Genomic DNA, 144,179 nt, shown 5'->3' on the forward strand with positions numbered 1-144,179 from the left:
TGGGACAGGAAAAGACAGGGCACATCTGGGAACTGAATGTGAATCTGATGAATATTTGGTACAACATTTGGCATTTCAGTTGAACACAATGCAATTTTGCATTCTAAGGAATGTGTACTTGTTTTGTCTCATTAAGATGATAAGCTCCGAAGACCTGTATTTCACCATATTCAGGACATAGTCTGTTTGCTCTCCCAAAGCCATTTTACCCCCTGCCCTGGCTCCAGCTCCAGGAGGCGAACCTGGCTGTATTACATGAATGGGTTCCCCAGCTCTCTGGCTGCCACACTGGTTTGACCAGTGGTGCCCTGGCAGGAGATGGAGGCAAGGATGAAAGTGAGGAACAGACAAGAAAAGAACAGGACAGTGGAGGGCCATAGCGTTATTTCTTAGATTCGTTTGCCTTCTGGGGAAAGTGGAAGTAAAAAAGGTCCAGTAAAGCACCCTACATTCTTTGAACAGAACCATTTATGAGGCCACACACATCAATTATGCTCATTAATACAGGTGCCCAAAGAATGCTCTCCAGGTTCTCCATACTTCTAGAAAGTCTTAAGTCTTTTTTAAAAATATCTATCTCTATATCTATTTATCTCTCTATAGATGGATATATATATATAATTTCATATATATAACTTTATATATAAATTATAGATATTATAATAAATGCATATATAAATTACCCAACAGCCGACATCATACTCAATGAGGAGAAGCTGAACACCATCCTCGAGAACAGGAACAAGACAAGGATGCCCACTCTCACCACTCTTATTCAATATGGTACTGGAGGTTTTGGCCAGAGCAATTATGCAAGAGAAAGGAATAAAAGGAATCCAAACAGGGAGTAAAGAAGTGAAACTCTCACTGTTTGCAGATAACATGATCTTATATATAGAAAACCCTAAAGAATCCATTGGAAAACTATTAGAAATAATCAACAATGAAGGTAAAGTTGCAGGGTTAAAAACTAAACTTACAAAAATCAGTTGCATTTCTATACTCTAATAACAAACTTATAGAAGGAAACTCAAGAATATAATTCCATTAACAACAGTGACAAAAAGAATAAAGTACCTAGGAATAAATTTAACCAAGGAGGTGAAGGACTTATACAATGAAAACTATAAGACATTGTCGAAAGAAATAGATGATGACAAAAAGAAATGGAAAGAGATTCCATGCATATGGATTAGAAGAATAAACATAGTTAAAATGTCCATACTACCCAAAACAATCTACAGATTCCATGCAATCCCAACCAGAATCCCAATGACATTCTTCACAGAAATAGAACAAAGAATCCTAAAATTCATATGGGGCAACCAAGGATCCCGAATTGCTAAAACAATCCTGAGAAAAAAGAACAAAGCTGGAGGCATCACAATCCTTGACTTCAAAATGTACTACAAAACCATAGTAATCAAAACAGCGTGGTACTGGTACATAGACAGGAACACAGATCAACGGACCAGAACTGAAAGCCCAGAAATAAAACCGCACGTCTATGGACAGCTAATCTTCGACAAAGGTGCCAAGAACACATAATGGAGAAAAGATAGCGTCGTCAATAAATGGTGTTGGGAAATCTGGACAACTACTTGCGAAAGAATGAAAGTAGACCATTATTTCATGCCATACACAAAAATTAGCTTAAAATGGATCAAAGACTTGAAGATAAGTCTTCAAACCATAAAACTACCTGTTAAAATGGCTATGATCACTAAGACTAAAAATAATAAATGTTGGAGAGGGTGTGGAGAAAAGGGAACTCTCATACACTGCTGGTGGGAGTGCAAACTGGTTCAGGCACATGGAAAACAGTATGGAGATTCCTCAAAAAACTAAAAATAGAAATAGCATATGACCCAGCTCTCCCACTACTGAGTATCTACCCAAACAACTTGAAATCAACAATCCAAAGTAACATATGCACCCCTATGTTCATTGCAGCACTGTTCACAACAGCCAAGACATGGAAACAATACAAGTGCCCATCAATCGATGATTGGATAAAGAAGATGTGATATATATATATATACACACACACAATGGAATACTACTCAGCCATAAAAAAGACAAAATCATCCCATTTGCAACAACATGGATGGACCTTGAGGGTATTATGTTAAGTGAAATAAGCCAGACTGAGAAAGACAAGCACCACATGATTCTACTCATATGTGGAAGATAAACAAACACATAGACAAAGAGAACATGTCAGTGGTTACCAGAGGAAGGGGGACAGGGGGTGGGCACAGGGGATGAAGGGGAGCCCTTATGTGATGACGGACAAGAAATAATGTACAACTGAAATCTCACATTGATGTAAACTATTATGAACTCAGTAAATAAACAAAAATTATATATAACTTTAATACATAAAAAATTATTTTATATATTATTAATGATATAGTATACATAAATTATAGTTTTATATAAATTATAAATTATATAAAATATATTTGATATTATATATTATAATGTATATTTATGATATTATATATTGTGATATATACTGTGTGTGTGAATATATATATATATAACTTTAAAGGAAACTAATCAGTATATTAATCATGATCATCTCTGGGCAATGAAATTTGACATTTTGAGTGTATTTGTGTTATTTTATTTTTTATACTTGGTTGTATGTCAAGTGTTTTAAATAAGCATGAGTTATTGATTCCAGGACAGGTAGGAGAGAGTCATTTTTTAAAATACTCCTTACTTTAAACTGTCAACCCTCTGTGGGTGGGGTCTGAGGGAAGATAAGCAGTCTTTTGTGCAGTAGCATGGATGGGTGTATAATATCAGGGGTGGGAAGGGCCTGCGGGCAGGAGCCCCGAGGACACGGGGTGAGGACAGTGGAGCAGGAGTGGGCACGCACTGAGGGGAGAGAAGGTCCTGAGAAGAAAGCTGGAGGTCTGTGAACATCCATCTCACCTGTTTCACCACTGAGGACGAGACCGCCTTCTATGAGAGCAAGAGCTTTCCCGGCAGAACCTTACCACTTTTAAGGGGTGGCTATATGCTTTAACACGGAATGACAAAGAGAGAGGAAGAAGCAAGAAGAAACTGCAACAAAGGCCATAGCACTTGTTAGTCATTTGGTAGCTATCTTTTCCCTTCAAAGCACCATAGTAATGATTAGCTATGACTGGTTTCGTCTAATAAATGCATCGGAATGGATGAAAGGAAGCACTTTCTAAAGGGCTGTGGAGTGCAACTGTAACTAATGTCATCATGAGACTTTAATCAGTCTTCTTGATTTTTTCCATGATTAGACACAACGCCATATACCCGTCCCCTATTGTTTTGTCAAGAATCTTTCCCGGAACCTTTCCCTGAGAGATCGCCTTGGGTGGCCTGTGTCCCACCAACAAAGCTCGCTGCTTCTCTCAAGATGACTTCTCTCAAGTCATCTCTGGATGACTTTTTCCTCCTAGGTTTTGAGAACCTCTCCTCTCCCTCATTCCTTTAGATTTAAAGGTGGCAACAGCCCAACACCACTAGCCCAGGATCATCGCACTATGCCTGAGCCTTTGGCTGTTCCACTCTTTTGTAAACAAGTCTTTTTTAAATAATCCCTCCAAGAATTATCCCAAATTGAATGTGCTGTTTCCGTTGGGACTCTGACAGACACACCCCTGTCACCAAAAGCAGCACCCCCCTCTATGCTGTCCAGTGTGGTAGCCACCAGCCACATGTGGGTACTGAGCATTTGAAACTCGTCCCAATACAGAAGTACCCGAAGTGTAAAATACACACTAGATTTCAAAGACCTGGTGTGAAAGGAAAGAGCATAAATGACCTCAATAATTTTTATATTGTCTATACATTAAAATCACATTTTTAGGCACATTAGATGTATTACTAAAACTGCTTCTTTTTACCTTTTTTAAGATGGCTACTGGAAATTTTAAGTGACCTATGAGGCTCATATTGTGGCTCTTATTTTATTTCTAATGATGAGAAAGGCCCTGGATATTGTGAGTGGTCCTGAGAACGAGGTCTCCTACACAGCGTGGATGTTAATACCCACAGAAAGGAAATCCCTATGCTCAGTGAAATTATCATGCACAATATTCTATTGTTTTGGAGCTAGAAGGAAACTTGGAGACTGCCATTTTCCAGATGAGGAAACCGAGGCGTGTTTGTAAGCATTTACGGGATTGCATATGCTGTCAGAATAACTTTAAAACGGTCTTTGTTTTTGTGTCTTCCTTCTGCAAATCAGACTGAAATACCTAGAGAAAAACTTTAAAAGATTTTAAAGTTCAAGTAAGTATTAAACCTCTACTGGTTTGTCGATATCCAATTTTAAAACACGAAGAGGCCTTACTTAGAGCTTGGCAGCACTTGCTGTTCATCCTTGTGAAAACCCATTGCTTTAGGGCATCGGCATCAGAATTCAATAAGCTCTTCGCTGCTTTGTAGACTAGGTTGAGATTGGTACTTTATAAACATAAAACCATGCCAGCACTGAGTATTTATCCAGCAGGGCATAAATACACCACTTCCGCCCAAGCACCGAGTTACGACCACCACTCGCTCCCCTTTGGAAGGTTAAGAAGGACTTCCCTGATTTCTTCCTCCGTGGTCAAATCGAGCGCACCCAGGAAGGCAGGCGAGAGGTAGGTCTGAAGTCCCAACACTGGGCAGCAGGAATTCCCAGTGAGTGTCCTGCATCCCGGGCGCCAGGCCTGCTGCGGGCCCTGGTCAGCATCCACGGTGGGCCCAGAAAGCTGCCTCCACAGCCGACAGGAGTTGGTGTGAGACGGCCAGGCTACCGCCCACATTGCGGGGCGTCCTGCCGAGACAAGGAAGCCAAGAAATAGGAACAAATCGGACTGGAATGAAAAACCACCTCCTGCAGGTTCCCCGGGCCACCTCCCTCCATTAAACAGCAAGGCGATATGGAGCCCTTCCTACCCGCTGTCTGAGGAGCGCATTTAGAGGATACAGGGTCAGGGGAGGCAGGAGAAAGAGGAAACCGCTGTTTATGAAAGGTTATTTAACTCCGTTCCCGGGACGAGTGCGCGCGCGCGCGCACACACACACACACACACACACACACACACACACAAACAACATTTAAGAAAAAAATTCCTTCTTCAAAAACTGGGCATGTGGATTTGGAGTCGAAGCTGATATATATTTTTTCATCTTAATTTCTCCCCTTGCTTTATTTATTGACTTATTTCCTAAGAGGCTGTTTCTTTCTAGGTCCTAGAGAACTCTCGATCATCTTAAGCTAATATAAAGGAAAACAATCAAAGGGGGGAAATACTGCTGGCGGGGAGAGAAGGCTTCGCTCGAGGGCCCGGCCTGGACAGTGGACTAGGTGGGAGTCAAAGCTGTTGCGGAGGAATTCCGTTCGCCCCCGACAGATGGGGGCGTGGCGCGCATCGCGCTGCTGGGAACTGCGGCCAACAAAACTTCCGAAGGTTCCAGGAGGTGGCCGGGGGCGGGGAAGGATGTAGCGAGGGAGGCGGGAGGGAAGCAGAGCGCAGGGGACTTGGAGGGGGCCAGGGCTGCGAAGAGCTGAGCGGAGGTGGAGAGGTTTGGGAGCCCCTGATCCAGTGAGCGGCTCGCTGGGTGGAAGTCAGGCCCCCGGGGATCCGGCCGGCCCTCGCTGTCAGTCAGGCGACCCGGGAGCCGCCGGAGCTCCCCGCTCGGCTCGAAGGGGGCGAGGCTGCCCGCGGGGCTGTGGGGCAGGAGAGGGCGGAGTGGGGAAGGGGCGTCGCCCCAGTCGCCCCCGCCCTCTCCGATGTCATTGGACTGCCGCTGCGGGGTCCGCGCCACCTTTTCTCCATCCCACCCCGCCTGCCCAGCTGCGCTTGTCCGGGGGCTGGTCCAGCCCGGGCCGTTGACGTCACCGCCAAGTTTGCAGCCCTCGGCGCCCCACGTGTGGCGGCGGCGGCGGCCAGGGAGGCGGCCGGGGAGCGCCTGCGAGCACAGTGGCCGCGGCCGCTGACAGGTCCCGCGCAGCCCGGCTCCGCCACGCCGCTCACAGGTGGGGCCCGAGAGCAGTTTGGAGCAGCCGGGCGCGCACGAAGAGGGGTGAACGGCTCGGCGCGGGCCTGCTGGCTCCCGCTCGGGCAGAGGGACTCCGGGGGACCTCATACCAGGGCCGGAGGGCGCGCCCCGGCGGGCAGGGGGGCCGAGGAAACAGAGAGGCACCGCCTCTCGCCGCTGTCTGGAGCGCACGGAGCTCAGCGGCCCCGGAGCTGCGCGTGCCTGCCCCGGGACCAGCGAGGGATGCACGATCGCTGAGCGGAGATCCGCGCCGAGAGGCCGCTGGGGCCGGGGCTGAGACGCTCGCCTTCGCCGCCGTCGCCAAGACTCCCATTCCGGCGACTCTCAGGGAACTGGGGCGCCGAGCACTGCCCCAAGACTCAGAACTTGGGCGACTCTTAAGACGATGGTTTCTTAAGCACGGCACCACGTCCCCCTTCCCACCCCCTCGACCGGAGGCAGGGATCCCGTGCGGGGCTCCCGGCGCTCCTCTTCCCTAGGAGCCCCGGCTGCCGCCTCCCCGGGCAGCTCGCACGCCGCAGGGACGCACGGGCGATGCGGCCTCCGTCCAGCGCGCAGGCCCTCCTGGAGGATGTCAGGGCACCTGGCAGGGTCCCGGCCTAGCATGGCCCCCGCGCTGCCCGACGTCGCCTCCGGCTAGGATGGCCCCTCCGGGCCCGGCCGGTGCCCACCCCACCTCGGCCGAGCCGCTGTCCCGCAGCATCTTCCGGAAGTTCTTGCTGATGCTCTGCTCCCTGCTCACGTCCCTTTACGTTTTCTACTGCCTGGCCGAGCGCTGCCAGACCCTGTCGGGCCCCGTCGTGGGGCTGTCGGGCGGCGGCGAGGAGGCGGGGACCCCGAGTCCCGGCGTCCTGGCCGGAGGCCCGAGGGAGCTGGCGGTGTGGCCCGCGGCGGCGCAAAGAAAGCGCCTCCTGCAGCTGCAGCAGTGGCGGAGTCGCCGGCCGCCCGCGCCGCGCGGCGACGGCGAGGAGGCTGCCTGGGAAGAGGAGACCCCCGGCCTGGCCGGGGCTCCTGGCGGCTCCGGGGCCGGGAGCAGCGTGGCCGAGGCCCCGCCGGGGACCCTGGCCCTGCTGCTGGACGAAGGCAGCAAGCACCTGCCGCAGGCCATCATCATCGGCGTGAAGAAGGGCGGCACGCGGGCGCTGCTGGAGTTCCTGCGCGTGCACCCCGACGTGCGCGCCGTGGGCGCCGAGCCCCACTTCTTCGACCGCAGCTACGACAAGGGCCTCGCCTGGTACCGGTGAGCTGGCGCGGGGCGCAGACGGAGGCAGCCAGAGCGGGCGGCCGTGGGCCAGCTCAGGTGGGAGGTGGGCTTGAGGGCGCCAGTGATGACCCCCAGTTCACCTCCCTTCGTTTCATGCGGAAGGCAAAAGGTCATCAGCAGTTGTCCTTAGGTTGAGGGGTCTCCTTCCCCACCGTGCCTTCTCTTTCCAGGGAGGTGGATGTTGAGGGAAGGAGTGGGCTGGAAATTTTGGCCTTAATTTTTTCTTTAGTCCGTGGCATTCCCTTTCCCCCGAATAGCCAATCTTGTCTTTTTTTTTCCTGCTCTGAGAAAGTATCCGTGTTGTTAGCTAAAGAAAAGTTCCTTCGAAGTTAGAAACCTGCTCATGAATTATTAGGTTTGTAACCTAGTCGGTCCCTCTCCCTAGGAAGCCTGTTTTCACGTCTTCTTTATCTTCTGGGCAATTCCCTGTGGTTAATGCAGTCTTTGCCAGCAGGTATTTATTTCCCTTGACCCTCTGCCAGATAATTGTCCTAGGTGGTAAGTAATATAGAGACTTAGTAAAAGTGTCAGGAACCAGAGCCTCAGTAGTTGGGAAATATACGTCTGAGCAAGTGCCAGCAGCCAGTCTCCGTGTTTGAAAGAAGGCTTCCTTGGCAATAACTTTTGTTTGGGGCGAGGAGTGAGTTTTCTAAAGTGCTTTGTGTATTTATTGGGAAGGGCACCTTTTGTCTCTGGACTGGCAGAAACTTCTAAAGACCTTCAAACAATTCTCTTTGCAAATGAGGTAGCCAACCTTTTTTTTTTTTTTAGGAAGAAAAAGGGAAGAAAATAGGGACATTGGTTACATTGTAGAAAACCCTCCTAATACTGTTTAGGAAACAAGTCTAATTTAGATCTTAATCTTGAATTTGCCAGTCTTCTCAAATTCAGACCACCTTTAATAATAGAATCAGCCAAAGTCTAATAAATCCTAGCATCACCTGGATTTTATTTCCTATATAGTCTTGGCCTCTTTTCTTTTCTGCGAGAACAAGGAAAAATGGTGTTGCCAGAATTTTCCATTTTATAAAGTTTTATCTTGTTCATTAAGTATGCATTCTCCTTGTTATTTTAACTGAAACAATATTACAAAAGTTACAACACCATTTAGATATATTTCAAAAGCCCGCTAAATTAACTATTCACCCCAGAAACAGAAATGGACATGATCTGACAAGTTTATTTACTCGAGGGGTCAAGCACACCCTCAGATTAATTTCAGGAGCCAAATTGACAGTAACTTAACTTGTGAGAAAACATTTGGTCCTAAAAGTCAAATTCCAAGCATTAAACTCTTTTCAAACAGTAACTTTCCGTTTGTTGGAAAGAAAAACAAACAACCTTCCCTTAATATAGAATATATATCATTTAAAATCATCAGCCACTTAAAAAATTCCCTTGTGTTTCTGTCGTTTATGTTGTATCCTCTGGGAAGTTCTTATAAAAATGACCTGTTGAATCTGGAAACAACAGGTCCTTCTTTTTAGCACAAAGGCAGCTCTGTTTTTTCCATCAAGGACACAAGAAAGAAGTGATTAAAGACCCCTAAAACTCTTATCTAGAGCAGTTTGCGTTGCATTCGGCCTGGTCCTGTGCTATAAGGGAACACGTTTCAAGCCGACTGCCTGAAACATCTGAGACAATGTTGGGCTCTGAGGTGCTGTAAAATATGGTGAAATATTTAGTACTAAAACCCTTTATTTTCATTTTGCCATTTAGATTTTATTTCCACAAAGTAGGATTGTTTCTTCTTATTCCAGAAATTGAGTATTTGAGGGCACAGTATATCTACAGACCTGGATCTTATTTTCCGTAGAGCATTCTGAGCTCGTGTAAGAGAAGGAAGGTTTCAAGGTAACTGGAAACACAGTATTAAAAAAAAAAGAAAGAAAAGAAAAAAGAGAGAGAATCATAAACATTTAGGCCACTCTCTCGTTTGGAAACTGGATGCATGCCGTGAAGTAAATCTCTCCCTGGATTGTTTACTCCAGCAGAGGAGTTCCATAAAGCAATTTATGGTGGTTACAAAAATCATTGCACGGTAGACTTCATGGTTTGGTGAATTTAATTTTCTAAGTGTCGGGGCAATGTCTTTGTTTTACCATTTGCAGTGGTTTTTTATTGGATGCATAAATTTAAGTTTAACTCAATTACATAGAAAACTCATTAAAAAAATCCAACTTATGGAGCCTGGATTATGCGATTATTTAATGAAATTTTGCCACAGTTGTCTTTCATCTTGGCTCTGAACTTGGAGTTTGATGTTTGTGAGAAAGACTGAAAACTTAACTATGAAAAAGAAATTCCCCACACAAAATGCCAGTTAACTATTCAGTGAATTTTAGCCGCTTGTATTTGGCCAATATTTTAGAGTAAGAGATTTGGTTAGACCTTCTTGAGTCAGCCCCAAATTTGTAATATAAAGTTTCTGCCACACTCTTATTGACCACACACACACAGACACACACACTCTCACACATATAGAGGAACAGAAAGAAAATCCCAGTATTTGCAGCTTCAAGTGAATCATGAAAGAGAAAAACCTGTATAATATTTTTAAGATGCTCACTCACATGGGAGAATCATAAATGTCTAGCCTTGTTTTGCCTGGTGAAATCGCTCGGTTTGCCATAATAGTTTGTTGTGACAGCGCCCCCTACTGTCCCGACAGAGGGAGAATTCTGTTGCTATTAGGAACTTTGAAGAAAATCCCTTGGAGAATGAGTTTGAGTTAGAAACTCCTGTTGCTAGGATGTGTCAGTAAATTTCTCTCGCTTGGGAAAAAAAATAATAAAGTACTTATAAACTGCATCCTAAGAATAGTGTAATCAACAGTGTCTGCATTCGAACAAATTTGTAGGAGTAAATGCAAAGAAAATGAACTTATTCAAAATCTCTATAAAGGAAATTATTCTGATTGATTTAAAGCTTCCTACTATTACTCTAAAATAGATAAAACAAAGGCAAATTTTGATATGCCAGGAAATTTGTTAGTGATAATTTAGGATGCTTCGGTGGAGTCTCCTGGGTATGGAACTACGCTCTGATGGAGTTTAAGAAACATTCCACACGACTGAATTTCACAGATGTGATATCAGTGCAACACGTGTCTGTGGCTTGCATGTCATAGACAAACAATCCTTTGCGATGAACAGTCTCCATTTCCATTGTGTGTTTGGTGAGTTCATAAAGGAAAGTGGGGAATTGTTTCATTAGCTTCAAAACTTTGAGATCTTTTCTGGAAGTCAAGGTCGAATGCCTCTACTGTAGTTCCAGAGCAGGTGAGCTTAGAATTTAATAAGAAGGCGCTCTCTCTGCCTGTGTAGATCTGTATCCACTAGAAAGTGTGGGGTTTTTCTCCTAAGACGAAAGATACCTATTTATGAAGTAAAGATATGTGTGCACTTAAGTATGTATTAAAAATGTGTGTGTACACACACGACACACGTTTATATGTTTGGTTATATAAATGTTATATAGCCGTTTGGTTTCTGTGATACTTTCATACTGTGTTTCGGGACAAGATAGTAAGTATTCATTATCCAGTCTCTTCTACTAGTGCATCCATTTCCTATGTTTTGATTCATTTTCTTAAGTAAGACTGGACAATTTCAGCAGAGATCAGTATCATTTAAATTATTTTACTCTATAGCATCCGGGAAGATCAAAGATGACTCAACTTGCAGTTTAGGAGTTAGTTCTCCCCTGGCTTCATCAGCATTTGGAATTTTCTGGCCTCTTATGACCATTGCCTGTTTCACGTCCACCAGGGAGGCAAACTGAACAGAGGAGCTTTCGGTTCCTCTCAGGAGACACCGGCATCTCGGAGCAGCTGGGAGCAGCTGCAGAGGACCTCCGTGGGCTGTTTCCCACCCTCCTGAGCCACAAGGCCCTTCTGCGTGAAGGGTTGGAAATGAAATTTGAGCCAAGGGAGCTGCAGAGTCTGGCCACCCGTGCAAGGTCATAAGGACTTGGGTCCAGAGAGGCTCCTCTGTGCTTCCAGCAGAGTTAAGGACTGGGAAGGGACAAGGGGTAGGAGGAGAGTGGGAAGAATTTGCTTTGGACTCAGAGTCTAGGGTGTAAGTCTACAGGGGGAGAGGGCATAATTTCTCTCCTAAATATACTTCACGGGAGCTCTCAGTGACTGGACGCTCTCCATCCACTGAGAGGTTGCAAGTAGCCCCTTCGGAAAGCCACGGTGCTGTCATTTTGTTCTCTGAATGTCTGGTCTCATCTCTGCATACTAGTGCTCCAGCCGTACAAGTGAGATAGTCTAGTCCCTGTGTGTGTATGTGCTCACCCGCGTGCACGTGCGTGTGAGAGCGGACACCCAGTAGGTGGGGAAAGTGATGGAATTTATAGCAGAAAAGTTGTTAAGTGGTTGGGGGAACTTCTGAGCGATATCAGACACCCAGGGTAGGGATCAGGCTTTAGGACTGTTGAGTCCAGGCATTAAAAACAACAACAACAAACCACGTATGGCATAGCCTGGAATTGGAATACCTTGTGTGAGTGAATATTCCTTTATAACGATGAGATTTATAACATGCTGATGTATTTTATGTGAAATGCATAGCCATCTATGAGTGAAAAATTTCCACAATATTGTAATCTCCTGCCTGCCCTGTAAAAAAGAAAACACTCTGGCCAAAATATTTGTCTTATATAAATAAGTCTGTTAATTGGCCAGGAAGAATATGTGCCAAATTTGTATTTTGGAGGGGTCATGGGAATGAAATAAGCCTGTGCAATTAATGACAGCAGGAGCTGACCTTACATAGACCAGATGCTCACATCAGGAGAAGTGTGTTGCAGAGCAAACAGACTGACTTGACATAAACAACGAAAGGCCTCGTATCTCTCAGGGACACATTTGGACGACTGCAGATTGCGATTAATGTCAGTCGGACTGCTGGGCCTGGTCGGGATCTTTATATACTCAGCACTTCTCTGTAGGGGGATGTCTTCCCTCACCAAGTAATAGTAACTTGGCTGATAAAGAGTGTCTTTTCTTAGTATGTTTCCCAATGATACTGGACTGCAAGCTTTTTGGAAATTTGTTTCTGCTTAAGTGGTCAGTTACAATTGTGAAAATGAGGTTTCTTGTTAAATATATGCCTTTAGTATGTTATCAGAGGAAATTGTACCTAAGTGATATTTTAGCTCCATAGTCTTTGCATTTATAGGAATGTGTTAAAAATGCTTGTCAGCATTTAAAACCTTTGCTAATTTGAAACAGTTTAAAAATCTCTGTGAGGGATATTGATATAGTTAATAAATAACCTTATGTGAAACCAGAACTTAGAAACGGACGAAATTCGGAGTTTGGTGCATTGTAGCATCTTCCCGGTTGCTTGCCTCCGGTGATGCAACTCTTGATTTTTTGCATTACTCATGTGGTCATGACTATCATGCCTCGAACATTTACATGTGTCCTATGGTCACTTGAGGAGTGTATTCCAGAAGTTCACAATTTGCCTGTTTCAGAAGCTGTCGAATTACAGTAAATGTAAAAAAGAAAAGAGGAAATGTTTATTAAGAATGAAGTTTAGTACTTGCCATTAGGCATGTGATATTCTTGCAAAGGTTAAAAAAAGTCCTGTGCCCGGGCGCTTGAGAGCAGCCCACTTTGAATGTGACGCATAGCGCCACCTAGTGGGAGGGAGAGTCAGCGGGGAACCCGAACAGCTTGAAAAGCTCATCATTATCAGAGTATATTTCCAGTGTCAATTTTAAAAAGGGAGGAAAAATCGTCTTAGGTAGCACTTACAGCAAGTATGATCTTCTCTGCGTGGCTGGGCTTCATTTTCCCTCTCTGCCTGAGCTCACTTCTTTTAGGCAGGGCGTCTGTTCTTTGGAGAGAAATAAAAGAGACTTGCCTTCACCATAAACCTGAGAAACAAGATATAAATGATTAGGAGATTTATATTAGAAATGCACATGACTGAAAGGAATGCCATATGCCCCAGATTAGTTTTGTTAGTGTGTTTTGCCTCTGTTTCTGAAAGCCAGCTTCAAATGAAAATACTTCCAGATGATTTTATTTCAACATCAGTAATGCAGCCTCTTTCCTTCCCTGTGTAGGACAGGCTCTGGAGGAGGGTCCCAGGATTCTTAACAGGCAGCACACAGAAGCCTGTTAACCCTTAACACGCCAGAGAGACACTACTGAACATCCTGCCCACGTGGGCCAGTGTCATAGGAAGGTGCTTCCGGAGAGACCTTGCTGGGACCGCGGTCCAGCACGGGGAGAGGGCAGGTTGGTGCAGTGGGATGGTGATCAGGTTAAAAGTAAGACAGGAGGAAAGGGAAAAATAGAACCATTACAGTGGAGGAACGTGGCCGACCCCACTGTATCCAGGTGGTAAGGTGGAGGTCGCATGCCCCTGGTGTAGTGAGTGCAAAGAGGAGGGCACCTCACCTCGGGGGTGTTCTTCCCCTAAATCCATACCCCAGGCTAATCATGAGAAGAGGTTAGACCAACCCACATGGAGGGGCAGCTACAAAATACCTGCCCACTATTCCTCGAAAATGTCAAGATCATGAAAAACAAAGTAAGACTGATGAACTGTCACAGATGGAAGTAAAGAGACTAGTCACTAATGATAAAGGCAGTGTGGTACTCCTGATTGGATCCTGGAACACAACAAGGGCGTTCGTGGAAAAGCTGGGGAGGTGAGAATGGTGTGAGTACTTTAGTTAATAGTATTATGCCAAGGTGAATTTCTTGGTTTGGATCATTGTACTAGGGTTGAGTAAGATGATAACCTTAGGGGAATCTGGGTGAAGGGGTATATGAGAATTCTCTGTACTTTTATTTTTTTTTACATTTTAATATCTAAAATTATTCTACAACAAAAGGAGGGGCCGGCCCAGTGGTGTAGCAGTTAATTTCGCACGTTCTGCTTCAGTGGCCTGGGGTTTGCTGGTTTGGATCCTGGATGCGGACCTACACACTGCTTGTCAAGCCATGCTGTGGCAGGCGTCCCACATATAAAGTAGAGGAAGATGGGCACAGATATTAGCTCAGGGCCAGTCTTCCTCAGCAAAAAGAGGAGGATTGGCAGCAGATGTTAGCTCAGGGCTAATCTTCCTCAAAAAATTAAATAAATAAAATAAAATTATTCTACAACAAAAGGGAAAGCAGCAACCTCAAGAGAGAAGGCAGGAGATGCCTTGCGGTATCAAGGGATGAGGGCTCAGACTGAAATACTCCACTGCACCAGCTCCCTTTTAGTCCATGTTTCTTCTTTCCTTTCCTTCCGAAGGCCCCCGGCCCAGGCCTGCCAGCTTCCCCTCCACTGCCAGCACCTGTTGCTTCCAGACATGCTGATCTTTCCCTCAGCTTATTTCATAATAAAATTGGCTCTTGGCTCCCCTCCTACTCTCTTGTCCCTGAAACAGGCACAGAGACAGTTTCATTTTTATTTCTTTCTCTTTTTCACGGCCGGCAAATGTAAAGTGAAGAAGGTAGAAAACATTGCTTGCCCTTAACCGAAACCTTCTTGTGCTGGAGAACAAAAGCTTTGATGTAAATGACAGGTTTTTGAAAACACCAAGAACTGAAATAGGGGTCAGAGGAAAATCAGACTTGGGCATCTGGCTTTTGTGCTACCAACATCGGATGAACAGTTGTCAGGGGTTGGGAAGCTGGCTCCTGGGTAAACAGATAGGGCCATGGCTGTGGACGCTTCGTATGGCTGAGATGACAACACAGTCCAGATTTTCTAGGCCAGCTTAAGTATTCTGTCTGCTTGCTTGCCCTGGGACTCTGACTTTTGGTTTAAACACTGTGGCTTATGAGACCAGCCGTGGGTGCAAAAAAGACCTGGAACAATCTCGGGGTTAAAGGATGAGGGAGGAAGAGAGAAAATCCATCTTCAGAGCAGTGGAGGACCAGGACCTGGCGTCCTGGTGGGTCTTCCTGCTGAGACTGTTAAGCCTGGGATGCCAGCGTTATCAGACTCAAAGTTCCTGTCCAGGTGGCATGCTGGCATTTTCTGCTTCTGTTTTTAAACACACAGTTTTGCATCTGAGATTCTGATTTAATAGAGTAATGAAAATCTGCCTCAAAACATTTCCTTTGATATTTTTAACGCCTGTAAAAATAGTTTTATCCGTATTACACTTTCACTTAAGCAAAACAAAACAACACAACACCGGCTACATCTTGAGACTCAAAGAAGTTAACAGCATTTCCTCCTAATTGTTGATTCGCTTATCTTTATTGGTTCTGTTTTATAAACCTGTTTCATGCCAAAGACAGGCTACTAATGCTTGTATAGATAAAATAATTTCTGTGATTTAATGCCATTCCTTATTTGTTGTTTGGCATTTTTCCATTTTAGTTGGAATATACTTTTCCCCATGTATTTTGAAACTTTTTTGAAATAGCAAAACCCTGAATGTACATTTGATGAAATCTATCATTTTAGTCTCTGTTTCGTTTATTTCTGCCACTAATCTTTGTTTCTTTCTACTAACTTTAGGCTTCTCTTGTTCTTTTTCTAGTTCCTTGAGATGTGAAGTTAGGTTGTTCATTTGAGGTCTTTCTTTTTTAATGTAGGCATTTGTCACTGTAAACTTCCCTCTTAGAACTGCTTTTCATGCATCTTATAAATTTTGGTATGCTGTGTTTCCGTTTTTGTTTTGTTTCAAGATATCTTTAAATTTCCCTTCTGATTTCCTTTTTGACCCGTTGGTTTGTGAATTTTCCAGTTTGTTCTTTTTTTCTGATTTCCAGTTTCATACCATAGTGTTTGGAAAAGATACTTGATATGATTTCAATTTTCTTAAATTTGTTAGTACTTGTTTTGTGGCTCAGCCTGTGATCTGTCCTGCAGAATGTTCTGTGTGCACTTGAGAAGAACGTGCGTTCTCCTGCTCTTGGATAGAATGTTCTGTGTATGTCTGTTAGGTCCCTCTGGTCTAAAGTATAGTTCACGTCCAGTGTTTCCTTATTCTGTTCTGTCTGGGTGATCTATCTATCATTTTAGACATAAGGTAATAAGAGTTACTTTCGGTGAGCCCTCACTATGTGCTGGATGATGCTGAATGATCTGCTGCATGTAGTCTAGATAATTTTATTAATGTGATTAATATTATTAGGTAGGTTCTATCACTTTGTGCCCTCTATAGATCTGGAAACAGAGACTCAGAAAGGTGAAGTAAGTCGTCCAAGGTCATATAACCAAGTAAATGATAGAACTGGTGCTGGACCCAGGTCCACGCAAGTCCAGCATGCCAACACTTCCCCACTAGGATATTCTGTCATGCTCTCACGTGGAATTGCCCAGGTGTGGTTCCTGCCTAAACACCAAGCCATCAGTGACTCAGAGATTGTGGGGATTGAGAGGCTGCCCCTGGTAACTGCACACGTTTGATTCTGCTCTTGGACCTTTAGTTAGAAAACTGGGCAATAAATCGACATATGGTTGAGAAAACGAATTTCTAAAAGTATTTAAATATCCTTGTGAGTCTGTGGGCCTATGTGAAATAAGTAAAGCCACTTCTGTTTTTTATCAGCTTGTCTTTTTTTTTTAGAAGTAATCTGATCACAGAATTCAACTTATAGAGCATATGTGAAACCCTGGGCCATTCAGTTGAATTTTCTCTCCAATCCATTAAGAAATAACAGTAACCATAAAGAACCCTCAACTTTTCGTGGTCCAAATGACCAAGGTTCCTCCTTCTAAGCTGCTGCATGGGAAAGCCAAAATATTGTCAGAAATGTTATGAGAAGGCTGCTTACTGCTCCTGGAGTTAGAGCAAGGTGAGTTGGCCCATTATTAGCACCAGGCTTCCCCTTGACTTCCTTTTGGCAAGGCCTCAACTGGGCTCTCCCCCTGAATATGGCTGAGTCACTGCCAACGTCCATGTTTCTCATTCTTTACTGTATCTGTACCTTTTGATTGACACTCCTTTTTTCATTCTCTAGATGTTTTAATACTCCCAGCAGGGCACAGCCCAGTTGTTACCCCCAAGCACTATCTTGTCTATTTTCATTATTATTATTAGTCGTAGTAGTAATTTTCATCTAATTTATTGCCAGCAGGTCGTTCTTAGTGCCAAGCTCTTTACTATAGTGGTCGTGTCATTGCCATATAAGACATGGCTATTGATTTGAATTTTCTTTGATTCCAGCCAGATAGAATCATAAACTGTAAAGGATGTTGGAGTTACAAGATATCTTAGAGATAAAGATTGTCTTTTACTTATGAAGAAATTGAGGTGCCTTGCCCAAGTTAAGCTAAAAGGCAAGAACTCAGGGCTCCTAATTCCCAGGGTGATTCTGGAGAATACAGTTAGGAAACAATTGCATGCTGCGAATTATATACATTTAGTTTTGGGAGGTTTGCAACAGTAACAAAAGTATTGCACAGAGTGGAACAAGATACAGCATTATTTTTTCTCCTCCTAGAATGGATGAGTGAAGGCCTTGAATTGAATTGAATCATTGGTCAATTCATCTTTAAATTTCTGATTTTCATGTCAGATGTTTTCCCCAATGTTTTGATGTGTCTAGATTTTGAAATCCAGCTGTCACGATTAGCTTCTGGACCCCTGTATGTAATTTGTGTGTTATGTTCATTGACTGCTTGTACAAGATTAGTTGGAGAAAGCCAAGTACAGACAGGAAAATGTTTGCCTTTTCTCTCTTGACTATTCAGAATAGGAAGTAATCAATCAAATTATAGGAATAAAATTCCTTTTCCCTTTTTCAGAGTTCTTACTTGGATTAGACTCTCCTTTCAATAGAAAATATCAAAGTTGCCAGGCTGCTTTTAATGACAAAGTCACAAACAATGTGTTTGTTATCGTCCTAAATCTTTGCAGATTCTCATTAAGTTCAGGTATTTACAAAGGGAACTGGATGAAGCTGTAACTGAAGTTACATCCCCAGAGCTAACCGCTCTCCTCATCCGCTTTCTCAGCTGAAGCCCTGTTCGCTCCAACGCGACGTTTTGAAAAGTCCTGGCAGTAGGAAGACACTGCAGTAATGAAGTGATTTCATTTCACAAAGCTTTTGAGTAAACAAAAACGGGCATCTTTTTTTTTTTTTTTAATTTCCTGGTGGACTCTAATTATTCTTGTAGTTTCTTTCATCAAATGTTGTGGGTGTTCTTTTTTTTTTAAGGAAATAAAGCCCACTTCTTTTTCTTTCTAATGAGGGCTGCCTCTTTCTTCTTAGTGTAGGAGGACTTGGGATTACAACAGTATCTGTTAAAAAGGCTTTTCCCAAAGCCAGAGGGTCTACCGGAATGCACTGCTAGGGTTTAATGATGGAAAGAAAACAAATTGGATCTGTTTTATGTTTATATGGGGAGGAGGTCATGGGGAGCTAATGCTCGTGATAAAAATTCTTGGGATTTTCAGGTGCGTTTGCCCTGTGGCCAAGGGTGGCACATTGGAAGCAAACGCTGGAGAAACTACTCCTCAGCTCCTGCTGATGGTCACCAAGTAAGACAGTGGACTCAGTCTTGCCAGGCCATCTGACTTTTCAAAAGAATCTTGGAATACTGCTTTTTTAAAACATGTTGAAAAATAATTCACATATTAAAAACCAAGACCAAAACTAAAACCAAACAAAATTCTGCATGGATGGAGCAAATCAATGTCACCTGAGAGTAAATGATTGCTCATTTATAATGTATGGCTGATGGTGAAGACCGGAGTTAGACAATGCAAAACTGGTGTACATCGAGGGTTTTTCAAACTGGATTACAGGACATTAATGTATAATAAAATCAATTATTTTTTTAAGTGGAAGGGAATAAGTTAAGATAGGAGAGTGAATCCAGTATAGTAAGCAAGACAAATATTATTGTGACAGACTTGATTCAGTTATTTACATATATAGAGAGACAGAAGTGTGAGCAGAAAGCGTTGGATATAAAATGTATTTGTTATAATGGATCTCAATAGAAAGAAGTTTGAAAAACACTGGCTAGGGCGAACAGAAGTGCTGTTTGAAAAGGCTAAAATGAATGTGCTTCAGGATCCCGCAGGAAGCTCAGTGTGAGCATTCTGTGCTAGAGATTCTAAAGCTCAGTCTTTGCAACCTTGTATCTCCAGGGCCTGCAACTGTATCTGTCACATAATAGATTTACTATTTGTTTAATAAAAGAAAAGAAAAAGTGACCCCTTAGACCAGAGGTCAGCAATTTTTTTCTGGAAAGGGCTAGATAGTAAATATTTCAGCCTTCATGGGCCATATGGTCTCCATCACAACTTTTCGACTCTGCTGTTATAGCAGGAAAGCAGCCTTAGACAATATGTAAATGAATGGGCATGGCTATGTTCCAATAAAACTTTATTTACCAAAACAGGTCTCTGGCCCGCTGGCCTTCGTTTGCAGACTTCTACGGTAGGCTAAAGGCTTCGGATGCTTCCCTTGCCTTCCCTTGCGTATCTTGTTACTCCCAGGAGAGTGTCCGCCATTAACATCCTGGGGAGGTGTTGTGAATGCATGGTGTAGGTGATTAACGCCCCCTCGAGATACGGCTCAGGAACTGGAGAGCTCTTGAGGCTGTATGAGAATGGAATAGCCCGTCCTGGAACTGCACGGCAGTCTCTGAAATATAGGGGGTTGTTAGAAGATGGCTTTTTGTGTAAAGGGGATTATATGCTCAACTACAAACATTCTGTTTTGGAAAAGGTGTCATAGAAACACAAATCAAAGCAGGCTTTGGTCATTTTTAAAAAAAGCTTAATAATCCATTTTGACATTTCTTTGACTTTGTGCTTGAGTGCATGTTTTATTTATAGGTCTTCCCCCACGTCTCCAGTTTTCCTTTTGTCTTTTGGATTCCTGGGCATCCTATGAAGCACTTGGGGGTAACAGCAGACGCAATGAGGTGATACTTCATCATCTGACCTCTGTTCTGAGAAGCAATCCTTCCTTGCATCTTTTTTTTTAAAATTTTTTATTGAAATAACATTGGTTTACAACGTTATATAAGTTTCAGGTGTCCATCATTACATTTCCACTTTTGTGTAGACTACATCGTATTCACCCCCCAAAGACCAGTTACCATCCATCACCATACACGTGTCCTGTTACCCCTTTGCCCTCTCTCCTGCCCCTTTCCCCTCCAGTAACCACCAGTCTGTTCTCTATATCTATGTATTTGTTTGTTTTTTGTCTTCCACATATGGATGAGATCATACGGTATTTGACTTTCTCCATCTGACTTACTTCACTTAGCATAATACTCTCAAGCTCCATCTATGTTGCCGCAAGTGGCAATGTTTCATTTTTTATGGCTGAGTAGTATTCCATTGTGTATATATACCACATCTTTTTTATCCATTCATCTATTGATGGGCACTTAGGTTGTTTCCAAGGCTTGGCTATTGTGAATAATGCTTTAGTGAACATGGGGGTGGACATATCTTTTTGAATTAGTATTTTCGTGTTCTTTAGTTAAATATCCAGAGGTGAGGTGCTGGCCGCCTGGCCGAGTGGTTTAGTTTGCATGCTCTGCTTTGGTGGCCCAGGGTTTTGCAGGTTCGAATCCTAGGCGTGGACATGGCACCGCTCATCAAAGCATGCTGAAGCAGTGTCCCACGTAGCACAGCCAGAGGCACTCACAGCTAGAATATACAACTATGTACTGGAGGACTTGGGGGAGAAGAAGAAAAAAAGAGAAAAAGGAAAAGAAAAAATAAAGAAGATTGGCAACAGATGTTAGCTCAGGTACTAATCTTTAAAAAAAAAAAAAACCAAAAACCCAGAAGTGGAATAGCTGGATCATACGGTAGTTCTATTCCTAACTTTTTGAAGAGTCTTCATACTGTTTTCCATGGTGGCTGCACCAGTTTGCATTCCCACCAGCAGTGTATGAGGGTTCCCTTTTCTCTACATCCTTCATGCAGTGTAATTCAACATTCTGTCTTTGTCTGTGGGGAGTGAGACATCAAGTTGAGATCAAAGCACGGGGAAAGATTTTTGAGGATTATTAAATGGTGTGTTTGGGGAGTTTGAACTTTATTCTGGATCAGCATTGTGCAACAGAAATGAAATAGGAACCACATAGGTCATTTTAAATTTTCTAGCAGCCACCTTAAAAAAGTAAAAATGAAGAGGTGAAATTTATTTTAATAATATTTTGCTTTAAGCCAATATGTCTGAAATGTTGTAATTTCAACGTGTAATCAAAAATAAAACATTATCAATGAGACATTTTACATTTTCATATGAATCTTCCAAGTCTAGTATGCATTTTATGCTTGCAGCACATCTCAATTCCGACTAGCCACCTTTCGAGTGTTCAATAGCCCCATGAGGCCAGTGTCTACCACGTTGGACAGGACAGCGCTAGAGGGGCAGGGGAGGAGGCATTGAAGGTTTTCAATAGAGGACTGACTCTGCACACCTCCTCTGGTTCCACTGTGGAAGCATAATCCTAGGCGGCATATGAAGGGTAGAGGGTTCTTACCGAGATGGCTGGCTGTTGAGGAATCTCAAGGACTGAGATGGAGACTTGACCAAGAGCAGCACAGTGGGCATGGAAAGTAGGGGAGGGATTCATTGGGTGTTTGGTGGTAGGAATTACAAAGCTTGATGTGGAATGTTAGCGATGAGCAAAGGGGAGAAATTGGAGAATATTTGAAGATTTCCAGCTCAGTTGTGTTTTTTTGTAACTGTGAATGTGCTGGGGAACACAGAAGGAAATAACAGGTATGAAGGAGAACAAACAGCTGTTTCAGACACATGAAGTGGAAAGTGCGTTGGGGTAAGCTGGAGCTCACAAACGAGGTCAGACTCGGGAGCCACCGTAAGGCATGGTTGTTGAGGTCGTGCCAGCCGCCACCACGGCCAAGACGTGAAAGTGTGTAGCAGAACACGAGGAGAGGGTGGAAAGAGAACAGGACCAGGACAACATGTTTATATTCTTGCCCCAAAGAGGGACAGTTTCTGTAGTTTGTGCCACGCATGCAGAAGTGTTTAGAGGGAACTGTACTGATGTCTATAATTTACTTTGAAACTCATTAAAAATGGTGAGATGAATTGATGGATGGATAGAGGGATGGACAGATATGTGATAATAAAAGTACAGAAAAGTATATATTTAGAATTTAGTTCATGGGTAAATGGTGTTTGCTGTCCAATTCTTGGCTGTGTTTAACATTTTCATAATAAAATGTTGGCGGTAGTGGGGAGGAGAGAGTTTCAAGGTCAGTGGTATCAAATGCTACAGAAAGGGTCATTACAGGTATAAGACGAAAGAATGTATGTCTCCTCAGTTAGGAAGTTGTTGCTGACCCTGAGACCAGGTGGGCTATCGTGTTGTGACAGAAGCCAGCTGGCAATATGTTGATGAGTAAATGAAAATGTGTCAGAAAGACAGAGAATGTGGTGAACTTCACCCGTGTGTCCACCTGATCTGTGCTGTCTCCCTCTGCCTTCCTGGACTTGAGTCGACCAATGGGGTCCTCATACTTGCTTTATGACCATTATGACTAGTCATCCATGTAAGTACAACTTCCCTATATGAAAGTAGGGTTTCAAATGTATCGAGTGTGTTGTCCTGCTTGCTGCATTTGTCTGTCCTGTTTTCTGCACTCATGTGGTCACGTCTACATGGTGACTTTATCAACAGTTTCCTTCTCAGAAAATTTGTAGCCAGATTTTTTTTTAACTGCAAATTGTGCTCTTTGGATGGATGCTTAAGATTTCCGGAATTAATTATTGAACAAAAGCAGCGTCTGATATGCCCATTTAATTTTCTCAAAAATTTTGGTAAAAGCGAAGTGGCCAAGCTATTTTTCAGGGCAGTGCTGCACCAGCCTATTCTAAAGTGCATTGCAAGTGTGGAAAGAAAAATAAACTTGCTTTAAGAATCTCCATCTTTTTGAACATTCACTTAAAATTTCCATGAGGTAATGAAGAAATTTAAATGCTCTGTGTTTTCTCTCACCAACATTCAAATTTTTCAAAAAAGTTTCAACCATCGGATATTCTTTCATCAGTGACGTATTCTTATTTCTCCTTTGCGAATGCCAAATATCATTCTTTGTTAATGCTCCTGATATTTTCCTTTCTCCTTTCTGGAAATTTTGGTGATGACGAGAAAGCATTAAAAAAAGAAAAGAAGAAAGAAAAGCCTGAGAAAAACCAACCAGTTTATTCCTGTACTGTCTGACTCACAAATTTATTGGTCGTGGCAAAAAAAAAAAAAAGTTTCTTACTTAGTGGATAGTGACTGTTTCTGTCCAATTTATAGAGGCTTATAGAGAAAGGAGTTGGAGGACATTTCAAGCCAAAGATTGCTTAAAATAAGGAGACTTGCTGTATCTGAAGTTGAGAAATTCTTCATGGCCTCTCTCTACATTTAGTATTAGTATATTGCAAATAATTCATCTATTTACATCAGTGTCCTTTCCACTACACTCAGAAATCTAAGGGTGGCCCTTTAGCAGTGTGGCGACAGATTAGGGGGGATTTATCTGGAGAGGATGAGGAAGGAAGAGGGGAGGGTATGGGGAGTCCAGAGAACTGAAGGATTAAAAAGCTAGTGGCTTAAGTGTAAACACACAACCGCATTAAATCTTCACTCATCTAATATCCTGATGAAAATGAAGCCAGCCACCATGTTGCCCTCTGCGTATGTGTGAAGAAACTTAAAAATTTCATTGCATGACCAGAAACTCTACATAATTGGGGCAGAGGAGAAAGTAGAAAACTTGAAGGGGAAAGAAAAGACTAGAAAGAGAAAGGAGCATGAACAAGTGCTTCAGAGGGCTACCAATAAAGGGGCAACGAGACCAATGTGAAGGGGAATGGGGTGTGAAAGCAATTTCAGATCTTGTTGGTGGTCAACCCTGACGTTTTGGGCAGATAAGTCTGAAGGCTCTTGTGAGTCCTGAAATTCTCAGATGTGGAAATGTTGGTAGTTGCTCATCCGCATCTGTCTCCCTTGTCACATGCTTCTCTATGGGTTTCCAGTAAATTTCCTCACACCCTAAATATGTTGCGTTTTCAGTTTCTACCATGATTTTGTTTCAAAAAGAATAATTTTCCCCCATTTCTGGAGACTGAATACTGTCTTCACAGCAATTCAAATCATCTGCCTCTACAAAATTAACAAATGACTGTTGTCATGAAGTGTGATGTCTACTTACACATTATCAAAGTGCATGGGGGGTTCTACGACAATGCTAGTTAAAAGAATAAGGCATTCGGCAAGACATGACAGTGTTTCAAATATGGTTTCTTGTAATAGATTATTGATTTCTCAGGGAGAAGAAGCATGAAAATCATTAATCAAAGACCTAATATATGAACAGTGCCATGTAAATGTAAAAGGTGATTATTCTGAAATGGTTAGAAATCCAGTGGACGTTAAATGTCTCGCTCCAGGTGCAACCTCCTAATTGTTTAGCAAACTATGTCAATGGGCACATTATATTTCGGCTGTATTCTTGCAAGCCTGTTTCCTGTTCACTTATAAAAAAGCAAAAAAATAATAGTTTATTTAAACTGCTTTATTAATATATTGGCTTAAACATATGACTTACATATACCTGTTATCGTAATATGCCAGCACAGTTTTAAAGATCTGAGTGAAATCATTGCCCTGCAAAACAGAAAGTTCTTAAAAATCAATAATTAGATATGTAAGCAATTTCAGTATATTGATTTGGACATCTGACTTATGTATGCGTATTATCAGAATTTTGTAGAATATGCTGGCAGTTTTGAAAGCTTAAGCAAAATCATTTTCCGTGAAAACAGGAAGTTCTTTTTCTTTCTCCCCAAGGCCTCTAAAAATCTGAACTATTGAACTCAGATTTGAGTAATGATGTACTATACTTTGCCAAATGACTCGTTTCCCCTTTTATAACATCCATCAGAAAAAAGGAAGTGTTCAGTTGGACAAACTATTTCCCAAGGAAAGCCTTTTTTTGTATTTGTTTGCTTAAGTCGAGGTAGTTTTAAAATAAGATGAAAACTTCATATTGTTCTCAGGTGACATTTAAGACATGAAAAGATTTGAGTCTGTGGGTTATGTTCTTTTGGCACAGAAATGCTGGGACAGTAGTTAAAGGAAACGATGTCTTCCATAATCGAAAGAAAGTAATGCAGACATTTAACAGCATGTGTTCATATAAAAATGACAGAAATAAGATGTATTTCTTAAACTTGCAGTTTTTTTAGACACAACCATGACAAAATATAAAATGTATTTTAAACATTTTTTTTTGAAAACTTGAAGTATTTAGGCTCAGAATGGTGTGACTGGGTTTACTTTTATTGTATTCAATTCTTGTTTGAAATTTATGGACTTGCTACAAAATCTCAACCCTCTGGGAACTGAGCTTGTTTATTCTTATCCAAAAATAAAGTACCTTATTTTTAAGAAAAAAGTATGCTATCGTAAGATCTCATTATTAGGATTGTAAATGACCTCTGGGTCGTCTAGTGCAATACTTATCTGATAGACCAAAGTTTATTAAAACAGCTCTATGGCTATTCTAGTCATCAAATAATGCTTTTGAGATACATCTCCAAAACTCTGATGTAACATAACTTATTTGAAGAGTAAAATATTTAGTCAGTCCATTGTTTCTTTTGCCTACTGGTTGCCAAGCAGATTCACATCTGTTTATTCTTTATTCATGTGGCTACTTGTTTTAAGACCATTTGGAGTGTGTAGACAACTTTAGAAGTATGGTTTTATTAGCTCATATTAAAGTTTATTTATTTATTAGTAAGATAATACAGTCAGTTCTGCTATAATGCTTGTTTTGAAAACATGAATTTGTTCCAGTGGAATTAATATATTAGGAAGCCATTTGAGTATAATGCCAATTTTGAGTTTGCTTATGTGCATTTTCATCCACAAGAAACACTAGGTGAATGCGCAAAACTTCACTAAGCTGAATTCAGCCACGCAAGAACACACACACACACACACACGCCTCGAATATCTACCAGCTACCTCAGTTTACACAAGTTGTGAGCCACACCCGTCCACGTCTGGTGTATGGCTTTAGGTCCCATTTTAGATAACCCTCCTTCTGCCACTTCACAATAGCTCACCAGCTGCAACCCTTCCAATGCCCACTTCCACAAGAAAACTTCCAGGCTTTTTCAAGGTCAAGTGTCATATTTATTGTAGTATTTATGAATTTCTTAACCATTGGTAAAACTGTGCTACCGTTGTTATTAGCTTCCTACCCTTTTTTTACTGTGCCACTGGTAAAGTGTTGGAGTGTTGTACCCTAACTCCTTTCTCCCCATAAGCCTTGTGGCTTTTATTGTGTAATTTTATGTAGTGCGATGATCTTAGGAATGCCTCTGTTGGAGTTACAGCACCAGTGACTATACATGCGCACCCATTACAGAAAACTGCAGCAAATGTGCTAAAGACTACGCTTGTAACCAATTAGATATAATTCCTCCCAGGCGTTTTACTGTGTATCACATATTTTTAAAAATTGTTAACCTACTTCGGCTCAGGGCGTAAATGATTTTGTCACTCAGGAGTACAGTATAAACATTTTCTGAGTATATTGTTGGGCCTTTTGTAAATATTGTAATGACTTCTAAATCCCCTTTTAAGAATATATCGTAATTTGCTTATCATTTAACCTTTCAGTACTTTTTAATTTGGAGCTATAATAAATAGTACTTTGATGGATATCTTTGTTTATAATGCTATTTGTTATATTGATATTGTATATCAATATAACTTGTATATTGTTATATATACAAGTTGCTTAGAATATAGTCTCAGAATCATAAGGTCAGAGGCTATGAACATTTGATACATATTACTAAATTGATTTCCAAAACAGTTGTATGAATTTCTACTACCAACAGTATTGTGCAGGTAGAACTGTGATAAAGTTTCTATGCTTCCATGATTCTCAAATAGAGAGAAAATTTCACTTGAATGCAGAAATTTGTTGAATTATACAAATGGTTTAATTTCTTTTAAAAAAAGACACACAGAACTAGGCATCTGGATTTTTAAAAATAGGTAGTTGTGTGGTATGGTCAAAGGATCCCCAGCTTAACTAATATTAAAGTTTTTCCAGATATTTAGACATCAGACAGCTACGTGTTGCTCATACATTTTGTATATTTAATGTAAATGGCAAATTTGAGAAGAATAATAGTAGAAAATCAATTTCTATTTTTAATAAATGAAATAATTTAAATTCAAGTAATTGCCATACTTGCAAATAATTATTCATACTGTAATTCCTCTTACCTGACTAAGACTTCGTTATTAAGGTGCTTCTGGCAACATACTAAGAATGCAGTTGTCATTCATTAAATATTAGCCAGTCCCTATCTCACGCTGAGCACTGTGGTGGGCACTGGATCTGCGTGGGAGGAGAGACCGTGGGGCCCAGGCTCCAGGCTGGATTGAATTAAGGCCTTGGGTGAGGAAGGCGTAGCTCTCCAAATATCACTGTGGAAGCCCCTGGCTTTTAAAAAGCTTTTAAAGTTGTTTTACTGATGGTGTGGCTTCTGTTGTCTGGCTGTGCCATCAGCCACCTAAGCACTCCTTACTGTTCAGTGTCTACTTGGTTCCAGCACTTCCCTATGACAAACAAAACTGTGGTGGACTCCTTATAATGAAATCTTGAATGCTCACCCATGATTATTTTCTTAGGATAATTTCCCAGAAGAAAAATGTTGGGTAAAATAGCTTATAGATTTCTTTTCAAGGTTTTTGATAGATATTGTAAAATTGCCCTTTGGAAAAGTTGCACCAAATATTCCCATTAGTGGTATGAGAGGGCACCTTTCATTGAGTTCTAGATTAACAGCCATTCTGAGAAGTCTTTCTCCATATCTATATAACAAAAGGTATTATCAACATTTCTTGTGATCCTTAAAATCTGACATAAAAGTTGAGTTAGGGCGTGCCTGAACTTGATGCAAATGGTGATCATATTGACTGTGGTAGAAAAGTGCTTTCTAGTTGAGAAGCCTGGGATCTAGTCCTGGCTTTGTCATTAATTAGTTAGTGAACTTATACCAGGGACTTGACTTCCCTGTGACTGAGTTTTTTCATCTGCAAAATGAGAATGTCAAATTAAGTGCTTTCTGTTCTTTGCCTCTGAGACTAAAATGGTACCGTTCATATATGCTATATGAACACAGACTAAGGAAAGCTTGTGGGCTTTACTATCATGACAAATGTTCTCAAGCTCTCTAGGACGGGATGGTTAGCTTTGCAGGTTCCCTCCGCAGCCAGACCTAAAGGCTCTTTGGGGTGGAAGGTGGTGGGGAAGGCAGGCCTTCTGCAGTGAGGCAGCTGGGAAGCAACCCCATGGACCCCTTGGAAACTGAGAGTCCATAATAGCTTAGTGGCAAGATCTCGTCCAGTGTAGGCCAGGCAGAATCAGGGTGAAGAAAACTTTAGTTTTATGAATTAATAGCATGCTAGTTAGGCAATCCTACCAAGCAAATGCCTGTTCCATCATTCAGTTCTAGACTTGAAAATTGTGATGAATTGCACTAGTCAGTTTACTGGCAAAAAGCCCACCAACATTTGCGTAGTTGCTTGATGTAGGAATAACTAATTCTTAGGATGTCTCTTGATCTCATATGCTGGGGAGATCTTAATTAAGATGAGATGCTTCAAATGCTAAATGCTGTGAAAAGTTTGTGGACACCGCCAACACTGCAGTGGTGGTTTGGAAGATAGGTCCGCAAATTCTCTGATACTCCTTCCTTCAAGAGGTGGAGCTTAATCGTCCTTATCTTGAGTGTGAACTGAGCCTGGTGACTCACTCACATCAAAGAGAACAGGGCAGAAATGATTGAACGCTACTTCCAGGGTTTGATTTTAAAAAGACTGTGCACCCAACTTGGGTGTGTTCTTTGTCTCAGATGATTTGACATAGGGAAGTTAGCTGCCATGCTTTGTGAGCAGCCCCATAGGGAGGCCCACGTGGTGAGAAACTGAAGTCTTCTGCCAACAGCCACATCAGTGTGTTTAAAATGGATCTGCCAGCCTAGAGAAGCCCCAGCTGACAACTCGATTGCAATCTCCAGAGGTACCCTGAGCCAGAAGCACCCAGATAGCTGCTCCAGGATTCCTGACCTTCAGAAACTGTGTGAGATAATCAGTGTCTGGCATTTTAAGTTACTAAGTTCTGGAGTCATTTGTTATGCGGCAGTTGCTAATACAGCCACTGGCATCGTTTGCTAAGGCAGTGCTTCTCACACCTAAGTGGGCATCAGAATCACCCAGAGAGCTCATTAAAACACAGATTCCTGAGCTCCAGCTCCTGAGCATCTGAATCAGTAGGTTTAATGTGGGGCTTGAGAATTTGCATTTCTCAGAAGTTCTCAAGTGATTCTGGTGCTCTGCCGGTTTGGGGACCATCATTTAGGTGTGAAAGACTTTGTCTGCTGCATGGAAAACCTTGCTGTCAACTCTGCTGCATCCACAGCAGAGTAGAGCTTTTCCATGGCGCTATCCTGGGAGATTTCTCTAGCCTTCCCAATACACCTGGAGCCTCTATTTTTATCCAGCAGTGAAGGGAATGAAGCTTAATTCTTACAATGAAGGCTCTTGAGGTTTCCAAACCTGCCAGTCTGTTGGTAGCCATCCCAGCAATTAGTCTGTTTTTCAGCTCATTCTTTCCCAATACAATTTCCTTCTCTTCTTAGCTTCTATTGGCAGACTCCTTGCTAACCCTTGGCATGGTCTTGTGCTGTCTTGGAATCTCTTAGACAAATGTAGAAGGAACTAAAATCTCTGAATAAGCTGTAAGCTGAAATGGTGGGAGTTGAAGGTTAAGAATGGTTTTCCCACTGGCATCTCTGACACAAGTCACCATATTTAGAAGAGAGAGAGCAAAAACTCCCCAATGGAGCTAGGAATCGACAGGATGCAGACTCATGTGACCACAGCCCCAGCTGACAGCTTGATTGCAATCTAAAATGGTACCCTGAGCCAGAACCACCCAGATAAGCTGTGGTTGCTGTGGCTGCTTCTTCAAAGCACACTCCTGCCTTTATCTGACCAATGCACTTTCATTTACAATGTCTTATGAAGTTGATAAATTATGAAATCAAATGGAGGCTGGGAATTTTATTCCTTTCTGACCTCAGGCATCCTTATCCAACATTTTTGAGCTTCTAAAACACTCTTCTTTTCCCTTAGTACAGGAGCTTGCAAATTGGTGGGGGCATCAGGAAAGAAATGCAGTATAAGGTAGCATTACTTGCCAGCTTTCAAATTCTCTGAAATCAGAGAATTTCAGAGCTGAGAGAGCAGGAGAGACCTTTGTGTATTGAGGCATTGGGGGAAAGTCTCCTGAAGGCGATGGGATCATAAAAAATGAATAGGAACTAGATAAACAGAGAAACATGGGAGGAAATTCTAGGTAGGGGCAACTGCAAAGTGGAAGAGAGATATATCTGGGCGCTGTTGTGGGGCGGTAGTAACAGGATTAATGTGGCTATGTGGGCATTTTGTCTATAAAGAGTATTGCAAGAGAAGATGAGAAAGAGAAATTAGAACCTCATTCTGGGGCATACTGAAAGGCAGTTTAAAAGTTTTGGAATTTTTTGTATGGAAATAGGGAAATTTTGTGAGCGGGCTAATGATATATACCCTTAAATGTTTTAGGAAGATTGATAGGGCAGCAGATATAGACTGAATTAATTAAGTAGATGTTGGGTGTGGGGTAGAGTATGCTGCAGTTGAAAACTCCACCAAGGGAACAACTTCTGTAGAGGTAATGAAGACGTGATCTGGATGAGATGAGAGTAAGAATCAGAGAATAAAAGGAGTTAAAAATGACTCTTCCCAAATTATCATCATGGTAGAATGGCAATGGGTGAAACTGAGTGAGTATGGATGAGGAGTTGTGGTTCTAGATACACAGAGAGGTCAGGGGGTGAGTTCCAGGTGGAACCTTGCATAAGGCAGAGGTATAACACTACACATGCAGACTTGGAGTAGTCTGCTTAGATGTGAGAGGAGAAACTGTGGATGGATTGAATTTTTAAGAGATGGAAATCAGGGAGCTTTGGAAGAAGCCTTAGTGGGGACATTGGGCTGTGGAAGGATATTTTAAAATGGGATCCGAGAGGTTGGGTGAGACACAGGGCCACCAGAATGCCACGGAGGCCAGGACAGTGGTCATCTTACACGTGGAGAGGAAGGATGCTAGGGAGAACCAAGAGCACTAAAGGTTGAATGGATTTGGCAGTGAGGAGGTCAGGGTTAGCAATTTCATGGGCATTCAATACTTTGACTGAAATCCAGATATAAGGGGAAAAACTTTAATGGAGTGGGTTGTACTGTTTCTCCAGGACCTCTTGAACTCCAGGGCTACACGTAAAAATCCCTTTCTGCCCCCTGGGATCAGGCTGTTAAATAAGCAGAGTCTTACGGTGGAAAAGGGGCATCCCTTTTCTGTAATTCAATATATAAACTTTTAACTTATTCTTTTCATGTCTCCCATATCCCTAACAGGATGGTTAGCTCTTGAGTCTGTGTTTTGCTCGATTTATTGTTTTCCTGTGGTTTCTGGCCCAGTGCCTCACACGTGGTAGAAACTCAGAAAATAGCTGTTGAATCCCCTATCTCCTTAATCTCGTAAAATAGGAGAATGGGTCTGAAGATCAGGCAGGTGATTAAAACACGGCCAGGACATCTCCCCCAGGAAGCCCAGCCTCTAAAAACAGAAGCCAGAAGTTCAGCAACAGCCACTTCAATCATGAGCCCTGTATCAACTGGGGGATCTAGTCCCTGGCACCTCCTGCCTCCCCTCTGCCAGCTCCTGGGTTGTGCTTAGCACCCCCGCTTCCTTTAAACCTCCGTTTAAAATTTCCAGATGAGTTGGTTCCCTGGTCCTCTAAGTGAAGTTCACAAGACAGAGGTGCAACTGTTCATCACCTGGAAGGAAAGTGTACGGGGACACAGTGTGACCCAGGAGACAGGAGACCTACGTTCTGCCATAGGGTGACTTGATTTGGGACAAGTCAGTTCCCCTTTTTAGGACTCAGTTTTGTTTTCTCAAAACTGCGTTTGACTCAATGCTTTCTGCACATATTTGGTCATCTTTAGAGAAAGGTTCTCAAGCGATTCATAGACGTAAAAAAGACGTGATAAGGGAGTGAGGTGAAGAGAGATGAAAAAAATCTCTCCAGAAGCATTTTATCACTTAGGAAAGCATTTTCCTATGAATTCTCCTTTTTTTTTTAACATCATTTACTATGAAAAATTTCTATATATGGCAAAGCTCTAAGAATTTTATCGTGAACACCCATCTGCTCACCACCTAGATTCTATTCTTAGCATTTTACTGGCCTTGTTTTATCACATATCTTTCCATCTATTTAGCCTCTATGCAGTGTGGATTCTCTTCTGTTTCCACGGTCCCTCAGGGTATTATGACTCTCCTCAGACACCACAGGCCTGTAGGAAAGTTAGGGAGAGTGACCAGTTAGCCACTGAGACAAATTGGAGTTGGCAAATTGGTAACCAGCGCCATCTTGGATGCCCTCTGAGGGAGATTTTCTCCCTGCAGTCTTCAGAGAATACAGCATTTGCTAAAATAATGTATCAACCGTGCAATATAAAACACAAAAATAAGGAGACTGAGTTAAAAAAAAAAACAACCTACAGAATTTGTAGATCCAAATGAGCAAAGTTCATCAACGCAGTCTCCAGCAAAGGCTATAAACCTATTCCAGTCTTGCTGCCACCCAAAGTTTTTTGGGGATTTTTTCTTTTGGAATTCCCCTCAGAACTATACAGCTCATAAGAAAACTGGCTTTATTGCTTCTGGGTAGGCTCACACTGATTAGACTCCTAATTGCTGCTTCTCAGAGCCACTCTCTGACCCCCCTTTCTCCCTTTCATTCCACCTGTGGCTTTCCTCTCACTACCCTGGAGCTTGTGTGGGCTGAAACAGCAATCGCGAGTTCCCTGGGTTTGCAAATGGCTAAGAAGAGACTTTGATAACAGTAAGCTTCTCCTGTCTCTCTCTCTGATGCTGAGCAACTCGCCACCAAATGCCTGCATCTTGGTGTCCTTCTCTAAAATATGGCCGAGAATTTTTTCCTTGCCCTAGTTACAGGGCTGTTGCGATGAAAAAAAACGAGACACTTAGAAACCTAAAACTCCTATAAATACATGAAAAATACATGGGGTATTATGATTTTAATTATATTGAACTATAAGTAGTAAGGCCAAAAATAAAAGACTGAAAGGAGATACATTAAAATGCTAGCGAGCTAGAATTATGGACGAGAGATTATTTCCTCTTCTTGTTTCCAAAATTGTTTATAAGGTGATATTACCTTTTTCATGACAAAGTGTATTAGGACTAAGCATCTGTTGTTCTTATATTTTAGGACAAAAAGCAAGAAAGGATTTTTGTAGTAGACAGTTGAAGAAGGAAACGAGCAGTCATTTGGGAGAGAAATTGAAATATTATAGAAATGAACCTTCTTTGCCTAATAGTAGCACTGGCTTCTGGTTTCTACCTTCCATAGCCTAAGAACATTCATTTACTTTGCATCCTTGGGTAACAGTGGAATCTCACAAATGTGTTGAGAATATTCAGATGTAGGCGATTTTATCCCTTTGGAGCTATGAGAAGACTTTGAGAGGTTAGGTTAGCTGTCAGTGGACCTGCTAACTCCTGTCTTCTGCGCTGTGCCACTTCCCAGGCTGGATTAGTGGGACTCCCGGAATAGACTTTCCAGGTCACAGCTTCTGTGAGCAGGAAGGTGGGAGGAGTGTGGAATGGCTAAAGACCTATTTTAGACTTTTAGAACAGAGAATGTGAAAACCAGGGAGTTACAAGGGGAGGTGTCTTTGACATTCTTTGGGTGTACGATTCAGAAGTTTTATTTTGCCTTTTTTTCCAAGTCCCTTCCCCAAGGGATTGAATTTACATCAGAATTTTACTTCCAGTCTGGTTTCCTGCATTAAAGTTTCAGAAGTTGATAGTTGTGAAAGATGAACATCTTAAAAATCATTGCTGGTGGTGCAGAGAGATAGAAATGGAAGGAGCTGGCGGGCACCGCCTGGGAACAGGAGGAATGAATCATCTGATCCCTTCTTGTCTCATCTCGGAACGTCAGGCTCTGTCTAGCTGACTGCATCCCGGAGCGGTCCCCATTGGAGGGCTCGTAGACTTGTGTGCGTCTGCTGTGTGCCACAGCCGTGCTCGTCGACGTCGGATGCTAGCCTCTCCGCTCAGGAGACGTGGTACCAATATAGCCTCATAGTTAAAACCTTGAATTATCTCACAAACACTTCCAGTGATGAGATGGACTGAGCTGAGGAAAATGTGATTTACTTCCCACCCCTCTCCACCAACAATAAACATGCAGGAATGTTGTATAAAATAGAACAACCACCGCAACAAAACAGTACACCCAGCCGGAGTTCAAAGAAAGGAAATTCTGCCAGAACAGTAGGTGGAGGCTAAGGCTGCACTGACCCACGGGGGATGAGCAGGAGAGAGGATCTGCCGGCCGAAGGCTGGGGCCCTGGGGTTTGGCCAGCATTTGCCAGGAGGGACACACTGTGCCCCCTGCACGAAGCCGAATGCCTGCACACACCCTGTGCTCCTTGACCTCATGGCTCACTTCCTAGGCCCAGAAAAGAGTGGTGAGGAAGCTTGTCCTCTGTGTGGGATTTTGGACAAAAGAAAAAAATCACCCGCAAGGAATTAAAACTGTAGCTGTCTGAGCTGTATGTCCGCATGTGGTCTGAGTTTATACTTTCTGGAAAATGTGAGAATTCCAAGCTGAGAAATCAACATAAGAACTGGTCTCAGGACCATTGAAACCCCGGTTAGCTGTGGCAGGAGAAAAACTGAAACTTCTTGGATGATTTTTCATCACTTCGTTCTCAGGAGGTTTCCCCAGAATGAACAACCACGATTGAGGATGAGAGCACCATTAGGCATTTCAGTCACCCGAGGGAAGAAATCAGCTGTGAGGAGGAGGCAGCCGGCCCACGCAAACCCCAGGACAGACCTCAAAAATATAATACTCTGAGAGATACTTACATGCTTGTTTCAAATTATTAAAGAAATACAAAAATCAGAATGAAAAAGTGTGACAGCATAAAAAAGATCTGAAAAAGAACCAGATGGAATGTGAAATGAAAAATAGTGCTGAAGTTAAAAACTCAAGGGATAGGATAAACTAGAGGTTAAAATAGCAGAAAAAGATGTGATAAAAGGTCAATCTAATAAATTTACCCAACAGCAGAGAAAAACAGCTGAAAAATGTTCATAACTAAAAAATTTGATGAAATTACCAAAGAGATAAAGAGTTAGGGACTAGAAAAGAGTGGTTCAGAGATGCAGAGAATAGACTAAGGAGGCCCAGGATCCGTTTAATTAGGCTTCCAGAGGGCAGAACATGGAGAACTTTCAGATAAACAAAGACAGAGTTAACTACACACAGATTTTCACTGAAACAAATACTGAATGAGATACTTTAGCAAGAAAGACTGAATCCAGAAGGAAAGTGTGATGTAAGAAAAGCAACATTGAACCAAGAAATGGGTAAATTTGCTAGTACATCTAAATGGGCAATGACTATAAAACTAATAAAAGTAGTAAATAGGTTGGATTACTAATCAGAATGAGGGAAAAGTGAAGTGGGTGGTAGTGTGAAAGCATTTTAAAGTCTTCATGTTGATGGCGAGAAGGATAGCAATGTTAACTTTAGATTTTCTTAAGTTCATCATCATGCAAAACATTAGACGTAACCACTGAAGGAATAAAATAACTTCAGACTGGAGAGGCCATAAAAGAAAATACAAATCAACTTGATCAATCCAGTAGAAGTTAAGAAAGGAACAGAGAAACAAATATAGTAAATAGGAAGCATCAAATAAGAGAAAACAAGTTCAAATTGATAAGTAATCAACATAAATGTAAATGGATTAAACTCAAACATTGAAAGATTCTCAGATTGGAGAATTTCCTCAGAAAAACAAGTCTCCTTTAGAAAGAATCTGGATCTTTGGAGAAAATCCCTACTGCCTTCAAACTTCACTTCTAATATCTTCTACACCAAGGGCTAAAAATACATGTTGCTGTGCACAGGCAGAGCAAAGGTCAGTGTTTAGAAAAAATATCGTTAACACATGTCCGGAGGTGCTGCTGATGGAAGAATTGCTTTTCTTGGATTAACATTAAAAACTTCTTAAACCAACCCTAAACTCTGGCTTCCTACAGAGCAATGGTAATGTAGCTTTTTGGTCAATGGGACGAGTCCAAATGTTTCGTTGTGTAATAGTAGACCGAGCCATTCATTCGATGATAATTCATTAAGAAAACCTATGTGCCTGGCACCAGTGCTAATCGTTACAATTTTGCGGCTTTTAGGTTGCCCTCTCACAGTTAATTAAAGACATTTTAAAAATTCGGAAACATATATTCAGGGAAGGAAGCAACTCCAGGTGTGCTCTATAGGGACAAATCTCCATAGCCGGAAAGGGAGACAACAGCGGCCTTCAGTCCAGCATCGGGGACCCACGTCCTGTGGGAAAGCTGTTTTCCTGTGCTCTGTTGGGCTGAAACCCTCTGGACTCCATCCACTCAGTGATTTCTAGAGGCAGAGATCGTCAGAGCTGGAAAAGACCTCCTGAATTTCCAACCCGTCAAGCTGCTATGGAGATGAAGAAAACTAAATGTCCTCCCACACTCTACCCGGATCAGCAAAATAGCTGGACATCTCTGACATTTTCTTTCTTTGCTTAGATTCCTACTCCTAGATTATCTACAAAAATCCTACTCCAGTTGCCCCGACTCCAGCTGACGTAAGGTCCTCGTGCGTGATGATCTGAGTGAAACATACCTTGGTACCCACCAACACACAGACCCTCCAAGTAACTGAAGGAGCAGAGGACTCACCACCCCCTTCTAATCTCTCCACTCACCTTGTACTCCAACTTTAGTTTCTTTCGAGACCACTGCCCCCCTAAAAAGAAGACCTGTGATTCTGACCTGACCCAGGGTTCCGAGGGCGTGTTGAAGAGCTTCATCACTTACTTTCCTCCTTTCCAAATGGGATGCGCACATCCCTGGAGGAAGTGGGGCCAGGAGGTTGGGTAAAATGGGCTCCCTTCCTGTTGCCTGCCATCTGCAGCATCTGGCGTAACAGGTTCACATTTTCCCCACTTTCAGTGCACCCCTGAGATCTCTTGGGTCTTGTTTAGGGACCCTTTAGCTCCAATTCAACTCTTTCAGCCCCCAACAAAGTGAGCAAACAACAGCTGGCCACCACAGCTTTTCAGGCTCTGTATCCACTTCTGATACACAATCCTCTTGTAAAAGAAGCCAAGGCCATCTAGGGAACTAAAGTTAGACAAAAATCATCTTTTTATGAACTCAAATACTGTCCTGTCATGGTAAATATAAGATGGTTTACGGTCGCAGGGCACGTTGACTGGCTTCATAAACCCTGACTCCTGGAGCTCAGCTGGGTGCCTTGATATTTGACTCTTTGGATGGAGTTTGGCCCAGTGGAAATGTTTGCCAGCGATTTCCATCATTGTAGAAAAACAGGACTTACAGCCCATAAATTCTCTGCTTGGCCAGGGTGGGGTGGGGGTAGGTATGATGGGGCCTGGGGGAAGGGCTGAAGACAGAGGGTGGAGGATGTTCAAGGACTTCCATCAGGATAATGTTTCTTCAGTTTTCGAATCTGTCTTTCACACTGGACATTTTTATAGGGCCATTCAATCCCAGGATGTAAGGGAGATCAGAGGGGGCGGGAGGGGGCTGCAATGTCGGGAATCGGATAGGGTTACTGTCCCTGGCCCGCTGTTTCTCCGTGTGTGCCCCGGCTGCCACGCTGGTGACAGGATGTGAAGCATTCACAGAGTGGCCTGGGGTGTCTGTCCATCCAAGGCAGACACGTTTGTCCCCCACCTCTGTCCCCTGGAGTGAGTACCCTGGACTGCTCCAGGCCACGCCTGTGTCTGACTCATCTCCTGGCATGTGGCAGGAGCCCAGCAAACTCTTACAGGCTGCAGGGCTCCCCTTGCCTAGAGACGGGGCCGAAGGTACTACTGGCCTATTCCAGAAAAAGGCAGGGTGGTAATGGTGATGGAGAGAAGGGAAAGAAGGGGCGGAGTCAAATCCGCCCTTTGTTCCCATTTTTAGGTTTTTTGAGACAGTGCCAACACTGGTCTTTGCCTGAGGATTCAACTGTCTGGAAGGGACATTGGCAGCATGCTTTGTCAGCTGTAGATTTCTCCTGGAGCAGAGCTCCCTGACCCAGTGAGAACCCCATCACTGCCTGGAACTTACGCGAGGAAGCTGCCTTTAGCACCACATAGACAAGCACTGCATCCTCATTTTGCTCCTCACCCCTGGGATCCAGACTTTTGCGCTGGCAAAATGCACAGCTCTGTCTTTTGGATGCTTCTGTGAGTGAAAGGGCTGCTGTTTGCTGCCGTGTCATCTCCTGCTCGAACTCCCCAGTGTCTCTGGCCTGGTGGGAGGTCTGTGGTCAATGCATTTGGGCATGGTTCTGGCCTGGCGGTATCTCAGGGTGAACGCTTGCAAGGAAATCAGCAGCAGGGAGAGAAAAATGCGGTCTAACCCTACCTCCTAAGAAAAGAGGCTTACCACTTGTTGGAGGTAGACAAAAATACACAGCTGCAGACATTGGTTGAGCTTCCATTCCTCCAGGGCATTGGTCCCAATGCTGGCTGCCCACTCGAATCACCTGGGGAGCTGTAAATACCGATGCTCTGCGATGTCCCCAGAGACTCCTGTTTAATTGGTCTGAGGTGGGCTCCAAGGAGTCTGTGCGTCGTTGAAAATGTCCCCAGATGATTCTAACGTGCACGAGGCGTGGGGCCCTCTGCTTAGATGTGTTATGAACAGAAATGAGGGAGATGAGAGCAGTTTGCTCTGGTCTCCCAGTGGCTTTTCTCCACCCACATCTCCCACAGACCCAGCCTTTTAAGGTTTTGTGCTTGGCTGGACAATATTGCTGGAAATGAAGGCTGAGTTTTACCTCAGCCTGTAAACTCGAGGAATGCCACTTTAATTTCCCAAGCTTTGGTGTCTTTATCTTTTAAAGGAAAAAAGCATTTAAAAAGATTTCCTGAAGTACTGAGTACTTTAGTTCAAAGTCAGTTCTTTATTAGGTACTTGGATTGTGGTTGTACTTTGAGTAAAATGGAATGATAATATTTAAATATTTAGGCATATTTATCCATGGCGTCGAGTAGTGGAGCTACATTATTTTGCCCTAAAGGAGGTCAGCTCAGTTTAGTGTGGACATAGTCAGCCAAGGTAGGTGGACTAATGGAAACCCTATATTCTAAACCAAAAATCCAGACGTGTTATGACCAAAAAAAAAAAAATTGTCTCCCTGTTAGATGTCCTGAGTGTGACAATTTTGTGATGATTACTTAGGAGGATGTTTTTGTTCTTAGGAGATGGACGCAGAAATATTGAGGGGTGAAATGTCACCATGCCTGCAACTAAGTCTATTATGGTTCAGCAAAGGAGTATACACCTTTGCACACACAGAGAGGCAAGGATGGCAAGAAACAAACAACACCCGGTGATTCCAGGTGAAGAGGTTAAGGGCAAGTCACTCATACTGTTGTTGTAACTCTCCTAGAACTTTGATATTTTCCAAAATAAAAATTTTTAGAGTCAAAGAATTGATAAAAAAAGTTGGTTACCCAACTGTAAACTAACTCCTTGAAAAATGAATGTTATTAATTCCACAATTGAAGCAAACAAATAAATAAAAATCAGTATTTGCCTATCGTTTATCAGTCTCCTCAGTTACTTTAAGGATGGTGCATGCTTACATTCTGTGCCCAAAATGCGACAAAGAAAGTGCTAGTTGCTGTCAGCTATTCACTGAAGCTATCTGTTAACAGCATGTTCATGTCTAGAATTTTATAAGGGGAAGGATACCGTAAAGATGATAAATTGCTTAAAACCTTTATATATATATAGAAATATATACCTATATATGTATTTTACTTTATTTTTTATTTTTATTTTATTTTTTTTAAAGATTGGCACCTGAGCTAACAACTGTTGCCAGTCTTCTTTTTTTTTTTTGCTTTTTCTCCCCAAATCCGCCAAGTACATAGTTGTATATTCTAGTTGTGATCCTTCTAGTTGTGCTATGTGGGACGCCGCCTCAACGTGGCCTGATGAGCGGTGCCATGTCGGTGCTCAGGATCCACAGCGGCGAAACCCTGGGCCACCGAAGCGGAGTTCGTGAACTTAACCACTCAGCCACGGGGCCGGCCCCCTATGTATATATGTATTTTTTTTTTTAAAGATTTTATTTTTTCCTTTTTCTCCCCAAAGCCCCCCGGTACATAGTTGTGTATTCTTCGTTGTGGGTTCCTCTAGTTGTGGCATGTGGGACGCTGCCTCAGCATGGTCTGACGAGCAGTGCCATGTCCGCGCCCAGGATTCGAACCGACGAAACACTGGGCCGCCTGCAGCGGAGCGCGCGAACTTAACCACTCGGCCACAGGGCCAGCCCCTGTATATATGTATTTTAATCTCACTTTTACTTGTAAGCGTAGTCTAGAACTGAAGAGTTTGGACATACAAATGTTTGAATTCCTAGATGTTTTGTGGAGGTACCATCCATTAATATGAACTGAGCTTCCCCAGCTCGCTGGGTGATGGTGCCCAGCCACGGGACCAGGACTGAAATAGTGATGCTCACTGCCACGCTGAGCATCCTGGCGCGGGGTGCAGTGCTCAAGGATGGGGTGCCTCTTCAAATGTGCATCCATGCACCACATGGGCAATGAAGAGGTTTCGACTCTTGCCATTATTCACTGCATTTGCCCTTAAACTGTGACTTATTTGGTGTTACTCTCCTACTTTAATTATTTATTTGTTAATTTTTGTTTGTTCAACTTCTTTGCCTTTAATCTTACTTTTTAAAACCTATTTGGTACCACTTTGTTTTAGATATATCTCTTCAGAGAAACATATTGCTGCATTTTTTAAAAAATACATTTACCAACTGATGGGTTCACCCTACTTTCCTTCGTTGACGTTGGCATAAGCAATATGTTTGGCCAAACGGTCATCACATTTCATGGGTTTTGTTGTTGTTGTTATTTATTTTTAACTCTTTTCCTTTTATTTTTCTACACAGACGATGATTTTTATTAACTCTCTAAAAATAATTTGGATGGTATTCATCATATTCTTAATTCTGCTAATTTTGTCTTTCATTTTTTTAAAAATTGAAAATGTATTTCTTTTATAATCAAGATACAGAGAAAATCCTAATTTACTCCCTCTCTGTAAAATGAACTAATATTCCTGCTTTTACTTCCTGCAAAACCTTCTCCACCGGGTCCCATTTTTTGTTGCAGTAATAACACTAATAGCTAATATTAATTGAGAATTCATATGTTCCAGGCTCTGGGATGAGAGATTTGTAGTAATTGTTTTACACGATTGCTACGATTACCTAGGAGGTAGGTGTCATGATCAACCCTTGCACAAGAGGGGAAACTGATTCAGAGAGGCATTGTAGTTTGCCTAAAGTCACTCAGCCATTAGGTGCATCAGTCAGACTCTGAACGCAGATCTGTATTATTCCTGAGCTGAGACCTTAAAGTACTAATATTATACCACTGGGCATTTTATTATTACTTTTTAATAACATTGTCGTTTTTTCAAGAGCTATTTTTGACATGGGTGTTTTGTAAACATTTGTATGACAATTTTTTAGACTTTTGTGTTTAGTTTATTTGATGATCAAGGCTTTTATTCTCTGATCTCTCTATTATTCCATTCTTTTTAAAAACATGTACAATATATCAAGCATCCAGATAATACAGATTAACCTCTCATGGCCCAGACTTGGCATTTTGCCATGTGTCCTTCAGATGTAGGTATAGATGGATATAGACATTTTCAAAAGAAAGAAACCACGGTAGTTCAGGTAAGTCTCTTTGTGCCCTTTTCAGATTCCACCCCTCCCTCCCTTCCTTGAGGTAACCACCATCCTGAATCTGGATTTTTTTTATCAGTCACTTCCATATTTTTTATTTTTCTTGCTTACATATACAATAAATGACTGCTATTGTTTTTTGTTTTAAAAACTTGTATATGTGAAAGTTATTTTGTTTTATTTATGTATTCATTGTAGTAATTTCAGTAATATTTTCAGCATTTAATTATGATTCTTGGCATGTCCCATTTTTTTTTAAATCTTCTGTTAATAAATGAAATCTTGGTGCAATATAGTTTTCCCTAGTCACAGATATTTTCCCTCAAAATTCTGCAGAATATGATTCCTCATCTATGGTATTGAATGCTGTGAACTAGATGCCTCAGACAGCCTGTCTTGCTTTGAGGTGACTTGTAGGATCCTGTGTTTATTCATAAAATTCAAAATATTTATCAGGATGCGTCACATGGTTGTCCCTCTTCAGTAATTTTGCCTTGTCGATGGCAAACCTTTTCTGTCCATGGATTCAACTTTCTGAGAGCGTTTTCCAGAACTTTCAGTCCCCTGCATGGTGAGGTTCTGTTCTCTGGTCTCCATATGTCTGCCCTTCTCCCTTCCTGTTCTCATCTCTCAATAGCTTTTCCCTGTAGCCTAAGAGGAGACTTCAAGTTTAGCCTCCACAATGGTAATTGACTTTTCTACTTCTGTATTTTTGGTTTCTTTTAATGATTGCGCCTCTCCCTTTTCATTTCTCTCTACCTCTCAAGGAGCTCCTTCTTAGCCTGTCTTTACTCCCGCTATTTCCCATCTCATCTCTGTCTTTATAAAGTTCATACTGAAGTTTTGCAAGTGCATTGGGCAGGCATCACTCAAAACTTAGTTTGGGTTTTGTTGTTTGTTAGATGTCTTTTTTCTCTCCAAAATGTACCTTTGTTGTCTCTTTCTATTTAGGGCTTTGTTCCTTTCCTTTAATTTTGTGGCTTCTCTTTCTAGAACTGATGTCGGTTGTTATCTGTTGACTCATACTTGAGTGTTCAAGGTTTTATTCAGGCCTTTAATTTGCTCAAAAAATAGGGTGCGTGATTCACTTCAGATGAACAGGAGGTCCAGTTAATGAAAAACCCAGTCTAATTAAGTGATTCAGCAACTGCAAGGAGGGGAAAAGAGGTCACATCTCAGAGCACCCACCGGGGAAACAATTCTGGGCAGTCCTCCACCTCTGCTCATTTTTGTGAATCTGCTGGGCTAGGTGACTGCTTTCTACATGGCCTTTTGTTTGTTGGGAATTGGTTGTTTTTGTTTGTTTTAGTTTGTTGGGCCAAGCCCTCGCTCTGGGTTCATTAAGTGACTGTGTCTGGTCTACTTCCTACGTTGCCATCTGCTCTTTCTGGGGAAATTTCTGCTGTCCTGAGGATTTTCCACCAGGTGCAAGCACCGTTGCTGTTGAGTTTCTGAGTGGTTCTCTGTTTATTCCGACTTCTGCCTGCTTTCAAACTCTCCCAGAATCTAGGGAGATTCAGAGTTCTTGGGGGTAGCCCAGACCTAGTGCTCATCACACCACACTACTGTTTTAGGAAAGGTGCTGGGTACCACGGCCCTAGGTGCCCGCCCTTCACTCGATTCCATCTGCGTGATATCTGCGGGGGTATCTCGAAGCTGAATGTGGACGTGACTGTTCACGATCTTTCATACTGAAGGAGAGTTTCTCACATTTTTATCTTCCTTTGGTCATTTTGCCTAAGATTGGATGAAATATGTGAGAGGGAGGGATTTTGATGAAGTCAGAAGTATCTTTTGCCTTCATGATTTGTTCTTTTGCTTAGAATACACTTCTCCAGGCAAGACTGCATGTTCAGCTCTGTTTCAGGTTCTTATGTGTCACATAGTCTATTCATTTGCACAGGTAACTCTTAACACAACTGGAGTTTACTTTCATGTGTTCCTCGAAGCGCAGATGGAACTTTATTTCTTATCTCAAATAATTAAATGATTGTTCTAGCACCTTCTGCTGAATATAAATATCTTTCTAATTTCCGTGACTATTTCATTAGAAAGTGCCACATTTATGTCATAGGGGAGCCATGCCTTGTTTGGATATTAGGTCTTGAACTCCACACGGAAGACAAGTTCTTACAGAGTCAGACATTTATTTGGGAATCTCTTTAATCAAGTCTGGAGCGCTGTGAGGAGGTGAGGTGCTTCCACTCTGAGGGGTTCCGAGGGACAGTCCCAGCCTCCGTTCCTTACTTTCTAGGGCGTTGCTCCAAGCTGAATGTCAGGTTGAATCCCCTACACTCTTTCAACTGTGTTCCCTCTGTTGCCAGCCTGAATCTGTGTAAGTGAAATGGGAGTTTAATGACGCCCTTTAAACAAGGGTGGGTTACGCTTCATCTGCCAGTTCTTGTTCCCAGCCTACAGGAACCCCGGGGCAGGTTTATGAGATTGAAGGATTGGGGAAGGCTTCGCAGAGAGGAACGGCAGGAAGGTGAGCTTCAGGAAGAGAGAGGGCTCAGCAAAGAGGCCTGCAGGTTCAGCCTGTGCTCAGGGAGCCAGGGGTGTTTTGGATCAGCAGAAATGTGGGTTGCAAGCTGGGGAGGAGTGAGTGATAACGCTGGAGAGGTAGGTACCTGGGACTCCACTAGGGATAGCTGTGAATTCCAGACTCAATTTTCCTTCATTATTTGCTAATCGCCCAGGTGCCACGGAATGGTTTTAAGTAACATTATCCTCACGGGGCTTAAGGAAGAGTAATTTGGCAGCACCTGAATGTGGATGGACTAGAATACGGGGAGATAACTTGTAAGGGTTTGCCATAGTTTGGTTTCGTGATAAGAAGGCAGAGTGCAGTTGGGGATGGATGGATGGGGGAAGGAGGTGGCATCTGTTACAATCTCAGGGATGGCATCTTATCCCACCGCGGCAGGGTTTGAAACTCTGGATGAACTTTTCCTCCTCCTCATTGAAAAACAAAACCTTTGCCTTGCCTCTCGTTTGAAGGAAGGCTGGGCATGCTTCTAACTGGTTGCCCTCGTACATGTAAGACTTGACTGTTCCTAAGTGACCAGTGCTCAGCGAGGAAGACAGTAACCAGGCTTCGCACTGACCGCTGAGCTTCCACTGGGCCACTGCCTCCTGGGGACATCGGCACCCGCAGGACCTCGTGCTCTCAGACGGCAGCTCTGCTAAGGACTGTGTCTGGGAAAGCTTCGTGAATTTGCCATTCCCCTTGTGAGCACCTTTATTTCTCATTTTTAGTTTTTAATAAGCTTGATACACTATGCATTGCTCATTGCTACTAACATTGGAACCAGTAGAGCTATAACCGGCAATGACGTCCTTGAGCGCCGAGGATTCCCTTCTACTTTTCTGCAATCAGGGCAAGGCTCATAGCTGCTCAAACCACTGGACTTGGGCCGCGGGCTTTGCAGCTGGGCCAGTAGAAGCTCTGAGCCTCAGTCCCACCGGAGCCCAGGCTAGCCACTCGATAGAAACTCTCAGAAACAAAAGAAAACAAAACCACCCAAGCGATAAACCCCAAAGAGTAAATCTAGGCTCTATCAAATACATAAGATGTCTTATTTATGAGGCAGGAAGCCCCCAACTGTGGTTAGTTCACCAAGAACATTCTTTTCCCTTTTGAATCTCTGAATATTCTTGGGGCCTCCAGCCTCCGTACTTGCGGGAGGTTGTATCCGTGACACTGTGTCCCTATGTTACTATCTAATTTTCCTTGCAAATTCCTGCCTAGAGTTTTGATAGGCAAATTATTAGACCATCCATTGCTCTAAAGTCTCTATCCGTAAGGGATAGCAAAGGGGTAAAATTCTTTCTTGACATCATGTTAAGGGAAGTTTGATAAAGATGTGGATACTTAGACCACGAGCCTGCTTACAGTTTTAAAAGAAAGTAACTGAAAGGGTAAGGGACGGGAGTTAGGGGTGAGGAACTTAAAAATATGTATTTTGAGAAATCAGTACTAGGTCATGTGCCTAGGAAAACTCTAGAGTGTTTAGAAAGGAGTATATTAGCTGGCCAGGAGCCCCTCTGAAGAAAAGTCTTTTAAGGCACAGATTGCTGTGGATGCGAACCTGATGGATGACGCATCGTCTCAGAGGTATTTAGGGAGGTTTGAACTGATGTTTAGAATTTTGGTACATGGACAGTTTCTTTAGAATGTAATCTGATCTGGACAAGTGTTGAGGACCCTGAAGGGACCACAGGTAGAGAAGATCTTAGTTTTTTCAACTGAGAGAAAGCATACCGTCACCTTCAAAGAAACCCATACTGGTGCTCTTATAAAACCGCCGGGGCAATGCTCCCTGTGATGGCGTCGACATTAGCGGGCATGGCAGTGGGGAGCCACTCCTCTCTGCAGGCAGCTTCTCCCACACAAGGCCTGTGAAGGTGCCTGCTTGGTCATCCCCGTGTGGACCTTTTGGGCAGCAGCATGTTTCCTGTCCTGTGAACTTACAGTACTCCCTACTCACTCGCCTCTCCTCCCCTCTGCGCTCTCAGGTCCAACAAGAAGCTGAAGGGAGGAACTGGCCCAGCTCCATAGTCAGCCTTGAAGGCACAGTGTCGTGGCGTATTAATTGGGCTCCGGAGTTTGTATGCACCTTTGCGCCACAGCGATTCTTGCTTAATGTGTAGACTCCGTCCCGTGAAGAACAAAAGGGAATTTAAGTTAACTTGGTCATGGAAAGATCAGGAAGGCTCAAACCCTGGGAACTAGAAGTTCAAAGGACACCAAAAGGCCACTTTTCTAGGCAATCAATTGCAGTTCTCCTCCCTGCTAAAATGGAAGCAGTATTAGTCAGTAACCAAAGAGAAAGAACTAGTTGACTGGGTTTACTCAAGGCTCAAGTTCTTGGCTTGCTGTGGAGAAGGTAAGGCGTGGGAAGCCCTTCGCCTGATCTTCCTTCTCAAGTACAGGGGCTGCCGCGGAGGCCGAGGGAGGAAGAGTTTTAGTGGTACCTTTGTTTTTCTTAATTTGCATGTGAAAAAGTGCCGCAGCTCGCCTGAAATGTTAACATCAAAGGCAGCACTCAGGGATCCTGAAGGGAGATTTGGGCGCTGTCCCTCCAGCCAGGAGGCAGAGTTCTGGAGAAAAACGCATTTCAGTACAGATGGGAACTCTTTTTTATAAATAAATTTACAAATGAGGTGACAGAGTCAGTCAGCCACCTAAGAAGAGGCAGAAGGAGCCCCTGTCCTCATGTCCCTCTCCCCATCCCCACATCGGACGTTGCCCTGGAGAGTGCTTTCATGGGGAAGCTGTGCTGATCAGTGCTGAAAGCGCCTTCGGCCCTGACACACCTGGCACTTAGATTATAAGTACCATGGTCAGCCGGGGGAAAATGAAAGTGCTCAAGAACCCAGCAATTGCCAGTCAGTCAGCCATAACCTCGGCTCTATCAAATCAATAAGTGCCCGTCAATTGGCGTCTCCGTGAGTGGGGATAAAAAGAGGATAGAGACTGGGGCTGGCCCCGTGGCCGAGTGGTTAAGTTCACGCGCTCCGCTGCAGGTGGCCCAGTGTTTCGTTGGTTCAAATCCTGGGCGCGGACATGGCACTGCTCATCAAGACAGAGGTCTCACTTTCACAAAGCAGACAGCTTAGTTGGAGGGAGTAGATTCAGACCCCAAATGTTAAGTAGTAATTCTTGAGTTAAATAATATATGGAAAACATAAAAGAGGAAAAGGAAACGCCACAAGGCAAGTAGATCATTATGATAGAGTTGCGTGAAGGAGATAGTTGGACCTCAACTGAGAAGGGTTTGGTAGAAGGAAGAAGATAAAGAAGTAAAATTTAAGAATGAGAAGCAGTTTAAGCACTGCGTAAGGATAAAAGCGAATAGAATTTATTGAAAAGAAAGTTTTAAAAAGTTATTGTTTTTTTCAAGGAACGAGACGCATTTAAGCAGGGAAAATAGTTTGGAGCCTGCGAGGGAAGGGCTCTGGCTGAGCAGTTTATAGTTCTCTCCTATCACTTTGAACAGGGTGGGGACAGCATCAAAATGCCACTCTAGGACAGTTCCTGTGTTGCTGTGTACGTGGGGGAAACCTCCACCACATAGGAAACGTGGCTGCTGGAGCACGTAAATGGTGATCCTGTCTCTATTTAAAGAGTTGCTAGTTTGTTCATGATGGATTTTTTTTTTACAGCAATTTTGATTTTTTTAAAATATTGCATTAAAACCTTATTTATCTTGATTACTGAGTTTTTTGGTGCCCCCTAAATTTTGCACCTGAGGAAAATATCTCACTTGTCTCCCCCTAGCCCTAGCCCTAAATAAATCCTCCCATTTAAGTGTCTACATAAACAAAAGTTTAATAAAAATTAAACTCAGGTGACCGACAATGCTGGTGTTTTTGGTCAGGTGAATCTGCTCCGAGTGGTGATTCAGGGACCCAGGTTTCTAACCCAACACATGCCTTGAAGCTGGCTCTGAGGCTCGTCTCCGTTCCAGCAGCCAGAAGTGGAAAAGAACATGGAGGATTGGGGAGGCTTGCAAATGATGCCTCATACTGCTCTCATGCTGTTGGCTGGAGCTCAGTCACATGCCTCACCATGGAGGGTGGTTGGCAAATAGGGTGTAGCTGTGTTCTCAGGAAGAAAAGGAAGTAAACTGGATGAACAGCTAGCAGACTCCTCCGTCACAAGTTTTGTAAAGAAAATATAACTGGAAAAAAAGAATATTAAATTTCAATCGTGAAAAAAAGAAAATTTAAATTAATGCTGTTCAAAGTTTGGTCCCTGTGCTCTAACGTTTTTTAAAAAATATACTACTACTAAAAATAAATAGATTCAGTTATCAAATAATCTTGTAAATGTTTCATGCTTTTGTACCCTTTGGCAGATTCGTAATACATGTTACCACTTTAAGGCTCTGAGAGTAAATGAAACAAGAGTATTTTAACTTAACCTTGCCTTCCATCTTCTTTTCATAGCATATCTATTGACATCCTATGGCATTTTGGGAAATGGTGTGTCTGGAGGAAAGGGATGTTTTGAGGTAATCAATAAGAAGTGAATGAAAGGTCCTTTGAGTACCATTCACCATTAACAGTTCAGTTAGATGAGTTGGCAAGAATTTACGGTAAACTATGATAAGCTAGTTAGGCGACTTTTCCCAATAACTTTCCTGGAGGCTAGAATGGAAAAAGCACCTGGCTAGGGAGTTCCAAGTGTGACAATTGGTAGAGCAATTGTTAAATCTGTGTGGTAGTTGAGGGGGTATGTGTAAGGTAGTGTTGAGTCAAACTATGGAGCCCAACAGAGTGAGGAGCAACTACTGCCAGAAGAAGACATTTGGTTCCTTGAAGAAGGATTTGGTCCTTTGGGAGGGATCAGCATAGGAGGAGTTTCCCTGAGGTCAGAGGATTGTCGACTAGTGGTGAGCAAGAGGAAAGCAGCAAGAGAAATTATCCATGTGAAAGGCAGGAAGTATTTGAGAGCTCAGACACTGAGTGGTGCTGTGAAGTAACTAAGTTTGTGCCTTTGTTGGTGGGCGATAGATGTGGAGTGGAGACTGTTGTGAAGTCCTGGAAGATGTTAAACCAAAGGTCAAGATTATAGATGGTTCATTAACCTGAATATTACCCAGGATGTTAAGAGACATGGTGGATATATGCTTGGGACTGGATGCCTGTACCCCCAAAATTCATATGCGATGATATTTGAAAGTGGGGCCTTTGTGAGGTGATTGGGTTTAGATGGGGTCATGAGGGTGGAGCCCTCATGGTGGGACTAGTGCCCTTATAAGAAGAGGAAGAGACCAGAGCCCTCTCTCCCTGTGCCATGTGAAGACCCGTAAGAAGGTGGACATCTGCAGACCAGGAAGAGAGCTCTCCCCAGACACTGTGTCTACCAGCACCTTGATTTTGGACCTCCTAGTCTCCAGAATTGTGAGAAAAAATGTTTGTTAATCTATAGTATTTTGTTAGAGCAGCCTGAACTGATTAAGACAATATGCAACCCAGCTACAGAGTCATTAAAGACAATGGAAATGGCTACTGAAAAGTGTTAGAGTGTGAAAGTGAGACTTGGACTTGTTAGTATAATTAAATACTGGGACTTTAAAAGGGAAGACACCGTGTTAGATGCTGAGGGGAGGGATCAAGCTGAAGACTCTTTTTCTTCCCCTGAGACGGATGGGAGTGGAGAGTGGGTCTCTATGTAAGAGACATGGTTATAGAATTTAATAGGTCATCGAATATCTAGTAGAATAGGAAATTTGGTGATCATTAAATCTAATGTGTGTCTGTGAGGAGTTCCTAGGCAACCTGCAAAACAGGAATTCCACAGTTCAATGTTTGCTATATGTTACATACCATATGGATCTTGGAGTTTCATATTGCTTATTAGCACATTAGAGGGTCTGAAAAGTCCTAGAGTAAAGATTAAAAGCACATTTATCTCGACTCTCCCCAAACTTATTTGTCTATGAAATCCATTTTTTCGTGGCACATATATTTTCATTCATTCAACCCATATTTATTGAACATCTACTACTTGGCACTGTGCTATGAAATGTTGGTGTTCCAGAGAATGCAGTTTGAGAAATGATGATCTTCTCCAATCTCTGCATTTTTCTGATGAGGAAATGAAGCCTATCAATAATCAGTAAAGGGAGGAGGTAAAGAGAGAGAGAATTTCCATAGGGAAGGCTGTGGGGAAAATGGACTGCAGGATAATGGAAAGTGAGAAGAGTGATATGGAGATAGTAGGAGTGAAGTTGGGGAGGCAGATACTTGTTTTTCCAGGGGTTGCGTATGAAGATAAAGGAATAAGACAAGATGGAAGTGCACACATCTTAGTGGTGAGGAGCGGGTCTACCTGGTAGACAGTCAGTTTTATGATATTAGAGTACAAGGGCTGGTGGAAATTAAGCAGAGACATACACATACGTAATCCCATACTGAAGCAACCTGTAAAACTGGCAAGAGGCCGGAGGCAAAGATTCATGTGATACTTTTTGAGGTATTGTGCTAGATGCTCTGGGTGGTGCAGACACGAGAAAGAACGTGTCCCTTCCATGGAAAAGAGGTCTCTTCCATGACCTCACAGTCGTAATGCAGCCTCAGATCCAGGACTAACAATCGTTCGTGTCCCGAGCACAGCTGGCTTATTTCAGAGATCACATGACCACAACCTCTAGGGCCTGGTGGAGTATGACAGAAAACATAAAACCTCTTCCATGCAGAGAGGTGCTTAGCTCCCATGTATAGATAGGGAGAAGGGAGAAAGGGTTTCTCAGACGGTGAAGGCAAATGAATGGAAGAGAAAAATCGAGAAATGAAAGCTCTGCCATGGTGATAAGCAAATGCTGGGATGAGTTATTCATGGAAGTGCTCCCTGTGGAGTGAGCAGAGCATTGATGTCTCCATTCATTGTGCACGTCCCTCTCACACGGCTTTCATTATTTGAACACTATCTGGTGTCATTAAGATATCAGTGTTATTTAGGTATATCTGCGTTGGCAGTTTAATTATGTCTGGGTAAGGCTCAGTATTTATTCATGGGTGATCTTGGGGAGTTGTCAGACTCCAGCCTGGAGATAAAGACTAGGTGCTGGAAGAATGCTAATGCTCCTCAGCTTGCACTTGACAAACACACGTGCCAGTTATTACCAAACTGATTATTTCTATCATTAACAACACATACATCAGCCTCCTTCACCCGAGACCGCCACACACATTCATCTTTTCATAAACAATTGTCAGACAAGGGCGCTGGGAATTGATGTTCTGAGGGAATTGCCCAACTTGGGTCAGCCACTAGATGCAGCAAGCTGAACACCCTGTTAGCGCCATTTCATTAATCAGATTAGGACAATAACCCATGGGGTGAGCCCTGTGTTCGTAAACAATAACCAATCAGGCTGCCTTTGTGTTGCCTGTGGTGGCGGCTGCATTTCTTTTTAGAGGATGCTGCTTTGCAGATCCGCTTGGAAAACCTGCATCTTTGCTCATCCTATCACTGCCCATTTATAATAATTACTCGTGTTCCAAGGAGCGGGGGTCGAGGAGAGACTCCGGGGTGGTGGAGGCACCATCTGCTCCGTATTGCTCACCTGAGTCAGAGCCTCCTGACATCACTTCTCCACAGCAACATGAGCCAAACTGAGCAAATTAAGAGGCTGGGGCTGTGCCAGACGTTGCAGGGCCTGAAAAGTGATGAATGAAAGCAATGGGAAACAGCAGACCTGCTCCCAAGCAGAGACCTTTCCTTCAAAGGGTGACTCACAGAAAAGGCAGTTTTGCCCTAGTTAGAAAGGTCGTCCCAGACCCTCATAACCAAGGAACTCACGCTTGTTTCTCCACATCCACAGCTTGTTCAGATCTCATCTCACCTATTTGGAAAAGAGCATCCTCTGCCCAATTTCACTTAGCTTTTTTTGTTCTCTTCTGATGTAATACAAAGTTTCAGAGTTTGGTTTTTCAATGAGTCTAAATGACTGCCTTTTCAGCAAACACACATTTATATTTTTAAGCAAGCCCCAAGCAAGAAATATATCTATTTGTCCTTGAAATGGTTTCATTTGGTGGCACATACAACATGGTGATGATGATGATGATTATGCTTTACCTTCGTATAATGCTTCACTAATAGTCTTTTTTGATGTTCACAAAAATTGGACTTGCTTTTAAATAAAAAAGATTTTGGAAACGAGGTTAAGAGACATTATGCAACTTGCCCAAGATCATGAGCTGGTTGGTAGTAACCCCTGATGATAGGGCTCCTTAATCCTCCTTGTACAACCATACGATCATCCTGGACTCATAGTAGTCCAACATTACATGTGATGCTTCAAACTCCTGACAAATGGTTGTTTGTGTGAGAGGATCTCACTCCCTTTTGGTACCTAGTTCATTCTTCTTTTGAGTGGCTTTAACAGTTAAAGATTCTTCTTTTGTTACAATTGAGCCAAACTCTTTATCTTTGTAATTTCCATCCGATTCTAGATTTTCTCCTAGGTGTACATAGAACAAATCCGATTCTCCATGTAAACATCCTCGGACATTTAAAGACAGCCATAATATCTCCTGGAACCTTCTCTTCTTTGGGCTAATTCCAAGTGTTGAGGCTATTGGTACTGTGTTCATCTTCTCGGGCTGCCGTAACAAAATACCACAGACCAGGTCGCTTAAACAACAGAAATTTGTTTTCTTACAGTTCTGGAGGCTGGAAATCCAAGATCAAGGTATCGGCAAGCTTGGTTTCTCCTCCCTCCTTAGCCTTCTCACTGTGTCCTCACACGGCCTTTCCTCTGTGCATGTGCATCCCCAGTATCTCTCTCTCTTCATATAAGGACACCAGTCCTATTAGATTATGGCCCACTCTCATGACCTCATTTAACCTTAATTACCTCCTTAAATGCCTTGTCTCCAGATACAGTCACATTGGGGGTTTAAGGCTTCAACACATGAATTTGGCGGGGTGGGGACACAATTCAGTCCATTACAGGCACAATTAAGTCAAGGCCTCCAGGTCTTCAGCATACTTTATTACATGTACAGGAAACAGAGAAAGTCAGCAGCTGGCACAGGTGGAAGAGGTATCTGGAGGTGTGTCAAGGACCTGACCTGCATCTCGTTTCTTCAGACAGCCATCAGAATTGGTGCCCACTGAATGAGTGCTACGCAAAGAGTCCACAGATGGCCATCTGGCCGTGATGCTCAAAGACTCAACCTAAATCAGCATTGAAAATGATCAACCCTGAGGCAGGGGGTATCGTTCCACTGAGGAAAGAGACTTCTCAAGGAGCATGAGTCTCTTGGAACTGGTTATTCTGCAGCACAGGATGTAAAATTGGAAGAATCACCCTCTCAAATCTCAAAGAAACTAGACTCAGGCCTTGTTTTCTTATAGTATGTTTGGGAAGGTGGAAAGGGTAATTATATAAACTGGCCCTTCCATTGCCAACACGTACACCAAGAGTGAGTGAGACAGTGATGAATTGCTCAGAGGTGGAAATAGGGTCTTTAATTTCTAACCTTTTGAGCTGTGGCTAAAATCCATTAGGAGAACATGGATTAAGAAGTCCAAAGTAAGATTACTCAGCATCACCCAGTGGTGAATCACTCTGGCACTTGGGTCAGAATTAACATCTGAGGATTTTTTAAAACTTCATGGCTGGGATTTTTTTTTTTTTTTTCCTCCTGGTTTGACTTCTTTTGTAGTCTTAGCCTCTTTAGCCAGGGAGATAGGAAATGTTTGGCATCCATTCAAAACTCATTCAGACCACAGGGTAGAGCTAGAAAGGAGGCCTTTGGGGATATGCAGGGTCAGTCTGAATAATTTATATCATAGCTTTCAGTAGAAAAAAGAAAAGAAAAAAGTTTTCCACAGCATCAGTAGGGAAAATTATATCACAATGTATAAGTAGATTTAGCAAGATTTACAAATCTACATGTGTTCCCTTAAGCAATAGTTTTCAAATATTTGATGACCTTAGAACTCTTGGTTCAAGTGAAATTTTACACTAAAGTAAAGTTGAACAAAACTGATAAAATGGAAGTTGCTCTGCTTAAATAAGGATGTGGGATCTCAGAGACCCCTGCCTCTCCTTTTCGCTCTTTCTGGTAGCCCCTGAAGGAAACGAATGTAAGATCTTCCAAGAGATAGATCAAATGCTTTTTCTCTAGGAGGCTCTTACTCTACAGTATCTCCCATTGAACCACAGAACGTGTGTGAGTGAAAATTCATCATTGAGTAGTAAGTCACACCTCTCCTTACGTTTTGAAAATGATACGTGGTCTTCCAACAGAAATGTAGAGATTTAAGGAAACTGATTTTCCCAACAACAGGAGCATTTAAAACTCTCTGTTTAAAGCAAACTGCTGTGAAAAAACTATAGATTTTATCAGTTGAGCTTGCATTTTTAATCCATCAAATCATACACTGTTAAAGATACATGGGACACGAGAAACTGAAATCAAATGAAATAATTATGTAAAAGTGCTTTGTAACCTGTAAAACATTTTTCAAGAATAAGCGTTGATGATGATGATGTTTCCCTCATTCCTTTAACTGGAGCTGTCATATTCCTTTGACGCTGAACCTCTGAACCCTTTAACTGGAGCTCAGAAAAGGGAAAAGAAAATCTTACCTAGTGTCAAGTGGCTAGTCAGTGACATAGATAACACTAGAACATTATAGGTTGTTGCTTGAGGAAATTTGGTCAGTCATAAAAAGCCTAGCAATCAGAGGCCAAGCAGAAATTCAAAAGAAGCCACTTATTTTCTTTTGTACAAAAATGTATTTTATCTATACTTGAAATGGATTCCAAGGAACTACTTTTTGTTGGAATACAAAAGATAAGTCTATCAGAGTGGACCTATGACTCTAAAACATGTCCATGGAGGGAATTTAGGTTTATTTACCAAAGCCCAAACTGGGGTGCAGAGTGGCACCCTCTCTTTGTAGCTCTGTAGTGATGGTTTGGGACATATGGAATGGGCTCTCGTCTTACATGGTTGGTGCTGAGCTTCTAACATCAGTGTTGGAGGTAAAGATTCTACAAAACCAAAATTACCTCTGACAATCCTTCAGACTCTTAGAAACTCAGACACATCATGTATTACTTTTGTCTATGGAAACTTGGCTGAGCTGTTCCTTTTCCTGTGATGTTGGAAGCCGAAATCTCTTTTGAACTGAGCAAGGCAGCATGAGTATGTTCCATGTTTTGTTCTCTTTGAGCTCAATTGGTTGAATATGCTGAGGAATTGCACATGATTTGATTCTACTATGCAAGTTTCTAACTTTACACGTAAATTGATTTATGGTGATAGGACTGGTTTGTAACTCAAATAAATTTGAAATGACGATATAATAACAAATATAGAGTGATGTGTAAGGAAAAAGCTGTTCTTTGGCAATCTTTCTAACCTATGAAGTGAAATTATGGAGAATAACTATGAACTTCTCCAACTGACCTTTGGTACCTTCCTCTGAGCTAGAATCTGGGTTCAGAAGAACGTTGGGAGGTGATGTGGGATTGTCTCCAATCGTGGCCACCACCAATTCCTCCCATCCACATTTTTGCATTCCACTTCTTACATCAAGAGGTGGAATCTAGGGGCCAAGATGGTGGCATAGTGGTTAAGTTTGTGCACTCTGCTTCTGTGGCTCAGAGTTCACGGGTTCAAATCCTGGGTGCAGACCTACACACCGCTCATCAAGTTATGCTATGGTGGCATCCTACATACAAATAATAGAGGAAGATGGACACAGATGTTAGCTCAGGGCCAATCTTCATCACCAAAAAAAAAAAAAAAAAAGGAGGTGGGATCTAATTATTTCCTCTCCCCTTCGATCTGAGCTGGGCTTGTGACTTGCACTGGCTTATAGAATGAGGCAGAAGCAATGCTGTGCCAGTTCCAGGCTTAGCTATTTCGAGTCTTGAACAGCTTCTATCTTTGCTCCCTTGGAGCCCTGAGCCGCCACGTAAGGAGGCCAACCACCTTGCTTGAGACAGAGGTCAGCCAGCCCCCAGCTCTTCATCTCCGTGGCTGAGGACCCAGACATGTGAATGAATGAAGTCGTGGTCATTCTATCCCCACTGAGCTCCGGCATGAATACAGCTGAAAGAGTCCAACGGACATCACATGGGGCAGAAGAACCTCTTGGCCAAGCCTTTCCTGAAATATGGAATCATGAGCAAATAAATGCTTTGTATTGTTTTACACGTTAAATTTTGAGTGCTTTGTTAAGCGGCAGTGGATAACTGAGACAGTTGGCCAGGAGATTTCTGGTAGATTTTATTTCACAGGTTCTTCTCTGATACTTTTCCTTCCTCTGCAGACTCTTCTGCTTTTGTATCCTTTGATGCTGCTCAGACTCTTGGTGAAGAAAAGCAAAACAAAACCGAAACATCAGGAATTTCCTCATGATAGGCCCTGATCTTCCCTTCTACCCACACAGATGATGGGGGTGGGGGTCGGGCTCCAGTGTCTTGATGTGGGTCTCAGCTTTGTAGGAGGGGTCACCAGTGTACATCATGGTTTCATAAATTTCACATTCCTTATTATTTTACTGTGCTTGGTTTTCGATTCCTATTGCAATGGAAGACAGTGACAGGTAGTACACAGTTACTTTCTAAAGGATTCAAAACCTCAGGGAGAAGGGGGCCGTGATAAAGATCAGAAATGGGAAATTAGACAATTCTAGGATAAGAGGGGTCAATAAATTTCTAGGAAAAAAGAAGTGCTACCATGAAAATATCAAGAACCAATCTCAAGGACTTGCAAAATGGTGAGTCCACTTCTCTTGGGCTACTCAGTGACCAATCTGGATGGCTGAGAGTCAGTCAGTCATTGAGCCATTATAGTCAACTGAAAAACAAATTTTTCCTAAAAAAAAAAAAGGTGGAATTACCATCTGTCAACACAAAGGCTGACTTCTCTATTCAGTACCGTAGTGAGCCTCGTTCCACGAAAGAGTCGCTGGATGTCTGACCATTAAGTAGTAAGACGTGTCACTTCTGTTGGATGGAAAAACACTATAAAATTGATATGTTGCTTAAAATACACAAATGTCGCACTTACAGACCAAATAGATATTTCTTGATAGAAAACACGCTTTAAAACCTTAGCAGGGCAAAGAAATCTGCTAAAGAATGTTTATTTGTTGAAAACTCAGTTAAATTCAGTGATATTGTCACCTAAGAAAACCTCAAAGCTCAGATTTTAACCTTACTGAAATATTGATGGCATGGAGAGGAGGCAGATGAAATAAAGGATTCTTATTATTTTTGGTACCTCGGAATCAGCTGCCTGTGAACTATGGGAAAGTGCTTGCCCCCTTCCTCCTCCTCCCATCCCCATCCTGTACAAGAGGTAGCTCCACCCTCAGTTGACAAGCGTCTGGTGGAAATTTTATAAGATTTTTCAGAGAGGCATCAGTTGTCATTAATACTTGAAAGAAAATTGAAGAGAAGGATTCAATTACTCATGTGAAAAATGGACCTTCTACCCAAGGTTTGGCCACTGCTGGGATGTCTGTTTTGAATCTGAATTATAGGTGTGATACATTTGCCGGAGACACGGGCATTCATTTTTCTCAAACCATGCAAGATTGGGAGGACAGAATAGGAGGGAGCAGAGAGAAAATAAGATAATAAGAGTTTCACGTTGATTTACTCATCTTTGTGCAAAGTAATGGGGACAGGAGGGAGACCGTTCCAGAAGTCTGAAGGAGAGATGGAGGAGGCGCGGAAGAAAGGATTGCAGGGCAGCCTGCCAAAGAGAAAGTCAGATTGTTGTTCTTAGATATTAGAAGATTGCTTTATTTCTCTAGCTGCTTTGTCAAAATACTTATGCATAAAATATGCCACATGATGCAGCCGGAGTGAGCGAAGGCCATACTGCTTATCCAGGAAATGACTGTATTCCTAACCTGCCTGTCTGTTAGCTCATTCCTTTAATAAAGATAAACTGGGTCTGCATAGCAGGGCTGAGGCTATGATTCCAGTGTGTTTGAGTCTGGTAGTGCAAGAGAGATTGGCTCACAGTCCCCGCTCGGCAGATGGATGGGTCCTTGAGGCACAAAGTTGACGCCACACAGAAGTCAGTGTCTGTGAGCTATCTTGAAGACCTAATGTCAGATCACTGAGTGTGGATAGGAGAAGCACTGGACCGGAAACCTGTGGAGTCCTCCCTCTTGTCACTAATTAGCTCCAGGCAGGACCAGGTTCATAATTTGTGGGGCCCAGTGCAAAATGAAAATGTAGGGTTCCTTGTTAAAAAATTATTGAGAATTTTGAGGCTGCAACAGCAGAGTACTGAACAGAGGATGGAGCCCTTCTGAGTGTGGACGCCGTGAGTCTGCACAGGTTTTCTGTCCGTGAAGCCCATCCTGGCTCCTTGACTTAGTGACAAGAAGCTTCTCTTTTGGAGCTGTCCGTTTGCGTGTGTGAAATAAACTGATTGGCCCACATCAGCAGCTTTCATCGTAGACGTGGGAACATCGGTGGGGTCAGTTAGCAACATTATTAAGTTGGATCTTCTCTCTAATATGGAATTCAAGTCTTAATTCTAAAGGATCTCTCTGTCCTGTTCTTTAAACCATGTATCTGTGCAGACTGGTCTATGGACCCTCTTGGGTGCCCAGGAGATGGGGAACAGAAAGTTTGTGGCCATTGTCTCATAGGGAAAAAGAGAACTTACGATAAAGAAGAAAGAGGATATGTTGTCATATCTATAAAATAAAATCAAGTCCATTCTCTTGCATTAAAAATTAGTCCTTGCCTTTCCTCCAAAACAACTTAAACCTCCTTTTGTCCCCAAACAGAAATTCTGAAAAATAGCATAAGCTCATTTATCTTGGAACCGACTTTGCAGGCAACGTTGGCAGCTTTATCTATTTGAAAAGAGACCTTGAAACCCAAGCTTCTCTAAAGCTTGGGCTCTGAAGTTGAACTTCTGGGAGATGACAAATGAGAACGGGATGAAGTGTAACTTTTCTTGCTTTAACCAAAAAAGGATCACTAAACCTAAGCATCCAGCTTTGGTTTGTGAGTGCTGGGAAACATTACTCTGTGCCCAGAAGCCGCAAATGGAGTAACTGTGTGGTTCCCCAGGTCACTTAGGGAGGGTTCTAGAGTTGCCAGAAAAACTGGTATTTCAACTTCTGGTCTTGATGAAAGAATCTAATATAATTCTGCAGATCTACTCTTTTTTCCCTTTTCATGACCCAGGGAAGAGACAGTGGGACATAAAGTCACTCATTAGCATAAGGAAAGCAATTTGACATCTACTTGCCATTTTGTATGAGTGAGTGTGTCTCTGATTTATTGATACTTTGCCTTTTTTTGTAAGAAGGCAAAACCTATTTTGGAAGACCACAAGTCCTGCAATACATTTGGCCTACTTTTACAGGCTTTTAATTTCACTTTTTTATTCATCCATTTAATAAGTACAGTTGGCCTTTGTTATTCACAGATTTGTATTTGCGAATTTGCTTACTTCTTAAAATTTATTCATAACCCCCAAATTAAGACTTTGAGCACTTTCACTGTCATTTATGGACATGCACAGAGCAACTGAAAATTTGAGTCACCTGGCACTTGTGTTCCCAGCTGAGGTCAGACAAGGTGACACTGCCTCCTTGTTTCAGTTCTCCCACTGCAAACCAGTGTTCTTTTTGAGGTCTGTTGAGTGCCAAGCTTTTCACATTTTTGTGCTTTTGCTTAGTAATATTTCACTGTTTAAGGGACCCCCAAACACAGTGCTGATGTGCTGTCAAGTGTCTCTGAGTGCAGGAAGGCTGTGATGTGCCCTGTGGAGGAAATATGTGTGTTAGACAAGCTTTGTTCAAGCATGAGCTATAGTGCTGTTGGCCGTGAGTTCGATGATATATATTAAATAATGTGTCTGCAAACAGAAACACACATAAAACAAGGTTAAGGATTGATCAGTTGACGACAACGTTGTGACCAGAGCTCATGGGAACCTAACCTGTATTTCCCTGAGGAACAACAGTTCAGTATTCCCTAACTCACTGTTCACGAGGACTTTATAGAATATAACTACCTCAAATAAGGAGAATCGATCGTGTGTGTTGAGAGCCTGCTCTGTTCAAGTGCCTTGAAGGATGCGAAGTGCAATGGAATGTATCCCCCCCTCAAGGAGTGTGTTTAATGACAGTAGTGACCATTTTTGACAACTACTTATTCCAAGCACCTTAAGTACAGTATGTTCTTTCATTCTTTCAGCAATACTGTAAGTTGGGCATTAAACCATTCATAGGAACAAAGACTGAAATTGGCACAGCTGCTAGATGGTAGAGCCAGGATTTGACCCGATTCATTGACTCCCCAAATCGTGCATTCGTCTTCCCATGCTCTCCTATCTAGTCAAGGAAAGAAAAAAAGTCAAGAAAACTCACATATTGCCACTATAGATTGAGAAAAAGGAGGTACCCAAGTAGATATTTCTGGTTTGTTTTCTCAAAAAACATCAAGTCCATCCTAATTTCTCCCTCCAGCTTGCTTTGAGATATCTGTAAAAATGTTTTCAGAGAAGCTCTTCTGGAATTTCCAGTCGTTCATATGCTCTTCTGATTTGTTGCATTAAATATAAGGCAGGAATTTTAAACAAGGAAGAAAAGAACTTTATACTCTTTACTATGATCCTCTACTACAATAAATATCACACAGTTTTTTTCTGGTTGTTGTTCTGTTATGTTAAAAAGAAAGTATGTTGTCTCATATCTATAAAGTAAAATCAAAACCTTTAGGAAGTTGTTTTCATGAAAATAACATCTTTTTATCCTGATACAATCAGATTCCTCTAGTACATATTATTTTGACTTAACCCTTTTCATTAGGTGTAATCAATCTCAAGTAACAGATACATACAGAGTGGTTTCCTCCTGCCTTTAAAAAATAAATTTAATAATTTTTCAGATTATGAGAGTTCTTTTATTATTTTTTTTCTTGCCTTCCCTTTAAGGTCTTGAAACTCTTTTAAAGTAGAGTCTATGTTCCAGATCTTTCCCTTTCAAGGACTTAGGACAGTGACCTTTTTTTCCTATTCCTTCAAGGTTGCTATAAAGATAAAGTGAAATAACTTATAAAAATCTCCTTAAGCATACCTAGATTATAGCAGGACTTGTTAAATATTAGGTCCTTTTCTACTTCTCTTATTAGTTTAATTTCTGGTTAGCAGTTGAGGCCATTTATAAGGCTAGTGTGTACATGAGAAAAACCTAACTTGCGCAGATATTACTATGTATAGACACGTTACACATATAGAATTGCCTACAGTTTACAGAGCCCACCTTCCCCATCCTGGAGGTATTTTATTCAATTTAATCCTTACAGCAACCCTGAGAAAAGGACAGAGCAAGTGCCATTGCCTTTTTTTGGTAAGATGATGAGACGGGGGTCTGCTGAGGATGAGATTATACAGGTTAAGATCACAGATGTCACTGAAAATAACCTGTTATACTTCCTCCATTTTCATCGTGAGTCAAAGCATAGATGTCACCATATTGCTTACTAGTTGTCAATATTTCTTGGAAATATTCAAAACAACCAAGATTATAAAACCGCCAGAATCTGACTCCAGATGCTCTGACTTTGATGCTCTTATCTTCTGCTGCCCAGTCTTCTCTGATTTCACACTTTTGTCTGAGAACCGTGGAGAATGATTGTCTTTTCCCCATCCTGGGCATCTTGTCAACAGATACTGAAGAAGTCCCTAATTCTCTCTGAAACTCCGACAACCCAGATTCCTTTTCTGTGTTGATCTCTACTTTGTTCCACTTTAATTCTGACTCCTCAGGCTTTGGATTCTCCCGGAAAACTCATTCCCTCACCATATGCCTCTGTATCCTTGCCAGGTCTTCAGCTTGCTGCTGAAGCGCTGGGGTTCATTTCCTGATTTCTGGAACATTGACTGCTTCTTCTGGAACTTGACAGCTCATTCATTTGCCAGTTTGAAGTCTGAACTTCCCAGTGGTCCCCTCCTGGACATCCCCATGTTCCTCTGTTAACTAGGAGAGTCTGTCTGTGGTCCCCCATGTCACATGACAACCAGGCCTTTTGCAAATACGATTGTAAATGAATATGTGTGCAGTGAGCACTTGTGAGTGCACGGGAGATCTTTCCACACGCAGGAGACCACCATAAGTCCCAGTTCAGCAGCACCCACTCCAGCCTTAACAGCAATTGCCAGAGAAGTCACTCACTGGTGAACCATGCCGGCGGCTTCTCTGCCTCAGAGTGGGCTGTTTCAACTCATCTGGCTGATTATGCTTGCAAAGAGACTTGATTTTCAACTCTAATTACAGCCGCTAATTCAGGCCTGGCCTTCTGATCATTCATCTTTTAAGTGTTCAGCTTCTGAATCCCATTTGGTTCCCTGTCCCCGTCTCTTTTCCTACCACCTCCCCTTGATGTGGCCAGAATAGTTAACTCAGACAATTAGTAAATGCTGAATCATTGAGTCAGTGAATGAAGCAAGTGTCTGTGTGAGGTATACAACTTCCTGAGTGGGTTTAATGGAAGCCTAAAGAGATTTTTCACAGATTCATGGGTTTTCAAAGGAGAAATTTGCATATTAATAAGAAGCTGTTCAGACTGATTCGCTTAATGTGTTTGGAGTAAGTATAATTAAATGTCAAGGGAGATATATCATGAAGTCATGAAGCTGAAGCCAATTTATCAAAAATAAGGTCTAGGGAGAGACATTTCAAATAATAAACAGTTCTCTAACCTTCCTTTTTAAGGTGATTTGCTTAGTCTGGGCCAAGATTTACATGTTTTTTGAGACTCGGTTCGAACAAAGACACTGGGAACAGAGTGGGGGTGGGGAAAGAGAATGAACATTTTTCCTATTCAAGTTTATAACATTCAAGGAGGTCTTTCCTGTCTGAAACACTTTAAAGGGGACAGAACCTATTTAGTTTTCTCTCTCAGATATTGGGATTTAGTTAGGATTAGCCCCTACTCCACCCCCGCACATACAGCTGCCATTTGCAAACTCTTGTTCTGATGAGAGAGAATGTCATATGTGAGGATGACTAGTCACTTAGGAACTGCACCTCTAAGAAAAATGGATGCAAATATAACCCTGGGTTCTGGATTTTGAAGAGTGAGCTATTTACTAATGAGCATGTCTAAGGAGTTGGCCATTCTTTGAACAAATTCAATCCATGCTTTGCTGTGAATCCACTCAGGAGAGAAGTCATCATAAAATTACACAGGCTTCTTTTTATACTTTATTCCCTAGGTGTTTGATTGAATTAACCAAGAAATTCAGGCTCATGTAGTAGATGGATTCTCTTGAATTCCAGATGACACTAAAGTGACCTCAGGAATAGTTGCTTGACCGAATCAAATGGAAACACTCAGTAGCATCTTGATTCTGTTTATCAGACTGTGAAAGCCAATGGGTTCATTCCTGAGCAGACTGCAGTGAACAGCACCTTCAGTGGCCCTCCTCAGAGAGGTCTCAGGAAAAGAGGAGAGACTTGAGTCAATGCCGTAAAACTACTTGGTTGAAGAAAGAAAATGCCTACCTCGTACTCGCTTACCACACCAACAAAATGAAAAGTCATATTTACAAAACTGAGAGGTTAAGGTGCTTCCACTTGCAGTGGCTGTGCATTGTACTGACCGGGGCTGCTGGGAGGACTAAGCAGAGAAAGGCCATGATTCAGGATATACTCTTTCTGAAGCAACATTTACATTTTGGGTGATAGCAGGTTCCCCCAGTTCCACAAAGCAAGCTAACCTTGAGAAGCTTTGAGAACAATCTATTGTATCCCATATCTGAACAGAGTATGTTATATAGGGCTTTTAAAAGTTAGTCAATGTGACCTACTGCCTTTGTAACAGCAATGCCTTTGAAATCTGCCTTTCTTGGGTTCAAGTCCCAACACTCCTCCTTACCATCTGGGGGACTTTGGACAAGTTGCTCATCCCCTCTACACTTTAGCTGTGTCATCTGGAAAGGCAGAGATCATAATGCCTGCCTTGTTTGGGTTTTGTCTGGAGAAACATGGTGTCTGTGAACGATCTTGTTACTGTTGTGTTTTCTATTATTTGACCCATGACCTCATGGAGCCATCGTTTTTGGATCCATCATTTGTGGACACTGTTTACACTTAAAGTGATTGGAGACATTGGACCCTGGAATTTTCTCTTAACGTTCAAAGCTAAAAATAAGGACTGTATTTTAGGTGGGATTGTGTGTGTCTAACCAGGAGAATCCTTTGGAAACTCTGTGTTGCAACTATTCAGAGCAAGGAAAAGGAGGGCATTTTTGTTCCTGGGATCAAGCCCCTGGTCATCCTCCTCTTCCTAATGACAGGCTTACCTTCTAATATGTGTGTGTGTGTGTGTGTGTGTGTGTGTGTGTGTGTGTAGATAGATAGATTACAACTGTGGTTTCAAATGTTTGTACCACTAGGACTCATTCTTAAAAAAGAAAAAAATCTATGGCACTCTTGCTATATAACAGAATCTGTGCTGATTGAATGAGGGAGGGAGGGTGTCTAGAACTCACCTGCTTAGCACACCCTCTCACTTTACAGGGAGACCCTAAAACGTCTCCAAGGAGTCTGTATGGTTGCATTCAGCCCAGTTTGAATGCATAGCTCGTTGGCTTGCAGTTTCTCTAGCTGTGCTGGACAGGTTTGCATTGTTGTTTTAGTAATGTGCAACTTTTATCACATAACCAAAACTTTAAGTGAACACAAGAATATTGCAGTGTGGTCACAAACACTAAGACAGTCTTATACAAATATTCCTTAATTTTGCAGAATAGGAAAGTCTTTCCGTAGATGACTGTTCAGCAACCCAGCAAACCATAGGTCTTGAACTTCGCATTTATGCCTTCAAAGTGTGTTTCCAGCTGTGAGCTTTTCTCTTTATCCCACAGGAACAGTAAGTTGAATGTTCCCCAGTCCCACTGTTCTCTCTCTTGGTTAGAAGGAATGGTCTTCTAACTGGTCATGGTAGGACCTGGATGGGAACATACCTGGATGGGAACAAGTCCTCTTCTTTAACTTTATTTTGAGTTCAGAGGTAGCAAGTTCAAGAACAAGAGGCGAACCTTTGTGAAACTAGGTGGCAATTCTTTTGCTTACTGCTATCAAATTTTTATATGAAATGTTCATGAATTCCTCAAAGTCAGTCATTCCTCAAAATAAAATATATTCCGTGTGATGTTACTTCCACACTGCTCAGGGATGTTGTGAAGGTAGGAGGATTTTGTGGTCAAAGATGAATGGGGAATGAATTCAACAACTTAAATGGATTTTCCTGCAGAAGACTTTTAAGAGTTATGTTTCTAAGGTTCACTGTGACAAGTCAAATAGGTTTTGTCATATGTAGTGTTTCCAAAATGACAGTGACCATGGAAAGCATTTGTCATGAAAACCCTTGGGACTATACGTTTTTTGGAACACAGTTTGTGAAATGCTGTTTTTTCTCTTTTAACTAAAGCACACTGTGATTTATAAAGTGAAAACATTTTTAGGGTGGATAAACTTCCTGTTAGAATTTGATAATGGTCTTAGGAAGTTATTTTAGGATCCGATGCACAAGTCCTTTCTGCTCCTGAATAAGTAGATGGCAATAGGAATATTAACTGCCAATTTCTTTCTTGAAAACATGGTCTTAGAGACTGAATTTTGTGTGATAGATTGGTGTTATGATATGATTGATTTTGCTGTACCATGGGACTAGCAATTCATTTTCTCCCTAACAAATAGCAGGTGCTACTCATTCAAGGAAACAACTACACAGAAGTGAAATATCTTTTCTTTTTTTTTAGGGCTGTCAAAAGTACTATGCTGTGTAATTTTCCATGTTTTACTGTTTGGGGTAGCTCATCATTCTCCCAGGGTTACTATTTCCCTATATCAGTGTTTATAAACCCATAGGACTATACATGTAGGGCATTTGTGACAGTTGTATATCTTGGATCCCATGCTTTCCAGCTTTATCTCCCAAGTCCGCCCTCCTGCCCTCACCACTGCATACACCCATACTCCCTTCCCATATACTACCACAGCCCCGCTTTCTGCATCTTTGTATCATTGTGCCTTTGTGCATGAGTCCATCCCTCTGCTTGAAATGCCTGTTTTCTTCCAAACCCCCATCCATTCTTCAGAGATTAACTCCAATGTCACTTCCTTCATGACTGTTTTCTCCACTGGTTCCTCCAGTGGTTGAATTCATCACACTCTTTTCTGAGTTGCATGCCACTTTGTTTACAGCTCATACTCTGTCACTTTTTGGGTTCTCCAGGAAGCAGATCCTGAGAACGAGTTAGGATACAAAAGATGTTTTGGAGAGGGCCACCTGTTAAGGAAAAGGGAAAGAAGCTAGATTGGGCAGACCCGACACAGACCTGACAGTCTCTGCCAGCTCCACTGGGAGATCTGGAGCAAAGGTTACTCATCAGGCGAGTCTCAACTTGGGCAGACAGCAGACAGCGCTAAGCTCTTGTGCCACCACCTTGTTCAGTCATTGACTGAGAGCCACCCGGAGCCAAGTCTGTGTTCAGTAGCTGAGATGGACCCTAAGGACTCCAACAGCTGGAACCTGTGAGCTGACCACACACAGCCTAGCTGCAAGTCCTTTTGTGAAGGGGATCAGAGTAGCTCATCTCTGTGTCTTCCATTTTTTGCTGCCCATCAGAGTTTTTATTCTTTGACCCACATACCTGGAATGTCAGAACTAGAGAGACTTGAGAGATCATGTAATGGAACCTCTACATTTTATAGACAAGGAAATGGAGACATTTGTCACCCACACTGGATTATGAATTCCTTCGTTGTGTGATCCATGTTGGATCCCAAAACAGAATCTACCAGATCAATTCAGCTATTCCCATTTCTACTCCCTCATTCCAGTGACATCCAAGTAACCCTTCATCTGGCCACCCCAGGAGGCACCGCCTTTTCCTGGAGGCCAAGAGGAGTGAATGTTGATGGATGCCGGGTAAGAAAACGAGGAAATTATTAGTGATATCTGCACTAGGTCATAGCAGTTCAATTACACATTTAAAAAGAAAAACCCAAACAGTATTGACACTTTAAATATTAGGCTTTTGTGACTTGAAGTCCCCAAACAATTACAGATGATGAAGGGGAGCTGAAACCCACGAAGAAAGCTTAGCTGCAGCAATAGTTGGGAGTCTGTGAACAAACTTTTGTTTGTAGAAGGAAGAAAATCAATGAGCAGAGTGGCAGTAAATCACAGCAGAGTGTTTTCCTTCCTGTTTATCAATCGCTCTTCATAGAAGCTGCTTGGCTCCAAGGTTGTCTTAGATGCACTTCCCAGGACTCTGCTTTCACTGGCTCCTGGCGCTTTGTGAGGGGTCTCTGTGTGGCTGGTGATGGGGCGCCGCCCTCCCACAAGTCTGCCCCACTCCAGCGGTGACTGATAATGCCTTAATTACCAAACCCAAAGCAGGTGATGTCTGTCTTCCTGGTCCTGAGGGCGCTTGATTACTCAGCTCCCTAAAAGGAAACACTTTCCACATCAATAATTAAGCAGAGCAATTAGGGGAATTTAAAAAGTATAATTAGACAGAATCAACTCTGTGTCCCTTGAGCATTCTATCTCTTTTTCTTCCTCATGCTCCATTCCCTCTCTCCCCTCTCCTAAAGTGTCATTTTGTGGACTTAGGAGGTCTCCATTCCCTGTTTTTAAAGCCCAGGCAGAAAAGGAAACAAAACCAGTTGAAGGGGATGAACGCGAGAAGTAGAAGGTGCATGCAGACCCAGGCTGCCTGGTTTCAGTTCTTGGGGCTTGCTGTTTTCTCCTTATAGGCAGCCTCAGCTCTTGGCTTGAGGAGTGGAAATGGGCGGGTTGTTTTGGGCTGGCACATACAGTTGTGCAGGAAGTCTCTGGGAATGGGTCCCCCACCCCCAGAATAGTGAAGCGTATGACCAGAAGCACAATGCGCAGCAGCCCCAAAGGGGGACCCATAGGAAATTACCTCAGCCAGTGACCTTTCACTTCACTTTGCTCTGATCCATCTAGTGTCCTCAGATGAAGAGAATCAATTTTTTTTCCCTTGAGAAAATGAAAATCAATCACAGGCCCACCAGACAGTTATGAAAAGTATGAAAATTAAAGAAACATCCTAGTTCAATATGGTAATATGAATGTAAGTCTCCCCTTCTCCCAAATGGCCAGTGAAATGGCCAAAGAAATAGTAGCGATATCAGTAGTGGAACAAGAGCAAGTCACCACCCACGTACCGAAAAATTCAGAAACTTCTCTAGGGTATAATGCAGGGAAATCTAGATTGAGGAAAGGGCAGTCAGGCCAGGAGCCAGTGAAGGAAAGTGTAGCCTGGGAATAAAACAGAAGGGACCTCCTGGAAACCCCTAAGCCCAGATACTAGGACCCGAGGGATGGTGTGCTGCAATGCAGTGATGGAGGGCAGCTCCCGAGTCTAGCCTGGGGAGACACTTAAGTGCCAGGATTGACCAAGCAGCATTCACACCTGCAGATGGCAAGGTCAGGGCCTGGAGCACTGATCCTTCCCCTCCAGCGACAGGTGGGGGCTCAGCACATCCAGTTTCAGGTCTCAGCCTTGGCGTGGTAGCCCCTGTGTTCACTCCCACCTCCTGCTGGTGGACTATTTATTTGCCTTTTAATTTGAAAAAGTAAATCCCAGAAAATGAGTAACATTTATCTTCTTCCTTCCTCTGGCCCTGACAGATTTCAACAGGAACTCAGAAAAACAGAAGCCATTTCAGCCCTAAATAAGGGCAAAAATAGCTTCACCTCTGGTGCCCTGTAAGGTCAGCAGGCAGAAACATGATCAAACAGGAGTCTCAGTCATTTCAAAGAACATAACCAACTGGAGGAATCAGAGGGAATGCTCTCCCTGCCTGTCCCTCCGTGATAAATAGTTTCAGTAGGAAATAAGAGAAAAGTTGAGAAAAATCTCTCATTTGTTTTTTCAACAAGATTTCAGTCTTTAGTTGAAAGCTTAACTGAATATCATACACAAGTAATGAAAATGGCCTGAATGTATCCTGATTCCAAAGGGAAAAGTTTAATCAAAGGATGAAGAGGGAAAACAAAACAAAACAAATCCTGCAATCATCTTGATGACAAAAGCATTTCCCTCAAAAGAAGAAAAATGAGGTTAGCATTAGATATCTTCCTCAAGATATTATACTTCTGAAAGCATTAGCCTAATATTACAGGGTTTTGAGGGAAAAAGTTTGTGACTTAAGAATTTGTAACCACCCAAATGATCTCAAATGGTTAGGGCAAAGAAGGTGAAGTCATCACGGTAAGAATGTGTGAACTGAATTTATACAGTATAAAAGGGAATTAATAATGGTAATTCATTGTTTACAAGAAGCACACTAAAACAATATGAAATAACGTTCACAAATATAAGGATGGTCAAAGCTTGAGTTCTCAGGGGCATGCATATGCACCTAAACACATACACATTCAAAGAGAAAAGAAAGGAAATAACAGTAAACAAGCTGAAGTGACAAAAAATGTATCAGACAATGTAAAATTCAAGGTAAGAGACTTTAAATAAAAAAAAGACCTATTTTTTCTTTTTTTGTTAGGAAGATTGGCCCTGAGCTAACATCTCTGCCAATCTTCATCTATTTTGTCTGTGGGATGCCACCACAGCATGGCTTCATGAGCAGTGTGTAGGTCCATTCCTGGGAACTGAACCCATGGGCCCCAGGCCACTGAAGCAGAGCACACAAATGTAACCACTACATGACCTGGCCGGCCCCAAAAAGGTCTGTTTTTAATAATCAAGACCACAACCTACAGCTTAATATTCATGAACCTTTATATGCTAAATGACATAACTATTTAGGATCAAAATATATGAAGTGAAAGCTATTAGAAATGCAAATAGAAAAAAAAAGAAATGCAAATAGAGATTTAAAAAAGTTTTCTTGTTTCTTTTACTTTTTATTTTGAAATAGTTATGGATTTACAAGATTGCAAATAAATGTACAGAAAGTCCCTGTGTACGCTTCAATATTAACAACTTGTATAACTATAGTTCAATATCAAAACCAGGAAATCAACATTGGTGTAACTCACAAAACAAGAAGAGATTATTTATAATACCACAATATGGTAGAATATTGTAATACATCCACTTAAATCTTTGCCAGAGCCATTGGAAAAATATGAATAAACATATGGAACTCTCAAAAATATACTTAATTTTGATTTACTAAATAGGTATCAGAAGGCTTCCTATCCTACAAACAGAAAATAGGCAATCTTTTCAAAAGTCTGTGGAACACTTATAGAAATTTTTATATATTTGGCCACAAAAAGCATAATAATTTTCCTGAAAGTTTAAATAATATTAAGCTCACACTTTGACTACAAGTGAAAAGTAATAATAAAAGGAAAAATAAAATTAATAAAACAACTACAAGGTTAAAAACAATCTTCTTTAAAATCCTTGAATTAAAGAGGAAACCAAATCTGCAGTTAGAGATCATTTAGATAAGAGCCAAATGATAAACACCTGTCACCTTGTATAGTCAGGGATGTAAGGAGAATGAATTCATGTCCTTATATATTTTAGTATCAAGCTAGAAAAGAATGAAAATGAATCGACATTCAAATCCAAAAACCAGAAAAGGAGCAAAAAATAATAAAACAATGAGAATAGATATGGCCAAAAATAGCGAAGACATTAGAAAGCAAACACTATATAACTCTACAACGGTGATTTTATTTCAGTGGTGAAATAAACTGTGGAACAAATCACGAATACTGCCTGTAGGAAACAAAGAGGGCATCAGTTATTGAAAGACGATCCAGATTAAATTAAAAAAAACAAACAAAAGCAGACAAAAACCGTTAGCAATTTCTCCATGTAAAATTAACTCTCATCTCTTATTTAAAGCATTAAAAAAAAAAAAGCCCCTCGCTGTTGGGGGGGGCGCAAATTCTCAGGAGACTGTTCTTTCTAACAGCAACAACAATCCACTGTGTGGCCAAATCTACCGTACCTCGCCATCTTTGCTCGTGTCTTTGCAGCATTTGATATTTGACACTGTTGATCAGGGCCACTTTTTGAAAGGTTTTTCTTCCATCGCTTGGTTTTGTTTTCCACTGACACCATCCTTGTCCTTTGCTACATTTTCTTCCTGATTTTACTCCACGTGGGCCCCCAAAGTTCTAGGCTTTGTCCTACCAGTTGTTATGTCCTTTGTCTCAATTAATTGATCCTGTTTCCTTCTGAAGAAAATAATGGATCTGGCCACATTCTTTGTCTTTTTCTTACAGTTTCACCCACTTTCTGCACAACTACATGTCTAGTTGAAATCACTTTTTTCTAGAAAGGAACAATGTAAGAGGAAAATGGACAAAACTTCACTCAATGTTTTGCTTGATTCTAGAGTCTTAGATGCTGGACCCTTGAGACCCAGTTCCTCCTCTCTCCTTTATGAACCTCCTGGCTTGTGTAACTTCTCACTTTTGACCATACCTCCTGCCTCTCTTTCCTATCTTGACCCATTTCTGTTCCGTTTCCAAACACTCAGCATTTCCAGCTTATTCTAGGTGTCTGTTTCAGCTTGAGAACTTTCTCTACCACTGTCTATAAAGCTTCACTTCTGTGTTCTATGGTAAGATGGTCAAAACTAAGAGCATCATCTTCTTCTGTACACACTTTGTGTGTGTGTGTGTGTATGGTCTTTGAAGCTTGACTTGAAACAGCTTTGGTATTGTTAAACGTTATTTTACCATTATATTCTTGTTTCACTTCCTATGTGTTTATGTTGTACGTCCCTAACTGAGCAGATAACATTTCCTATATGACTTGATATTCACGAATTAACTCTTTGTGATCTGTCTATGTAGTGAGACTTAAATACACATTATTTAATAGATTGGCTCCTGAAATAGATAATAAACCCTGAGATGGTGGGGTTTGGCCTCACACATTTTCCTTTAACACATAGTAAAGACTCACTAATCTGTTGGATGACCTATGATGTTCTATTTTGATAATTTTGTACATCTAAGGTAGAGATAAATCACCACAATTATCTTAATGAGGTTGAAGGAAAACCGTATTAAATTGAAAACAACCAAGCAAAAGCATGCAATAAATTATTGAAAAAAAATTAGAGATTTCTAAGTGGGAGACTAATACCCATCACTTAGCAGTAAGACAGATAAATAATTGGTTTTTTAATAGTCAAGATACATTATCAGTATTTTTCAAACTTTTTTTGACTGTGATCCACATTATTTATATGCATATACATATAAACAAATAAGTATGAAATACATGTTCATGAAAGAATACTTTATCTTATATGATGCTGTCTAATAATTTCTAAACTATCTTATTTTATTTTATCTACTCTTTTGAATGCAGGTGGCAATCTTCTAAAGCAAGCTCTCAACAGGGGTGATTTTGCCCCTTGGGGGACATTTGGAAATTTCTGGAGACACTTGGTTGTTATCATGCCCTGGGGGCAGGGGAGGATACTCCTGGGATCTAGTGGGTAGAGGCCAGAGGTGCTGCTCAAATCCTACAATACACAGGACAGCCCCACAACAAAGAATTATCTGTCCTGAAATGTCAATAATGTTGAGGTTGAGAAGCTAGGATCTAAAGGGTTGTATCCACAGATCTAAAAATCCTTCTATGCTAGGCTTACCAAGAACAGGGGACATTGCCCCTAATAATATGCCAAGCTTCTTCCAAGAGGATAATGAGGACAACTTCTGTCATTATGGGCACCCCACAAAGTAGACCCATTTTTCCTTCTTATAGTGCTTGGCGTACTCTTTCTTCAAGTTCATGTCAACTTGTGAGACTGAGGTCTTCGAGGCCGTACAGGGCACTTTGAGGTTAAACGGTAATGAATGCCTCCCTACGTGTCCGTGAAAGCTGATTCAGCACGCAGGGCCATTAGCGGTGTTGGGTTAGAACTAATGAGCTTCGGGTGCCAGGAGTTGGTATTGGAGCTTCATGGGGCATTGAGACCCAACAGCACTCAACTTCTTTCTGACCTGCTGGGGCCTCTATTACTTCAAAACCCAGTAGCGAGAAAACTGCTGAAATGGCAGTTTATACCACATTAGGCTAATTACTTCTTTTCCCAAGATCAAGACTATATTTTGGAAGGGCTGAGGAATCTGAAAGCAGAGAACATCCTGCCTACTGAGGCAGGGAAGCTAAGGCAGTTTTTGTGCCCCTCCAAAGAAACAGGAGATTAGCAAAGAATCTGAAAGCAGAACGCAAAGTGGAAGGACTTCTAATGTTGTCTGTAGACCAGCGCAGCCAAGAAGCAGGTTGTGACTCAAACGCAGAAGCTTGGTTTGGGAGATGTGCCACCACAGACAGCTGCTGCTGGGTAAGAAGAAAGGACGACAGGGGGACTAGCAAAGCTCAACAGAATGCATGGAAACACTAGCGAATTTGGAAGGAAGGATATGCCGTTGCTTTTGGTTGGAAGGTTTGAGGTTGTCTCAGCAAGCCCTTGTCAAACCCAACATGTAGGGATGTTCTAATTTTTCTACGAATAAGCATGTGTTTTATTTATCTAAGTGGAAATGTTTTGCGTTTTTTTCAGCATTGTTAGCTATCATCACTATGGACTTGTTCTACAGACATACACTGGTGGGGAAATATTTTAGAGGTTGCCCTGGCCCAGAGGGTAGGGTCTTAGATTTTTGTTCTTATTTGATTAGTATAATGTTGGGCAAATTATTTCACATCTCCCAGCTAGGATCTTGTAATATTTCACTGTGTAGCTGGACTGGTATGATCCGTACAGTTTTGTTTCCCCTTGAATATACTATGGATTTAGGCAGATTGGATAATAATGGAGCTGTCCTAAGTATAGCAGATCCTTTATATCTCCACTCAAGCAGACATTAGAAATTCAAAGCCTCCTGGAGAAAGGGAAGTTAATAACGAGTCACAACTTTTCGGTTATGAGAGAGAGAGACAGTGCCCACAGCAATAGCATGTCAGTTCTTCATTGATCTTTTGCTAGGCTTCTTGCTACTTTGAAGGCAGAAGTAGGGAGATGGTGGCAAATGGTTAACTCTGTTACATCTGATTTTTATAACAAGGGTACTTTGATTATTTCCACTATGTGGATGAGGAGACTGAGACACTGAGAAATTAAGATACTTATGGGTCACATAGTTATTAAGAAATGGAACCAGATTCTTCTAGTCCCCAAACCTGACCCATTTTCATTCCGTTTCCCATCCTACCATCTCTAAGTTCTGTCCTTCACACCAGGGGGTGATCCTCTGATACTTTGGATTTCTAAAGTTATTCTAAATGCCTTGCAGGCAAGTAACAGTATTTGTTGAAGCTTAATATGGGGAGAACAATCCAACCAAATCAACAATGTTTGTAATTGCTTTATTTTTTTCTAGACTTGGTAAAGATTAAACAATAGCCATATCTTCTCTCAGACAGTTGACATGGATGAATGAAATGACTATACACATTAGTTTCCACTTATTTATAAAATATCTCCCTTATTTTAATCATCTGAAAGTCCAAACTAGATCCATTTCCAGGAGTTTAAGAGATCATGTGGCAGTTGGCTGTTACTGTGGCAAAAATAAACACGCCATCGTTATCATCATCATTATCATCATAACCATCATCATCATCATCGCCATCATCATCACATCGCCATGCTAAGCACTTTCAGCTCATTTGTACTGCATTTTGGGTAGCTTTAACAGTTTCTTATCATGGCTTTTCCCATTCATAGTAGAAATAATTATCACCTCGGTGACCCCACCTCCAGCAGGAGCCACGTGCCTCCTTACAAAATGACGGTGGACTAAAACAGAGGTTAAGTGGCTCGTTCACTGCTGTTCAGATTATCAGTGTTGCAGACAAGAATAGAAATCGACCATTATGAAACTTCTGCAAAGAAAGTCAGTGCTGTAACCATTTAGACTTAATCTTAAGACCCTAGGCAGCTGCCAGGATTAGGACCTATTTTCTTATCTACTCTACTTTTGGTGTTTTAAGAACAAGTTAAAGAAGGAAAGTAAATCAAATCAGAAGTAGTGGTTCTATTTCTTAGAGGGCCCAGCAGCACTTTCAGTGTTTGGAACTACAAATGGACCAACAATTCCATTCCTTAGAGGTAACCACTGTTGGTTTGGTGTGCATCTGTCCAGATTATTGGTAAGCCCATATTATATATAAATACAGCATATTAGTTATATACGGCTAAAATAATGTTTCGTAATATTTCCACAAAACCCCAGAGACATACAGTTATTTGTTTGACAAGGCTGCAGCGTTCCACTGATCTGGGTTGATTTGAGATCTCAGCTGGCCTTGCTCATGTGTCTGTGGTAAGCTGTGAGTCAACCAGATGGCTCTTCTGATCTTTTCGGATCTGCTCACATGTCTGGGGAATCAGCTGGCTGAAGGTTGATCTAGGATGGTCTTTGCTGGGATAACTTTGGTGACTCAGCTTTGTTCCATTTGTCTTTCATCCTCTGGAAGGCTAGTCCCGACATGTCCTCCCAGTGATGGCCAAACACAAGAGCATGAGTGGAATATCCAAGAAGTTTTTCAAGCCTCTTCTTGAAATAACTATATACTTGCTCATGTCCATTGGCCAAAGCAAGTCACATGGCTGAACTCAGTATCAAGGAATGGGAAAACAGATTCCACTCATGGTGCAAAGGATGCAAAATTCATGGCAAAGGGCAAGGCTAGAAAGAGGGATGAAGAATTGGGGCCATCAACACACTAAACCTCGTAATCACTGAAACATATTTTAACACTCAAGGACTTTTTTTTTTTGCCTTTTTACCAATATGAGCTAATATCCTATCATTTTTATGGCTTATATTATTTTGAAGATCTTTCTTAATTTGAAACAGATGTAATTAGATTTTTTTTAACATTGCAAAATGCTCCATTCTATGGGTATACCAGAAGTTTTCATCCAGTTCCCTAATGATGGACATTTAAGTTGTTTTCTGTTTTGGAGACTTTTTTAATGGTGCTACAGTGGGCGCCCATTTGCATAAATGTTTGTGTGTTTACATTGGTGTTTCTATAAATTGAACTTGTAGAAGTAGAACTGTGGGATCCCTCATACTTCACCCTCTAGCAAGACTCAACCACTTGTGGTTCCCTGAATGTGCCACAATCTCCTGCACCTCCATGTTTTCAAATACTGTTTCTTCTAGAATCCTCCTCCCCCTCCCGCTTGATTCTGATAAACTATGGTGAAACCCATGATAAAGTGAATCTACATATAACTGGTGATTAGCTCTCAGACTTGTATCAGACTCACTCTGTACTATCTCAAGGTCACAGTATATGCAACTGAACTGTTTTGGAGGCCACTTGTAGCTCTACTCTTATCATCATTTTAGTCTGCACTCAAGCACCCCTGTACGTGTGAAGGCTTCTCTAAATGTTTTAGGCGGATCAGGTATTCCTCTGAATGTAATAATACTTCCATTATAGTAATTCCCCCATTGAAATACGTTGCTGTTATGTCTTTCTGTCAAGATGGTAAACTTTATGAGACCAGAAACATTGTCTTTTTATCTTTGTAGTTGCATTTTCTAATAGAGTGCTTGGCCAAAGTAGGCACTCAATAAATGTTTGCTAATAAAAATCTTACACTAGAGGTCAAACCTAAAAGTAGCCATATAATAACAGTTTAATAAATATTTATTTGTTCATTCATTCTATAAATATTTATTGAATATGTACAGTGAATTGGATATGTTTGAAATGAGAGGATAGGGAGAATGTGAATGTGCCTTCTTGAAATGAGATGGTGTTTTTAGAGAGTCTGATGAAATTCCAGACTTGTTACTCAGAAAAATGCATATATGCTCACATTCACATTTTTACATACATTTACAGTGAGTTCACTGCTTCCTGATACTCGTTCTTGGAGCATAGGTTAAAAACCTCCGCCTCCAGTTGATAAGAACATGGCTCTATGTCAGACTTAGCTACAAGAAGGACAGATTTTAGAGACTTAAAGTTAGACCATCCGTCGTGACCCACCCATCATAGTCCTTCATTCCTGAATCATTACAAGTGTGCAAGTGACCAGAGTATGGATTCTGTCAAATCTATATCTTTACCTATATTTTAGTGGTCTTCCCTACCTCTAAAATATTTTTGAGACTCACATATTATTTTAGGCTACTGATAATTAAATATATACAAATAGCAAATCTACCGCAAATATGTCTCATGACTCATTTGACTTTACTTAACCATAATTCTGTGTAAATACATAGATCTATTTGATTTATTGGAAGACAGAGAGTTTCAAAAAAATTGCTGGATAGAAAATACAATTTCTACATCTTAGAAAACATTTTAAGGTATATTTAGATTAAATGAAACATCATATCCCATTCGGTGTAGTAGCAAAAATAGAAACTATCTAGGAATAATATCAACAAGGTGTATGCACTGCCTGCCTGTAAAAAACTTTACTGTGGATTTGTGACTAGTGACTATGCAAAGAGTTCTTAGAAATGGTGCTAAAATCATAATCCATGAAATAAATGGATAAATTGAACTTCATCAAAATTAAATTAATGACTTTTGCTCAGCTAAAGATACTGTTAAAGATAAACACTGCATGATTTCACTTACATATGGAATCTAAAAAAAAGAAGTCAAATTCATAAAACAGAGAGTAGAAAAGTGGTTACCAGGAGCTAGGGAGTCAAGAAAATAGGGTGAGGTTGGTAAAAGGGTACAAACTCTTAATTATAAGATGAGTAAGTTCTGAGGATCTAATGTATGACATGGTGACTATATTTGATAACACTATATTGTACAACTGAAATTTGCTAAGAGCGTAGAACTTAAGTGTTCTCACCAAAAAAATGAAAAGTACTGCAAAAAAGCCCTCAAAAATTAATTATTACAGTTCAGTCTAGCAATCATTAAAAAAAAAATAATGGGGCCCCATGGCATAGTGATTAGGTTCAGTGTACTCCACTTTGGTGGCCGGGGTTCACGGGTTCAGATCCTGGGCACAAATCTACACCACTCGTCAGCCATGCTGTGGTAGCATCTCACATATAAAGTGTAGGAAAATTGACACAGTTGTTAGCTCAGGGCAAAACTTTCTCAAGCAAAAGAGATTAGCTCAGGGCTAATCTTACTCAGCAAAAAAAAAAAGGGGGGGAACAAAAAGACAAACTATAGACTGGGAAAATATTTCCGAATCCTGTATCCAACAAAGACCTTCCAGTTAGAATATATAAAGAACTGTTAAACTCCACAGTAAGAAAATAACTCAAAAAATGGGCAAAAGGCTTTAACAAACATTTCAACAAAGAGTCAATTAAGCAAATGAAAAGACATTCAATATCATTAGCCATTAGGAAAATGTAAATTAAAACCCCTGTGAGATACTACCACATAGCTATTAGAAAGGCTAAATTTAAAAAAAAAACAAACTTGACAATGCCAAGTGCTGACAAGGATTGGAGCAAATGGGACCCTCATACATTGCTTTGGTATAGCCACTCCTTAGAGTCGTTTGGCCGTTTCTTATGAAGTTAAATATATACTTTTTAAACGGCCCAGCAATTCCACTCCTTGCTTTTTACCTGAGAGAAAAATTTATATTTGCACAAGAATCTGTACCAAATGTTTACAGCAGTTCAATTCACACTTGTAGAAAACTAGAACCATCTCAGCTGTCCTCCAGCATGTGAATGGATAAACAAACTGTGGTATATCCATACAATGGAATACTACTCAGCAAGGAAAAGGAACAAAGTATTGCATGCAACAGCTTGAATGGATCTCAAAGGCATTATGCTGAGTGAAATAAACTGTCTCAAAAGATTATATATTATATGATTCTATTTATATGATATTCTCAAAAAGACAAAACTATCGTGACAGAGAACAGATCAATGTTTGCCAGGAGTTAGGGGTGAAAGGAGGGTAAGACTATAAAGTGATAGCACAATATTGGAGTGATGGAGCTGTTTTACATTCTGATTATAGTCGTGGTTACACAAATCTAGATATATATTGAATTTCATAAAATTGTACTCCAAAAAAGTCAATTCTACTATGTGTTAATTTAAATAGAAAATAAAATAAAAGGTTTACTGAGGAATACAAAAGAAAATCTGTATAAATGAAAGCCCTATCATCTTCCTAGATTGACAGATGACATTCTTCCTAAATTAGTCCTTATGTTTTATGAAACCCCAGTTCCAAAGGAAGGGAGAAGGAGTAGAGGATGTGGTAAGAATATTTTATTTTTTAGTCCATTTGGAAGAAAATATATCCAATAAAAAAATATTGAAGAATTGGGGCTGGCCCCGTGGCCGAGTGGTTAAGTTCATGCGCTCTGCTGCAGGCGGCCCAGTGTTTCGTTGGTTCGAATCCTGGGTGCGGACATGGCACTGCTCATTAAACCATGCTGAGGCAGCGTCCCACATGCCACAACTAGAAGGACCCACAACGAAAAATATACAACTATGCACTGGGAGGCTTTGGGGAGAAAAAGTAAAAAATAAAATCTTTAAAAAAAAAAATTGAAGAATAGAGTAGACAGACAGTTTCATGTTAGATTTGAAACATATCATAAAAGTACCATAAGTAAAAGAGTGCTCTACTGGTGCCAAAATAAACATCGGACAGTATAAAAACTTAATACACAAAATGACAGCTACACAGGAATTTAGTATGTGAAGTAGATATATCAGTACTGGATAAAAAGACAGTTATCTGTCATTTTTTTAAGAGAAAAATATTTAGAATTCAACCTCAGCAATAATTTAAAATGAGTTTCAAAATGAATATAATTAAAATCAAAGATGGCTATTTATTTAATATTAAAGAAAGAAAAAAGAAAAAGAAAAGCCATAAAGAAAAAGATGGAAAGACTTCAAAACATTAAAAAAAAATCATAAACAAAAAGGAAATGAGAAATGATAAACCAGAATATTTGCTACACGAAAGAAAAGGTATACATATAATTAACATAAGGAAAATGCGTAAAATCTAAGAAAAAAGGCATCCCAGTAGAAGATAAGCCAGAAAAAAAAAAAAACATAACCAGGAAGTGTCTTTAAAAATCATATTCCTAGTAAATATCTGGGAAAATGCTCACTAGTTTAAAACGTAAGTATTAAAATATTGAAAAACCATTTTCCTATGTTCTGGCAGTAATTGTGCAATATTATACTCTGCAATATTAATAAGTCCATGAGAAAACATACACTTTAATATACTGAAATACAACTAAGATATTTAACATATTAAAATTCAAAGACACAATTTAATAGAAGGCAGGTTTGCAATACAATTGAAAAACCTTTAAAATATACACGCCTGCCTTTCCACTTCAAGGAAATAATTAAACATGTGAATGAAAATGTTTACCTTTGTAACAATAATGTACAACTGAAATCTTACAAGGTTGTAATCTATCATAACATTAATAAAAAAAAAAATGTGTACCTTTGGAAACAACCTAAGCATCCAACAATTAGGGATTCACTAAACGCTTTATGGCAGTTCATATAATGGGATACTGCACAGTCATTTAAAATGAAGTCGATGCTTATTTTACATTAGGAATGATTTTTCCTATTTATTCCTAAGTGCAAAAGCAGTTTAAAATGGCGTATGTACAAAATGGTCTCATTTTTTAAATAAGTTATAAAGATTGCATAGAGTAGTCTGGAAGGATATATTCTAAAATGCTACATCTGCATGATGGGTGGGTGATTTTACTTTTTAGAATTTTGTGCTTCTCTGAATTTTCTAGTTTTTCTAAAATGAACCTCTTTTACTTGTGCAGTTTTTAAATTTCTTGAAAATCTAATTTAACAAAGTCTGTTTGGAAAGCAGCTCCTTTCTGCGTGGTCTCACCCTTGAGCCTATGGGCGTTTATTTTCCTTGGCTGAAGGAAGAGCGACTCTTCAGGCCCACCCTTAGCACTGTCAGGTCCCTGAACATGAGTACAAATGGAGACCCATATCCCATATGCCTAAACGTTTAAAAACTGATAAATCAAGCTAATAAACTGTTAGAGGAAATATATTCTATTCTCCTATTTTGACAAATATTCCTTCATAACAAGAAAACAGAAAAATATATTTAAATCTATTGTTTTTATAGGTCTGGAAGTTTTGGCAAAATTCCAAAGATGACTCGATTTGATTGTTATTGCTCAGCTGGGATTCTGTTGACGGGCCAGCAATGTTTGCATGAGTAATAAAATGAAGACATACACAAATCATGAAGCATTATATCCTTATGCAATACAGTTCATTTTTCATGCTTAATTTCAGCAAAATACCAATTATGTTACAATCAGGATTTTTATATTAATTTTCTCCTATTGACAATTATGATCTAAAGCGGAGGTGGGCAAACATTTTCTGAAAAAGTCAAGGTAATAACTCTTTCGGACTTTGTAGGCCATGTGGTCTTTGTCACAACTGCGCAACTCTGCTGTTGAGGTTCAGATGCGGTCACAGGTGGACATGGCAATGTGTCTATGAAACTTTACTTACAAAAATAGTTAGATTTGACCTGTAGGCGAGAGGTTGGAGATCCTTGATCTAAAGGATTTTTAAAGGGCAAATGTTCAAATTTGGATATATGTCGATCCAAAATATAAATTTAAGAGTAAAATTGGAAATGATTTTCCTGTTTTAAGTTAATTTTCTTCTAAAGTATTCCAAGTTGTCTATCAAAATCCAAAAACAAAATGTAAATTATAATTTTTAAATATCAAAATTTAAAATCAAAATTAAAGTTGACTTTATATTAATTTTTTAACATTGTAATTCAATCTCATTAAACATTTTCATAAAATTAGAACTGTTTTCCATTCTAGTTTTCAATGTCCATCTAGTTGCCCAGGGAAAGAACTCAGTATCATGCGTCACCTGTTTCATGTAGACCTACGTATTGGCAGGTCTTCGAGTAGCATCATTTACTTAATAATGCAGAATGACTCTCCTCCTCCATGTGCCACTGTTGTGAGTACCATGCTGATGTGTGAGGACCTCCAGGACCGTGAACTGGAATAGGAGGAGAAGCAAAGAAATGAGCACTCAGTAATACTAGCAAATGATGCTTTTATATCAAGAAGCTATTTCATGCCGTCTGATATGAAGCCCTTGATAAGTCACTCGCCTTTTCTCTCAGCTAACTGCTTCCCTCGCTCAGACTTTCCCCAAACCAGACGCAATGTCCATCTCCACTGTCAGCAGCAACACAAACCTATGTGTGTTCTCCACATTGAGACCTGTTGTTTTGAAGACACAGGGTGAGAGGTGTGGAGAAACATTCCCCTGGGACCTGAGCAGTATTAGGCATAAGAGTGGATTTTTAGGGCTGTGGGTTGCCGTGTGCCAGCACTTGAGTGACAGTGTCCTTAATAAATCTGTGTATGTGATATGTGGGACTTTATTCATCCTGGGTCTTTGAGCTGGGTCGCTTCTTCTCTAAGGGCACTGCTGATGCTTTTCACCTGTGTCCCACCTGGAGCGATGGTTTTCTCCTTCCTGGTGGCTTGTATTATAGCTCCACTGCTGGGCTGTGTGCAGTGGACGCTCGTTGATTGCTTTAGTCTGCATGCCTCGTTTCATGATGATGTCATTCTTTTGGAGGTTTGTTTTATGTCATAAGAGTGAGATTATTTTGGAAGTTCTGTTAGTAAGACAGAATGTGTATCGTTTTCTACTGTTCAAAACCAGGGAGGCTGATGACAGGGTACCGATGGCAAGTTTTGGAAAGAATATCCAGGCAGCGCAAGGCCCCGGACCAAGCAAAATCATGGTTTCACATCAGTTTTCCTGTTTTAAACTTAAAAGACATATTGATTTAGCACCTACTCTGTGTCCAGAACCTAACAAACAGAAAAAAAAAATCAAAGAAATTAAAACAAACAAAAAGCCCACCACTGTCAAAATGTAACAAAGAACCTTTCCAAAATTTCAGGTTTTTCTTCATCGTGCCCTCCGCACGTCTCTCTCTCTCTCTCTCAGCTTCCCCACTCTCCTGAAATTGTCGATTTCCAGGCAAGGAAAGCACATTTCCTCCCTTATCTCCAGCAGCACATATGCAAAGACCTGATAATTCCAGGCTGATGAGAGAGCCGTGCTCTGAAGCAGCTGTCCGCAGTAGCACAAAGCTGATAGCACAGCTCTCAAACTCATCATTTATAAAGCTCCTGTCAGGAGCCGAGGCAGGGGGTTTGCTGTGGCTGCCAACACAGAGCTGGGAGAGGCCTACCCTTGGCCCATGCTCTGCCCACTTTGATCAGGAATTCCATATTCCCCTTCTTGATGGTTGGTCTTATAACATGGTTAAAAGTGCCAGGTAGGATGAAGAAATAACAATTCTCCCTTTAATCAGGGCTCCTGTGTAATTTAGCTTTCCTGCTGGAGAAGCTCTGCAAAGGAATCTGCCCTCCACGGGTGGACTTTACTTTTCAGGAATTTGAAACTTCAGCATGCTCAAACCCTGTGCATATTATATTTCTAGAATGGGGGAAGGATGCTATGTCATAGAAAGAATGGTGAACTAAGGGTCAGGAGACCAGCATCTAAGCCAAGCTTTGTGTCCATGGGGCTGCATCACTTCTCAGACCTTTCCACATCTGTGAGACGTAGGGGCTGGAGCAGAGCTGTCGAAGGTGATGAAGGTCCCTCCCAGGTCCAGCATGCAGTGGTGCTCCGCTTAGGAGACACAGTTCTCTCCTTTCCCTTCTCCAGCACATTCTTCTCTTTTTTCTCCCACCTTCTTGATCGCTTCCTCTCTGTCTCTCTGTAATCAGTCTCTCTCTCCCTCTGTCTCTCTCTGTCTCTCTGTCTCTCTCATTCACACACACACACTTCAAAGGGTTTGTAAATATTTATCAGGCTTTAGATCCTGACTAATTTAATTGTAGTTTATCTCCACTATATATAATCATTTTTATAACTAGATTTAGGATCATTCTGTAGGAATTATTTCTATTCTAACTGACTTCAGATGTTCTCTCAGTTTTTTCTACACTGGCTGCTTTATTCTTGAGCTTTTAATTTGGCCCTATCTGTCGTTCAACTGAAATGAAACTTCAAGTTTGATTTTTTTTCTCATGGTTACCTAGACGCTAAGCTTTTTGAATCATTGCATATCTGCAAAAGTCATTTTGATACGACTTCAAATGACATACAACTTAGCTGAGTGTAAAGGTCTTTTTCCCTTTAATCTTTTAGACCCTGAGCACTTATTACTGAAGTCTCAGGCCGACCCCCCACTCCCCACGGTTTGTTGGTAACCTAGTTATTGTGTTTACTTTTCATTTTGAATGCCTATGAAATTCTTTATTCTCAAACTCTAAAAGTTTGCTAATATTTTTCAAAGTCTGGATCTTCATTTACCAGGGCTGGAAGTAGAGTGGCACACCGGTAGCATGTAAGATGCAAAATTTAAGGTGAAGCTCCCTGTCAGGGCGGTGAAAGTGCTGAGTTCTGCACACAGGGACAGAAGAGTAATTGTCACTCTTTAGTTTTTGCAGGAAGAATGTCTTAAGTCCAGAGACAGACTCACGGTGGGGAAGTAAGACATGTTCTTGTCTTTTTCCAGGTGATTTCTTAGGCTCTGATTGTCTTATAGATTCTGACGTTATTAGGTTGTCTGTGAACTTAGTTTTTAAGATTGTTACGTTGACTTTTTTTTCTGGATAGTCTTTGATATTTTGATAGGACATTGTGAGAAGCATACCAGTTCCTGAGAGCCAGACACCATTTAAAGCAGAGTTTAAGATAATGTACTCAGAGTTAGAAATGATATTTTAAATCTTATAAATACTTGAATTCCCCAGTGAAGTAATCTCAGAAGGAGAAATTCAGAGGGTGATGCAATGAGCCTTGTAAGATATTAGTGTATTTTTGTATTTCCTAGAAGTCAATGGGTGAAATTATTTGTGGGATTACTTGGGAAATTCTAAGGTCCTACACAAACATAAAGGATTATTGCTTGAATTGATGATCCTAGATAACTCTTGCCCCTCCACCTTCAGGACTGCTCTGCTCTCTGACCTGGATACAGACAGATTTTCTACCCTTTCATGAGGATCCCCAAAATTACCAGCCAAGAATCCTTGACTTTTCTCGCCTCCCCTGGACTCCCAAGAAATGTCAGTCGTGTCGCTTTCTTGAAATAAGCTTTTTTGCCTTTGTCATAAAGCCTGGTGGGAATAAGCACCATCTAGTTCTCTTTCTTTGCCTGACTGTTCAGTTCTAGAAGGAGTCCACTGCCGCCATCCCTGGGAAACGCACCAGGCTTTAAGCTTGTTGTTGACGTATCTTGACGACAGTTTGGATATTCGAATTGCACATCTAGATTCGGTCAGCGTGGGAGCCAGTTCAAAAACATAAGGCTTCCTCTTCTACAGAAGCCAACTCAAACAACTACTAAAAAGAGTTTTCTTTCCAGCTTTACAAGTCACGTTTTGAGTGGGGTCCCACATGACAACAGCAGGAAAAGCAATATTGATGCGATTGGGGCTTGGCCCGGGGATGGCAGGCTGACAGCACTGGGGGCCCACGGCAGCTTCCTCTGCTCCAGACTCACGCCATCTGGGACCCACGGGAATTACCTTCAGACCGTGGCCATGAAAAGAGCATGTTTTTCCTAGAATTTTCTGCTGCCAGAGGCTTCCAAAAACAGACACATGGTTCTGTTTGGTTGTATAGACTAAAAAATTCTACGTGTACGTGCGCCAGATTTATTTGTTCCTCAAGGTAAACTACCTCTGCAGTACAATTCAGAGACTTTCCCTGGCAGCGTGTTCTTCATTGCAGAAGAAAGCCTTTGAAAACATGCTGTGTGTTTTACCTGTTTGCCAAATTCCAGACAGAATGACTTGTACTGTAATACGCACATGTTTTGGCAGGATGTCAAAGATAGCCACCAGCAACAATGCTGATGCCTGGGTGTTCGGGGAGGTTGAAAGAATATGTACTTTAGACCTGAGTGGACCTGGATTTTCATTCTCTCCCTCCCCTCAAGACACTCATTACTGTGTCTCTTTGGACAAGTCATATTACCTCTCTGAACCTATTTCCTCATCTGCGAAATTAGGCTAATAATTCTACTTTCCACTGTTGTTATGAGATGCAAGAAATAATACATCAGATCTTGGCCTATGCTAAATGCTTCCTAAGTGTTCACTTGCTTCTGTCTTCATCATGTTCTTCCTAAGACACCTGAACTTGAATTTTTGGCTGCCCTGCATCTGTTATTTTTGACAGAGTCCTATCCGTGAACTTCACGTCCTAGCAGTGACATCTCTTTTTGATGTTTCAGGCACAGAGGAAGCGTGGGACAAAGAAGGGTCTCCTTAGTCACTGGCTTATTGAATGTGGTAAGACCACTCAACTCCTGGGCTCCCTGGTCTTTCTGCTGCCTCCAAGCACTAGGGAAACCCCCAAGGGAGGCGTCACTGGGAGCGGTCTCGGCACTCTCCCTTAGCATCAGTTATTTGAGCTGCATCTTTCAGACCTCATTGGTGTTGAAGTCAGTTCTGTTGATGCAGAGCTGCCTTGCCTAATGAGTGACACAAATCTTTTGATTTGATTGGTAGACGCACACTTCAGAACAGAGCAGGTGAGGCTGTGCAGAGCTTTCAATTGACAGATTAATGATGAATTGAAGTCCTGCACCATCCAGGGAATCTTAGAGGTGGGAATGTCTTAGAGACACAGGGGACAATAGTCTTATTTTGCTTATGAAGACACCAAGGCCCTAGAGAGCTAAAGTGATTTGCTCCAGATCACACAGCTTATTAACAGAAGAACCGAGGCTGAATCCACATTCCTATTCCTAGTTTTGAGTTTTCTCTAAGACTATGTTGTCTTCATGGAGACACGTGGTCCATCTGTGCTGTATTTTAGAATAAACCAATAATGTTTTGTCTCCTTTTGAAATCTTAGGCAGAAATCCTAACTTTTAAAAATTATCTCCACCTCTATTGAAAGAGAAATTTACATTTTTTCCTTTCTTAGAGGAAGAGGGGGGTGCCTACTTCTTTCTTCAAAATAACTGATGATTTTTTAAGTTAAATTTCTATCATTTTCCACTTTTAAAACTTTGGGATCTTCTTTGAAAACTGTGACTTTGTTCCCTTCATAAATCAGCTGTCCAGCCTCAGCAGTCCTCCCTTCAGTATCTCTCTTGCTCTCCCACCCCTGTCTTTACCACTCTCAGCCCCTAGTCCAGGTCGTCAGCTCCTCAAGCTTGGATTACCCTGGAAGAGCCTCCTACAGCGTTTCACTAGCTGGACCCTTTCCTTGCTCCGTTCTAACTCGTGCACTGCCTCAGATTTCATTTATCACTGGCAGTAATCGTGCCGTCATCTGTTCAGTCTAATTTCATACAACTCTCCTAATTCAAGCAGACACACCCTTTCCTCTGTATTCAAATCAGAGTTTGGGTCTTTCAGGACCTTCACAGCTACCGGCTGGGTAACTGTCTCATGTTCTCGTGTTCTCCATCTGTCGAATTTGCTCCATCCAGGCCATCTTCTGTATATTCTTTTTCCATCCCCTTTCTCTGCTGACTTTCTTTAATCCAAAGTGACAGAAATAGCCTTGCACTAGACCTTGGGAGGACCGTTCATCACCTTTCATATACTAACTGTGGGAACTCACACATGCCACTCAGACTCTCTCAATCTCAGATCCTCATCAGAAAAATGGAGGAGCATAATACCTGCCTCATCTCTCCAATGGCTGCGTAAAGATTCAATGAGAAAGCAAGTGCTGCAATGTTTTGCAAACATAATGCACTCTTCAGATATCTCTCTACTCGGGTCCCCACTCTAGAGACACATCCCCTGCGACACTGTGAACACCACTGGGCTTATAGCACCGTGTGATTCACTGGCCCCGTGTGGGACAGAGGCTAGGCAGCTCCTGTTCTGATATCTTACCTAGGGCAAAGGGGAAGGAGTCACTGAGAGGACCACTGATTCCTGGGTATGGGCGCTCAACTCCTTTTCTGTTATGATCTGAATTTCATACATATGTATGCGTATATATGTTTATATCATCAAAAATAGAAGGATATATATGTGTATATATCCTCCTTTTTTTGTTGGATTTCTGGGTAGCTTGCATTTTGTCTATTATGGTTCAATATGAACATTCGGGAACATGTCCTTTGGTGAACATATATACAATTTCTATTGAGTATAGTCCTGGGAATGAAATTGCTGGGCCATAATGTATGCACATAATCAGTTTGGTAGATAGTGCCAAAACATTTTCTAAAGTCACTATGTCAATTTACACTCAGACCAACAGAGAGGCAATTTTTCCACATCCTCGCCCACACTTGGGATTCTCTGTGGTTTTCATTCTAGCCATTCACGTGGGTGTGTCATTGTATGACAGTGTGTTTTAATTTGGATTTCCCTGATGACTAATGAAGTTCAGCACCTTTTCATGCGTTTATTGACCATTTGGATTCAGTTTTTGTATGCACTGTCTACTCAAGTCTTTCACCCATTTTCCTTTTATGCTATCTGGTTTTTTTTAGCTTATTGATTTATAGGAACTCTTTTTATATTATGGATAGGATTCTTTTATCAGATATATGTATTTTAAATATTTTCTCCCATTCTGAGGCTTGCCTTTCTACTCTCTTAATGGTATCATTTGATGATCCGAAGTTCTTATTTTGATGTAGCCCAATTCATTATTCTTTTCTTTATGCTTATTCCTTTAAGAAATTTAAGAGATCTTTGCTCCCCCTCAAAATCATTAAGATGTGCTCCTAGGTTTCCTTCCAAAAGTTTTATTATTTTGCCATCTGAAATTGATTCTTATACATGGTAAGAGATTAAAATTTCTTGTTCCTTATGAAATGTGGAATGAATTGACCAAACACCATTTACTAAAAATACAATTTTTTTAGGAAGAAGTACTTCCAGAGAGGGCCAGTAGCAATTCCAGTGAGAGGGTGGGGGAGCAGGAAGACAATATGAAGGCAGGGGAATTGAGGAAAACTGGCCCCAGTGGATACAAAGTGTGAAGCATATGATGTGGGTTCCTTTTTTACACTTTCTTAAATGTCTTATATGCACAATGAGTATGTGTTGTCGAGTGCCATTGAGGGCTACCTCTGGGTGGTGCCCCTGATCATGGAAGCGGTGGTGCAGACAGTGCTAGAGCAGTGGCCGTTTTATCCCAAGGGAGGCCTTGCCTCTAGGCCTGTCAGTGGGGTGCTGTCATGGAAGCTGGTCTGTCCTATCATCAGTGTGACAGTAGGAAAGCTTTCTGGGTCATCTTGGTACTCCTACCATAAACTACTCACTTGATTTAGGGCTTGAGTAGAAAAAACCAAACTCTTTAGCCAGTCTATCATGGTTCCTACACCCTAGACAGCATAGACAGCTACTCAAATAACTCTAGGCCCGTGGAGACTATTCCCAGTGTGACTTATCAGATCCAAATGAAATACCCAGGACATCAAGGTGGCACACCTTTATGAATCAGACGGAAGTGTTATCAAACAGTTTACTTCTTGGCAAAACTCTACCACATGGCATGGGAGGAAATTGATGCTCCTTAAAAAGTGACCTCATCTCTTTCACACTGTAATAAACCAGTCCTTCCAAAGAACTTGGCTTTGCCAGTTCATAGCTTTCAAACCAGGCATCCTCACTGTCTGAATGTCATACATATGGGGCCTCCAATGGACAGGTGTGTAGATGTCCCAGGAACATACCAGAAGGTCTCTGATCTCCTCTGGACTCTAGACGGAATGGAGTTCTCCTGGCAGTCAGGAATCCTGAACACCAGGCATCAGTTTCTTAAGAGCAGTTCTTGGTATGTTCCCTATAGTCATGGTCATGTCAACACTCCATTCACTGCCCAGATTGCCCAAACCCTTGGCTTGATTTGTCTGGGGAGGTGAGTAAACTGAGATTAGAGAAGTTAAATGACTACCTCATGGCCACCCAGCTGGCAGTGGGCAGAGACCGACCACAAACTTCATTTTCTAATTTAAGACGGCTCCGCAAAATCTCATAAATTATTATACTCCCCTTTGATCTAGCAAGAGGAAAGCAAAACCACAGCCTCCTTCAGTACCTTATGCTAATGTTTAATTATCTGCAAAGATAAAAAGACTCCTTTGTCTAATTAAATTCTATTGGTGCACTTGAGGCCCTTGTCCTCTTGGTGAGTTCTTTTTTAAATAAATTATGGTAAAATAGGCATAACGTAAAATTTACCAGCCTAACTATTTGTAGGTGGACAGTTCAGTAGTGTTCGGTGCGTATACATTGTTGAGCATTCACTCTCCAGAACCCTTTTCATCTCTCAAAACTAAAACTCTTTGCCATTAAACAACTCCCCGTTCCCCTCCTCTCAGCCTCTGGCAACCACCCTTCCACTTTCTGTCTCTATGAATTTGACTCCTCTGGGTACCTCATATAAGTGGAATCGAAGAGTATTTGTCCTTCTGTGACTGGCTTATTTCACTTAGCATCATGTCCTGCAGGTGCATCCAAGCATTGGTGTGTGTCAGAATTCCTTTCCTTTTTAAGGCTGAATAATATCCCACTGTGTGCATAGACCATATTTTGCTTATCCATTCATCCATCGATAGACACTTGGGTTGCTTCTACATTTTGGCTACTGTGAATTCTCACGGCAATCTTTAGGGAGAAAGTGCAAATTGCCTTATAATAATCCTTAATTTGCTTGTGGAATCCCTTTCTGTCCTTGTCCTTTTCAGGAGAAAAAAAAAGAAGCTTCTCTAATTTTTTTTATAATTCTAGTTTCTACCCATTTCCCCATCCCTGTACCTACTGTAAATATCTCCAAATTCTTTTCACGGTTTAGAGGCAAGGTTGGAATGGCCTATTAGCCTGGAAATTAAGGCCTCTCAGAACTTAGTCCTCCCATGATCCAATTAGATTTCTCAATCCCCAGCCCAAGTTGTTCCATCATCAGGCAAACCTCATGTGTCTCCTCATTGCACACACCCTTCTACTCCCATAGGCTGTCTGGTATTTCTACAAAGCTTTCCTAATACTGGGATGGCTTTTTCACTGCCCATCCAAGGCCCAAGCCCTCAGGTAAGGAAGGACGACTCCCAAATTCTCCTAAACACATCAAAATACGGTCTTCCAAATTACATGTGCATTTTGTTTTATGTGACAGATGAGCTCTTTTTTGAACATCAGAATTCAAACTGCAACAAGAAAATGAATAAAGATATGAAAAAGGAGATTACTATTTAAAGAATCCTGTGTGAGTCCTTTTACAAAGCCATGTACTTTACAATGCAAGCTTCGTTAGGATTTATTTAGACTATCACTTCTGCTGTTTTGAAAAAAGTACCTTGCAGGCAGCTTATACTTAACTCCCCATCCCCACCCCATGTAAACCAATCAGTTTTCCTCATCCTGTAGATGACAGTAATTAATGTGTTTTTCTTCTGAAATCCTATTTTAGCTGTTTCCTCTTCAAACTCCTCCTATTTTGGAGAGCTCTTTCCCCTACTTTATTGAGATAATTTAAAATGTGGTTTCTTTTTTCAGCGACGTTAGTAGTATTTCCTCTGGCCCAGCACAGTCTGCAGCTCTAATCTCTGCTGAAAGGCTGCTGGGGATCTGTGCATCCCCCGAGACGGGGGAGAAGGGAGGCTGGGATTCCAACCAGCAGCTCTCGAGTGACGTATGCTATCTCTATTCCACTGGCCAAAGTATGAGGTTGAGTAGCTGGAAGTCGAGCTTACAGGAAAGGAGGCAGGAAGGCTGACTTCTTTTTTAATCAACAAATACTCCTTCTTATCACATCAGTGGTATTTGATGTTTGCTTTTAGAGTCCAAGACTTTTTCCACATGTTTAATCAAATTTCCTTCACTGAGATATTCCAACCATTTCTGGATAGATCCCCTGGCTCATCTTGTAAAAGTGTAACCTAAGCTTCCCAAGTAGGTTGGCCTAGCCAATTTCTGAGCTCCATGAAGGGAGTTACACGGTGAGGAAGTCTGTGAATTCCTGTCACACAGTGGCACCAGCGTTGCATGGGCGGTAATGACAATTTCTGTCTCCTTTGTGTCAACGCCAAACTCTCTGGTCTTTGCTTAATTCAGGAGTATATTTAAGGAGTGGAGAATGGGACACATTAGAAGTTCTTTTGAAAAAGGGATTGTAGATCTCTTTTTTAAAAAAGGAACAGAAATCAGATACCTAATTATCATTTCCCCTTTCCAGAAAAGAGTAAAGATAACTTGACTGAGATATCAGAGTGCAAAAATGTGAGAAAAACTGCATCATTAAACTAAGCCAGGGTCAGTGGTTTACTACTACAAATGTTGGGGAATTTGTGCCAGATATAATGTAGCTAAGAAGAGGAATGTTTATGAACCAATTGATATGATGCCTGAGACAGATGCCAAAGTACAGTCATGGCCGCATAATGACGTTTCAGTCAACAACAAACCGCATATACGACAATGGTCCCATAAATTAGTACCATACAGCCTAGTGTGTAGTAGGCTAGACCATCTAGGTTTGTGTAAGTCCACTCTACGATGTTCGCACAACAACGAAATCAGCTACCGATGTATTCCTCAGAACATATCCCCATTGTTAAGTGACATGTGACCATAATCCATTTGGGGTGGTCGGGGAATAGAAATGGAAGGGTTATGAATAGAAAGGTATGAAATAAAATTGGCCACCAATTACTAATTTCTGAAGCTGGGTGTAAGGTATATGAGATTTATGTTACAATTCTCTCTACTCTTGTGTATGTTTGGAATTTTTCGTAATATGTAGTTAGCAAATAGTGTAGGTGGGACACAATTATAGGAAGTCAACAAAGGCAAACTCATCACACAAAGTACATTCTTTTATTACAAAGGAAAAATAGAAATTAATAATAAAATTATAACAAAAACAGCAAATCAGCCATTAGAATTCAAAATAAAAATAGAAGCAATCCTAGATAACACCTTGACCAAAAAGGAAATAAAAAGTACAAAATGCAATTACTAAATATTTTTGAAGTTATGACAAAGACAGCAGTACATGTCAAAACTTGTGAAATTTGACCAAGCCTGTACTTAAAGGGAAAATGTTGCCTCACAATGCTTTATTACTTGAAAAGAGAGATTGAAAGTAAATGAACTAAGCACTTAGTTAAATAAACTGGAAGAACGATAAAGCATAACTAGAAGATGAATAAATGGCGGGCATTAAAAAGCTAAAATGCAAATCAGTGAATGAAAAAAATGTAATTGAACCTGGAAAGCAGAAAGAAAGGCAGAAAAAAACAAAATTATGGTTGAGATTGGGGGTATAATTCCAACTACTCAACTGGGTGATTCTGAGAAAATAATTGCACAAAATTGACCCAAGATGAGGCAGAGTATTTCAACTAAACAATAACCAGAGAAGAAACTGACAAGATAGTTGAAAATCCTGCTTCTACCCTCACCCCCGAAGCGCCAGTATGACTCTGTAGATGACTTCCATCAAATTTTGAAGGAATAGAAAATTATTTTGCTACTTAAACTCCTCTAGGATATAGAAAAATACGAAACATTTCTCAACTCATTTTATTTGTGGAATAATTCATATTCTAATAATTGATTAAGCTATTGATCAAAAGAGAAACTGCAGCAACATCTCATATGAATGAAAAATCCAAAACAAAATAATGATGAATCCAATCCAGGAATGCATTAAAAGAATGACATACCATGATCAAATGAAGTTTGTTCCCGGAATAGAAGTGAATCCCATAAATTTATGTTTGATTTTTCTTATCAATGGAACAAAAGACAAAATACATTTAGTTATTCCAATAAATCCCCAAAATACATTTATTCTAACATTGATTTGAGCAAGATCTATTTCTTATAAAACTTGGAATTAGAAAAACAGTGCCTTAATATTAGAAAAAATATATATATATAAATTTCATGTAAATAGTGCGTTTAATGACAGTACACTTCAGTTGGAAGAATGAAAAGGTTTTCTCTCTCCTGATCATCCTTTTTGACTGGCCTGAGACCTATCAGTTCTCAGTAGGAGCCCATGCCTAAACTGGGTAGCAATGTCTGCTCCATCAAGACTCCAATGGGATATTTTTTTAGCATGATACAGTGAGTCTAACATTCATCAGGAAGAGCAAAAAGACAGGAATCATCAATAATGTTTTGACCAATAAAGAGTCAGAATTTACTTTGGTGTACATGAAAATATACTGTAACGATGATCACTTATCATGAGAATTAGGCCAATGTAGAGAGGAATCAAGATATTAGACTACTATAATGATGACTTTTCAAATTATTAGATAAAAGATGGATTATTTAATAAGTCTTGTTACAGGAAAATTCAGGAATTATAAAAAGAAGTATTTTGTGTACTATGGTGTGATATTAAGTTAAATATGATTGCTTTGTTTATAAGAAAACCACAGAAAGGGCTCAGAGTATTTTAATCCCATCTCATAGCAGTATAATTGCGTTTATTACAATATTCTAATTTGCCTAAAGAATCGGATCAAGGTTATTTTCTTACAGCATTGTGGGCTGATAATAAAAAATAAAAATTATATGGCACTTATTCTGTGCCAGGCACTTTTCTAAGCTACTGAGGTATATTAACTCCTTTAATCATCACAACAACCGTCTGAGATCGACATTATTTCCCATTAAACACAACAGGAACCAGAGGTGCAGAGTGTTACTGCGACTTCTCCGGGGTCACACATCTAGTAAGTGGGAGAGTTGGCGTTGCGACTGAGGCAGCCTGGCTCCAGAATATACAGCACACTCCCTCTCCTTGCAGTGAGCTCTCTAGGTAAGGCAGGGGAGTCGTTCATTTTTCAGGCTCTAACATGCCTTTTTGCTTTGCTCAGGGACCTGATGCCGAGAACCCTGGACGGGCAGATCACCATGGAGAAGACACCCAGTTACTTTGTCACCCGGGAAGCACCCGCGCGCATCTCGGCCATGTCTAAGGACACCAAGCTCATCGTGGTGGTGCGGGACCCGGTGACCAGAGCCATCTCGGACTACACGCAGACTCTCTCCAAGCGGCCCGACATCCCCACCTTCGAGAGCTTGACGTTCAAAAACAGAACTACGGGCGTCATCGACACGTCGTGGAGCGCCATCCAGATCGGCATCTACGCCAAGCACCTGGAGCACTGGCTGCGCCACTTCCCCATCGGCCAGATGCTCTTCGTGAGCGGGGAGCGGCTCATCAGCGACCCGGCCGGCGAGCTGGGCCGCGTGCAGGACTTCCTGGGCCTCAAGAGGATCATCACGGACAAGCACTTCTACTTCAACAAGACCAAGGGCTTCCCCTGCCTGAAGAAGGCCGAGGGCAGCAGCAAACCCCACTGCCTGGGCAAGACCAAGGGCAGGACCCACCCCGAGATCGACCGCGAGGTGGTGCAGAGGCTGCGCGCCTTCTACCGGCCCTTTAACCTCAAGTTCTACCAGATGACCGGGCACGACTTTGGCTGGGACGGATAACAATATAATTTAAAAAGAAAAAAAATATGAAAATATAATATATTTTTTTACCAGTCGGTAGAGAAAAGACAGTTTAATATTTGTGCTGAAAATATCGGTTTCAGTATTTTTTTCAAAGTATGTTAAGAGATTGTCCTCACCTCTGCCCCCATCTTCATGTATAACCCACACCAAACATTTCGATAAACAAAAAATGAAAACTTCACTCATCTAAATACTTCCAATTTTCAGTTTTTATTTTATGTTTTATATATGCAATCATAAAGTGTGAGCATCAGTGGCCATTAAAACTTTTTTAAAACTCCTGAGGGTAAATCTTTTTCTTTTTTTTTTTAACAAGGCCCAGATAAAATTGCTATCTGTCCTTATGTTTTCCTCCTTTTAACTTTTTTCCCGTGCCATTTTTTTTAAATCATTACCCAATTAATAATGCTACACGTTTGCACCCACCTCGCAGTTATCAGTGTGCTTTCAAATAAAACATCTTTTTTTAATCCTTATACGACTATGCGGTGTGAGAACTGGTATATAGAGATTATTATCCCCGTTTCACAGATAAGGCAAGTGCGTCAGGGAGGTCCGATGACTTACTTTAAGGCCAGATGATGGACCCTGGACAGACCCCCAGCTTCTACTTGTTCCTTGTTTCATGACACTTTCTCCAGGGAGAATGGTGAATAAGACATCTGTACTTTTAGGAGTGGCTGGCTAGTTTGGGGATGATCTGAGATGGGACAGAGAAGGTTTCCTACTGCTTTCTAAGTTCCAGGCCAGCCTTCTGGACTCAGTCGCATTACACGGTTGTGCTCAAGAAAACCACTCAGACCTGCACACATCTTCTAAGAGCCAGTCTTAGCCTTTAAAGTACCCTGAGACAGGAAATCAGCTTGACTGAAGTTGAGAGAAATTATTGGATTCTTGTGTGGAGAACACGATGGACCCTCACACTAGGAACAGGGCCAGGGGTGGTAGGAGCATACTTTCCCTCCTATTTGTTGTTTTGACTGTCTTTTTTTTTTTGGTGAGGAAGAGCTAGCATCTGTTGCCAATTGTCCTCTTTTTGCTTGAGAAGGATTGTCTCTGAGCTTACATCTGTGCCAGTCTTCCTCTATTTGGTATGTGAGATCCTGCCACAGCATGGCTTGATGAGCAGTGTGTAGGTCTGCACCCAGGACCAACCTGGGAACCCCAGGCCGCCAAAGTGGAGCATGTGAACTTAACCACTACACCACTAGACCGGCCCCTTTTTCTCTTTTTTAACAAACAAAATCTGCTTCTCTTTGTAGCATCTCGTTTCTAACCTTGGAGCTAGTACTAAGAAAAAAATCAATAAACATATTTACAATGGCCTAATTTTTCACAGGTGGAGGACTATCACTTTCCACTTTATATTTTCTCCATTTCCTATTCATACCAATTATAACCCAATATTCATTAAAATTTGGAAAATATTCTAAGAAACGCAGATGTGGGTAAAATGGTGGTTTTTCCTTTTCTCCCATTTGTTTCTGCCCAGCACCCATTTATATAGCTCAAATAAATCAGTGGTTTATTAACAGTATTCCTTTACTCTCTGAGTGGGCATTAACAAGATTAGCATTAATGGGAATTAAATTGGTTTAGAGAGAAGCACATACGCATGAAATATATAAAACATTTGTAATTAGTCTGTCAGCAACATTTTATTAAACCCAAGAGGAAAATGTCTCCTATCTCATGGAAGTTTTCTACATCTGCCAAAATTTAAAGGACCAGACATTCTAGTATTCTAAAATAATGTTCTTTTTCTTCTCCAATGTTGTCAACAAAAGAAAGTAAAATTGTTTTAAAATATGCAGTACAATTGTGCATTGGCCATAGGTGCTCTATCAGGTGAAGGAATTATTTCTTGAGCAGCCTAACACAGGATGAAAATGAAGGGAAAAAAAATCATTTAAATGTCTAGATAGTCCATGATTGCTCCAAATCTTTGGGTTTATGTATTAATATCCCATTTTCAGGAGTTAAGTAAACCCCGAATCCAGGTCCCCTTTTCCAGTTGATTTCCTTTCCTTCAGTGCCCTCAATTCTCCAATGTGACAGCCTGTTTTTCTTCTACTTGAATCGTTGCTACCAGCGACGAGACACTCATTTTAGCTCTTCTCATCTTTTCTCTTAACTCATTTTATTTGTGCTTCTGATTATTTTGTAAGTGTTTGCTTGGAATTATGCAAAAGTGGCTTGCACAAGGAAACAATTGCATCTAACAATCTGTATTCAGCAACCTTCATCTTTTTGTGTTAAGAAATAATAAAAACCAGAATTGAGTGCAAAGGACCTCTTCTTGTATGTAGATATGTTTTTGTTGTTCATATTATTTTAAAGATGAATGACCACACAGCACTTCAGGAAAACCTTCTAACTTCTAAGATTGCTTAAGAGTGTTGCAAGTTATAGATCTCAGTGAAAGATCTAGTCAGCATACTTTAAATATCCTCCCAAACAGGAATTTCCCGTTTCTGCCTCCACGTGGTACTTAGTCCTACTATGCATGGTCTTGGCCTCAGATTTCTCTTGTCCATTCAGCTACGCCAAATAAGATTTGAACATCTTAGCCATCCTTCCTCCCAGCTGTCTGCTCCTGCACCATGGCTATTGACCTCCTTAACTCTTCTGAGAGATGGAGAATTATCTCTCTGGGAGACCAACCAGAGGGCTACAGCTTCATTCTGAGCACTTTGCTTTTGAGGTCACGTCTACAGTGTATAAATTCCCCAGATAACTTAATAACTTTTAAGAGAAATTAATTTCATTCCAGTGACTGGAGATTAATAAGCTTCTAGAGAATGGATGTTTATTACTCTAGGAGTATTAATCCCACTCTAATTTTTTATTTTAAAGATCTCCAAAGTTATAACAAATCTCAGTTGTAATCTGGATCAAATCCACATTTGGCACTTGAATCCTTTCTTTAGCTGGTTATGCCGGGGTTGAAAACATTGATGTGTCTATAAATTCTTTGTTGTTGTTGTTGTTGTTGTTGAGGAAGATTAGCCCTGAACTAACATCCGTTGCCAATCTTCCTCTCTCTCTTTTTTTTTCTTGAGGAAGACTAGCCCTGAGCAAACATCTGTGCCAATCTTCTTCCACTTTACAGGTGAGTAGGCACCACAGCCTGGCTGATGAGTGGTGTAGGTCCTCACTCAGGTTCTGAATCCGCGAATATGGGCTGCCTAACTCAACCATTACACCATGAGGCTGGCCCCAGTGTCTATAAATTCTTAACTCTTGATTTTGCAGTTCTAAAGAGGATAAATGTCCCATAAACACATTTATCCCATTTTGTCAGCTGAGACCTGCCAAGTCTAAAAGATATCTAAAATTCAATGTGTGAATAATAAAAATGTCTGTAAAATAATAATACCTTATATTCACTTAGCAGATTATCCTTTCAAATGCATCATTTCACCATAAACCAACAGCAGCTCTCCGTTCTCATTAGTTCCACTCTACAGATGAAGAAACTAATACTTAAGACAGTGATTCCCAAGGAAAGATGATTTTGCATCCCAGGGCAATGTCTGGAGCTATTTTGGTTGTTGCAAGAATGGTGGAGTGTAGGGTGCGTCTAGTGGGTAGACGCCAGGGATGCTGCTAAACATCTTGTAACGCACAGGAGAGTCCCCATAACAAGGAATTATCCCGCCCAAAATGTCAGTGGTGCTGAGGTTCCCAGATTAAGAAGAAATAAAACAGTCACAGCTAGTATGGTCTGAACCAGGTCTTAAAACCAGGTTCTAATTAGCACTTGACTGATAATTCTTTCACCACTCTAGCTGTTTCTTTTGAAAGCCTTTCTTTCTCTCTCTAACTCTATAAGTAACTCCATTATAGTAAGCAGATCGATGTTTAATGCTGTGCTTTGCCAAGAGGAGTACTAAAGAGAAACATCACTGAGGTGGGTTTTTACAAGGAAGATACAAAAGCAGCTTGTAACAAACAGATAGTTGCATTGTGATGAAATAGAATCAGTCAGCTTCAAGTGGGAAAATAACTTGCAATAAAACCTTTCCAAAGGCTTTTCAAGTTCAAGTCTTGCAGTTTCAATTTGCCTCCAAGACAGAGCTGTGACAGTTTCTTGTCACCTGACACAACCAAGTGTCAAGAGATACAAGTAAATGGCTCCACTTCTGTTAAACAGCTTAATTCAGATGGATGTGCTATGTTTACAAATGGCCCCGAATTGCTGAGCAACAGCAAAGGAAGATGAATTCTTACTGCCACATTTTCTAGAAACCCCAGAATTTTGTATGTAATTATCATAGAATCAGGAAAGAGAAGAGCTTGTGGCTCACGAACATAGGAGAGTATGCTGAGATTCAGTCCAGTGAAAGTCTCGTGCAGAAATGAAAGCCTCTGCTTGTTCTCCTGTTGTGCCCTGTGATCAGTGAGGAAGTATGGGACTGTAAAACCTCAAAGGTCAAGCCCTTTTGGGGAAACATCAGCATCACTGTAGAATTTGTGGTCCTCCGAATATCTTCATCAACGTGAAAACAGATTTGCATTCAGAGTCTCAATTATTTGGATGAAAAGCATGGATATGGAAAGTGTAAACCTGTTTGTCCCATCAAGGAACTTTGGAATGACAGACTTTCCCTTTAAAGGTTGATAAAAGGTGAATTTGGGAAAATTACAAGGCAGTGAACCTTCCTACACAGAGTAATAAAATAATAGATTTTCATTATGCCCCGAGGAAATAAAACTGAAAATAGAAATTGCTTCTAATATATGGATCCATTGTGAGATATTTAGGAGATTTAGTTAGTATGTTTCAAGCTATAACCTTAATTTTCGAGTTCAATTTCCAACTGTTGGTTGTGTTGTTTTAATAGCTGTATGCTCAACAGCTTACTCTCCTCTGGTTTTACTGTCAAAATAAAAGCTAACAATAAATAGGCAACGTACATTCTGTTATGAGTCCTTTTCATCCCCAAATTCCTGGGTCTAGTATTTTAGGTGCATTCGAAGGATCAGATATGATGAGAAACGGCATCCTTTGTTAACTCTGTCTGGCTGGTACCTGATTAGGCTAGATTTTTCGCTTGATGCTAACTGATATTGATATTGATGCTAACTGATATTGATATTGTCTCTGCACATAGCAAACTGTGGTCCATGTGCTTTCAGTCTCTTCCAAAGTCACTTTAGAGTAATCCTAGAGTGTATACCGTCTCTGGTGTCTTGTTTTCATTGCAAAGAGGAGTGATGTGTCTTTTTCCTTTCCACCTCCCATCTCCATGCTTCTTTCACTTTCTAGTGCCTTCTCTTCCTATGTCCTGCCTGTATGCAATGATCCCCCTAGCATCCCAGCCCTACTGGCCTAAGTTCTGCCCTCCCTTCAATTGTACGGTACTCAACGGCATACATGTCCTGCTTCAGATTCCTGGGGGAGATTTTGCAGCCCACTTAGGGTAACTGCTTTCAGCTTCAGCTCTAGGGAAAGTAGTCTGATTATCTGATGTAGATACCAGAGCAGATGAAGGTCAGATGGGTTTAACTTTCCCCAAGAATATTTACATTAGGAAAACAGGGCCCAAAGGAAGATGAATGAGACAGAGTATGACAGTGTGGGGGCTCATTTTGACAGGAGGTGGAGGTGTTGTTGGAAGGACACTGACCAGCTTTGCCGTGCCCCACCCCTCACCAGTGACCTGAAGAACCAGGGTCAGCAACTTGGCATTCCACTTCTGAAATGGTGTCTGCCTATGGTCTGGGCAGTGGCATTTTTCTCCCACCTGTTTTCCCATAAAGCCTTGTCTAAGCTCAGATTTCTTTATTTCAAGCCTGCAACAGCTGGTCAACAGAGAACAGTAGGAAGCAAGAAAACTTTACAGTCATTTCTCTGCCATTTTTCAGAGGAAACAAGAGTTCTTGATTAGCTACCATCAACTAATACCTTTAGGGTCAAACCTAATTCTTATTTCAGACTACTTTATCTTACTCCTAACAAAGATCAGTTTGTTCTTTGTTATGAAAAATCCAACTAAATATTCTATAATAATAGTAACTTACCTTTAGATGGAATGATTCAAAGCATTTTTACACACTGCTTAGGCTTGAACTATTTTTTTTTCCTTTCTTTCTAGATTAAAAAAATGTTTATATAGTATATTATAGCTCTTTCCCATTTGCAACAAACTCTGCATTTCCCCTCCCCTGAATTACTTACAGATATCTTTTCAGCCTCTTTCTTTTCACCCTTCTTACTTACATATCATTTCTCTTCTGAGTGAACTTTCACCCTTCAATATTTTCCTGTATCAAAATCCTTAAGCCAAAAGTCATCTTGCATTTTTATTTTTTGTATTCTTCTTTTCTTTACAATTAGATTCTTAGCTGTTACTTTTCCCTTTGTGTAACCGTCTACCTCCAGAATTGTACCTTATTTTTCATTTTAAAGCTTGTCCTTTATTCTTCCTTCTTTGATCTTCACCTTTTCTCAGATTGTGCCTTTCCCTTTTAGGAAAAGTTCTCTTTGGAGAAAAATCTCCTTTCCACTAGCCTTTCAACATATGGCATTTAAACTTTCTTAGAGATGTAGCTTTCTTATCCCCTCTTACCCACTAAAATGCAAAAGTACCAAACAGCGTTGGCTCCTGACTATAAAGCGATTCCATATTGAACATGTCCAGCTCTCCTTCCATCCAGCCGTAAATAATGAGCTCCTTTTCAGACTCTTTGGCCCCTGCTTTTTGATGAGACCATTAATAAAAAGTTCTGTATCAACGGAATGATAAACTCTACTAGCCCGAGCCATATATAATGAATACGCAGAAAAATTGGAAGCAGATCTGTTTTTACCAGCCTCATCCTGTCTTCCCACTGAAGTTGCAAATCTCCCACATGGTAACGATGCCCAGGGTCCATTTCTCTCATCAATCCTTCAGTGTGTGTCTCTAGGTTTCTCCCCAGTCTGTTCTCTGCTTTTCCATGCCCATTTATTCCTACAACATTTTCATTATTTGATTCACTCTAGCTCCAATTTCTCCAGCCTGATCTTCATCATTTTTACTATCATCTCCCTTATTTCTGCTATTGCCACTCGGATGTTTTCTAGATCTCTAAAACTGTGCTGAGTCTGCTTTTCCCTGATGCTCTATCATCTTCATGAGCACCCCTCCTTCATTTCCTATGTTATTTTGAACTTTTCTCCACTCACCGTTTGAGGCCAGGGATACAGCCATACTGGTAAGTAATATGATTAAATATTCATTAGACTTACTTAGAGCTTACTTATATATATCTTAAAAGGAAACCGTGGTCTTCCAATCCATCCATTTTATTGATCCTATTTTCCTTTTCTTATCAATTCCTCAGCTCTTTCTGTGCCTTAGTGATGAAATCCCATGTCTTGTGGATAATTTTGTGAATGGTCTTGATGATGAATGGTGAAGTCCTGCATGAATCATTCAGTACCGCTGATCGTCAGTTTTCTCATTTGTTAATTAAAAAAAACAACTGCAGTGCTGTCAAGTTCATTCCAACTGAAACATCCAGAAACTTTTTATGGTTGGGGCTGTCACTAATCATTATTTTTCTTCTGTCTCTCAAAATGATTATCATTAAATCAATCACTTCACCTATTTCCCACAGTCCCCTGAAAACTGTGGCTAAAATTTGCTTTTATTAATGTTATCTGGCCACCAAACCTTTCCTTCCTGTATAACTTGGTCACATTTGTCCATGTTGGAGGAATGGTGAGTGCCCCCGAATTGCGTGTTTCTTCCTACTTTCCTTGCAGTCCTGGCATCATCACTTCTCCTTGACTCTGAGGCCATATCTTTTCTGGATTCTGAAAATATTCTGTTAAAAAAAATGTCCTTAATAACAGTTTCTAAATTGAGGCTATCTTAATCCATCCCTTTTTGGCCCTTTAATTTACAGACTACCCCCCACCTTGAACAGTGAAATATAGCTATAAAGAAACTCATTCATTCTTGTGTTAACCATTGCTTCCATCATCACTTTGATCTGGTCCAGACGGACCATGGTTTTCCTTTGACATATGCTATTTTCTGTGAATGTTTATACTCTGGATTTTTTCCACCTCGTGCACCATTCCCTGCTTTTTCAAAAGAAGGAAGTGGGTACCTTACTCTTTGAATCCTTTGCTACTGAGATAATGCACCGTTTATAACCATTTAGAAATGGGGCAGTGCCTCTTGATCGACCATACAAATGCCTTCTGAGTCTAGCATTTACCCAACAATTATCATCAAGTCATCAGAAGAGGCACTCTCTGTTGCTTTGTGTCCTGGTCTCTATGGTCCTTACAATTAAATCCAGTCAGCTTTGATTTGTGGGAATTTACTTAGTTTCAAAGGTGTCTTTTGAACTCTCTTTTTAAAAAAGAGTCCTCTTTTTTTATTTTGCTAAAATATACATAACATAAAATTTACCATCTCAACCATTAAATATACACTTCAACGGGATTAGGTACATTCACCATATTGTCTGCAACTATTACCACTATCTATTTCCAGAACTTTTTTATCATGCCAAACAGAAAGTCTGTACCTATTAAACAATAACTCCTCATTCCCCCTTCTTCAGCCCCAGATAATCTCTACTCTGCTTTCTGTCTCTTTGAATTGACTCCTCTGGGTATCTCCTATAAGTGGATTCATATAATATTTGTCTATTCGTGTTTGGGTTATTTCACTTATAATGTTTTAATGATCATCTACAGTATGGCATGTGCCAGAATTTCCTTCATTTTTAAGGCTGAATAATATTCCATTGTATATGTAGACCACACTTTGTTTATCCATTCATCTGACAATGGACATTTGGGTTGTTTCCATCTTTTGGCTATTGTGAATAATGACGCTATGAACATGGGTGTGCAAATGTCTGCTATAGTCTCTGTTTTCCATTCTTTTGAGTGTATACCTTGGAGTGGAATTCCTGGATCACATGGTAGTTCTGTGCTTAACATCTTGAGCAATCGCCAAAGTGTTTTCCACAGTGGCAATGCATGAAGGTTCCAATTTCTCCACATCCTCTCCAGCACTTGTTATTTTCGGTTTCAGTTGTTTTCTTTTTTCATTGTTGTTGATAATAGTGGTCCTAATAGGTGTGAAAAAAGGATGTTTTTTTCTGTCCTTACACAGACTTGTTTCTCGTTTTCCTTGACCTTCCCTGTCCACTGTCCCCCTCTCTGTCCCTCAGATAAAATCAGCTTCCCCTTTTTCTTTCCACAACTGTAACCTGCTACTCCTCTGTTTTCTTTGACTGCTTCCTCTGCCTTCTTTCAAACTTCCCACGCCTTGGAAACCCTCCTGATCATCTGCCCTGAAAGCATACAGTGACTTGTGCAGCTCGGCTGGCCTTTCCATCCTTGACTCTTGAAGCCAACCGACCTGTACCTTTTCCCTTCTCATCACAGTAGCACGTGGTCAGGGTACCACACTCAGTAGCCCCCATGGACACAGTCTTCCCAAAAGACTGTTCAGTCTCACCTTTATTTGAAGCATGGCCAGATTCTTGTTTTGCACATTGGAGACACTTTCTTGATGGCATTTAATTATCAAGTCATCCCTCTGACCTACTCTGGACCTTGAATGAGGGGGCTAGGTCCTTGACTACCAGTGATAACCACTCAAGTTCCCGATAGCAGACTCCCTTTCCTTCATGCCACGTGCCTTTTCCACATAATGCATTCATCAATATGATCTCCAGGCTGGCTTTTCAACCTCACCAGAATTATAAACACAGCCCAGTGTTTGTTTACTCGGTCACAGTTTCTCCCTTCTCCTGAAGGGATAAGCAAAATTTAACTTAAGCCTACTGAGTAGGATCACTATGAATAAAAACAAGTTGAGTCATTATTTATTATTTTCACTTCAAAAAAAATAAATAAAATTGTCACCATGAATGAACAAATCTGCATGAATTCTTGCTGCTGTCATCTTGAAAAATGAGTATCAGAAAAATGCTCCCAGGAGCAAATTCAGAACCACCTCAGGCTCAGAGACTAATCCTGTCCTTAGACGGGACATAGATGCTTAAACTTTAAATAGGCAGCCACACTCGCTGAGGCTCTACCTGCCTTTACATTTTGCTCAAATTCTGATAACTAGGCTCATTTCATTTTTCTTGTAACCAAGCTCCCAATCTCATAAGTCTGCCCAGGTAACTAAGTGTTGTCTGCTACCCCTATAGCTGGTGTTAGCCTTTTTTGCTCCAGTTACCCCAGGATCGGGAGGGCCCATCCTCACAGCCATCTCTTTGACTATATTGCTGACATCTGCTGAAGACCTCCCTTGCTTTATCTACCTAGGTGGGTCAGGAGATGGGACAATGGTCTTCTGTGTGAGCTTGCCCAACCACCTGACCCGTGCCTGTGGCAATCTCTGTTTATTTTGTCATCTTAGTGATGTCGTTGCTGACCCAGGCTAAAGCCACGGGGAGCCTCATTCTAGAGAACAGATTCCAGTGGCTGGGGCTCAGCTTTTTCTTCATACGTTTTCTAAGACAAATCCGTTTTTCCTCTCAATTTCAACGTGTTTCTTGTGGGAATTTGGAGGGTAGCTTTGCAGCTTTGGTTCCTTCCCATTTAATGATATTCCCCAGGTGGCTGCTGTTTCTCCTGAAGGGTTTTCTTAAAGAAATCTCCAGTCTAGCTGGGCACATAGATAGCAGGAGTTCTTTCTGTCCTCTCCTGCCTTCACCCTTGGGCAGGTGGATTTACTGTGAAAAGAATAAAGCTCAAGCTTCAGATCCTTTGCTGGCGTGAGTCCCTTACAGCATCCTTTACCCAGTTTTGTATTTGCAGTTTTGTATTCTTTTCTTAAAGGAGCACCTCAAATTGTCTGAGCTTCAGGCTCCGTGAAACCTGTTTCTACTTCTGCCTCTGTGATTCTTGGGGAAGATAAATTTGCCACACCAGCAGGATGCCATTTCTTCCCCTTTCACTGCTTCTTGATTAGTACACCCCAGATTCCATCCTCCTCCAAGTGAAGAATGCTATATTCTCTACTTCCTCGTCCTTATTCTTATCATTTGCACCTGGCTGGTAGCTGTAACTTGACAAAGAGATACCTAGATGTGTGTAAAGAGCAATGACAAGGGGCTGGCCCGGTGGCGCAGTGGCTAAGTGCGCACGTTCGGCTTTGGCGGGCTGGGATTTGCCAGTTCGGATCCCGGATGCGGACATGGCACTGCTTGACACAGCATGCTGTGGTAGGCGTCCCACGTATAAAGTAGAGGAAGATGGGCACGGATGCCAGTCTTCCTCAGTGAAAAAAGGAGGATTGGCAGCACATGTTAGCTCAGGGCTAATCTTCCTCAAAAAAAAACACAGTGACAAACCAGTGCAAGGGAAGCCCAATTCCCTCAGCACCTTTTGAAAGGATTGGTAATAGTGCATTTTAATTTTTACTGGTAGTGCCAGATAAAACCTATCAGCACAGACCTAAATCCAGGGTGACTAGGGACACTAGATATGTTAATATAATTCACAAATCACCTTCCACCCTTCTTAAGCCCTTTAGAGCCTATTTTCTAACATAAATCTTTATTACCGAGAGTCAGTATGATTACTAATTAAGAGTATGGGTGTGCAATTTGAAGTCTAGATTTGCCAGTTTCGACCTGTGTGACTCTGGAAAACCTACTTAATCTCTCCATGCCTCAGTTTTCTAACCTGTAAAGAAGGGGTGTCCATAATAGTGCTCACAGCATAGGGCTCTTAAGAGGATTAAATTATTATGTGAAGTGCTTATATCGATACTTGGCACATAGTAGATAGTATATAAGTTTCAACTTTTATATTAGCTATTATTTAGAAACTTTATCGACTCACTCTCTTGGTTCTAGAAAATGACTGTAGTTTGCATGAATATGTACATCCCTGTCTTCCTATGCACTTCCAGGCCTCTTTGCACACAGCTTATGTAATTTGGGATAATAGCATAACATTTTAAGATTATTTTACCTTGAAATTAAAAGACTGCTCAAATACACACTGGACGCTTCCAAATCCTGAAGCTATCTAATAGCTAAGCAGGAATCGGAAGGAGAGAGAATCACTTAAACCCACTGACAGAGTCCATGTTTGGGTCATCCCATGGTTACATCCCCATATTTTTTTTTTTTTTTTTTTGAGGAAGATTAGCCCTCAGCTAACTACTGCCAGTCCTCTTTTTGCTGAGGAAGCCTGGCTCTGAGCTAACATCCGTGCCCATCTTCCTCTACTTTATACGTGGGACGCCTACCACAGCATGGCTGCCAAGCAGTGCTGTGTCCGCACCCGGGATCCGAACCAGCGAACCCCGGGCCACCGAGAAGCGGAACGTGCGAACTTAACCGCTGCGCCACCGGGCCGGCCCCGCATCCCCATATTTTCCAGAAACAAGTCATGGGCGGGAGGGAGAGCACCTAGGCTTCCCCATCATAAGTCATCCACCAGAAAGCAAACACTTGGGGTTACTTGGTAGAGTGACCCACGGGTCCCCATGGCAGGGCTGTGAGAATCTGCAAAGAGCAGTCCCTAACAGCCTCAGGTCCTGGAGTCTTGCTCTGACACTAGCTTGTGACTTTACATAAATCCTTCGGGGTTCTCAGAGTGTCAGTTTGCTCATCAGGGAGTAGATTAAACGGTTTCAAAGCTTCCTATCAGCTCTAAGCAAATAGAAATGCAAGTTCCATCAAACCGTTTGCTTGGTGGGTCCTAGCGATGACACGTTTCAGTTGTCGAACACTTTAGGTTTCACACAAGTCTTTTACAGTCTTTTTCTTTAGCAGTCAGTGTCCCTAAAGGTGGGATATCTCCACGTTCATCAATGAACACTCCTAATAGCACCGAAGTTCATGACGCTTTCTCAATAATACCTTTGCAACAACATGGCCGAGTGTTTGTTTACTTAAAAAGTCATTATCGCAGGCACTGTGATCCAGTAGAGTTAGTAGTTTATGCCACATCCCGCTTCTGCAATCATCTAGTACAGAGCAACTTAAATTCACAGTTTGTATTTTCATTAGAAGAGGAAGAAAGATGGCGACATGGAAGTTAAAAATATATTGATTTTTCGGGGCTGGCCCGGTGGCCGAGTGGTTAAGTTCGCAGGCTCCGCTGCAGGCGTCCCAGTGTTTCCTTGGTTCGAATCCTGGGCGCGGACATGGCACTGCTCATCAAACCATGCCGAGGCAGCGTCCCACATGCCACAACTAGAAGGACCCACAACGAAGAATATACAACTATGTACCGGGGGGCTTTGGGGAGAAAAAGGGAAAAAATAAAATCTTTCAAAAATATATTTTTCAAGTGATAAACTTTAGGGGAAAAAGCTTAATGAGAAATGATTCATGTACCGGCAAGGGTGGTGTTCAGCCTCCACAGCTATAAAAACTGGGTTCATCAAACTGGGCTGCTCTGTTTATCCGAATGTTTTGAGGTCGTGGAATTCATTCACGCTTACAGTTGCAAAGCCTCAATATGATGAAAATGATCTTTAGCAGCAGTCCATAAGATGAAGATATTTGCCATGAAATAGGACTTATATGCTATGAAATAAAACTTTACAAGGCTCCTGGCTTTATAGACTAGGCCTGTTAGCATTTTATATATCTATCAAACTTGGTTAAACAGTTTTAGCTTCCCTGCATTTTCTTAAATTAAAAGTTGTAATTTTTCAAGGGTAAAGCTGGGCTTCCTAGGGGTTTTTGCAAATATATTAAGGTTCATAAAAAATAAGCAAATTAATAGTTTCCCTTGATGGTTTGGTTCAGTTGAGCCAATTTTTGTTTATTTTCTTCTCCTTGTAGTGGAAAGGGAACTGAAAGGAGATCGTTTGTGGTGGTGGATATTGATTTGATGCAATTTGTTTGCTCATATTTGTTGAAGAAGAAATTATATTTATGTGCATGCTATGTTAAGCAGGCACTCTATTTGAACTTCCAAGTCTTTTGGTCATATTTGATGATCATTAACATTAAAAAAGCCTTTCAAAGCCCCTTTAAATTATTTTTCTGTGACTAAGTCATCAAAAAGGTAGCTTTTATGCACTTTAGGTCTTGGAGTTTATTTTTAGTATGGCAAATTTTCCCCCATCTGAGAGAACTCACCAGTTTCTTTCTCTGAGGACATATAATTTCTTCTTCTGCTTTATGTCCATGGTCCTTGATCATTTCTTACAAAAGCTGCTAAGGTCTTTTATTAAAAATACCTCTGCGAGAATTTTCTTAATTCTGTAACTTTTCTACTCCGCTAATTTAAACTGGAAACTGTTTAATGTACTAAATGTAAATTTACCGTGACAAAACTACCAGAAAAATTATAGACAGTAACAACAAACTAAAAATTTCAACATAAAATTGGAAAATCCTATTTTAAATGTGTTTATTAAATAGCACCACTATACTAGTTTCTGTCTCTTTCTGTGTAACATAAAATGTGTACGTTTTCTATGATAAAAGTTTAAAGAGTTTAAAACATCTGTCTTCATAACATATTTTGTTGGTCATTTTCCCTTCAGTGTTACTTTTGTTTAAAAAAATAAATTTTGTTTGTGTTTTATATTTTATTTAATAAAAGGCCCTCCTTTCATAAACACCGGGTCAGTTGCTGTCATTCATTGGTGCTTTCTTATAGAACGTAGTGCTTGAGGACTCCAATACCGCTGATGGAGTAACATTATTTCAACACTAAAGTCAGTCTCATGTTCTTTAAAAGGAAAATTATCAACGCTTTAGACTTACATATGTTCTTTTCCTTCCTTAAAATCAACTATGTCTTTCTTTTGGTCCAAAAGCAAGACATGGGGAGGGTTTTGGTTTTCCAATAAAACAAAAATTAATGCTAGTTTATTTGTTATTTAAATAGTCTGTTAATTTTATCCTTTTGGATTCCCAAAATACTTTTTTTAACAGCTCTATTGACGTACAATTGAACATCATAAACTGTACATATTTAAAGTACGTGATTTGACAATTTTCAAGATATGTAAAAACTTGTGAAACCCTAACCATATTTAAAATAACAAATATATCCAACATTTCAAAAAGTTTACTATTTCTTCTTATAGTTCCAGCAGATTTTGCTTCACATATTTTGAAGTTCCCTTATTAGGTACGTACACATTTAGGAGTATTATGTCTCCTTGATGAATTGGTCTCTTTACCATTATGAGGTAGTCTTCTTTATCTCCAGTAATATTATTTTCTTGGAAATATACTTTCTCTAGTATCTATATGGTCATTCAAGCTTTATTTTGATTAGTGTTAGCGATAGGTCTTGTATACGTTGCAAAATGATCACCATGATAAGTCTAGTTAATATCCATCAACAGATATAGATACAAAAAAAATTTTTCCTAGTGATGAGAACTTTTAACATTTACTCTCTTAGCAACTTTCAAATATGCAGTATTATTAACTATAGTCACCAGGCTGTACATTACATCCCCAGGACTTAGTTACTTTTTTAACTAGACATTTGTACCTTTTGACGCCATTCACCTATTTCACACCCCTCCCCCCAATTTCCTGACTCTGGCAATCACCAGTCTGTTTTCTATGAGCTTGGTGTTTTGTTTGTTTGTTTGTTTTGTTTTGTCTTTAGATTACATGTAAGTGAAATCATATGGTATTTGTCTTTCTCGTAGTCTGACATATTTCACTTAGCATAATGCCCTCAAGATCCACTCATGTTGTCACAAATGGTAAGATTTCATTTTTTTATGACTGGATAATATTCCATTGTATGTATAGTCCACATTTTCTGTATCCATCCATCCACCAATGGACACTTAGGTTGTTTCCATATCTCAGCTATTGTAAATAATGCTGCAATGAACACGGGGGTGCATATATCTTTTTGAATTAGTGTTTTCATTTTCTTCAAATAAATACCCAGAACTAGAATTGCTGGATCATATGGTAATATTTTTAATTTTAGTATTTTAAAATAGTATGACCCTATCTTAACTTGATTACATCCTCAAAGACCAAATAGGGTCACATTCACAGGTAACTGGGATGAGGACTTCAAAATATCTTTTTAGGGGCCAGCCCGGATGGCCTAGTGGTTAAGTTCAGTGTGCTCCACTTCAGCACCCAGGGTTCTGTTCCTGGGTGTGGACCTACACCACTCATTAGTGGCCATGCTGTGGTGGCGACTCACATTCTAAAAGAAGAAGATTGGCAGTTGATGTTAGCACAGGGCAAATCTTCCTCAGCAAAAAAATATATACATATATCTTTTTGTAGGGACACAATTCAATCCCAAGAAGTACCATAAATTCAGAGGGCATAAAATAAATATCTAATAAGTTACACTGAATTCGCCATAAACAAATTATTTCTCCTTCCTGGGTTTCACGTGTGCATTATCTATTGCTGCAGAACAAACTGCCACAAGTTTATTGTCTCCTGGTTTCTGTGGGTCAGGATCCCAGACACAGCTTAGTTGGGTCTTCTGATCAGGGGCTCACAGAGCTGTAATCAGTCAGGCTGCATTCTCATCTGGATGCTTGTCTGGGGAAGAATCTGCTTCCAAGTTCATTCAAGCTGTTGGCAGAATTGTCTTTGAGATTCTAGAACAGAGGATCCAGCTCTTGCTGACTGTCAGGTGGAGCCCACTCTCAGCTCTTAAGGCTGCCTGCAGTTCCTCGAGGCCACCACAGTTCCTTGTCGTGTGGATTTCCTCAACATGTCTGCTCACTTCATCAAGCCACCAAGGAGAGTCTAGAGTGAGTCTGCCACCAAGGTGAAACCTTACATCATGTAACAGAATCACAAGAGTGACATCCATATTCTGTTGGATAGAAGCAAGTCCTGCCCACGCTCAAGGGGAGGGGATTATGCAGAGGCATACATACCAGGAGGTGGGGATCTTGGGGGAACCTTAGGGTCTGTCTGCCACATGTTTCCTCACCCGAAGAATGAGGGGACTGAAATTGGTGCTCACCAAAGTTCGTTTCAGCTCTGGCATCTAAGTGTCTGGGGAGATCCTTCACCCCCCAACTTTACATATGCTGGCATCCTCTCCCCTGCCCATCATGTCCCACTTCTGACGTGCAAGCACAGAGCCATTCATAACCGTGTCCAGGTTTTTGCTGATGAGAGACCCGGACTCATCCGCTACCTTTGCTGAGACTGAGAACCTGGAAAGGCTTCTTTAACCAGTGTAAGGTGACCTCTAATTCCTGCATGAAACAAAGCCTTCATTTTCCTCTGACTGAGTAGAATAACTCGAATTTATAACACTCTTGACTTGTTTTTGTTGATACATTCTCCTGAAGAATAAGAATCCTTTCTCTGCTGATCTGAAGTTATTAAATCCCAAATCCCTTGCTTCTCCAAAGGTAACTTACAGAACTATGTCTTTTGATATAACTTAATAAATGCTAAGGAAGGCCGCATCATATTGTTTTTTCCCGGCCTGCTTTTGGTAGACCTCATCTTCGTGTTACTCCTGCTTGGAAGACCTTGTTTTATAACCTTTCTTTTCTCACCTGCCACGTGATTCCCTCTGCTTACTCCACCACCCTTTCTTTCTTTCCTCCTTTCTTCCCTCCTTTTCATTATACCATTTATGGTTAAAAACTGATGCTTCCCGGGAGAGAAGAGCTCAGAACTTACATGTCCTCACCCCAAGTCTGCTCCTGAGCTGCCACTCTGGCCACTGCCCATACCCATGTGCAGCCTCCCTACTCTGCTTCCCCCCACCCTCGCCATGACACTGGGTTCTTAAACTCCTGGGCTAAGTTGGCAGAGCAGTTCCTACAGCCCTAGTGTCCTCTCTCCCCCTCAGCCTGCTCTACACTTCACTCCTCACTCCATCCCACCTCTTGCCTCATTGGTGAGAGAAAGGCATTCTCAAGCCTGGGATACGGTAATGCAGAGCTAGATAGTTTTACACTGAGATTCAAGTAAAGTTAGAGTGACTGAGAGCCAAGATCTGTTGAAACTCTTCTTTGCATCTCCAGCCTCACAACAGCGGATGTATTCCTCAACACGGTAGCATTGATCATAGTTCCAGAGGTTGGATGAGATTATTGTTGGTGGCATGAAGGCAGGAGACAGCACAGTGCCACCACAGAAAAGCTTCTCAGAATACATAAGTTAATGAATTAATCTATTGTTTCAGGTCACTACTGAAGTACTGACAAAGGTAAGATGGTGGTCCTGTGGGGACGGACATTACCTGAATCGCCTGCCTCGTATGCTCCCTTCCATACCCACAGAAGACATCGTTAATCGATCATAGCACTTGACATATTGAATTCTGATTTCCCCTGAGAATCCTTTCCAACCACATGCTTTGGGGAGCTCCTACCAACTGACTGAAGTTGGTTCATGCAATGACACCTATTTTCCGTCCCTGCTTTAGAGCTCGGGGAACATAAAGGGATAAAATGGGGAAAAGGCTTGGAAAGGAAAATGGACAAAATCACTGGGGTCTCAACTGACAGCTGACTCTTTCTACAGTGTGTTTAACTTTATCACATTTCAGCTTCCCTCTCCTGTACCTGAAATACAAGTGTCCAGAAGATATCTGGGTTCCCTAAGGTTGCAGAGCCAGATTAGAGTGCTTTTGATTTGCTTCATTTTCATTTGTAAAATAGCAGTAATGATGGCTTCCAATCTGTAGAATCACTGTAAAGATTCAATAAGTCGTGTGCGTCCGGTTCTTAGAGTAGTTCTTGGTACTTGACAGTACTTGATCAATATTAGTTATCACCGATATTAATATTAGTTAGGATTTCCAAGCAGTGATCCTGCAGGTGAGGCTTGAGAAACATCTTTTACCCCCAACACAGCCTTTCTTGTGTGGGCTGGGTGGAATTCTGCCTCAGCTCCGGGAACAAGCCTGCAAAAGAACTGGCAAACTCACTTACCTCTGCAGTTACCATGTCACGGCAGAGTGGAGATGTCTGCGGGGCCCACGGCATTGTGTGAATCATAATAAACTTCCCAAATGCAACCTGACCCGGCCCCTCACTGTGCTTCCCGTTAACTTTTACTTCACCTCAGAAAGACCTTCATGGGAAATGTGGTTTCAGAAGTGTTGGAGGAATTTGTCATCAGGGACCTCTTTAGTTACTGAGCCCACGTGAAGTAACCAGGGCAGGAAATACATCTGTTCCGCAGCAGCGAGTTGCCCCAGTGGGTACACGGCTCTCCAACTCCAGGGGAACTTTTGCACACCAGCATCCTATATCACAGCCATCTGCCCCAATAAATCCTGCACCTATTGCTAGTTAAACCCAGTGGTATCCAGGGACGGAATGCTTGATTCATTAGCTACTGATGAGGCTAGGAATCGAAAGACCTGCCTTCTCTTTTCTGCTTCATTACGTTCAAGAGCAATTAAGAAAGGGATTTTGTCATCACATTCTTGGCAATAAATGCAATTGCAGTGGGCTTAGCTGTAGCCTTGAAGCAAAAATGGGTCATAGGTTTCTATGACATTTCCGAGTTGAAGGTAATGATGGTCATTGCCACAACCTTTTTCCCTATCTGTATCTCCAGTTTACTATCTAAAAATAAAACGAATGATGAACACATTGACCTCCTTTCAATAGAGCAATGAGAGTTGGAACCAGTTGACCTTCAGGGACATTCTCGTTGCACAACGGGTCATTCTTTATGTCTGAGATGTGCAGAGGAAAGGTGCCATTCAACCTGACCCAGGGATGAGAGGCCAACGGCTTGCCAACAGGCATAGGGAGCCCTCTCAGATTTATGAAGCATCCCGATATGTCAGTTTCCATTCCCGACCTTGTAGGTGCGTCGTCTCCTCATCCTGGTCCCTTTGGGCCATGCGTTGCAGCCCTCTGCAGCACTGTAATAGGGAAGGTGGCATGACAGTAAAGAATTTGGTAAATCACAGCCTCTTTTTTTTTTTTCCTTGCCTGTGCTCCAAGTACTAAATATTTGAATGGAATAAAAAAAAAAAACACCTCAATGAAATCAGTGATTCCAATTATTCCCCCTTAAAAATGTTCTATCATGCTGTACGCCTTAAACTTATACAATGATGTATGTCAATTATTTCTCAATAAAACTGGAAGAAAATGTTCTGCTTCAATCGTAATTATATCCACAACCTGCACTACCTTCTTCATGAAAAATAGAAGATGCATTAATTTTTAAAGTTTTCTAACAACTGAGAATTTTAAATACAGCAAAGCAATTTGATTCTATTCTCAACTCCCTGGACCAACATCCAAGAATTCAATATGATTGGCCAGGGGCATAAACAAATGCACAGGACGGTCAATGAAATGTGAAATGTGGTGCCAAAAATCTTGGTTAATTTTCAATTGAATTTAATCTTGGAATTCAAAGAGATCTTTGGAGTTAACTATTCCAGCTTCCCCAAGACCTAAACAAAGTCCCCAAGTGGTCACTTTAGTCCTTTACTCCAGTGGGCACATCCTGATTTCCTCAACCTTCTAGGGGAAATAAGAAGCGGACCCCTTTGGCCCCTCTTACTCCATAGACTATTTGGAAGTAAAGAGAGATGCTAGATGGGCCCTCCATGAAAAAACAGAAGCTTTTAACTTCAGTGCCACAACTTCAAATCCCATCCAGTAGCACATTGAGGTAATTTTCTTGAGATTAGAAGGGGCAGAGCAGAAGTTGCTGGATGCCACTAACGATTCCATCCTTCAGTCACCCCTGGCCTTCACTTCTGGATGTCAATCCAGACCTGCCTTTGCGGATTCTAGAATTTGCCTGAGTAATGTCACTTGGTGGGACTTTCTGACTAATCACACCTTCGCCAATTTGCCCATTTCCTGGCACACTATGCTTCTAGCCACAACCTCCGTAGTCCAAGTCCACATGCTGCTGAAGCTGACTGCTCACCTCTAGGTTCCTATCTTGGTACAGAGAGCATCAGGGCATCCACATGCAATCACTGGGGCTTCAGAGTTGGGAGGAAGAAATGAACACCACTGTGTTGTGCAACATACTGGGCTCCGCTCAAGGGTTGGCATGAGATGTTCTTCCTGATAGAAATGCAAACCACATGTGGTGTGAAGACGAAGAGGAGTTTGACCCAATTCATAGAGCCCTAGTATAGCAGATAGAAGGGTTAAAGATTGAAGGAATTTACTGCCTGCAGAACTCACTCTGATGGAGAGTTGGCATGAGTCAGGTGAGAGGAAGTAAAGAATAAATGGACACAAGGCAGTGTGAACAGAGTATTGCCCAAAGGGCCTTGGAAGAGAAGAGAGGGTCAAGGTTGTGAGATGTGAGCTGGTTTCATCTGTAAGGCTCTACTCCTTAACTCCTGGTTTATTCCAGAAGGATATCCTCTCTAGCCAAAAGACATCACCCCAACAATCCCAGAAGTTCCTGGCAGATGGAATGACTAAGGCTTCTCTGCAAAAAGTCATTCCTGGGCAGGATTGAGCACATCTTGCCCAATCGAGTAAATTGTGGAATTGATTTTTTTTCCCAAACTATCTACCACAAGTATTGAAACTGGTAGTGGTAATCCCTGGTAGGTGGGGGGCTGCCCTTATTTAACACTTTACCAAACTCAATAATTATCATTACTACTCTTTTAAGTTCTGACCCTGATGAATGTATGCTGGTTTCTTCTGTGAGTCTCCAGCAGTTTACTTCTGGCTTCAGTCTACACTCTGTGTCCATGCCACCCTAAAGGATGCCTATCTTACAGGATATCACTCTTTAGTGGTGCCTGCTATAATCTCAGGCACAGTCCGGGGAGGCTGTGCCCCAGTTCTAGGAAATGTGCCTCACATATCCTGCCTATATTGCCTTCTGTAAACCTTTAAAGCCAAGCTATCATGTAGCAGAAAGCTGAATATCAACCACCAGCAAGTCTTTTGAGAGATGACCCAGTATCCAATTTTCTGCATTTGCTACATATCAAAACTTACGTTTCTCCAGTGTGATAACTTGATCTACATTCTGATAGTTCTCTTAACTTGAAGATTTTCTTGATTTTCAACTATAAATTCTAACTTCAATTAACCTAATCATAGTGGCTCTCAGGAAGAAACTGAGCTGATGCTCTTGTATCAGCGAAGTGAAGGGTGTTGTGAATGACCGTCTAGTTCAAGGGTTTCTGAAATGGTTCACTTCAGTGCCCTTTCCCACCAAGGACACAAATGAGAGGCTTCCCCACTGCCATGAGCCTCTCTCCTCCCCAGTGGCTTGGGTTTGCCCTCTTCTCTGGGCTGATGGGTGTTCTGGAACATCAGTCAAGCAAGGCAACAGGACCTAAGCAAAGGTCATAGGGCCTAGATGTCCCTCTTGCTGAGTAGTCTCAGAAGAGAAAAAAAAAAGTCTCATCAGTGACCCAAGGAAGCCATGTTTGAGACAAAGAAGGCCTTCCTGGAGAGCTTGCGTATTTTTAAACGATGTCTAAGGCAGGAGGGTCACGTCCCTGGACTCCACCAATCATAGTCACTGGGGACAGTTTTGTCTGAATGCTGTTTTTTCTTTTTTTCAGTACTGTCTCTAATATTTTGTAGTGTTTTCTTTCTAAATAAAATGATGTATCATAGGGACTATTTAACCCTCATCGTAGAAATGTGTACCATTTAAATTTTACACCAAACTTGCTGATTTTCGTGTGTAATTTTTGGTATAGCGTTAGTACTACCACTTAAATATTCCGATGGCATTGTTCTGAGTCAAAAGGGATTTTAAATTATATTTATAATGAATGCTAAAACAGCAGCACGATGTCACTACTGTCACTTCAGAAGTTTCCACACCCAGAAACCACAGTAGGGTACAGAGGACACAGACGGCAGGAGCCAAGAATGTCCGTTTACAGATGACACAGGGCTGCTACTTGGCAAAGGTGACAATACATCGGGTCCTTTGGAATGATGTGGTTCTTTATTTAATTTTTCCTGAAATATTTGGAAATTGGGCCTTTTCGTTTTTTTCACATAATGTTCACTTGTACTAATAATGTCTTTATAGAGCAATTTGAATTTGCATAAAATGTAACTGCCATTCTGTCAGTGCCTGTGAAGGTGGGAGGACCCCAGGGCAAGGACTCAGCTCCCAGCACCCTTCAGCTGCTGGGAGAACAGTCCCTGGTAGCCCTCTGTGGGGTCTCCTTCGTAGGGCTTCCTGAGAAGTGGGATCCTCCCTTCTTGAGCATCTCTCTCTGAAGATGTTCCTGCATCCTGGGACCCTTGACCAGTAACTCTTTTCTTTTCCCCTCTCTCTCTCAATCCAGGAAAGGAAAACCTCAGTCTAATATGGCAACCTGCCCCCGCCCCCGCAGCAAGCCTTTGCCTTATACCCATGAATCCTATTGATCAGATTATCACTCAGCCTCTCAGGATTTCAGAGGGTAATGGAAATTGAACAGATGTTTTAACCTCCATAGAATGACAATGACTGGAGCAGATTTCAGGCGGTTGTCCTGAGAACTGTAGAATAGTCCACATTACTATGAAATGCTGGAAAAAACTGCCAAGTGAAGTCAGAAAGAGTGTGAGAAGAAATGTCCCAAAATGTCTGAATTCTTCAGAAATCCTGTCTGCAAGGGAGGGAGGGAAGAGAACCCCTAAAACTCCTTGTTTGTGCTCCCTTCCCATTTTGCATTCCATACACACAAGCCTGCCTCCCACCTTCTTGTGAACTAGCCGTGGCACACCTATTGATTTGGACCTTTTAAAAAGTATTTAGGAGACTCTATGAGGAAAAGGAATTAGTTATTGTTTTCTTCAAAATACTAACTTTGGACTAAGGGGAACTTCAGGCAAAAAGTACCCCCATGCTAGGGGCTGGCCCCGTGGCCGAGTGGTTAAGTCTGTGCGCTCCGCTGCAGGCGGCGCAGTGTTTCATTGCTTCGAATCTTGGGCACGGACATGGCACTGCTCATCAAACCACCCTGAGGCAGCGTCCCACATGCCACAACTAGAAGGACCCACAACGAAGAATATACAACTATGTACTGGGGGGCTTTGGGGAGAAAAAGGAAAAAATAAAATCTATAAAAAAAAAAAAGTACCCCCATGCTCATTCTCCCTATAACTGGAGAATGGCATTTAAAAAAAAAATTTCCAGTTTTATTGATATATAATTGATAGGTAACTTTGTATTAGTTTAAGGTTATAACACAATGATTTGATATATGTATAAAATGCAAAATGATATTACCATAATAAGTCTAGTCAACATCCATCATCTCACATTTGCACACTTTTTTTTTTCTCATGATGAGAACTTTTAAGACCTACTCTCGTAGCAACTTTCAAATACACAATACAGCTTTGTTATCTGTAGTCACTGTGCTGTGCATTACACCCCCAGGACTTAGTTATCTTAAAACTGAGATAAGGGCAGGCATTTGAGAAAGCTGCACTGAGATGGTAGGTCTATAGGATAAGTGAGAGAGAGTAAACTTTGAGTGAGGAAGAAGCAGATGCACCGAAGTCCTCTCATGAGTTGCATATGCCCATTGGTTTAGAGAAAAGAGAGAAGGGCAAATATGTTGTCTTGGAATAAAATCAGCTCCAGGATAGAAAATACTGTGAACTGGGAGTGAGAAAAGAGGCCCAAATTTCCAAAGTCATGTTGGTGGGCCAGACAGAGTCTGGGGCCTAGATCTCAGCAGATCTCGCCGTGTTTCTCACTCGGTAAAGCACGCCAGCACAAAATGAAGCACTCTTTAAAGTTTTGTTTAAAAACCTGTTATAAAACCCAAAAATGTGGAAAATAGAAAGAAAAAGATCTGGCTGATTTAAAAGGCCCACTTAGAAAATGAAGGAAACGTGTTCTGGAGAAATGTTGTAAAGACTCAGGAATTCTTCATCCTCTCGTTAAATAATGCACCGCCAAAGGCATCCCCTTTCTGTTCTCCCATGCCCCTGGGGAGGGACTTGGCCTTGCATGGAATTGGGGAAGAAAGGGCATGCTGGGAGGTCTTCCTAAAGGCTCCAGCAAGCCATCCAAAGGTGACTTTGATTAAGAGTCAAAACCCTTATTGCCCGCAGACTAAAATAGACTTAATTAAGATAATTTCTCTTTCAATCAGCAGGGAATGCGTTGCTACAGGTGGATTCCAGAGGTTCAAACATGTCTGGTTCCATTCTGGATGTTGGAGGACATCAACAAACTTCCATGGGATAAAACCAATGGTAAATATTCAGTCAAGAGAAGTCGAGGGGCCGGCCCAACGGCGCAGTGGTTAAGTGTGCACGTTCCGCTTCGGCGGCCTGGGGCTCGCTGGTTCGAATCCTGGGTGCGGACATGGCACTGCTTGGCAAGCCATGCTGTGGTAGGCGTCCCGTGTATAAAGTAGAGGAAGATGGGCACGGATGTTAGCTCAGGGCCAGTCTTCCTCAGCAAAAAGAGGAGGACTGGAAGCAGAGTTAGCTCAGGGCTAATCTTCAAAAAAAAAAAGAAAAAAGAAAAAGAAAAGAGAAGAGAAGTTGTTAGGGATTCCTGGTTAATATTTCCCGGGCGCTTGTGGTGTGTTAGGTACTACTCCAAGTTTGCGTGTGGGTTTTCTTAGTGTTCCCAGCCATCTCAACATCAGTTTCTGGAAGAGGGAACTGAGGCACAGGGTAGTGAAGTGTTTAAGTTTTCAAAGGAGGCAAGCAATAGAGCCCGATTACGACTAGACAGTCTGGCTCCAGAGTTTTCATGCTCAACCCTCTCCTCCACCACCTCTGGGGTATGACAGGGACATCATCCAGAGGACTTTGTACTTGAGAGTTTCAAAGTCAAATGAGTTATATTTGGAAAGCATTTCTAAGCAGCCCTTATAGGCTTGGTGCTAGATGGTTTTACATTATTTTTTGCAACAACCCTGTGACGAATCTATTCCATTTCCTTCCAATGGAATAATGTTCTCGAGAGAGTAGGTTTGTAGTAGAAGTGATACTGTTTTCTCTAGAGACTGCACTTTTATAGAGAAAAACCAAAAGCAAAATTTAAGAAGTGAATCCTGTGATCTCTGCTTTCTTTGGTTCATCTTACCTCCTTCATGCTGCTATGGGAACCACCCTCCCTGGAGCAGGTACCCAAGCTCCGGCAGGAGGGCCAGGCAGAGCTAACTTGCCTCCAGAGCTAACCTTGCACACCTCTCATGTCCTTTTCCTCGATTCCAGATATCATCTCACTTGTCACCTTTTAATACAAATGGGATCCTGATCAGAAAAAGTTTCAATGTCAAATTGTTCCTGGATGGATCAATGAAATAGGATCTTGTTTCTTTTATGTTCCTGGCTTCACACTATCATCACAGTAATCTTCCAGAAATTCTTGGAGAGTCTCCCTCTTGGTCAAAAATTTTGATTAGCTCATTACTTCGGTTCCTATGAGCTGGACTGGATTTTTTTATATATATATTATTTTCTGTGATTCCTTCCTTCCTTTCCTGCTCCCCATCTTACAGTCCCTGCCTATCTGACTCTGACACACTGGCTCATGTTTTCTGGAATGTTCTCCCTACCTCCTGATTTCTCTGCAGATCTTCAGACTGCAAATCCTTTAAGGCCCAGTTGCAATGCTGCGTCTTTCATAATCCCTTCTCCAATCACTCCACAACTTAAGCTCTCTCTCCTCTTCTCATAGCCCTCCACCAGAGCCTTTTAGTGATATTTGAAATTTCTATGCTGTCATTTATATACAAAACTTATATTCCTGGATTGCGACTTACTTAAGCACAGGACTGGTTTCCATCGGGGGTAGAGACAGAGGCAGACACAGGCACTGTGATGGGGACCTGAGGAAGGAAAAAAGGGCCCAGCTCTGGCCCTGGGTGCACCTCCCATTTCACAAAGAGCCAGAAAAGCAGCTTCTCACACCTCACAGAGAAAGGACCAAGAGCGAATGACTCAACTCTTCCGTGTTCACTTTACGTTTATATGTTTTCCCAAAGAGGACCAGATTGGGCCATTTTGCCACCACGCTCTACAAGTGCCCCTGTTGGGAGGCGTTTGCCCAGATCACCCCGGAGGCTGTTGACCTCCATTATCCCTGCTCCGTATTGCTTTGAATCAAGCACTAATCCTTAAACTAATCAGTGGTGATCAGGGAAGTCCAGTTGGCGTCATGCAAATTTACTTTAGCCAAAGAATCTTATATAGAAAATCACTAGTGAGCATCATTTTTCTTCAGAGGTAGTTAGATTCCTTCTCCTGCCTGCCCAGCACAACAGAATCTGGTGATTTCTATCAAGGCTGGATGAATAAGGCTTGGTTCCCGATTCTTTGTTTCTCCATAGTATGGCCAAACCCAAGCAGGATTTTGAGGGCAGGACAGGAGGGCTTGCTCCCTATTGCCTGTTTCAACATCTTAAATGGCCAGTGAATGATTCTTCTTACCTGTTTGGTCTTAGGTTGGAGCTTAGAGCACATTCCATCAGCCAGGTTGGGCCAAGACAGTCATGCCCTCCCCTATTCCTGCCCTCTCCATCGCTTGGATCAAGAGCTGTTTTATTATCTGTGCTGGCTTGAAGAATACAGGTTGGTAAGGAGTTCCTATGCCTGTACCCATCACACAGCTTTGTGTACTTAACCAACAGGCCTGTGGTCATCCGTGCGTTGCAGTGGACTCCTACTGGCTCACTAGTGCTGATTGTTTGCATCTCTTCCCAACTTCATGGACTCCACATCCAGTGATGTCATGCTGGTAGCTTGAAATCAACCTACGATGGGAGCATTTACAGTGTGGAAATTGGCAAACACTACAAATATGGTCTATTTCTCTTTCTTTCTTTTTTTTTTTTTTTTTTTGAGAACCGGTTTGCCAAATACCACTGAAGTAAGGCCATCACTACTGCGAACAACAAACATAAGATAGAATACCTGCTCACGGGGGCATTATCCCCTTTCTCCAACTACAGAAAATGAACCTTGTTTCTTTGAGGTCAAGTCCCTGTGAAGAAGCTGAGGCACACGGCTGACTGCTCCAAGGGAAAAACACTGAATGAAGCTCCAAAAAGAGTCAAGATTGCATCTTAGTTCCACCAGAGCTAGCCTAAAGTACCAAATTTTTCTGCCACAAAGAGTCAGATGAACCTAAGCGAGAAGGGCGGAAAAGGCCAAGTGGACTGATGAACTTTTTAAAAAGGATAACTGAAGTCAATAAATGTTTAGAATAGAAAGAGCCGCTCCTATTCCAGGCCTCGAGCAGCCTCTAGCACATTTCCATGTCATGCTGGCTGTAATGGGAAGTGACAGCTGATGAAAGCTGCTATTCATGGTCATGTGAAACAGCTTTTCCTCCAAGATGAAATTCAGTGTGGCATGAGTCTAAACACACAGACCAAAGGCCGGGTGAATGTATTCCCCAGGTCCCCAAGGGCTGGCAGAGGCGACTCTGTTTGTGAAGGGGGCTTCCTGACTGGGCATCAGGGAGGCCCAGTGTAAACAATAGGAGTCTTTATGCCCCTCTTATGCTCAGGCCCGAGATGGTGGTCCTGGCCCTGGACTCTCCCATCTCAGGCCCTCCTCTTTGTTTATAATCAACCACAGGCACTCAGGGTGACTTTGGAGTTTTGTGACTACTATTTTCCACCGCCATAATGAACAAAGCCTGAATTTATCCTCACTGCCTTCTAGGTGAGCCATTCCCTTGTAGGGAGCAATGTTGGGGTGGACGACATGACGCGTGAACTGCTTCAGTATTGAGATGACTGTTCTGACTCCTTGTCTGGAAGTACCAAGAGCAAATGCAAGTCTAGCACAGGGGTTTTTTGTATGGAGTTCAGGAATGCTGGGTTCTCCTGGCAGCCTATAGAACTGATCTTTATGAGCCTAAGGCAAGCAAACACTCGTTGGAACAAGAAGCCATAGCTTCTACTCCATGTCTTGCCATCTGACACTGACATGAAGTTACAAACATACGGTTTCCATCAAAACACAGTTGGCGGTATTCCATCAGCCTCAGGGAGCTGGGGACTTAGTAACTAGGGTAGCTAGTAGTTTAGTAGCTAAAGGCTGGGCACTTGGAATAACAGCATCTGCTCCAGGAGACAAGTCCTTCTGGAAGAGCCAATGTAAACTACACAGGGTGAGCACTGGACAAGGCAAAAGGATGAGGAGTCTAGAACTAAGAGCTATCTAATATAGTCCCATAGCTTCTGCTTCTACTCTGAGTCACCTATCAAGACCTCTACAGTTCTCCTTCTTTCTTGCTCTGAAGTTAAAAAACCAGAAAGTTGGCTGTGGATGCCCAACTAAGAGAGGTGAAGCATATTGTACACCAGGCTGGCAAAATAAGGCCCTCATGCTAAGGAAACCAGAGCAAAACATCAATGTCCCTCTTTGTGAGCTTTCTGACTCCTGTCACACCTCTAAGATTCCCAGTGAACACATGCTAATCTCAGGCCACAAACTCACCTTTGCAAGAAATGTGACCTCATTTTCTATAGCTAATCCTGCCTTCTCTTCTAAGACACTACGCCACTGGTTGGTAGAAACTAAATTTCTTGTATATCTCTGTATCCCCAGAAGCCTAAAACAATGATAGAACTCAAGAAGCAAGCTTCTGCATGTGTGGATTTTAGGGTTCTCCCAATTCTTGTAAGTGTTGTATCTCAGTTTCTTCCCACATACCAAGGCAGCTATGTGTGCACACCTGTGAGTGTGTGTATGAATTTGTGTATTGGGGTATGGGGTGTCTGGTCCTAGATGTTGTCATTCAGTACCAGCATTCATGAGCTCTCCTTGTTCCCATCATTTCTGCAGTTATTTAGCCATTTAGCTTGTTGCTTCATCCTTCTTGTCCCAGCCAAAAGGCCTCTTCAAGTCTGGCTCTCCTTCGTATTTTCTGTTTCTCTGGGGGGTGCAGGGCAAACAGTCAGTCTCCTGTGCCATTCATCAGCCTCAAGGACTCATAGCCTTTTCTATTCTACAGTTCCACTGCTGCGCTCAGCATCAGGAAACAGGGTTTTCAGCTCCCCATCTCCACAGGGAAGAGAGACACAGATGTCACTGCCTTACTTCTCTCAACCCACCTGGAGCTGTTATCATGCTGACCCTGCCATAGGACCAGGTGGGTAGGGAGTGGGGCAGCACCAGTCTCTAACTTCTTTCCTCCTCTCTAGTTCTTCTCTCTCCCACCAGCCTATGAAACCTGCCCAGCATCCGGGCAGCATAACTCAACTCTTTATCTACCTTCTCATTTCAGTGTTTATGAAAACTTTGCTGTACCACATATGCCCTTGAAACTCATAATTTTGAGGCCCTTGAGACTTAAAAATCTTCTTCCTGTAGATCATTGTTCCTGATAGCAGCTTAAAAATCAATTTTGATCCAAAGCTGAGTCAATTCTTCTTCCTCTTGGCATAGCTGCTGAAATGTCCCTTCCCTGATACATGAAAGTGGAATGTTCTATCTGTCTGCGTTAGAGGAATCGTCATAAGGGAAAGAAAAGGGAGGGGAAATCTTTGGCTAATACTTCAAAATATTATCCCGCTTTGTCTGCTGCTTTTGATCGGTTGGATGCAAAAACTTCCTACGGTCGGTCCTCTGTCTTGAGACGGCCACTCCTGTGACTCCAAGGGCCCCTCAGAACATTTAGGGGAAGGGCTCTGACATATTTAACTATAATCTGAGACTAAAGAGGACCTGAAAAGTTAGGATACTGCCAAAAAGGTTGGACAGAAAAGAAACAGACTCTTCATTTCTCCTCTAGTCTCTCAGATGGGAGAGTCTCCCCATAGCACATTTTACTGAGGGACACTTTCAGTGTCTCCAGGCTGTCATCTTAGTATATCATACCTAAAGATGATGGGGAGGGGGCTTAGATCCAAGAGATATCTTGCATTTTTCAAAGTTGTGTGGATTTCAGGATCTCTTCCCAGTAGTGGGGAAAGGAAATGTGGAGGTTTATGCCAGGTTTTCATTCTCTCAGAACTTTGAAGTGGTTAAGCATAAAGAACCAAGGTTTTGCCCTGTACTTCAAACCCCTTACATGTCATTTATTAGCATTGCTGGCTTATATTGTCAGGACACCCATTATATGCCTTGATGAACAACCAAAGGCCTTATAGTCTAACCCAGGAGTTAGTAAACTTGCCCAAGTGTGTGCACATCAAGAGATGTGTGGGTGGGTAGTTGGGGTAGGGTGGTGTGTGTGAGTATGTGTGGTGAGGCAGGGGTGAATATACCTTGATGCCAGGAGAATCATTCTTTCCAGTCCTCCCAGTATGTTCTCAACACTGCTTGACATTCTTCACTTCCATCAACAGAAAGGCTGAATGCAACTGATTTATTTTATTTAGCAAGTATCATATACATGTATAATGCCGCATAATGAGGTTTCAGTCAACAAAGGACGGCATTTATGATGGTGGCCCCAGAAGATAAGTACCAGATAGTATAGCCTAGGTGAGTAGTAGACTATAGCATCTAAGTTTGTGTAAGTTCACTCTATGATGTTTGCACAATGACGAAATCTCCAGAGGACACATTTCTCAGAATGTATTCCTGTCGTCAAGTGCTCCAAGACTTACAATATATGTATATATAATATTTAGTTGTGTGAATTAATTTCTCAGAAAATACTTACGATTTACAATAGACATTATAAACTAAGTAGTGTGAGTTAGAAAACTGAAGCCAAGGGAAATGAATTACTTATCCAAAATCTACAGCTAGTTAAAGGCAGCATCCTGACTTTCACGGAAATTCTTTTCCTACTTTATGAGTTTAATCAGATTCCTGGCAGCTGAAATAACGTCCACTAATGGAATAAGTATTTGAATAGGGATTTTAGGCGAGGACTAAGACCAAATTTGAGTAGTGAGAGTTCTGATTTGGGCATAATAGTTAAGGTCTTAGAAAAATGCCAGAAGGAAACTTGAAGCCACTGGATACCAAGTAGTGCTATAGAGGTTATGTGAAGAGGAGTGTGGGTGGAGAAAGAGCAGAGATAAATTTTGTGGGGTCTTTATTCAACAATTATTACAACTATAACCGTACTACACTAGGCACTGGTAATGGTATTATAAAGATGAATAAAACATGATCAAGTAAAATTCAGATATAGCAGCATCTGAATGTTTTACCTAGTTTTTGCAGAGTTCAACTCTATTTTTACTAGTTTCTTTGCTTCGTTAAAAGAATTCATCCGTTCTGTGAGGTGGTGGAGGAAGGAGTACCCAGATCTACCCTGCAGAGGGCGGAGACTGGGAAGGCATGCTAGTTTTTGTGTGTGTGTCAATGATTTATGCTGTGCTGGAATGGGATATTTATTTCTTTCTGATCTACTATCAGAAAAGAAAAGAAGAAAATAGGCCTATTGTGTGGGCTGGTATAGGATGTGTGTGCAGGAACCCAGAGGAGAAAGGGAGTATGGGAGAAGAAGGAGATGGAACCTGGAAACCAAGCATGTCAGCTGAGGTTCTCCAGAGAGCAGACACTAAAATCGATCTAGAAGTAGTAGAGATTTGCTGGGGAAAATCCTTGTTCATCTTTCAATAAGTGGGACACGGAGCAAAAGTAGATGAGAAGAACCTGCAGATCATGATGCAGGTCTGATACCTGTGGAAGGAAATGGGAAAGGAAGGAAGATTGGGTTGGAAGAGCCTCAAACTGTGGTGCAGCTCCAGGAAAGTCTCTCTGCTGGGGAACCCTAGAGCAGAGCCCGCCCACGAGAGGAGCTCCACATTGAGAAGAAATGTCCTGGCTCTTGCCACCCCCTCTCCCTCCACTGTATTCAATCATTAGCTGGAAGCAGCCTGGGAAGAGTGTGGCCTCAGCATGCATGTCATGGTGGATCCAAACGTGTGACAGCTGAAGGCTGGTAGTCAACCATTCTCCCTTCAGTAGGCTCACCCATAGGGAAATCTGAACCACGCACCTCTGTGGGTAGCACACCTGACTGCCTCCGAGCAGGAGAGGGGCCCAGGAGCAGACTGCCCCCGGGAGGTGGTGGGTAAGGAATGCCAAAACTGCCCTGTGCTACTGGCACTGCTCAAGTGCCTCAAAGCTGTGTTGGATCAGAGTCTTTGCCAGCCTGCCACCCAAACCTTAAATGAGGGGAACTTCACATCCTCTGCATCAAGAAAGCCCTGGATAGCTAGCTGCCTGGAAGAGGAGTAACTCCTGGCCCACGCCACCTGTCTTCTCTGACTCACAATCTAACCAAGTGCTGCAGCCGAAGGGCTGCTATAGACGTACTGGGGGATGAAGGAGCCCCTGGAGAACCGGCAAAGTAGGCTGTGGACAGCTCTATCTCAACTATGTACATTTTCCACACAGACCGGAGAAACCAGATTGTCTGATCTGGCAATGGGATGTGATGGATCTAGAGTTAATGTGAATGAAAGTCAGTTTAAGGGCTATGAAACACATCTGAGAAGTGATGTCGCTCTAATCTTACCCTCACTAAGCTTAGTATAAGTCAGAGATGCCTGAGAAAATGTTTGCCTCCAGAATATAACTAATGATTTCATGATGTAGTGATTCTATTTGAGGGGAAGGGAAGTGAATGGGTGTGCTGGTGAATGAATGGATGAACTGAAATCCATCTGTCCTATTTCCTGGGTATTTGATTACAGGGCAACAGAGGGTTCAGATGAAAATTGTATAATAAGCTAGAAATCCTTTATCAAACGTGCAGGTTGCCACAATGCCATACGCTTTGAGAAAGACTATCCACCACAATCTAAAAGAAAATTACATGTTTTAAAGTAATAAAAGCAGACGTGCCTCATGCACACAAAAAGCTGTATTTGGAGACAGGGACTTCTGGATAAATAATTGATGATTCTTTCCACTGAATGCACAATGGAGTTTTGCATCATAAATAAATGAGCAACCTTTTATTTATCCAGCGAGACCTTTAGCACACACAGAAAACATCCGTCTTGTATCATCGTGTTCATTGAAGGGCTAACCAGCTGCTTGCTCTGTGCTCTGTGGAACAGGGCAAATGGTTCATGCAAATGAAAATAGCAAATAAGTGTCAGCCGCAGGTACTGGAAGGGCCGTGACTTTATGATATTTTCTTAAACTTCACATAAAGAAAAATGGAACATTGTTTTCTGGAAGGTGGGTTTTTATATATCTGTATTGGGAGTAGTGATATTTTATAAAATCCTCATTTTATACTTGGGTTGCAAATGCAGGACTCAAGAAGTGAATTATTTTCTCTTTCGGGCATTTTGCTTGCCCCTAAGTGAAGGGTTTTGCCTCTGTGAGCTCTGCTGGCCAAATGACAAAGCTCAAGATTCAGTATCAGGGGATTAAATTTTCCAATCAATTAGATAAAGTATCATTAAAGTAATTAGTCAAGAAAATTAGAGCAGTTTGAAAACTTGCCTACTAAGTTTTGACTCTCCCGTCGTGGAAAGGCGGGATCTATGTCCCCTCTTTTGAATCTGGCCAACCTCAGCCAACCTCAGTGATGGGTCAACCCACAGGCTGTGGTGGAAGTGACATTGTGTGACTTTGGCAACTGGTCATAAGAGAGCTACAGCTTCAGCCTGGTGCCCTGGGGCACTCAAGCTAGAGTTCTGAGCTGCTACACACAATCTTACCTCTCCGAGGACACCATGCTGTAAGGAAACTCAATGTAGCCAATGTGGAAAAAGCACAGTGAGAAGCCCTGACACTAAGTGAAGAGACAGAGATGCCTGGCCAGCGCCTGTTTGACTGAAATGAGGGACTTCAAGCCAGGACTGCCTACCTGAACCCTCTGTGATTTCCTAACCCACAGAAACTGCCAGAGATGATAAAATGATTACTCTTGTTTTAAGCCACTATGTTTTGGAGTGACTTGTTAGGCAGCAATAGATAACAGGAATACAAATTCATCATAAAAGGATAGAGAATTGTAGACATAGAAATTACTCTCCAATTTATTTTAATTCAATTATAGTCTGCTGCACAGACCTTGTTCAGGATATCCATGCCATGCTGTGTGAACCACATCACTCACCTGGGACTCGAAACTTCGCCATGTGTCAGGGCTCTCAACAGAGCCTTTCTTTTTCTGGCAGCTTAAGGCCTTCACAGAGTGTTTTCCAAGATTTCTTCAAGCCAATAAGAAGAAAGTTTGCATTTTCCTTTCTAATTGCCTGCTTGCTATTCCTACATCCATGTAAAAGGTAGAAATTGCAATCTTTCTCCTTAGATTGTGTGCCCCTCTTCACCAGAAATCTAACCGGTAGCTAGCTATACAATGTATTAGATTAGCTTAATTACTTAAGAAAGATCCCTCCAAATCCAGCAGCGTATTAAAAGGATTATACACCGTGACCAAGCGGGATTTACCCGAGGAATGCAATGGTGATTCAACACAGGAAAATCAACTAATATAATGTGCACATTAGTAGAATGGAGGAAAAAAATCAGATGATCTCCATTGATGCAGAAAAACCATGTGACAAAATCCAACATCTTTTCATGATAAAACGCTCAAAAAATTAGGACTAGAAGAAAATTTCCTAGATCTGGTAAAGGGCATTTATGGAAAAAACACATTTAACATCATATTCAATGGTGAAAGACTGAAAGCTTTTCCTCTAAGATCAGAAATAAGACAAGGATGTCCACTTTTTCCACTTCTATTCAACATAGTACTACATGTTCTAGTCAGAGAAATTAGGCGAGAAAAAGAAAGAAAAGGATCTAAATTGGAAGGAGGAAGTAAAACTATTCACAGATGACATGATCTTACATGCAGAAAATCCTAGAGAATCTACTTAAAAAAATCCGTTAGAGCTAGTAAACTAATTGAGCAAAGTTGCAGGATATAAGATTAATGCCCCCAAATCAGTTGGATTTATATACACTAGCAATGAACAAGCCCAAAAGGAAATTGAGAAAAAAATTTCATTTATAATAGCATCAAAAAGAACAAAATACTTAGAAATGAATTTAGCCAAGGAGGTGTAAGACATGTACACTGAAAATGACAAAACACTACTGAAAGAAATTAAAGACCTAAATAATTGGAAAAACATCCCTGTTTATGGATTGCAAGACAATATTATTCACGTGGCAATATGCTCAAAGCAATCTACAGATTCAATGCAATTCCTATCAAAATCCAAGTGGCCTCTTTTTGCAGAAATGAAAAAGCCAATCCTAAACTCGTATGGAGTTATAAGGGACCCTAAATGCCAAAACAGTCTTGAAAAGGAAGAAAAAAATTAGAGGACTCACACTTGCTTGTTTGAAAATTTACATAATGCCTGTCATCCTGCAAGGCTCTTCCCAAAGCATCTTTGATTACCAGCCTAGCAATGGTCTCTCCCTTTCCATCTTCATGTACACTGGACCTTTCCTAGAGCCCTTGTCATGTTTTACCTATTTTTATGATCACTTGTATATGTCTTTTTATCTATCAGGCCATGGCATGGTGTAGTAGGAAATTCAAGGGCCCACCATGACTCAGCATTAAGCAATATATATCCTTGGCATCACAGTTGCTTTCTGAGCCCTAGTTTTCTCAACTTAATGATGGTAAAATGGTGCTCCATTACTGGTTCCATGCCAGAATGTACATCAGAATTGCCTACGTTGCCATGATTCTACAAAAACCTGCTGAATCAGAATCTTTAGAGTAGAGTGAGGTCCTGCATGGGCATTTTCCAAGCTCTTCGTGTGACTCTAGACTGTACCCTTGGATCATAAGAACCAGAGATCCTGCCTATCTTGGCTTACTGTTATCTCCTTAGTTTTCTAGGGGGATACAAGGCTTGGCTCATAGTGGAAACTCAGTCTTTATTTTAATGAATTAATGTATGATCTCCAAGGCCCTTTCCATCACTAATATTCACATCTCTCACTTTGTTCATTTATGCATCCTCAAGGTGCTTAACATAGTATCTTGGCTGTACTAGGTGATGACTGAGTATCTGTTGAATTGAATTGAATTGAAAGTCAGAGAGTTAATTTGAGGCACAGAGGTAGAATTCTGAGAATCCATCAGATAAAAGCAGAAACTTTTCTATTTCATAGCAGAGACATTGTGGAGGCATAAAAATTATCCATGGAATGTTTTTGGAGATTTTTTTTTTTTTAAAGAAAGCAATTTAGCACAATATGATTTCAATTCTTACTCTTACAAATTGAATTTCTGCCAAGTTTCACTTGGTTTTATACATGGAGGCCTTTTGTGTCCACATGGTCATTAAGCCTCCTGGGTCATCCTATCCCTGGGGAATACTCAGTCTGCATTTTATTTCTAGTCCATTCCTGCAGGCTGAAGCACTGGAATGGATACAGATGCCTGCAAACCAGAAAATCAAACAACTGGGAGAGAATGTGGTGCCAGCTTGGTCTGCTCTTGGTTCCATCCTCCCCCAGATCCCGTTGGGCTGCCCCGGGCACAGCTCTCCCCCAGTATGCCCAGCAAAAAGGACAACTTAGAACAGGCATCCTTTGATTCAGCTATTTATACCTCCTTGCCTTCCAGACTCCAACAGTCCCAGGGCCATTTAATCCTATTCCTAACACGCCCTTGTCTTTTGACTACAGTTTGAGGCTTTATCCTTTAATAGCTCCAACTTGCTTTTTGTCTTTAAAAGGCCTTGGGAGGACCCAGTTGATGGTCTCAGGCTTTGCAGAGTCGTTTAAATTTAATCTCTGCATTTCACAGAGGATAAATGACCAGTAAAATTTTTTTTTCATAACTCCCGTTGGCTTTGCTATATTGAACTAATAGGAAAGATAACCTGCATACATTAGGAAATATTGAACATTTGTCTAATTTTAATCATCAGTTTGAGAGATCAGGGAGCTGGGAACCCAAGGAGCCCTGAAAGAGCTGGAGCTGCGCTGAAAGACCAGCTGGCTGGTGGGTGGGTGTCTGTTGGTTTCCTGGGTTTTGCTTGTGTGTTTGCTGTTTGGGTGTTGTGGCTCTGTTAGCACAACCAGTCTGCCTTTGCACTGAAGAAGCCCTTCAGCGTGTGTTGGCTGACTTACTGGCCTCAACTGCTAACAACTGTGCTGCATAGTGTTGGGCTCTACACACCCAGAAAGAGAGAAGGCATGAAGTGGGGCGCAGATGCTTAAAATTTCTGTCTCCCTCACAAGCCCCCCAAACTTCAGGACTTGCGACTGTGCCAAACCAAAAGGTCCATACAGCTCAGTCAATCCTGCTGAGAGTCAGCCACATAAACTACACATTTATTCATTCACTCAACAGTTATTCACTGAGTGTCAACCATGTGCCAGGTACTACTATCCTAAGTATTGGGGTGCGGACAGAAAGCAAAGACATGGTCTCTTCTCATAAGTGGTTTTACTACACTGAAGGGAGACACACGACAGATATGCAAAATAAGAATCTAAGAATAAGCATAAATCAAATATTACCTCATTAATTCAGATCCTATTGATTCACAGCTTGTGAGCTCCCAGATGTGGGATGAACTCAAATTTAACTTAGAACTGTCTGAAGATTATGGGAACGCATTTTTCAAATTCTGTCCAAGAATTAAAAAAATAATTTTCAAAAGTTTGTGTGTAGGTGGTTTCCATGTCTTGACTCTTGTAAATAATGCTGTGGTGAACACGGTGCAGGTATCTTTTTGAGTTAGTGTTTTCATTTCCTTTGGATTTATACCCAGAAGTGGAATTGCTGGATCATACAGTAGTTTTATTTTTAATGTTTTGAGGAACCTCCACACTGTTTTCCACAGTGGCTGCACCAGTTTACATTTTCACCAAAAGTAAAAGAATCATTTGATGAATTTGTGTAAATGTAGATTCTAGATATATAGTTGAGAGAAAAAAGCAAGGGGCAGAAGAAATTATACAGTATCATCCTCTTGCATAGTGTGTGTAATTGTTTGTGTAATATCTCTGAAAGGATATATAAAAAACAAACAAACAAACCAAACTCTTCTTCCTGTAGTTGTGTTGTGGGAGGAGACCTGGGCGGGTGAGGATACGGTAGTAGAAAGATTTACTCTTCTTTGCATCCCCATTTGTATGTTTTGAATGTTGTACCATATGGATGTATTTATTGCTTATTCTATAAATATGTAAATTTTTTAAAAGAAAAGAGTGAAATACATGTAATTATTTAAGTAATTAAAATTCACATTCCTGGGTCCTACCATGGAGATCTGGAGAGCATAGGTGTACTTGGAGTAGTGGGATGAGGGGCCTGAAAATCTGCGTTTTGAACAAGTCTCCCGTCTTTGTAAGATGCAGGTGCTTCAAGGACGATACCTGCAAACCTTATCTCCAGGAGTGTTCTCCTTTAGGGGGAAGTCATTTGTTCATCAAACAGTTAAGGAAGTTGTATCTATCACGTTCCAAGCATTGTGTTAAACATTGATGACATAAGGACGAAGTGACAAGTTTAGTGTCCAGAGGGCAGGATAGATGTGCAAATATTCCACTACAGTCATGGTTCTCACAATTTCAGCACGAATCAGTGTCAACAGGAGGGTTTGTTCAAATGTGGACAGCTGGGCCCCATCCCCCAAGTTTCTGATTCAGCTGATCTGGGGAGGGGCCTGAGAACCTGCATTTCTAACAAGGCCTCAAGTGATGATGATGATGATGATGATGATGATGATTCTGGTCCAGGGACCACATATTGAGAAATTGCTCTAAAACATCCCTGAGAAGTAGTTAAATTGAATATATAGTCATGCATCATGTAATGTTTCCGTCAAGGACTGACCGCATGTACGACGGTGGTCCCATAAGATCAGTACCAGCCTAGGCATGTCATAGGCTATACCATCTAGGTTTGTGTAAGCACACTCTGTGATGTTCGCCCAATGATGAAATCACCTAATGACTCATTTCTCAGAACATATCCTCATTGTTAAGCGAGGCGTGACTGTGTTTTAGAATGTGAGACTCACTCCTCATACATGAAATGTCCTTCTTTGAAGAAAAAAAACCTAAAAGGTCTCTCTCTAACTACCATTCATGCATCCTCTGGAATCACAGTGACATTGAATCCCACTACAAATACTTGATGTAAGCTAGCACGTCTTCTCCTTCCTATTAAATCTTCTGAGCTGCAGGTTAAAGGTCTCCATTCACCTTGGCCAGTCCCCAGAAAGCTTAGTTTTCAGTCTCTTCATTTCTGTCCTCTGGAGACCCTACAATGTGTTACTATTCCTCTTACAATACGGTTACTGAAAATTCGTGAGGCCTGAATCTGAGATCTTGTCTGCTCCGGGTAAAACAAGCCTTGACTTCTTTCTTCTGGAGGCTGGTGGAAAGAGCTGTCTGGCAGGGATCCCAGCTCCACCCCCAGCACATGACTTGGCTGAGTTGATCAACCTCTCTGAGGCTCACAGGAATGACGAAGGTTATGACAGCAACCTGTGGGTTACTGTGAGGACTAAGCAAGAAAATAGACGCAAAGGACCAAGTGTGTTTTACGCTTAGTAGGTACTAACAGATATCATTTGCCATCACTTCTGACTGTGAGGCTCAGGTGGAGCCTCTCCCCCTCTTCCTCCCTCCCTCAGTGCTAAGGACCACCTTGCTTCCTCCTTTTGTCAAAAACAAAAGCCTTCCTGTGTATCATGTGCCAATAGAGGAGATTCTGGTTGGACTCAGCTGGGACACTCTGTAATGTCATCCTAAAGCAATAGCTCAACAGGAGGTGATGGCAAAATCCGAAGGGCCATTTTGACAAGGAAGCCCTGTGATGATGTTAGACATAGGCAGGAAAGAGGATACTTCCCACTTCTCTGCTATTCCCAGAGCACCAGCTGGTGGGGCAGAGGTGGGGGTGGTAAGGTATCTGTGGTAAAGCTGCCGGAGCAGGGAAATTGGCAAAGGACCTCCCTGAGATGGCTTTCCTGCACAGACTTGAGTCAGGCTGAAGTGAAGAAAATGAGCTGATGTGATCCAGCACATGGGAACTTTCTCTAGTGACTTCCAGAAAGAACCAGAAGAAGTGATGGAAGGCTGGAGTCCTGCCATTATGGTGGTGGGGGCTGATAAGCAAGCAGGTTACCTGCCACCTCATTGGTCTCTAAAGTCTAGTGGTCTCAAGAGACAAGAGGGTTACAAAGACACTGCTGTTGGCATTTCTCCATCCTTAGTTTTCTCTTATTTACCACTAGTGTCTTCCCTTTATTTCTCATAAAACTTATATCAGAAAGCTAATTTAGTAGACCTTGTGCTCGAGTCCTCTTTAAAGTGGAGATCACATAATGATGCCCCCACTTCCACTTATTAATATGTATCCATGAATGTGCACACACAAATGCAATTTTCAAGATGATTTAAAATTAGATTTCCTATGAAAATTAAGATTTGGGTTTCTTTTTAAAGCTCAAAATATCTGGCCATGGTGGTTTTCTAACAGCCACAATCGCTGTTCCAGGTAGGAACGGCCTTTTACTGGGGATGCCCTCTCCAGTCGCCACTTGTACCACCTCCCACACTGGGCCTGACTCTTTCATTTGCATAATTTACCATAGCCCCATAGTTATTTAATTTGGGGTACCTCAATAGAGGTTTTCTTTTTCTTCCTTTCTTTCCAATATAAGTTACACAGACTGTCTTCACCAATATACTTCTTGGATTCTGTTGTCACTTTTCCATTTTCATGCGTCTTTTGAGGTCTGGGTGTGAGGGGGTCCCCTGTACTTGTGTTTGTTTTTTCCTTAGTAAAGACAAGTGTTCTAGGTCCCTTCTCATTTCCACAGAGCTGATTTGCACCACAATGGAAAGGCTTGACTACTTCAAGCTTTGTTTGGTGTTTCTGTGTAATGACACCTGAGTTTTATGGCCTAACCTAGGAATTTCCACTGCAAGTATGGAGACTAACAGGAGTTTTAACCTAGCGGGTAATGGAAGGCCTGTAAGCTGGCTAAGAAAATGAGGCAGGGCGTTCCATGTCATTCCACATTCTGGGCTGTGTTGGCTCTCAATAAGCGTTCAGATAAAATGAGACTAGTGATAATAATGGTCATGGAGGTTAATGTTCTGTTTTCCTAGAGTGATGGTGCAAGCTGAGAGAATGACTTAAAGGGCACAGCTTTGGATAGGAATATTCTTGAATGTGGAACATTTCTAAAGGCTGTTATCATCAACACGGCATCATCCTTTCAATGAGTCTTGTGTAAAACAATAACTTTCTCATTCCCAAACACAATATCATAAAAATAGATCTTTGAAACTTATTACATATCAATTTGATGACCAGAGTCAAACAAAAATAACCCCACAATCACGCCACTTAATGCCTTTTAAATGCACTTATGAAAACAGATGAAGAACAGCCAGAGTCTGCTCAGCACAGGCATTTTCAAATTTCATACGATAATCATAACTTTACATTTTTCAGGGCACCCTTCCTAGTGTATCAAAAGCCACACAAAATCTAAATAATCAAGTCAATCATCTGGCAAGTTTGATTTGGAGGGAAATTTTTCATTAGATTGTTTTGGGAGATATCAGCCTAATAACACCCCCATTCTCTAGACTCAAAACCCGGACAATGTTTTGTTATCAAAATATTCAAGCAGCAGCTTATCATGAACACCATCAAGGAACTCATAATCAAACGCTACAGAACGTCTTGGAAGCCACAATACCAACACAGGCACAAGATGCAATGTTTAAAATAACCGATTTTGAGAAGCGAAATCAAATGGAAAAAGCTTGGGAGGCTATTGCTCTTTGGGTCTAATTGGCAGTCTTCCAGGTATCACCAGAACCTGGGGGACAGTTCACTTCAGACAGATCTAAGAGAGACAGCACTGTGAAGCACAATATCAATTTATGGGGCAAAAGCCTTTAGTTGAGCAGAATAGCCAAGTTAGATGCGCCCCGAGCCCCTCCCTCCCAGAGGCCCGTCACAAACATATAACTGGTTCATGATTTTGTTTGCCAGAGGAACTGTCTCTTCATCTTAGATAATATTGGACATTATGGTCAAATTCTTATTCTCTATCTCCTATTCTGGACTTCCTGTAGATTGCCATTTTTAATAATAATAACAGCAGTAGCAACAATAGTAACAATAATGGTACTAGTAACAGCAGACGGCAGCAACAATAGTGACTTTTGAACAATACAAGATATGGCTCCTATTGTTAAATTAAAAATAAAAGATCGTGAGGTGGAAAAGTGTTGCTATCCATCTGCAAACCTGTTCCCACACAGTGTCTCAGCTCAGGGGCGACGAGGTTCTGGGGTAGAGAAATGGGACAGGTTTTTTAAACCCCAAAGGATGAGCACCATCTCTGTCCCATATCAAGGGATCAAAGTCTGTGGGTGCTGTCATTTGGCTGTGGGTGCAGGTGAGCACTGGGCTAGCTGGAGGTGACCTGCTGCAAACATAAGATGCGCACCTTGGGATCATGATGACCAGCTGCCCAGGCTGCGTCATTAACATCCCGGAGTCAGGAGGATGGACCAGTGTCAGCAGCCTCGGAAGACAAGTCAAGGTTTATACCGCCTTGGGGAATTTGAGGTCAATTCAATTTTTCCTAGGTAGGATATAACCCCTCTGTCTGTGATTTATTTTATATTACTTACAGTAGTAGATGCCTACTTCTTTCCCATCCAGCACTTAATTTCAGTTTCCTTTCAGAAGAATCACTTTATCCTCCTCTCAATATCTGTAGTGTTGACTCTGCCTTCAGGAGTAGAGCATGACCCAGGCTAGGTCGGTCAGCTCATCTTTGGCCCAATGCCCATATACCTCTCTCCCTATATTTTGATTGGTTCCAGGATAGGCAAAAGACAAGTCAGGTTAGACAGAGCCCATGATTCTCAATTCTGAGGCTTTCCTTTGATCTATGGGAAAATCAATTCTTCTTTGCTTCACCTGAGCCTAAAGCTGTAGGACTGCCACCTAGAGCTTAACCCTGGACACAACCCCAAAGATAAGCAATGTGATTCCGGCCATGTGACCGCAGCCCTGAGATAAGCCACGCCTACAGCTCCCTGGACCTCCTAGATTTTCCAGTTTTCAGAGCCAGTCAAGCCCTTTCCAGCTTAAACCACTTTGAGTTGTGGTAGGGGTTTCCATCCTTGGTAATCTGAATACCCTAACTCTATCAAAGAAAATGTTGGGTTGTCTGCTTTCTTGGTTTGTCACTAGAAGAAATGTTCATTTAAAAGCATAAATGCATACAAGCTATAGTATGTATTTCTTTCTGCTTCCTGTTACTCTTAATCAAGGGAAATCACTCCCATACCACAGTGTAAGCTCCAGGAGAGCAGAAACCAAACGGTCTCCGTTGCCCTCACAGAATGTCCTCTCCAGGAGAAGTTAAAGGGATTTTGTTTGCCAAGCTCTGTAATGGGTGGACGTATACAAATTTAAATGCAGATGCTGAGTCGAGCTGAATTGTTTTAAATATTAACACTATACAATTTTCTTTTTGGGGGAGAGATAGTGAGAAATTCAGAGGCGGAGGAGAGAAGGCAGAAGCTGGCAGAGCTGGAGACCTTTTTCTGTCTCCAGAATAATATCTCTCTGCAACCCTCCAAACCTTAGTAAAAAAAAAAAAAAAAACAACAAAAAATACCCCAGCAATGATATGCTTCATGGGAGCTGCAGAAGCTGTGTGAAGTGTAGCGCCGAAGTTGTAATGGGAGTCAGAAGACAGCTCCACATTGGTTTATACCTTGAGATCTGATCATACAGGGTAACTCCTGCAGGAGATTTGTAGGTACTTCTCACTGCGGGGAGTGGACCTCCGTTATCTGTACTGCTATTACACTACCAGCTGAAGCTGGAGGGAAAGTGACTGGGGACAGTCCCCATTCAGCTAGAGGAGTTTGCTTTGGCAAATTACCCAGATAGAATGGAAAATAGCCACGGGCGGAGGGGCTGAGAGAGCCTTCAGTTATTGTTTCTGCTGTTGACCTTTGCCCTCCAGAAGGCTTCCCTGAGGAAATCAGACGCTGGGTCAGCTCAGTTGCCTTTTTGAGCCTCACCCATTTAAGGGATTGCTCCTGTTTGCACGCCACAAATCACAGATGCAACAGAAATGCAATGAAACTTTCCTCAACGTTGTTCTCAGAAGAGTGTGTTCTCATAGTTTGAGAAAAGGAGCAAATGGAGGCTTCTTTTAAGCTAGCCGGGTCCACCCCCTGCTCCTCAGGATGCCCTCCTGTGTCTGCTACCCTTTAAAAGTAAACTGTGATTTTTTTTTTAAGAAAAACAATCTGATGGTTCATTAATAAAATACAAGCTCAGTGAAGTGCTGAGTACTTTAAGGTAAATCTTAATTTTAAAAAAATACAAAGTCTGACTGATACCTGGCAAAGGGAAGTCAATGGGAGTCAGCAGCAGACCTACACTCTATCACACTAAGTTAGTTTCTCTACAAAGCACTAGGGTCTCATCCTTATAGCCAACTAGGCTAGAGCAAGAAGCAGAGCAGTTCTTACTGTGGGTAAAATAAACATGTGCCACTGGGGCGAGACTCTGCAAAGAAGAGTGAGAGCTGGAGGTTAGAAATCATCCCTTCTCAAACTGGAAAAAAAAAAGCAAAAGAGGACATTTTGGGGACAATTGGGGAAATGTGAATATTAACTATGTGGGGACCTGGATTTGGCTACCCCAAGATATGTCTCTTTGGCATGATGATCATTCAAGGCTAGTTACTTTGCAGACAGGAAAGCAACTGAAAAGTAGAATTTACTTACCCTTTGTAAGAGACATTTACATTGTAAAGGAAATCTCTATCTGCAAAGGTGCCTCCCTCTCTGTACCAGGAAGACAAAAGGAGATGACTTTGTCTCTAGAAACTCTTAATCAATGGGGAAGGCAAGGACTTACATCTGCATTTGTTTATTGCGCTTGTCTGGTAAACTCAGGTAACTGACTTCCCTCCCCCTCCCAATGTTGGCATTTCTTTAAGGATTAAGCATCTTTTTTAGGCTAGGAACTGATTGCTGCGCTCACCTGTGACCGCCCAGCTCAAGACAATAGACTTGCCTCCTGCTACGCCCTCCGAGAGAGCAGACCCACTACCTGCTGTGTCCATCAAGTGCTGAGCCGACAGGGCAATCTTGTGACTATTGTGGGAGGGACATTTCAATCATACGTGAAATATCCTGTTTGGGGATATATAACCACTCTGTATATCTCACTATCTTGGTGCCCTTTCTTCCTTAGGGAAGAAAGGCCCCGGGCCATGGTCCTCATAAAGCTTTGTTTAATTTTCTCTTGCTATTCTGTCTCATGTGAATTTAATTCGTTCTCCAGCCAGACGAACCCACATTAGGTAGAGGAAAAGTCTTCCTCCCCTACAACTGCATGGATTAAAACAATGTTAAATTTCTTAAGAATGCTTTCTATTGTGCTTATATAGGAGAATATGAGCATTTTTAATAGATACATGTTGAAGCATTTAGGAGTAAAGTTTTAAACTGTTTATAACTTACTCTCAAATAAGTTCAGAAAAAAATCCTACAAATGTAAGTATAATATAAAATAATATAAATAACGCATATATACATTCATACATTTGTAGAGGGAACTAACTCAGGAGGACCCAAGAGCTTCCTTTCCAGGATTAAAATATACATAAAATGTTGGGGGAAGGCTCATTATGAATGATATTAATATCGTTAAAGGAAGAAAAAGATCTACTCCACTATGTTCAAATCTACACAAAAGACAATTCTGTTATTTGTGAGATTTATAGAGATTTAAATTTTTCTCCATGGTGTTTTTAATCATATTATTTCTACTCTTGGGCCACTGGGAACATCTTAAAAGTAAATTTGTAATGGAGTTTTAAATACTTGTTGTATTCAGCTGGAGGAACTCAGGAAAGCAGTTCTGGGACCAGTTCTGATCTGGCCTGAGGTGGACAGAGCAAACTCCGGGTAAAACAACCAATAAGGGAGCAACCAGATCATTTCCCAAAAAACCAGGCAAAAATAAAAGGAAAGGACAAACTCTGTGCACGTATGCATGAGTGCATGTGTGTATGAGAGGGGGATGAAGCAACATTTGTTAAAGTTCCTACTATATGTGGAGGACTGACCTCATTCACTTATTTTATCCTTAGAATAACCACACAAAGTTGTCATTATTACAGTCAGTTTACATATTGGAAAGTTAGGCTCAGGGAGGCTAGGCAACCTATCCAGGCTTACACAGTTCATGGGTTTAAGAACCAGGATTCAAAGCTAGGATTGTGCTCTTGTCACTGTACCAACTCAACATCAAAAGGTGTTGTCTGGGGCTGGCCCAGTGGCATAGTGGTTAAGTTTGCACATGCCACTTTGGCAGCCTGGGGTTCACAGGTTTGGATCCCAGGCACAGACCTATACATCACTCATCAAGCCATGCTGTGGCAGTGTCCAACATACAAAATAAAGGCAGATTGGCACTGATGTTAGCTCAGGGACAATCTTCCTCATCAAAAGAAAAGAAGGTGAAAGAAAATATTATTATAAAAAGTCAAGAAAGCCCCCAAGCCTAAAATATTTTCTATCTTTCCCTTAACAGAAAAAGATCTAAACATGGCAATCTGTCTTTCAACCTCTAATGCAAAGACTGTGGTGGTTGTCGTTTCTAAAAGAAGGCAAGTACCCTAGGACTGCCAAAAAAATATTCAATAGATTTTTAAAAGCTGATATATTACAGATACATTCTCTGATCATTCTCCAATAAAACTGAAAATTTATACTTAAAACATAAGCAAAAAAAGAACAAACCCCAAATCCAATAAACACACAACCTACTACCAGTAAGTTTATTACTGTTTTTTCCTTTAAACACTCTTGAGTCAAAGAAGAAATAAAACCATATGAAAGAAGAGTTCCCCAATACAAATGGTAACCACATAAACTAAAATGAAATAAAATGTCCCGTTTAAGATAAATGAAGATACACTACTAAGGAATAATAGATAAAGATGTTAAAGATAAAATAGTTTGGAATAAACTTAAATATGCAGACAAAAGTCTTATGAAGGATCTAAAAAATGCTTGAATAAATGAAAATATTTCTCTGTTCTTCAATAGGAAGACTCAATATGATTGTAAAGA

General features: G+C 41.5%; 1 protein-coding gene across 1 annotated transcript; it reads left to right on the plus strand.

The window, feature by feature from the left end:
* Positions 1–6,680: 6,680 nt before the first annotated feature.
* Positions 6,681–96,555, plus strand: HS3ST3A1 (heparan sulfate-glucosamine 3-sulfotransferase 3A1). Its single transcript, XM_046676906.1, has 2 exons — positions 6,681–7,279; positions 95,649–96,555. The coding sequence occupies exons 1-2, from the start codon at positions 6,681–6,683 to the stop codon at positions 96,268–96,270; spliced, it is 1,221 nt and encodes a 406-aa protein (XP_046532862.1). The 3' UTR covers positions 96,271–96,555.
* The last annotated feature ends 47,624 nt before the right edge of the window (positions 96,556–144,179 follow it).

This window comes from Equus quagga, chromosome 11 (assembly GCF_021613505.1).
Source record: "Equus quagga isolate Etosha38 chromosome 11, UCLA_HA_Equagga_1.0, whole genome shotgun sequence".
NCBI lineage: Eukaryota > Metazoa > Chordata > Mammalia > Perissodactyla > Equidae > Equus > Equus quagga.

Excerpts from the sequence above, each read along its gene's own strand:
- HS3ST3A1 (XM_046676906.1), top strand. The coding sequence starts at position 6,681 with ATGGCCCCTCCGGGCCCGGCCGGTGCCCACCCCACCTCGGCCGAGCCG. Across the intron at positions 7,280-95,648 it reads AAGGGCCTCGCCTGGTACCG|GGACCTGATGCCGAGAACCC; the intron begins GTGAGCTGGCGC and ends TGCTTTGCTCAG.